Consider the following 144,179-nt stretch of genomic DNA (forward strand, 5'->3'; position numbering starts at 1 on the left):
GTAGTAGCTTATAATACAAATGAGGATATCATAACAATAACAAAAACCTTATTTAAAAATAGCTGAATTCACACATTTTGAATACTTAGTAAAAGCATGTAATTAATATATATCTATAGATATAGATATAGACATAGATATATTTTTTTAGCCCTTCCATGTTTTGTTCTCTTTTTCATTGAGAATTGGGTTTGATATAGAAATCTAGGAAGCAGCTATTTTTTTCGTAAAAATACATTGCTGCAATATATTTTATTATCTAATTTCCAATTTTACTTTTGACACGTTCAATACTTTATGCATTCACATTGTTTTGTACATGACCTGCTAGTCTCTTTAGAAGGTATTAAGAATTATCTTTTTTATCTTTGGTGTGCACACTTGCGTGTGACTATGTGTATGTGTGTGTGCCCAATAGTTTGTTTTTCCTTAGGCGCATGTCGATCCTTTCAAATTTTCTACCCTTTATTTTTATTGTTTTCTCTGTCTAAAACTTGTTGACTTAAATGTTGAGCCTGCTGATAAACTTTTTTATTTGTCTCTACTATTTTTCATATCTCTGTTCTTTTGGCTTGCTCTTTGAAAATTCTTACAATGTTATCTTTTAAACTTTCTAATGATTAAGGACATACAGCTTTTATTTTATTTATGTATAAAATATTTTTCATATTTCAAGGTTTTTTTTCGTTTTTATTTGTTATTTGCATTTTATCAGTTTCTGTTTGCTTATATTGGTATTTTTCATGTTGGGGAATTTCCTCAAATATCTGGTGATTTTTGGCTGCCCATTCAACCAAGTACTAAAACTTGCACATGGGAGAATTATTGGTGGCCAGGGATCACCTGTTTATGATCTATATATAGATTCCTGGCATTATCTTGGGGATATACATGTAGAGGTATTTACTTGGATCATTCAGTTTCTCCACAGAAAAAATTCTATAATTTCACGATTTGGTGTGCATACTGTGCTTCTTAAATTTTGTGATTAGGATGGGTAATGAGGAAAGTGACCCACGGTATAATATTTCCATGTAGCAAGTTTCTTTTCTTTGGTGAGAAGGAAGAGTCAGTGGGAGAGGAAAGAGTAATCTCCCATGAATGTGGCATGAAAAGGAAACCTGAAAGATGTCAACTGCTCTGTAAAAGAAAGAAGTATATACGTAAGGAATCCCCATGTGTTTGCACCTTCCTCACCTCCAAATTCTGTGCACCTCAAGGGACCTGCAGGGCAAATTATCCAACTTCTTAATGGTCTTCCTCCTCAGAATTCATTTTTGTTTTAACTCCTTCCCTTCTATGACAGCTACAAGTCCTTTATCTGGTAAATTTGTTAAAAAAAAAAAATCAGTCTGCTCTTCTTTCTCTACCCATCTCTTTGTCATTTCAGTAAGTAGTGAGTTTACCCAACTTTTAAAAAAAATTATTATTATGATTTTTAATTCTAGTATAGTCAACATACAGCATTATATTAGTTGTAGGTGTACAATATAATGATTCAACAATTCTACATTTCACAACAAGTGTACTCCTAATTCCCTTTACCTATTTCACCCATCTCCCCCCCACTCCAGTAGCAATCTGTTGTTCTCTACAGTTAAGAGTGTTTTTGGTTTGTCTCCTCTATTTTTTTTCCCAATTGTTCATTTTTGTTGTTTGTTAAATTCCACATGAGTAAAGTCATGTAATATTTGTTTTTCTCTGATTGACTCATTTACTTAGAATTATACTTTCTAGATCCATCCATGTTGTTGTAAATGGCAAAATTTCATTAGTTTTTATGGCTGAGTAATATATATATATAATATATATTATATATATTATACATATATAATATATATATGCATATATATACACACACACATAAACATCTTCTCTATCCATTTGTGTATTGATGCTATCTGTGGATACTTGGGTTACTTTCATATTTTGTCTGTTATAAATAATTCTGCAGTAAATATAGGGCATTGTTTTCTCTTTTTTACAGCTTATTTATTTGTGTGAGAAAGAGAATGTAAGTGGGAGAGGGGCAGAGAGAGAGAGAGGGAAAGAAAATCTCAAACAGGCTCCATGTTGTCAGCGCAGAGCCCAATGAAGGGCTCGATCTCACAAACTGTGAGATCATGACCCGAGCCAAAAACAAGAGTTGAACATTAAACTGACTGAGCCCCTCAGGCACCCCTCAGGGATTGTTTTCTTAATTTACCTTTCTTTACTTCATTATTAGTTAATAGAAATGCAACAGATTTCTGTATATTGGTTTTGTATCCTGCAACCTTACAGAATTCATTGATCAGTTCTAGCAATTTTTTGGTGGAGTCTTTAAGGTTTTGTATACGTAGTATCATGTCATCTGCAAATAGTGAAAGTTTTACTTCTTCCTAACCAATATGGATTCCTTTTATTTCTTTTTTTTCTTTTCTTTTCTTTTCTTTTCTACTTTTTGTTTTTGTTTTTGATTGGTGTAGCTAGAACTTCTAGTACTTCCAAAGTGGTGAGAGTGGACATCCTTTTCATATTTCTGATTGTTGGGGAAAATCTCTCAATTTTCACAATTAAGGATGATGTCAGCTGTGGGTTTTTTCATATGTGGCTTTTATTATGTTGAGGTATCTTCCCTCTATACCTACTTTGCTGAGGGTTTTCATCATGAATACATGCTGTGCTTTGTTAAATACTTTTCCTGTATCTACTGAAATGATAAGTTTTTTATCCTTTCTGTTGTTGATGTTATGTATCACATTGATTGTTTTGCAAATACCGAACCATGCTTGAATCCCAGGAATAAATCCCACTTGATTGTGGTGAATGATTTTTTTAACATAATGTTGGATTCGGTTTGCTAATATGTTGTTAAGGATTTTTACATCTATGTTCACCAGAGATATTGGCCTGTAGTTCTCTTTCTTTTTTTTCTTTATCTGGTTTTGATATCAAGGTTTACCTACTCTCTATCATCAATGCAGTGAGGCTTTAGGAGGGAGAAAAAATTAATGTGCATGTGATTACTATCCTGTATTACATTTATAAGAAAAATTACATAAAATGCATAAGTGATGGAAAAACAATACATTGAAATAGTCTCATATGACTAATTCAGACAGGAAAATATTAAAATATAATTAACAAATGGGGTGCACAGAAGCCACACAGATGTTCTCTTACACAGAAAGCATAAAGACACACAAAATATAGATGTGAAAATATAATGATTACCAGACGAAACCTGATTGTCTTCTCTAAGTTAGGAAAATAAAATATGCCTTCCCATTCTTAAATCATCATATTCACTACTGAAAAGGGTAAAGAAGAGACATGCATATGCTGATATGGAGAGATGGATTAAACATTTGGAAAAATAATATGACAAAATGATTCAGGAATAATTTATACTATTTGTTTTATTAATCTTGATTCTGGCAATCTATTTTTTTTCTGGCAATCTATTTTATAGAGTGGTAGGGAGAGACAAATATTTTAATAATAAGTAAATTACATGTAATGAGTGAAGAAAGTAAGATAGAAATACAGAAAAGCAACATGAAAGAAAGAAAGAAAGAAAGAAAGAAAGAAAGAAAGAAAGAAAAACTATTGGAACCCTCAGTTCTCAGTATTTAAGAATCTTTTAAAAAATCTTGGAGTTTCTGGAAGGGTATTGGGTGGGGGCTGGACTAAAAGGGTGATGGACGTTAGAGAAGACCCTTGTTGGGATGAACAATGGGTGTTATATTTAAGTGATGAATCACTAAATTCTACTCCTGAAATAATTATTACACTATATGTTAGCTAACTTGGATTTAAATAAAAAACAAAAATAAAAATTTTAAAAAGAAAAAAAAAAGATTTGATACCACTTAATGACTAAGGCATTTTACTACAAAGAAATAATATGACTTGTATATGGGAAACATAAATTTGTTGAAACTGAAGAAAACACAAAGAAATGGAAAAACATTCTGTGCTCTCGGATTGGAAGAGTACATATTGTTAAAATGTCACTACTACCCAAAGCAATCTACAAATCCAATGCAATCCCAATCAAAATTGCACCAGCATTCTTCTTGAAGCTAGAACAAACAATCCTAAAATTTGTATGGAACCACAGAAGACCCGGAATAGCCAAAGTAATACTGAAGAAGAAAACCAAAGCGGGAGGCATCACAATCCCAGACGTCAGTCTCTATTACAAAGCCGAAGTCAACAAGACAGTGTGGCATTGGCACAAAAACAGACACATATACCAATGGAATAGAATAGATAACACAGAATTGGACCCACAAACGTATCGCCAACTAATCTTTGACAAAGCAAGAAAGAGCATCCAATGGAAAAAAGACAGTCTCCTGAGCAAATGGTGCTGGGAGAAGTGGACAGCAACATGCAGAAGAATGAAACTGGACCACTTTCTTACACCAGTCACAAAAATAAACTCAAAATGGATGAAAGACATACATGTGAGACAGGACACCATCAAAACCCTAAAGGAGAAAGCAGGAAAAAACCTCTCTGACCTCAGCCACAGAAATTTCTTACTTGCCACATCTCCAAAGGCATAGGAATTAAAAGCAAAAATGAACTATTGGGACCTCATCAAAATAAAAAGCATCTGCTCTGCAAAGGAAACAATCAACAGAAGTAAAAGGCAACCGATGGAATGGGAAAAGATATTTGCAAATGACATATCAGATAAAGGGCTAGTATCCCTTTATGGATGAATGGGTAAAGAAGATGTGGTTTATAAACACAATGGAATACTACTTGGCAATGAGAAAGAATGAAATCTGGCCATTTGTAGCAACATAGATGGAACTGGAGGGTATTATGCTAAGTGAAATAAGTCAGGCAGAGAAAGACAGATACCATATGTTTTCACTCATATGTGGATCTAGAGAAACTTACCAGAACACCATGGAGGAGGGGAAGCAGAAGAAATTACAGAGAGGGATGGAGGCAAATTATAAGAGACTCTTAAGGACTGAGAAGAAACTAAGGGTAGAAGGGGGGTGGGTGATGGGCAGGGAGGAGGGCACTTGTTGGGATGAGCACTGGGTGTTGTATGGAAACCAATTTGGTAATAAAGTATATATAAAGAGCTACCCTATGATCCAGCAATAGCACTACTAGGAATTTATCCAAAGGATACGGGAGTGCTGATTTCATAAGAGCACATGTACCCGAATGTTTATAGCAGGACTTTCAACAATAGCCAAATTATGGAAAGAGCCTAAATGTCCATCAATGGATGAATTGATTAAGAATATGTGGTTTATTTATACAATGGAATACTACTTGGCAATAAGAATGAAATAGTGCCATTTGCAGCAACATGGATGGAATTGGAAGGTATTATGTTGAGTGAAATAAGTCAGTCAGAGAAAGACAGCATATGTTTTCACTCATATGTGAATCTCGAGAAAGCTAACAGAAGACCATGGGGGGAAGGGAAGGGGACTAAAGTTACAGAGAGTGTGACAAGCAAATCATAAGAGACTGTTAAATACAGAGAATAATCTGAGGGTTGATGTGGGGGGGGTGAGGGAGGGGAGAGGTGAAAATGGGTGATGGGCAATGAAGAGAGCACTTGTTGGGATGAGCACTGGGTGTTGTATGTAAGCAATGAACCACAGGAATCTACCCCAAAAACCAAGAGCACACTTTATACACTGTATGTTAGCCAATTTTACAATAAATTATATTAAAAAGATAGTGATTTCAAAAACAAACAAAAAACAAAAAATAGTGTTTTCACATATAAGAAAAATACTATGTAGTACTGTCATTTAAAAAAAAATTACTCACTAAATTATGCACACATGTAATATGACCAAAGCCATTAGAATAAGTGCTTAAGAAACAGCCTAGAAAGAAATATATTAAAATATACCCAATGGATGGTTTTGTGTAGTTAAATAAGTGAGTGGTTTTTATTTTTCTGCTTTTCCATATTTTACACTATCATCTGAACATCTAGATTACATCTAACATTGAAGTAGCAAAATGAATTAAAAAAAAAATAGTGTTAGGATGAAAAAAGCCTGTGAGGTTTTTTTAAGGAAAAGTAGGCCTCCACACCCACCATATTGAGCCACTGCTCTCCTGACCACTTACACATAAACTCACAACACTAGTTCCTATTCAGGCAAGAAGCCCTCTCACTACTAATTTCATCCCTTAGTAGTTGAGACACAGGCCTTCAGGTTAGTCTAACTTGTTTTAAGAGTTGGATTGTATTTGGGATGAGCACTGGGTGTTGTATGGAAACCAGTTTGACAATAAATTTCATATTAAAAAAGTTAAAAAAATAAAATAAAGGGGAGGAAAAAAAAGACTTGGATTGTACTCTTATACCAAAATTTCTCAACCTTGGTATTGTTGACCTTTTGGGTTCCATGACTCTTTGCTATTGGGGAAGGGATGCTGTCTGGTGCATTTCAGAAAGTTTAGCAGCAACCCTGGACTCTACCCATTGTTCTATTTCAGTGGAATATCTTTAGTGACGACTAAAATGTTTCCAGTCGTTGCCAAATGTGCCCTAATGTACAAACTCACCATTATTTCCAAATTAATGCCTTGCTAGTTACAGGACTTTAGAGAAGTTATCAACTTTTGATTTCCTTTTACAAATTAGGCTATTAATATATTACTCTCAGAGTTGTAATTGTTAAACATGTTTAACATACCTTGGCATATAATCTGGCCGGTGGAAATTCTAATTACTATTATTGTTCTTTTACAATTATTGTTAGGGCTTGAACTATGTCCCTCAAAAATGTATATGTTGAAGTCATAGCTCTCAGTAATTCACAATGTGGCCTTATTTGGAGATAGGGTCTTTACAGAGGTAATAGAGTAATATGAGATTTTTATGGCAGACCCCTGTTCAATATGATAGATGTCATTATCAAGGAAGGAAGTTTTGAAACATATAAGCACATAGGAAAAACACCTGCAAATGAAGGCAGCTATCAGAGTAATATTTCTAGAAGCTGAAGATTGCCAAAGTTTGCCAGAAAACCATCAGAAGTTAGAGAGAGGCATGGAATAAAATTCACATCCCTCAGAATGAAGAAAACCTGTAGACACCTTGATTTTGGACTTCTAACCTTCATAACTGAGACAATAAATTTCTACTGTGTAAGCCACCCAGTTCTTCGCACTGTTATGGCAGCCTTAGCAAACTAATATAAGTATTATTATTTTATTGTTGTCATTGTTATTATCATTACTATTTCTCCATTAATCCACCTATATTCCATAGCAGCTTACTCCTTTGTAGACATTAAAAGAATGTTAGCGATGCCTCTGCTAGGCAGTAAAAGATAAGAGATAGAAAATAAAACTGCTTGAATTCCATTATGATTCTTTGATATCCAGCAACAGGATTTATTTTAAAAGTATGAACTTTTGCTGGATCCTAATTCAGGTTATAAATGACAAAGTGTTAAAAACTTTTCCTCATTTCCTTAGAGTTACTCAGCTTTATAAAAAGTCAAAGTGACTTGAATAGGTGCTTCAGAAATTTTTTCGATAGAGTATAATTGTAGATCACAGATAAAGTTTATAGGCTTAATAGGGGGGTGATTGGAGTGAAAATTGGGCACAATGCATTCTGGTCCTGCTTTGGACTTTCCACAATCAGTTTACTGATTGGACATTAATTTTCTCAACTATATAATGGCAGATGGTTACACTAGTGATCTATAGGTTTCCTTGAAGCACCGATGCGTTATATTTTCATAGAGAGAAAAGAAACAAGAGCCAATGACATCAATTTTGGTTTTCTCTACAACAGGTAAGTTCATATATAATACTTGTCTCTTTTGATTATGTTTCTTGAAAGATATAAACATGTCACACAGACACACATACACAAGCTCATTAAGGATTGTGCAGCCATCCTTATCTACTTATCATAGAACAGATGAGTAAAGTCCCCTTGGGAGAAAAGCATTGATATTGTTCTTTCACAGAAAATGCATGTAGTCTTTCTAAGAGCTCTGGCACAATTCAAGACTATGTACATAATCTGAGAAGCCTACACAATGAGTACCCTAAGGATTAACTTTACAAATGCCATCATCTTCAGTTCAGGATAATAAAGAATAAATATGAGCTTTCTCGTGTAACATAATTTAATTTCCTTTCCTGTTTTGGGGGGGCTAAAACCATTTAATTGGTTATATGAAGAAAAGTCTGTTGATATGTCCCTAAAGCAGAAACCAACCAAAAATCTCTCACAAAAGACCAATCTACCAAATCTAACATGATAAGTGCTCTCTATACACACATATACCTTCCAAACAACATTGTTTGCATGAAACTAAGGTTCAATCAGTGTAACCTCTCAAATCCTAAAATTATCAAATGTTATATTTTATTTTATTTATTTATTTTTATATGAAATTTACTTCAAATTAGTTTCTATACAACACCCAGTGCTCATCCCAACAGGCACCCTCCTCAATGCCCATCACCCACTTTCCCCTCCCCTCCTGCCCCACATCAACCAACAGTTTATTCTCAGTATTTGAGACTCTTTTATGGTTTGCCTCCTTCCCTCTCTGTAACTTTTTTCCCCCTTTTCCTCCCCCTGGTCTTCTGCTGAATTTCTCAGGATCCACATATAAGTGAAAACATATGGTATCTGTTTTTCTCTGCGTGACTTATTTCACTTAGCATAATACCCTCCAGTTCTATCTATGTTGCTACAAATGGCCAGATTTCATTCTTTCTCATTGCCAAGTAGTATTCCATTGTGTATATAAACCACATCTTCTTTATCCATTCATCAGTCGATGGACATTTAGGCTCTTTCCATAATTTGGCTATTGTTGAAAGTGCTGCTGTAAACATTGGGGTACAAGTGCTCCTATGCATCAGTACTCCCGTATCCCTTGGGTAGATTCCTAGCAGTGCTATTGCTGGGTCATCTATTTTTAATTTTTTGAGGAACCTCCACACTGTTTTCCAGAGCGGCTACACCGGTTTGCATTTCCACCAAGAGTGCAAGAGAGTTCCTGTTTCTCCACATCCTCGCCAGCATCTATAGTCTCCTGATTTGTTCATTTTAGCCACTCTGACTGGTGTGAGGTGGTATCTCATTGTGGTTTTGATTTGCATTTCCCTGATGAGGAGTGACATTGAGCATCTTTTCATGTGTCTGTTGGCTATCTGGATGTCTTCTCTGTAAAAGTTTCTATTCATGTCTTTTGCCCATTTCTTCACTGGATTATTTGTTTTTCACATGTTGAGTTTGGTAATTTCTTTATAGATTTTGGATACTAGCCCTTCATCTGATATGTCATTTGCAAATATCTTCTTCAATTTCCTTCATGAGGTTTCTATAGTTTTCAGCATACAGATCTTTTACATCTTTAGCTAGGATTATTCCTAGGCATTTTATGATTCTTGGTGCAGTTGTGAATGGGATCAGTTTCTTTATTTGTCTGTTGCTTCATTATTAGTGTATGAAAATGCAACTGATTTCTGTACATTAATTTTGTATCCTGCGACTTCGCTGAATTCATGTATCAGTTCTAGCAGACTTTTGGTGGAGTCTATTGGGTTTTCCATGTATAGTATCATGTGCAAAAAGTGAAAGCTTGACTTCATCTTTGCCAATTTTGATGCCTTTGATTTCCTTTTGTTGTCTGATTGCTGATGCTAGAACTTCCAACACTATCCCTGATCTCAGGGGGAAAGCTCTCAGTTTTTCCTCATTGAGGATGATATTAGCTGTGGGCTTTTAAAAAATGACTTTTATGATGTTTAAGTATGATGTTTTAGTATGATAGTTTTTTTTTTCTTCTGTAGGATACTGCATTAAAGGGAAGATAGATTATAATGGTGATGATGGTGATGATGGATGGATGGATGGATGGATGGAGAGACAGACAAACAAAATCACCAAATGCTTTGTTTATATAACCTCGTTTAGAAATATTTGGAAATAATATTTTTTTCTGGTTTAGTTTTTCATTTAGGGTCAAAAAGTATTCAGACAGGGTTGCCTGGGTGGCTCAGTTGGTTAAGCGTCTTATTCTTAATTTGGCTCAGGTCATGATCTCACAGTTCATGGGTTCTAGCCTGAGTAGAGCTCCATGCTGATAGCATGAGCCTGCTTGGGATTCTCTGTTTCCCTCTCTCTGACCCTCCCCCACTAATGCACATTCTCTAGCTTTCTCAAAAATAAATAAATAGGGGCATCTAGATGGCTCAATTAGTTAAGTGTCCAACTCTTGGTGTCAGCTCAGGTTTGTGGGTTTGAGCTCCTTGTCGAGCTCTGCACTGGCGGTGCAGAGCCTGCCTCTGATTCTGTTTCCCTCTCTCTCTGTCCCTCCCCGTCTTACACACACTCACTCTCTCTCTCTCTCTCTCTCTCGAAGAGAATAAACATTAAAATGTTAATAAACACATAAATAAATAAATATTTTTCTAAAAATATTCAGACAAAGCTCACATGTATAAACCCTGAAACTACATATGTTTATGCCCCAACCATAATGTGTTTCTGTTCTGATTGAAATTTAACCTTTTAATCTAACCCTTTAATTATCCAATGTACTTGATCTGGACATATTGCAGTGATCTGTGGCAAAACAAAGAAACAAACAAAAACAAACAAAAAAAGCAACAACAAAAAACTTCTAACAAAGGTAAAACCCAGTTCTGAAATGAGGGATCTGTCTGCATTTCTTGCTACATGTTTCTCCACCCCTAAAATATGCACACATACACAAAGACAGAGACATGAAGAAAAGCAAAGAGGGAAAAACACCCACCAAATACATAGTCTTCAAATAGTCATTTTCTCAATTTGGAGTGCTATCACCTGCCACAGATGTTTACCTCACTTGTCTCCCTGGACTTTCAGATATCCCATCCATTTGAATTTTCTTTTCTTGCAGTGCCCTTCCTTAGATAGGCCTTTCTGGTTCCCCACTGATAACACTCTGGTTCAGTACAAACTTAGAATTGCGCTTGATAACAGATGATCTCTTGAAACTTAGCAACCTGGATTGTTTATCTGTATTAAGTTTATTCTAACAAGTCCTCCTGAAATATTTCCAATACGTGATATTAGGATAAGCTTGGAAAACCACAGGTGTTGAGTGTATCTAGTTGGGCAAAATAATCAACCAGTTGACCAAAATAATCAACCAACAATTTTGTTTGTTTGTTTGTTTTTCTTCTCTTCCACTTTCCATTAAACAAGGTACCATTTTCATTAGTAGAGGTTGAGACAGGATAAAATCTTCACCTGTGTCATAAGAGAGACAACTGGAAGCCATCCATAGAGATTTTTATTTAATGTTAGTAAAGTTGTATCTTGGAGGAGTGTGTTATTTATCTATAGAATACAACAGAGTATTCATGTCAGTGAGGGTGAACATCCAGAATACATTATAATCCCTTATGGAATCAAGTGTTTTCTCTAATAAAGATTAAAGGACAATGCAATTGAAATCTTACTCATTCTGTTCCCAATCGATTAGTTTTCTCTCTGAAGAGGTGAATTATCCCACAAGATAAAATAAATTTGAAAGCATGAATTTGCTCATGTAACCCTAGCACTGAGATATGTAATGCAGATTTTTGTGTATTTTTGTGTCTCTCTCATAATCCTCATTATGTTGTCAGATTTTATTTTTCTAGTTATTATTTATAGCTACCATTAGTCTACAAGTGACATTTTGTGTCAGTAGCATGTGCCAGAGATTGTAATTTGAAGTAATGTAATAGTACAGAGAACAAGGTAAAAAACCAAGAGGCTGAGAGGCAAGTATATGTGATTCTTTAACTGTTGCATCCAAATTACTTGGCATAGTGCCTGACAAAATAAAAGATGATTCCTAAATATTTTTTGTAAAATAATTTGAAAAATGAATAAGTGAATTTAAGTATTGCCATTTTGCATCTTGTTCCTATTTTCAAAATATGTTAAATGTGAAATCTTTCTTTTGCATCTCCCACTCCTCTTTTGTTGGAGGCTTGAGGGTATATCAATCTTAGGCCTAAAAAAGACTCATCAATAATATTGAATGAATGGTGGTTCATTCAATACAGTCCTTAGACTGTATCCCTGATATTCTGTTTTCATCCAGCACATTCCTCTTAGGTAACTGGAATTATGGCAATGGTCTCAAGGTATTATGCCAATGCAGATACATTTCAAATAAAGGTCTTTAATCAGTTTCTGTATGACCTCTGAATCTATATGTAGCTGTGCCAGTTTTCTGTCTACCATTATGACACCAGCTCCACAGACAAGAGTCTCAAAACCCACTTTTTTTCATGCTCTCCATCCCTGATAACTGTGTCATATTTTTGACTGTTGTCATCGTGTGGCCTCTTGACTCTCTTCATTTTTTGTTTCTGCTTTTTGCTCTCCTTAACCCATCTTCTTTGGAATGATGATCCTAACACAGTTGTTAATTCACTGTCCTCCTTTGGTAGTTCATAATGATATATCTTATAATTTGCATGCCTCTTCATAAAATAACCATGCCTCCCTAACCGCTTCATCTTTGACTTGATAATTTTGAAATTCCCAATGACTTTATGGTTATTTGAAGTATAATTTGTATTTTTCTAGACAACTGAATATGCAAATCTCTCCATCTGGAATACTTTTTTAAACTTACCTAAGTTGCAAATGCTTTTGTTTATTACATCCCATCTCAAATATTTCCTCCCCTGGGAAGATTTGACAGACTCTCTAGGGAAGATTGTGAGATTACATTTCCTGCATGTCATGTGTATTTACCGTTATCCTCTAAAATTTCAGCTGGATTGAGTGGAGGTAGATGAATTTAGGGAGTCCTAGAATGAATGCCCTGGGGAGGACGGGAGGGTGTTCTGTGTTCCCCCCCAAAAAATTGTCATATAAAACCACATGTTCATACTTAAAAATTTGCATGAAATTGTGCCAAGAATAAAATCAGAAAAAAAATTAATGGAAGCCCAAATTCTAAATAATAGGGTTGAGAAGATCACAGTTGCTAAGTTATAGAGCCAAAAGAATTAGCTAAGGAGAGAAACCAGGAAAGTGAAGTGAATAGATTAGCAGAAGGAGGCAATCACCAGTTGGTGTAGATAAGTTCTGAACCTAACATTATCTAACTCTGTTGCAAATACTGTCCCCCCTCCTTATCTAAGTCCAGCTGTTGAGAAATGTCCACATTTAGAGTCACATAGACAGTGAGATACATAGCAAAGAAATACCTCCTTGGCATAACCATCTTCATGGTGGATTTTATAATCCCTAATTCACATATTTCTCTCAAATAGAATATAATCTCCTTGCAAATAGAGATGACTTTTTTTTTTTTACTTTTGATAATACTGCTCATTTAATTCAATATGTCTAAATGATCATAACTTCAAGATATGATTTACACAAAAATTATGCATGAGATATTTTACATTTTGCTGTTCTCAATTTCAAATCCCAGTGTGTATTTTATAATTGCAGCACACATCAATTGGGACCAGCCACATTTCAAGTGCTCAGCAGGACACGTGACTGGTGGCTACCATATTGACTAGCCCAGGGATAGAGATGATGTTTTAATTATCATGTTAATTCTGTATTTAGCTGAGATCTGAACCACACTAAGGGGCAGTGAATATTAGTTAAATTAATAAGTGAAAAATCATCAACAGGCAGCAACAAGAAAATCACCTAAATAACTGAATGGTATTATAGTTATAAGAATCCTTCCCAGAAGGTTCTACTGAAACGTTTTACTGACCTAGCTTAATTAGGATGATACCAGCTCTTCCTTCTCTCCTATCTATGTCTCTGCATCTCTTTACTGCTTCTCATGTAAGCAGCATCCTAGGAGGCACTCAGTAAACCTTTAATGAATTTGGAGATGCATTCCCAAAGAAGTGATACTGTGAGAAGAATGATCTCATGCTGAATTGAACTCATTTCTGACAGGGGCTTACACTATCCCTTAAAACAATGGGCACTCCAAAACAGCAGCCAAGAAAGGCAGCAACTGCAGGGAGATTCCTCTCCCTGCTGATGATGGGAGAGTTTTCAGAATGAAACTTATTGATCCTTGATAAGCGAATGTTGCAACTGTGAATTCTCACTCCATGATATTGAAGTTTAAAGCCCATTCTCAAAGACGTTGTGCCTAACCCACTGACTCTATTGAAAAAAATTGATGAGGCTTCCCTGTCCCTTAGTGATGTGTTCCTGGAAAGGCTTTTTTCTGGGATGTCAGCTCATTTTGAGAGAGTCACAGAGTCACCCATCTCTTAGGGAGGCAGATCCATTAGGCAAATAATCTAATAAGGATGGGAGATGGCCATGCTCTCACTTGCCAAAATAAGTTGCTTGCTAACATTTCTGTTTTGAAATCTCTTAAGGTAGTGTCTGCTTTATAACTCAGCCATTATCAAAAGTTAGAAAGTATATTTTTGTTAATTACATTTTCTAACAGCAACAAGAGATGTTATTCAGGATCACAGAATTGTGTGTTTCAAAGAAAACTCAGAAATTACCTAGTGGTAATTGTATCTGAATACAGTGGTCAGTGTATCTGAATTCCTGCCTAGACATTCCTCTGTGAGGCTTCTATTAGGGTGCTACCACTGACATGACGTAGTGCTGCTATCACACAGCTGATATGTGATCTTAGGCAAAATGGCCTTATTGCCGTAGATAACAAAATGTGTGGGGACAGAGGTCAGTTTCAGTGACCAGAATGATCATACCTGCTGTGTAAGCTAGCTGATTGAGATTTATCTAGGGTTCATTGAATGCTTATATGGCAGGTTCAGAGCTGATGCATTTCCACATGGTTACATGTAACTTTCACAGCAATTTTGGAAATTTCTATTATTTTTCCCATTTTAAAGATGATGACATTTAAACACAGATGATCTAGGTATATTTTGCCAAAAATCACAAAGATGAAATAGTAAAGAAAGGATTAGAAACTGGGTTTCCCGATTCTACTCTTAATGTCATTTCCTATGATCTCAGCACGACCTCTTATTCATTCTGCATTTACTTGATAGGATTTAACACATCATGCTTAGCTCGTGCTCAGTAATTTCTGTTCCTTATCTCTATTTTCCAAATGTCTTATTAACTAATTTAATAAATACATCAAATATGTGTTTATATATATATATATATATATATATATATATATATAATGTATAGGTACATATATATAATACTAATATATATATGCACCTATACATAAATATATATAATATGTATATGTATATGTATATGTATATGTATATATATATATATGTAATCTCATACTATGAAAGTTATTTTCCCATTATTAAAACTAGGGGTCAGCAGGTTATCACCTGCTTTTGCAAATAAAGCTTAATGAAACACAGCCACATTCATTCATTCATTCATTCATTTCCTGTGGCTGCTTTTGTCCTCTAATGGCAGAGCTGGAAAGTTGCAGTGGAGACTTGGAGACTTTATGGCCTGCAGCCTAAAATATTTACCATTAGTGCTTTCCAGGGCCTTTCCACAGAGTTGAGAATTCTGACTCTAAACACAGCCCTTGTATGGGTGTACTATACCTGTTTGGCTTCTTCGCTTGATTGTACCAACATGGCCCTGGAAAATCATGATGTGCTTTACAAATTAAAAAAAAAAATTACTATCTGAAACGTTTGCTTATCTCTGGTTTAAACAATGGGAAATCATTTATTTCTCATGGGAAATTATTTTCATTTTTGTATGTACATATAGGGATGCATACATGTGTATTTTAAAATGTTGACAAATCCTTTTGGAAAAAGACTGGATGGCAACAAATTCTCCCATATGAAGGTCTTATCTATATAAGGATATATATATATATATATATATATATATATATATATATATATATCTGTGTATCTATCCATCCATCTATCTTGAAGTATCTTTTTAGCCATCTCTCACACTCCACCTTTCATTCCAGCCAGTGCTGTGATAACAAGCTTTGCAAATTAGAGTTGCTTTGTCTCAGCCAAACTACATTTCTCTCTCTTGCTACCCTAAGGTTTCTCTGATATCACAGGAGGGGATGTCTGCAGGAACTTAATCCCATGAATGCACACATTTGGAGGATCAAAGGCAATAACAACCCATGGTCAATTCTTGACTAATGTGGTAGAAGAACTGAGTACTCCCTTTTTTGTCCCCAGATGCACAACTCTGAGGTGCATTCTACATGAGTCTTTAAATGTTCGAGGAAATACAGGCCCAGGTGCCTATAATGATGACCAGTTTGATAATGTACCCTCAGACTGGATTTTTCTTCTTTCTTATTTTTCCTGTCTAGTTCCTCACTATTAATGTCTAGGATCACTTCCAAAACTAAGCTAACTGTATATACACACCAACTCAAAAACACATGATATAAAACTGTATATGCGTCTATGTTGTATATATTTATTTGAGAAGTGGCAAATGAGAAATACACTTCCAGAAATTTTCCTTTACTGCGACCATATTATCTTTTAATATGCATATCCTTTCCCATGGTAGTTGGATGAGCCATTTGAATCTTTTTCAAAATAGCATTTCAGAAAATAACTATTTAATATTCAGAGTTGACAATGAAAATAAAAACTGTGTTTACCTCCCAGTATACACTGTATGATATAGCTTCAATGCAATCTGTGTGGTGGTAGAAGTGCGTGGAGATATATACTCACAGGCATGCACAATACACGAGAACACCACACAAAATACATTTTCGACAATATGTTTATCTTTATATACATTAAAAATGGTGTAATTTTAATTGTATAATGAGATGTTTTGTTACAATATATGAAATACAATTATTTGAAACCCAGTCATACATATATATATATATATATATATGACATATAATATTGGATAAAACATAAAACAGGGAAATTTAAAATAGAAAATGCTGATAAAAAAAGCAGTGAAATACTTTTGACTAAGCCAATGTGATTAGATTTACTATTAGAGTTTTATTTGAAAAACTTTTGTTGCTAGGTTCTCCTCTTTTAAAAATTGTTATCACTCTTCATTTTTTGGACAGGAAAATAAAACTGATATAAAATACATTGTGTTATAAAGTTGCTATTTTGTGGTAATATTAAAGTCCCTTCTAGTTGCACAATCTCTCTTATTTTAAGTAAGATGGTATTTATCAGCCATATGTGAATATAACTGGCATTGCCAAGCATAATGGACAATAGATTTTACCCTAAGTTTACAGAAGACATAGACACGTTCTTCAAAATGATGTTTCTTACACTCACCTTCCATAAAATCTGGTGTTGTAGTATTATATCTTTACTCTGTGTAAGTATTTCCATGTCAGACCCAGAAATTATGTCTCCTCCTCCTATAAAATCTGTCCTTGATCCACAAAAGAGAGGCATCTGGAGAAAATACAGTTCTCCAACACAGGTTAGTGTGATGGACAGATTACAGAGACTAGAGTCAGATCTCTTATAAGTCTGTGTCTGGAATGAGTGAATGTGTGTGCATCCTTCTCTGACCTTTTGTCTCATTCTCAATGGGTAAGTTTTCTATTGCTGCTATAAGAAATTACCACAAAGTTAGTGGCTTAAAACAACACAAACTTATCTTGCAGTTCTGTAAGTCAGAAGTCAGACAGGGATCTCATTGGACTAAAGTCAAGGTTATCAAGAAGATGACATTCCTTTCTGGAGGCTCTGGCAGAGAGAACTGTTTTCCTAGACTATTCTATTTTCTAGAGTCCACCCACACTCCTTGGTTCCTAGATCCCTTTCCCTATACTAAAGTCATATCATAGCATCTGTCTGACCATTCTTCCACAGTAACATCTCCTTCTGACCACAGCTGGGAAAGGTTCTCCACTTTCAAACACTCATGTAGTTACATTGGGCTCACTGATCCATATAATTAGAGAGCTCACCAGGAGAATTTCCTTATGTCACAGTCCATAATCATAATTCAAATGACACTGAATAAGTATTTTTTTTCTACGTAAGTAACAGTAACATGTTCAGTAGATTATAATCAGAATATCTTTAGGGAGAAGGATTTGATTCTACTTACCATACTCTATGTTGGGATTTAAAATATTTGTTTCCAGTAGTTGGGAAGATGCCAGTGTAGGAGGACCCTTAGCTTGACTTGTCCCACAGATAACACTAGATAACACCCATATCAGTGTAAATAATCCAGAAAATGACCTGAAGCCTGGAAGAACTAACCCCACAACTACAGTCAGGAAAGAAGCCACACTGAAGAAGGTAGGAAGGACAAAGATATGGTCTGGGAGCAAAACAGACCTGGCCTTCTCTAGCGGGGAGGGAGCCAGAGGTGTGGAGAAGGATGGAAAACAGATTTTCACACTGGGGAGTCCACAACTAGGGAGGACTAATCTCCATAATATTTGCCATTGAAGGTGAAGGCGGCCAAATTTCATGAGTTCTTAAAATAATGGGACTTAAAGCCTGAAATTTAAAAATTGGCGGGCTCACTTCTGGGAGAACCTGGACTGTGTTAGGAAGCAGAGCCCACACCCTTAATGAGACAGAATGACAGACAGACTGTGAAGATATGGCATAGAATGAGCAATTTGAAAAATGCTGGGGCAGATGGGAAGGAGAAGGACTTGCTCATCTAAGGATACTGTCCAGAGTAACAAGGATCACCGGGAGAAACCCTCCAGGAAGAAGAAAGCTGACAAGCACTATTTCTCTCCCCTAATACCCCACCCCCAGCATAAAAAATGGCTACCTGCATGAATCAGCACAGCACCAACAGTCCTTACCTAACTTGCTTGCACCAAGTCCCTTCCCCACCCCCCGCCAGTGCTTTGTGAGATCTGGCCTTCCCAGTCAAACTCCCCTCAATCCTGACATTGCACGTCCCTCCCCTAGAAGACCTGTGGAAACCCTGCCAACACTGCATCTCCTGAATTGTGCATTTTGCCAGACCTCAGTTTCAGCAGCTGCAGGGGCATGTCTAAATTTGCAAGCAGACCACTGCATAACTTGCTGCCCACAATAGGCAAAGAGAGCCTCTGTAGACAACTGGGCTAAAGCAAAACAGGACAAAACTCAAAAGCAGAGCTTATGCAACAGACATAGGAGACACTTCCTGAAGCACCAGGCAATGGGGAACAAGGGACACTGCATGGCAGGACACTAAAGAACCTCTTCTTCATAAGACTATTACCATTAAGAGGAAGAAAAGGAGCTAACATTCCTAACACAGAGAAAGAGACAAAAAGCCAGACAAATGAGGAGACAGAGATATATATATGATATATATATATATATATATATATCATATATATATATCTATCTATCTAATGTATATATATATATATAAATATATGAAAGAACGGAACCAAACCACAGGGACAGACCAAAGTGAAACAATTATAAGTAACATGCCTGATAGAGAATTTAACGTAATGTTCATAAAGACACTCACTGGCCTGGAGAAGAGAGTGGAGGACATAAGTGAGACCCTTAACACAAAAATGAAAAGCAAACAAACAATCAGGGGTCAAGAAAACAATAAATGAAATTAAAAATACAGTGGATGTAATAAATAGCAGGCTAGATGAAGCAGAGGAATAGATGAACAGCTTAGAAGACAGAGTAATAGAAAATGACCAAGCTGAGCAAAGGAGCTAAAAGAAAATTATACAAATTGAGACTAGTTTTAGGGAACTCAGTGACTCCATCAAGCATACATAACATCCACATTATAGGAATCTCAGAGGAAGACGAGAGAAATAAGGGGGCAGGAAATTTATTTGAAGAAATAATAGCTGAAAATTTCTTTAATCTGGGGAAGGAAACAGATATCCAGATCCAAGATGCACAAAAATCTCCCCAAAAATTCTACCCAAGGAGGTCCATACCAAAACGCATAGTAATTAAAATGGCAAAAAGTAGCAATTGATTGAATTTAATAAACAAATGCAGCAAGTAAAAAAATTAAAAAAGACAGTTACATAGGAGGGAAAACCCATAAAGCTATCAGTGGATTGTTTAGCAGAAACTTTGCAAGCCAGAAAAGTGGCATGCCACATCCAAAGTGCTAAAATTGAAAAATCTGTAGCCAAACATATTCTATTGAGGAACACTATCATCCAGAATAGAAGGAGAGATAAAAAGTTTCTCAGACAATCTCAATTGTTCTCAATTGTTCTCAATCTAATCCCAAAAATTACACGAGTAAGGGAAATTTCCAAATTCATCCTATGAAGCCAATATCACCCAGATACCAAAACCAGACAAAGATACCACACACAAAAAAAGAGAAGTACAGGACAATACTTCCCATTAATATAGAGCAAAAATCCTCAACAAAATATTAGTAAACCAAATCCAACAATATATTTTAAAAAGTCATACACTACAATCAAGTAAGATTTATTCTTGGACTATGAGAGTGGTTCAATATTCACAAAATAATCACTGTAATACATCACATCAATAAGAGAAAGGATAAAAATGACATTCATTTCAAAAGATCACAGGAAAAGCATTTGACAAAGTACAACATTCATTCATGATAAAAACCATATGCAAAGTAGACCTGGAAGGAACATATCTCAACATAATAAAGGCCTTATATGAAAAACCCAAAGCCAGCACCATACTCAATGGTGAATTCTTGAAAGTTTTCCAGTAAGGTCAGGAAAAAGATGATGACCACCGTTACCACTTTTATTCAACACAGTAGTGGAAGTCCTAGCCACTGCAATTAGAAACCTTGAAGAAATAAAAGACATCCAAATTCATAAGGAAGAAATAAAACTCTCACCATATGCAGATGACATGATACTATATCTAGGAAACCCTAAAGACTCCACCAAAAAAACTACTATAACTGATAAACGAATTTAGTAAAGTTGCAGAATACAAAATCAATGTACAGAAATCTGTTGCATTTCTATACACTAATAATGAAGCAACAGAAAATGAAATTAAGAAAACAATCCCATTTATTATTGCACCAAGAAACAATAAAATATCTAGGAATAAACTTAACCAAAATGTTTGAAACACCTGTACTCTGAAAACTACAAAAAACTGATGAAAAAAAAAATCAATATAACACAAAGAAATGGAAAGACATTGCAGCTTCATGGGTTGGAATGCCAAATATTATTAAAACATCTATACTACCCAAAGCAATCTACACATTTAATACAATCCTTATAAAAATGCCAACAGTAAAAAAAGGGGGAGTGCCTGGCTGGCTCAGTCATTTGAGCATCTGACTCTGGATTTTAGCTCAGGTCATGACTGCAGGGTTTTGGGTCAAGCCCCACATTGGGCTCCATGCTGAGCATGGAACCTGCTTAATATTCATTCTCTCTCTCTCTCTCTCTCTCTCTCTCTCTCTCTCTCTCTCTCTCTTCCCCTGTCCCCTGCTTGTACTCCCTCTATGTTGAGGGAGGAGAAGAGAGGAGAGGAAAGGAGAGCAGAGGAGAAGAAAATACCAAAAGCATTTTGCACAGAACTACCACAAACAATCCCAAAATTTGTATGGAACTGCAAAAGACCTCAAATATCCAAAGCAATCAAAAGAGAAAAACAAAAATGTAGGTATCACAATTCCGGATTTCATGTTATATGATATAGTGCTAGTAATTAAAACAGTATGGTACTGGCACACAAATAGACACATAGATCAATAGAATAGAGCAGAAACCCCAGAAAGAAACTCACCATTATATGGTCAATAAAGTTTCAAAAAAGCAGGAAATAATATACAATGGGAAAAAGACAAGCCTTTCAACAAATACTGTTGAGAAAACTGGACAGCCACATGCAAAATAATGAAACTAGACCATATTCTTACACTATACACAAAAATAAACTCAAAATGGATTACAGACCTAAAACCTAAGACCTGAAACCATAAAAATCTTAGAAGAGAGCACAGGCAGTAATCCTCTGGCATTGGCTATAGCAATATTCTTCTAGATAGGTCTCCTGAGAAACAGAGACAAGAGAATCAGAAGCAAAAATAAATTATTGGGACTCTATCAAAATGAAAAGCTTCTGCACAGTGAAGGAAACGATCAACAAAACACAAAGGCAGCCACTGAATGGGATAAGACATTTGCCAATGATATAACCAATAAAAGATTAATATCCAAACCATATAAAGAACTTATACAAGTCAATACTCCAAAAAGAAATAATGCAATTAAAAATGGGCAAAGACATGATGAACAAACTTTTATCCAAAGAAGACATACATACATACTCATCATCATAGAAACAGAAATCAAAACTACAATGAGACATCACCTCACATTGGTCAAAATGGCTAAAATCAAAAACACAAGAAACAGTAAGTATTGGCAAGGATGTGGAGGAAAAGGAAACGTGTACACTGTCGGTGGGAATGGAAATAGTTGCATCCACTCTGGGAAACAGTGTGGAGATTGCTCAAAAAAATTTAAAATAGAACTACTCTATGATCTAGTAAATGCACTACTGTGTATTTACCCAAAGAATACAAGAACACTAATTCAAAAGAATACATGCACCTCTCTGTTTATAGCAGCAGCATTTACAATAGCCAAATTATGGAAGCAACTCAACTGTCCACTGACTGATGGTGGATGAAGAAGTGGTATGTGATATCACACACACACACACACACACACACACACACACACACTAAATTTATTATTCAGTCATAAAGAAATCTTCCCATTTGCAACAACACGGATGGAGCTTGAGAGTATAATGCTAAGTGAAATATGTCAGAGAAAGAAAAAAATACCATATGCTCTCACTCATAACTGTAATTTAAGAAACAAAACAAAGGATTAAAAAAAAAGAGTGTGTGTGAGAGAGAAAAAGAAACCAAGAAATATACTCTTAATTATAAAGATCAAAATGATGGCTATAAGAGTAGAGTTGGGGTTGGGTGCAGAAATGGGGAATGTGAATTAAAGAGCACACTTGTAATGATGAAAGCATAAACTGAAATAAAAGAAAGGATCTGAGACCTAATGTATGAAAGCTAAAAACCAACTACCTGCTCTATAATAAGTAATGCCTTATTGAAATACAATGCCAGGGGGCGCCTGGGTGGCTCAGTCGGTTAAGCGTCCGACTTCGGCTCAGGTCATGATCTCGCGGTTGGTGAGTTCAAGCCCCGCGTTGGGCCCTGTGCTGACAGCTCAGAGCCTGGAGCCTGCTTCCGATTCTGTGTCTCCCTCTCTCTGCCCCTCCCCCGTTCATGCTCTGTCTCTCTCTGTCTCAAAAATAAACGTTAAAAAAATTAAAAAAAAAAAAAGAAATACAATGCCAGTAATACAGCTGATTTGGTTAGTTCATGAATAGAATAGAATAGAATAGAATAGAATAGTAAAATAAATATTTGTTTCATCGAACTAAAAGATTGATTCAATTAGATGACATGGGTAAAGATGGATGGATGGATGAATGGATGGATAGATGGATGGATGGATAGATAGATTAGACAGATAGATGATAGATAAAAATACTCATTATTTGGATATTATATATGTGGGTTTATACACGTTTGTTTATTTACTTTTGTCACTGAGTATGTGGCATGTCTTTCGTTCTGCCAAACACCAAAATCATAAGATAGGGTAAGATGGTCATGACTTTAAGCTGTTAAGTTTTCAAGTAGTTTATTCCATGCAAGTGATAACTATGTAAGATCTCAGGCAAGGGTGATCTTGGGTTCCTAAGAAATCCATGGAAGATGATGGGGGTGCAAGGCAGTATTTCAGGCTATGATTCAAGTTAGATGGAGATTCAGAATAAAATGATTATACATTCACAAAATGGAAAGACTAAGTTCTACATTTTAAAATTAGTTTTGACGAATGCTGGCGTTTTGAGACTTCAACATAGCAAAGACATATATGTACTACGAGAATTTATTTTATGTATTATCTAGGAGGATAGTAGCCCAGAAGAAAGGAAGCAAGCATACAAGAAAGGAAGTGGAGGGGGCAGGAAAGGAGGAGGGATGGAAAGTCAGATAGATGATTAGATTGAGAGGCAAATAAGTATGTAAGTCAAGTGAACCAGTATCTAAATAATCAGTTTTCTACAGGCTGAAAGAGCTAGTTCTTGCATTTTTGTCTTCTAGCAGACATAACACACATTTTAAACCATCAAGATGCATAGGATGCCTTTCAAACTATATAGAAAGTGTGGTGCCTCTTAAGAACTGCATGGATGCTTTAAGGTAAATGACTTCAGTGTATTTAGGTGTTTTCTGATATTAATGCTAATTTATCTTACAGTACATCACAGAACATGGTTTGGAAACACCACCACTATGTTCAGGACTCTCCCAATTGCAGCACATTCTTGTTCTTTTCATTAGAATCCTACCCTTTCTTCCTCATACACTGTTATTAAGAGTTAGTTTCACCTGGAGTGCTAGCTCATGAGTTTGTTTGCCAGGATCCAAATCCTGCTTCTGCTTCTTAGTGGCAGTGAGACACTGACAAAGTCACTTAAGCTCTCTTGGTATCTATTTTTTTTATCTTAATGCACTAAAAGTTACATTGATCATTAACGACACATGGTTATTATAAGGAATTAAAAGAGTTCATGCACATGAAGCAATTAGAAGAGTACCAGACATGTCGTATGAACTCAAACATATTCAGTATCATCAGACACAACTTCAGTGCTTCTTTGAAGAATTCTTAGAATCCTCAAGTCAGCTTCATTTCCTCCTCATATGTTTTACCAAAGCACATTCTGAAACATCTGTCATGGTGCAATAGCACTGTTTTATAATAGCCTGTCTCCTCAACCAAAGACTAAATCCTTGAAATGAAAACTAACATGGTTACTGTTGTATTCTTGGTGGCTCACAAAATGTAGGACACAGATTCAGTGCTCACAAAACAGAATCCAAATGAACAAATAAATTAATCAGTACATCTGTCGACATCTGTCGACATATGTGAAGCTGATTAAGCAGGGATTTTTTTTCATTTTTTCAACTAAAATTCCTCTCTCTTTCTCATATATATATATATATATATATATATATATGTAATACACACACACACATACATACATACATACACACATAAAGGCAGAAAGTATTCATTGGAAAAATGTAGGAGCTGATATACAGTCATACAGAGTAGCATTAAAACAAACAAACAGTCTTTGGCATCAAGCACTTGTTGTTTGACCTTGAAGAAATAACTTAACAAACTAGAGTCTCTTTTGTCTACCTACATTGCAATGACATGAAAATTCATATAAAATATATAATGGGCCTGGCACCTTGAAAACACCTAATAGCTAATAGCTATTGTGTTGGCATTGACAGAGGTTATAGGCTTGGCTATTCATAGAGCACATTACAGATTCTTAGGAATAAACAATCCTACCTAGACACAGCCACATTATTATTCTGTTTTTTAAACAAAAGTAGTGAAGTAATTTAGTGCCTTCCAGATAAGCTCAACTTTCATATATTGTTACCTGGGGCTAGGGAGAATATCAGTGGGAAAGCAACTGGTAGAAATAGATAGGGTTATTTGCTTTTTAAGTGTCTTTGGGCTTGTGAAATGATAGTTCTACAGGCAGATTTCCCAAAGCCCATGAGAGGATTACTGCTCTGCTGGAGCCTTTTACCTGTACACTAAAATAGTCAGAGTAGCTTCTTTATATAAGAAGTCTTAAGTTTGTCCATTGACTCCAAGAGATCAATAAATCCAAGTTTCTGATTTTATTCTAAGTATTCATTTGCCACTAACATAAGATTAAATGAAAAAGTTTTACTTTCAAAGAACTCATCATCATAACAGAAGGTCCCATGTGAAGTGCCAATAAATCTATGTTAAGTGTTTATGTATATTATTTTATTTAATCCATGGAAAGACCTTATGACTAAGATTCTGTTATTATTAGCATCATTTTATAGAAGATGCCTCTGAACTTGGAATAGCAGATTAATATTTACAGCAAATAAGAGGTGGAAAAGAGATTTAAGCTCAGATCTTTCTCACTCCAAGACCTTGGTCTTTACTTGAATTATACGGTCTTTCCAAAATATTAATTAATTGGCACATGTTACCGGGAAAGAGCTAGTCTATACATTGAGCTATATGAGCCCATGGCCTTACTTTAATTGTAGACTGAATGGTCATGTGATCAGAGGATGGCAGAAACAAAAGTCCACAGGAAGACCTTTATCTCAGTGCAATATTGATGTTCAAAACTACAGTTTTGTGTTTGGGATATAGGTATCCTCTCCTCACCATTATCAATTCTTACCTGTGTAAGTTTAAAGTAGTCACTGATCTTTGCGAACTTTTCTCCCCAGAAGTTGACCTTGTGATGAATGGATAAAGAAATTGTGGTTTATATACACAATGGAATACTACTTGGCAATGAGAAAGAATGAAATATGGCCTTTTGTAGCAACGTGGATGGAACTGGAGAGTGTTATGCTAAGTGAAATAAGCCATACAGAGAAAGACAGATACCATATGTTTTCACTCTTACGTGGATACTGAGAAACTTAACAGAAGACCATGGGGAAGGGGAAGAAAAAAAAAGTTAGAGAGGGAGAGAGCCAAACCAATAAGAGACTCTTAAAAACTGAGAACAAACTGAGGGTTGATGGGTGGTGGGAGGGAGGGAGGGTGGGTGATGGGCATTGAGGAGGGCACCTGTTGGGATGAACACTGGGTGTTGTATGGAAACCAATTTGACAATAAATTTTATATTAAAAAAAAAGAAGTTGACCTTGTAACAGAGATGTGTGTTCAAGTATTCTACTTAAGAAGCAATTCTAGGAGATAGTATGGAAATAGGGAAGATATATGGGAAAAAAAGAAGGAAGTCAATATAGAGTACATTGAAAAAGACCTGATTGTGGGCAAAAACGCTTCAGTCCCACTTGAGCTCTCTAGGAGACTGAAAAGAACACATACCAGAGCTCTGCATCTTGGAAAAAAGTGAAGAAGTTGGAAATTTTATCTACCAACTCCTGTCCCTCTTTGGGGAAGGACTACACTATAGGCATTAACCCCTGCTGTTTCTGGTCTGTGCTGTGGAGGGACACCTGTTCCAATTACCAGAGAAAATAGTTAAAACATCACAGGTTATAGAATAAGAGAAGCATCAATGTGTACAGAAATGATGAGAACTGAAGGCTTGTGGATGGGGCACTGACAACATCTGCTATACTCACAGAGCCTCAAACCTCCTATGAAGAAAATAAGGATAATAACCCTTACTCTGTGCTACTTAGTTGTTACTAAAACATAAGTAAAATTAATATGAAAAAATGATTTGAAGAAAAATCTTACAGCAAATTCCATTTGTTATTCTTTTTGGTAAAATCATTAGTCCTGTTGCAACAAATCTTACCAAACTACCTTAAGTACTTCCCATACATGATGACAAAATCTAGCATATTTCATCCCATCTATCTTTGTTAAGCTAACAAGAGATACGTGACATTTTCCCTTATCATCTTGTCTTTCAAGCCATATACTTTCGGACTTTTCAGTTGAAGAGAAATTTTCTGTGGTTTTTTTTTTTTTTTTTTTTTTTTAATTACCTTTTTCTTTTTCCTTAGGAGGTGGTCAGGAAATAATTTGAAAGGACATTCTCGGGAGAATACCTCATCCGTCTTTGTGCATCTTCAGTATTGACTACATATTGGAGGTGATTCATAAATATTTGACAGATAAATGAATGGAATTTATAAAGCCTTACATGGTAGTCTAAGGACCGTAGAAGGCTACTCCTCTATGGGAACCCTGGGTGGCTCAGTCAGTTAAACATCTAACTCTTGAATTCAGCTCAGGTCATGATGTCAGAGTTCATGAGATCAAGCCACTTCAGGCTCTGCACTGACTGTGTGGAATCTGCTTGGGATTCTCTGTCTCCCTCTCTCTGCCCCTCCCCAGCTTGTGTTCTCTTTATCTCAATCAAGATAATAAACACTGTTTTAAAAGTATATTCTTCTAAACTTACTATTTTTAAAAATTTTTAATTATCCATTTTCATTCCATTCTCTCATTTGGGGATTTTAAAAGAACAGGGGCGCCTGGGTGGCTCAGTCGGTTAAGTGTCCGACTTCAGCTCAGGTCACGATCTCGCGGTCCGCGAGTTCGAGCCCCGTGTCGGGCTCTGGGCTGATGGCTCAGAGCCTGGAGCTTGCTTCCGATTCTGTGTCTCCCTCTCTCTCTGCCCCTCCCCCATTCATGCTGTGTCTCTCTCTGTCTCAAAAATAAATAAACGTTAAAAAAAAAAAAAAGAACATTAAAAAAATGTTTCTTCTCATACCTGGTTTATTTCTTCAAAAGAATAATCATGTTCCTTCCCTGGAACATAGGAAAGCTTGACATCATTTGTTTATCTGATAGATACTATTGATTGACATATGGTCATTTACTACTTAAAGTAGTTAAAAGTGTATTTTCCCCCCTCTGTGGGATTCACAGAACTTTTGTGTACTTAGTGGATGCATATACTTCAGTAAGCCTACCATCGATATATGAGGAAAACATTAAATTTAAATGATATAATAGCATTTGGGGGATGCTATCTCTTTTCAAATGTATAAATTGGGGTATCCAACAACAAAACATTTGTGTTGACATGGGTGGGGGCAACAACAGCATTGCTGTTTTTAGGCAATTTAGAATTTCAGAAATGAGTAATTTAAAAAAAAAATCTACAGAGTAAACTCAAAAAGCCAAGCATAAAGTGCCTTGAAAAATATGCTGACCTGGTTGTTATGCACACAATTATTTTTTTTTTCACATGGGGATGACACAGCTAAAATTATACTACAAATATATGTTCCAGGTAGTACCAGATCCCAGGCTAGCACTTCCACCATGAAACCTATAGACTTGGACAACAACATGGTGTGACATTTCTCAGGCTCAAGCAGGGTGACAATCTCTCTGAGAGAAGGAGAGCTCACAAGGTGAGTCCTGTCGTCCAGATATCTGTTTAGAGAAAACCTCTCATCAGACAAGGACTAAGTCTGAGCAGAGCACAGCTGTCCACAGAACTGAGGAAGTAGACATCTCAGATAAGGGCAGCTGAATCTGAGAGGTGAAGCATCAGAGAAGGGTCTCAGAAGTCCATGTGGGATGTCCTGCATATTTGCGGCTGACAGCTGGGTTGTATGTACATGGGCAGAGTAGAACCACCTGAGGTTGATCAGAAAGTGGCTGCTATGCGGTTGAAAGCAGGAGAAGATAAGAGAGATGGTGCATAGAGAAGGATGGGGTCTAAGGACTTAGGGTTCCAGCCCCTCCAGAGTGGAGAGATTTCCTTATTACCTTATTCTCAACCCTGCACCACTTAGGATACAATAAATGCTGTGCCTTAGGAGCAAAGAAATGTAGTTCACTGAGGAGAGGATGAAAATGAAAGGCAGAATGCCTACTGTCCATACATAAGTTCAATGTGAAGTACCAAATAAAACATTGAAGAAAAAACAAAAAGGCAAAAAAAACCCAAAACACCTAAGCTGAGCTTTTGGCAGAAGGATGGAAATGAGCTCAAAAACGTCCATATTATCCTGAAGTTAAAATGAACACATATATTTAAGTTTGATAGATTGTATTGCGATGATGAAGATTGATGGGTTTTGGGTGATGTCCAAGTTTCTAGATTCAGTTACTAGGTGAATGATGACATTTATTTTAAATCTGGGAACCATGTAACATGCAGGTGGGGAAGAAAGATGCATTTATTTTGGGTATGATAGGTTAAGTTGTCTTGCAGATATCCTAAAGGAGATGCATCTATGGTAGTAGATACAGAGCTCTGCATTTCAGAATGAGTTCATACTTACCTATAAATTAGAGTCATTAGCATAAAAATGAGAATTACAACCATGAGGGTGGATGAGATCACTCAGTTGGAGATGTTAGAGAAAAAAAATATCTGCGAATACATAAAAATATGAATATTTAAGAGACAGGCAGAGGAAGTGAAGTCAATGAAGAAAAAAGAAAGATAAAAGAGTGAATAAAGAAAAATGATGTCACATAAGCCAGAAGAATAGAGAATATCGAGGAGGCCAACATCAATAATGTCAAATGCAGCTGAAAAGCCTACTAAAAGAGTCAATTTAGATCTGAAGCACATTTATTGGATTTGGCACTAAGGACCAGGACTGGCAAGGGACAAGAGAAAGAAATCTTGGCCTAAAAGCTGGAGCATTTATATCCAGATTCCAGGGACACAGAACACATCTCTTTACCCCCACGTACCTGAATACCCTCTACTTACAAAATAGGATGATACAAAATAGGTTGTAGGAAGATAAAATGCAATAATGCGTGTGGAACCAACTTCTTACTTCTGGTATTTCCGCCCCCTCCAAATAAGCTACTTTATGTACTACTCTACTTTGTGAGGAAAGAATAATGTATCAAAAGTATTCTATCATATTTTCATCACCCAAGAGAGATTAAACTATGTCACTATAACACAATATCAAAAATCTTCATAGGTTAACATAACTAAATTGTATTTCTCATATCCGTGCTATAAGACCCACACAAGTTGGTGGTGAGTTTGGGCCCATACATTCTCCCTACGTCGTCTTATGATACACTTTTATACACAAATGCTTTTGGGTTCCTTGTGGTATGGGACAAAAGAGCTGAAAAATCAAATACTGACAATTAAATGTTTTGTCCTGGAAGTGAAGGCCATTTCTTTTCAAATACTCCCTGACATAATTAGATACTTAACAACTCCCAACTTCAAAGGTTTAGAAATTTCCAATTTTCCTGTGTTCTCTCAGAGGAATAAGAATTAGAAATATTAGAATATATACAATTACAATACTCTAAAATTATATTAGGATACAAATTATATAGAATGATACACTTAAAAAGAGACATACATACTCTTGACCTCATTCAATGCACAACTTTCTTTTGTCCCCAATTTTGTCACTTATGACATGTAACCATGTCCATAGACTTTTTAGAAAAGCATAGTCATTCACTTATATTAACCCATTATTTAATTTATTATATAGGAAGACATTATTGTTCTGTGGAAAGAGCAAGTATATTGGGTAAAATACACATGGATTTGAATTCTGGATATGTGTTGTAAATACAAGCAAAATACGCTCCAGTATTTATCATTTTTATTTAGAATATAAAAGCAATATATAACCCGCAGAGTTTTCTTTTTTCTGAAAATGAAATGAGATACATAACATCACTGAGCAAAATACCTTAAACAGAATTAGTAAAGCATTTTATTCATTTTTTTTAATTGGCCAAAATTAATCTAGTCAGATCCATTCAGTTTAGAGATGATTTTGTATCTTTAGTCTCTACTTAGAGAATAGGTTCATTTTAGCTTCCATGAATAATTGATTGAAAATGCCATTAAATGAACATACTTTGTCAGAAGATATAGTTTTACTGTTCATCCATATTCCACCTTCCTCTAGCTCCTATGGATATACTGCCTAGGTAAGAAGGACAACTTGCTATCTCCAGGATATCAAGTTTCTGATTCAGACTTACACATGTTTTTTTCTACGTTAGTTCTCTGTGTCTTCTGACGCAGATTCAGATCTGAAGATTCACACTATGCTGGTCCACAATAGGGCCATCCCCTCCCTAATCTAAATCACTATGCACACCTTACTCATACTCTTCTACATGTAGGAAGGGATACAAAAGAAATATTTTGTCATTACGGCTCATGTGTTGCTTTCATTTAATTGCTCTTTTCCCAGAACCCATAACTCAAAGTCAATACTTTAATCAAAATGTTAGGTCAGGCAACAAAATTGCCAATAATCAGGTTAATACCCAATCACTTATTTTGTACCTTACTTGAATGAAACCATCAGAGACAACATCTATATTTCTGTTGTAAAAGGAAATATACTTTTTTGAGGGAAATTAATTATGTCATTTCTCATAGCTCCTTTCTTATCTAATTTATTCCACTGCAGTAACTCAGGAGTGACTGTTAAGAAGGTGGCAAGCATCTTCTCATGACCAAAGAAGTGTTGTTGGCAAATGATGCTGTTTGTATCATTTACAGATGGTCTTGTTGGCTTTGACCAGTGGGAAGGAAATACGTTTAGACATCTGGTCATGGTTTGATTTATTTAATCCATGAATATATATCTCAACTTATCAGAGATGCTAAAAAAAATAAGTCTTGCTCCCGTTTCCAAAGCACTGAGCTGGAATCAAGAATCAAGGACTAGGCCATTTGCCACTGACTGTCAATGATATACATCAGTAATGATTCATCCTCCCTGAAAGCAAAATCACTTCTTTGCATGTTCTTTGGAAAATGAAGAAATAAACTTATATTTTTACTATAGGAAAATAGGGGAAGTGTAAAAATGGTCTAAGCATCTTTTTAAAAAATAATTTATTGAAGATAAGTCACAAGCTAAGGAAAGCTATACATCATCAAAATATGATTGGCTCTTAAACGTCAGAGCAAATCTATATTAATATTTTGTGCCAAATAGCAATTTCAATTTCAAAAGTGCAATCACAAATAGTAACAATTATGAACACAAATAAAAATAATTTCATTGTTTCCAAATGCCTTTCTTACTTGTTTTTAAAAAGAAATAAAAAATAAACCCCTCTATTCCAGTGAAACTGGTTTTTCAATAAAATTAAAGCTGAAATGTTGATTAATAAGAAGTATTGACTAATCCCTCTAATCCTTAAGCAGATTACTTAAAAATAGATTGATTTCTGACGGCCACAGACAGCGCATGATGAAGATATTGGGGTTTTTATTTTTTTAATTGTTACTGTGCTTTTGAAAATAAACAAAATTCTAAAAACGAAACCAAAACAATTTCCATCAATATTTGCTTGAACTACAATTATTTTATCAAAGTATATATTTTGTCAAAGTATATATTTTATCAAAGTATAAAGTCATATGTTACAATGATAAAAAATTGAATTTGGCTTCTCTAGGATTATTTCTAGTTATGCTAGTTATTATAGAGCTATATTAATCAGGTTTATCTAAGGAGACAAAAAAATAAGGTGGATATATGCACAGAAAGATGGTGACGGGAGAGAGAGAGAGGGAAAGGGAGAGGAAGATGGACACAGGCGAAGGGAGAGAGAAGACATAATTTAAGGAATTGGCTCCCACTTTTAAGGGAGCCTACAAGTCTGAAATTTGCAGAGCAGCTCTGCACGCTAGAGACCTAGAGAAGACTGATGTTGAAATCTCAAGTCCAAAGGCAGTGTGTAGACCGAATGCTTTCTTTCTCTAAGAATCTCAGCATTGGTCTCTGTTCTCAGTATTCCAGCATGCTCGTCATTCAGCAGTATAATGCCTAGATCAATCTCAATGGATGGAAGTCCATGCATTGGCCCATATAGCCTCTATCCCAATACTTTGACTACCAAATTCATGAACTAAGATGCACCTCCTCAAAATGACCAACAATGGAGGCTAACTGAGGTCAGTGGCTTATTCATGCTATCTTCTTAATTTTTAGGGTCCTTCCTCTATTGGATACTCTCTGCTAGGAGTTTACATGCAACATAAAGATCATTCTCTGTTCAATTTTATATGCCCATTGCATACTTGCTCTCTAGATCTCCTTATCCATAATCATCCAATCATTTTATTTCTAGGCCTCTGACCAGTTAGGTTAGCCATTTGCTACTACCTATGAGTCCATGTATATTCTTGTCTCTGACCATTACACTTTTCACACATATTAAATGACCATGTGCAACACCCAGAGATCTTCCCACTATTCTTCTTTTTTTTCCTTTTTTTCCCTCCCTGGTTCATGATCACATACTAGTGGGAATGTACTAAAGCCATTGATATTTATCTCACATGCACATACTCAGTCAACCTTTGTAAGTACTCATATCCTCTTTCATCATCACATTCATATCCTCTTTCATCAGCTGGTGATTAAAGACATTGGCCTTCAAGAGAGGGTCTTTGTGTGCCTACAGAATCCACTACAAAGAACATCTGTCATATTTTTGACCACCAGGTCAAAGAATATGGCATCAATACCAAAGATTACGTAGTTGAAAAAACTCATATAGGAATTTATATTTTCACTTGATCTTGAAAATTAATAGGGGGTAATTGTAGAAGAGATGAAAGGATATAGAGCCAAAGTGATCAGCATTTGAAATGCATGGAGGCATTAAGGGGTGCTGCATATTTCAATAATAGTAAAACTCCCACGCCCTGCCACATGTCTAGACAGTGTTATGTTCCCATACCCTTCCACATGTCTAGATAGTTTTTAACTTATTCATTGAGGGACCTCTCACTTATTTCAAACAGATTAGCTCAAATATCTCTTCATACTTAATTTATTCTCTGAACATGCATTCTAACCTATTTTTACAGCTTTATTTATATATAATAGATCTACAAAACTGCACATATTTAATGTCTACAGTTGGATGAGTTTGGACATATTACATATGTCTAGACAATGTTATGCTCCCATGCCCTTCCACATGTCTAACTTAACATGAGATCTATCCTTCAACAATTTTTTAAGTGCATGATACCATGTTGTTAATTAGAGGCACTATATTTAACAGAAGATCTCTAGCATTTATTCATCTTGTTCTAGTCTAATTTGAATGCACATTTGTTGTTGTTGTTGTTTTTCTAATACTTGCTTCAGCATTCCTCTGCTAAGTCTTAATGCTCAGTTATCTGTCAATTGCTGTAGCAATGCTATAACTCCATTGAGAATGGAGACTTTTCTTATTCATCTGTGTCTTCTCACTATATGGCACAGTAACATCCCTATAGCAGGCATGTCATGACATTTTTGATGATTGAATAAATGCATGTAGTTTGTTTGGCAAGAATATAGACACTAGATGAATGAATTGAAATACAGTAGGATATAAACCTTACCTTCTGTTATCTAGCTTTGGGACTAAACAATGATGACAATGAGAAGTATTTAGAAATTTTAAAGGAGGGAGAATAAATGCTGGATTAGAACAAGAAAGATAATTAAACTGTTTTGAAACTTGTGATAGATACACAATTGATGGCTTTGACCTATATCTAGATATTACTTCCAATTCTCATCAGAAAAAAATGAATTTCAAAACATCACATATTGAAATATTTGTATGCTACAAAACCACAGTACTTTAAATTTTATCAAAAGCAAAATTATATAAAAATGTAAATGGTATATATTGTTTACCCTCTCTTGCATAATTCTCATTTTTAAATATTTTCACATATTTTCATTTATTTCACCTTTATCAACATCATGTGAGATATTCACAGTGACTTGTATTTTATACATGAAATTACTACAGACTTCACTGAAACACAAAACTTTCTGAAGAAAGCACAGCAAACCAATTGTATGTTGTGTTTAGGGTAACATGTGAGACCATAACACTTCCTAAATCAGAGCTTTCTCTATCTTGCAACTAATTGTGACAATGGGATTATTTTCCACAGTACCTGCATCTACGCTAATCATAGCGTAGCGTGTGTACTTGTGATTTAGGGCTGTGCAACTATACAATGCAACATTAGCATAATTTGAGAGCTTGTTAGAATCACGTTATGTAAGTATATCAAATCAATAGGCTATCTACCTTAAACATACACAATGGTATGTGTCAATTATTACCCAATAAAGCTAGAGAAAAAAAAAAAGAAATGTAGAATGTCAGGCTCTACTCCAGAGCTACTGAATCAAAACCTGAACTTTAGAAAGGTGCCCAGGCAATCCGCAGGCACATTAAATTTGAGAAGCACTATTCTTGAATACCTAGGTTTAGGTCTTCTTGGTGCCATCAATTAGCTTTGCAAACTTAGCAAGTTTCTTTCCCATGCAATTTCTCATTTTCCTTATCTCTTAAATAAAATAGTGACCCTATCAAACAAACAAACAAATAAAAAATGATAAACAGATCATTTTAACTCTAGATTGGTTAAATCAGAATAGCTACAGATGGGAATGGGCATTGGTATTTTTTACAAAATTGTACCAGGTAAGATTCAGCCAGGATGAGATCCACTGGCCTATATCATCTCGAAGGCCTTTTCCAAATCTTGTAACTTTTACTGTGAATTGTTAAATTCAGCAGTTGTCTGTCATCCATGAGGACTGGCATACTTCGTGACACGAGGTGTGTTTGTAAAGGCCACATCCTAGAATTTAACAAAGTTGCTGCTGGCACTAATTACTTTTTTTATTATGTGCATTTATTTTTGGGAGAGAGAGAGCGAGCACAAGGTTGGCGGGGGGGGGGGGAGACAGAGGAAAAAGGGAGACACAGAATCAGACGCAGGTTCCAGGCTCTGAGCTGTCAACATGGGGCTTGAACCCACGATGGGAAGACCATGACCTGAGCTGAAGTCAGACGCTTAACTTCCTGAGCCTCCCAGGTGCCCCGTTAATTACTTTCAACAACAACAGCAAAACAATATTTGTAAACTAAAGATAGAATATAAAAAATCATATACAAATATGTAAAAGAGTCTTATTTAATAAGAAAGATTGGAAGATAAAGATGAAAAACAGAAGAGATAAAGAGAAGACAAAAGGTATAATGTAGATTCTCTACACTGTCTGAACCTGGTCTTACTAAGCCATTCTAAAAGCTCTTATTTTCAGCATGAATTGCTTTTGATTATTCATGTATTTCAGGGTTCACATGTGGGAAACTCAGAATATCCATTCCATGTGTTTAACTTTCATCCCTGGTAGCTTTTATGACAATATTCACACTTGGAACATATCTTTCCTTCCTGAGGCTTCTCACATTGACTCTAGCTATTCGCTGTTCACACCTAGACTGCTAGTTGATTAGTGTGATTACATTTTACTCTTCTTATTTCTAACAGTTATTCCTCTTATGTTGTCTATTCATCTTAATTGTTGTAGACTTTTGTTTAAATCTACAGGGTATGTGATTCCTCCTCAAATATATTATAGCATGATGCCAGTTTTTATAGTTTTCAAGTATTTAAATCTCCTAAAAATCAAATTTCTTAAATGATTTAACAATATTTGATTAGATTAAAAAATCAAATGTGCATACAATCCTCATAAACAATTAGGTACTCTGCAATTTTGTAAAATTACATATCATGGGGACTCTTTTTGTTTTAATTAAACAATGTTGCAAAAGTTTCTGATAAGCAGTCATTGTCTATCCATTGCCTCTCATTGTCTAGAAATTGTCATGAATTAATGTGAGATTTTCCATATCATCACTGTGTGTCCATGAATTCTTTAGAGGCATAACCATGTGATAACCATGCCCAGATGAGTTAAACCTTGGGAAAATACATGTAAGCAGGATTTAGACAGAATTAAGGACAAAGGGAGATGAAAACATGAGGATATGAGAGTCTAAGTAGAAGGAGATAGACTGACAATAAAGTGAGAGAAAAGGATGACATTGTCTACAGCGTTATGGTTGATATTAAATCCATGCAACCAAAAATTACTAAACATTCACTATGTTCCAGGCATATACAGCAACAAGAGAGACAGAGAAGATAATATGGACACTGTCCTCAAAATGTTCATGATCCAGTGTGAAACAAAATATTTTTAAACAAATCAGGATGTGCTAGTTTTGTTATAAAATTTGGAAGCAAATAACTGAACACAGAGTGGGGGAGATCGGTTGTGACTGAAGAATCTAATATTTCTCAAACGAGTTGATCATTGCCATGGGTTTTCATGTATGAGTAGGCTTTCCACAGATGTGAAAGTCCAGGGACTCAGTTTCAGGCGAAAGAAATTGTATACCCAGTGGCATAGGGACATAAAACTGCTTAGAATTTAGCAGCCATATTCAGTATTGTTCTCAACATATGTGAAATGGCAAGAAACTAGAGAAAGCAGATTTTTGTCAGAATGCGAAGTATTCTATAATTTATCCTAGAAGCAATTAGAGAGCCATCTGTGGATAAAAGGGAAAAGGCTTTCCTGTAGTCTGTATTTGGGAAGGTGAGTCTGGCCACACTGTGAAGGAGTGAAGGAGACGGTGGTAATAAGTGAAGGTCGGAAAGGGAAGAGATACCTGAGAAATTTATCCCAGGCATAAGCCATAAAGGTGTTTATATAGGTCAGATGACCTCTTGCTTTTACTGTGGAAACAATTCTGGTTTAAGATAGAAGTAGTTGATTAATGACCTGTATTATGTTTTTCAGCCCTAGAATTATAAGAATTGTAAGATTTTATAATCCTCTAAAATGCAGTAGAGTATGCATAGGTTTGAAATCAGAGCTCTGGATTAAAATCCCACCTATGCCAGTGTTTAATATGCAAATTAAGTACATTCTTTAACCACTTGGACCAGAGCCTCATTTAATGCTGTAAAATGAGCATAAGCAGGAATCTTGCTGGAAGGACTAGGCCTTGTCCAGCATCTGGGACATGGAAAATGCTTAATGAAGTGACTCTACAGTACCTTAAAAAGAGAGCTAAACTAGCCTTCTGGCTCTCGTTTTATTGCATTTTGCTTTAAGAAGTCAGCACCTATCTTGGAACTTTATTGCAAAGCCATGTGTCTATCCTCATTTTGAATAAACACCTCTCTTACCCATCACACTCTCATCACCTGTGACCAGGTGCATATTTGGACCCTCTCCATTATTTAGCAGTGAACTCTCAGAAATATTCCCAGGTCCATCTGGCAGTAATCCTAGGAAATGACAGATACTTAGATCAAATTATACAAGATTGAAAATGCCATTTGTTCAGCTATTAAAGCAATGAAAGGACACTTTTGTCAAGAAAAAGCAATATTCAGTATGGCAAAAATCTGTATAAGATAAATATCTTTATTCTTTGTCCTAGGAGCATAAAAATAATAGCTTTATGCCATCAATATTTGAAGACATTTTGAAATGTGTTTAAATCAGAAAAACAAGGAACATCAGAAATAGTACTTTCTTCTCCAATTTATACTTCTAATTCAGCTTATTTAAAATCTTTATTTTCTAACAGCTGCTGAAACAAAAAAACATAGGGCTTGTTGTGACTTAAGAATATTTAAGTGACATATTCCTAATTTCCCTCCAGTCCCAAAATTAACAGAGTGTTCAGTAAGATAATATGCTAAATTTAAGAAGAAATTGTTCTAAATTTTTGTTACAAGCTGAGCCTAAATCTGTTTTAGATAGTCATCTATTATTTAAACCTCCCCATGGCCAAAGAGGGAGGGAAAAAAAAAAACACCAAAAACCAATAACTCTCCATTGTTTCACCTTCTCTACAATTATAGCTCAGAGAGCAAGTACCATTTATTTAAGGCCTGTTTCAGAGAATGATATTAGTGCATATTATTAAAAATAGTGTGTTTTCATGAAAATTCTTGGAGTTTCTTCCTCAGGGAGGACATAGAGTGGATTAGGCTTTGATTTCTGTCTGACTTCTGCTTTTTGATTCTCCCAGTTTTCTTGATATTTAGGTGGCTGGAGATGATTTACAAAAGATGAGAACGAGATTATAATTCTTATTCATTATTCTAGAGCCACTTCTCACATTAGTATTCAGTAAGAACTGGAGAGAGGTAGGCTGGAGGACAATCACAGAGGTAGGATACATGTTTAGAACCCTTCTTTCCTTTGGACCCAGGTCTATTTCCGTGAGTCTTAGCTCTCTCCCCTCCTATGGGAAGGAATGCTCAGAAGAACCAACTGTACAGGAGATTCTAATGTAGCAGACTGAGCTGAGTCTACCCTGGACTCAAGCTGGGGCCTTGCTCACTTCAATTACGCCATCTGTCATTTCCTATTGAAACCATGTCCTTGTGCTCTGTCTCCTTCTATAAAGGTTATGAACTGTGCTTACCAGCTCTGCATCCGCTGGGTATAGGACCAGGTCAGGCATGAGGTGGGTCTTTGGTAAATATTTACCGAGCATCTAAGTAGATGCATGCATCCATCCATGCCTGGATAGGCCATGAATGGTGCCATTGAGAAGATAACAAAGCATATATTACTAAGAATTGGTCATGGTAAAATTATGTTGGTCCTTGAATGCAAATAGGTGTTCCAGGGAAGAAACCACCTTGCAACAATAGCAGTTTTCTATCATTTCCTCTTGCATTTTTATCATTAGTAATAATAATGATGATGATGATGATGATGATGATAATGATAATAAATTATCCCTAGAACCTAAAGATAGCAGATAGCAGAGAGTATATAACGAGGACAGAAAATGCCCTCACAACCCCATCCTATTTGAAATATTTCTACAGAAACAGCACTAAGAATGTAGAAATACACGTGTTTCCTTTTAATGCTGAAATTCCTTCTTTTGCCACAGGTGCTGAGGTTTTGGTCCCTGGGATACCTTTTTGTTAATGGCAACTGTTATCAGCAATCAATAAACGTGAAAGAATACTCAGAAGCATTGGAGGATAAAATTGTAAAGTCAATGTCAAAACACACAACCAGAAAAATTATTATCTCATTACTGGTCCGGTCATTTTTGTAAACATTTAAAATATATATTTTCATTTTTTTCCAGGGGCAGAAAATAAAATTATGCTACAATGGAAATCACTGTAATATGATAGCCCTCTTCTATTTTCCTTGTAGCTTTTCTTAAACTGTTGAAATGCAAGGCTATTGCCATATCTTTAAGGTAGCAGAAGGCTCGTAGGGCTTGTATCCCTAACACCAGACCACCCCAGGGACTGGTGCAGGCTGCTGTATCTGAAGTGGGCCTATTTATCTGGAAGTAGGAGTAGTAGCAATAGTAGGGGAAGGGGTCGACAGCAACAGCAAAGTCCTTGTATCTCAATTAATGAGGACTAGAAGTTTTTAGTTAGTGTTTAAAGTGGTGGTGCTCTCCAAAGACAATTATATGCTAAAGTCAAAGGACTCAGATGTGATTCTTTTCACTACTGTCTCTTGATATCATTATTTCCTTAAACCTTGCTCTATGCCTCTATTGTACTGATTGATAATAAAGTGTTCTATACAATGTGTCTATAAGAAACAGGTGAAAGAATGCATTTCATAGCATCAATGTTTAGTGAGGTGGAAATTTCATTCTACATGTGCCATTCCTTTGTATCTACTATTCTACACTCTTGTTGATGATACTTAAAAAAATTAACACCTATTTGGTTAAAAAGTAGTAATCGGGGTGCCTGAGTGGCTCAGTTGGTTAAGCGTCTAACTTTTTATTTTGGCTCAGGTCATGATCTCACAGTTCATGGGATTGAACCCTGCCTTGGGTTCTGTGCTGACAATGTGCAGCCTGCTTGGGAATCTCTCTCTTCTCACTCTCCACCCCTCTTCTGCTCTCTCCTTCTCTCTCTCTCTCAGAATAAATAAATGAACACTAAAAAATAAAAGTAGGAATAAAATTTTTATAACATAAAACCATAGTCTAATAATTCACTTCTTCCATCCTTATCCTGCTACCAGAAGCAAGCAACTCTCCAACACATATTTTTTTTTTACTTCAGTTAGTTTTTTATATGGAATTTACCTTCATACATTTAACAAATATGCACATCCTGTTACCTTCTGACTAATCACATTTATTTTATTTTGGAAGGAGACTGAGCTGTTTCCAGTCCTGTCCTTTCTACCTCCTACTGAATAAATTATGTCTTGATTTTCAGATAAATATTTTGTTGTTGTTGCTGTAGTTGCTGTACCTATATAAATAGTGTTCTTTATTGAGCCAAGAAATGTACTATGACTTAATTCTCTGTGTATTTTTGTTTTCCTTATATAACAATTGTCTTCTTTTTCTCTTTTCTCAATTTTCTTTGAAAATCTAAGTGTTTCCATACTTTCCATGGCTCTTTAAAAACATCTTTTGATATGACTCATTAGATGGTCAAAAAGTTAGATAATTTATTAGTTTTTTTCTTTTCTTCTTTGGCCTCCAGATATCCATCTACACACACACACACACACACACACACACACACACACACACACACAGAGTCTCCTGCTCCAGGCTACGCTACTTGCTTCCCAGGCCTGGCCATGCATCTTAGAATTCTCACTTCTGTTCAGACAATAGTTTTCTCATCAGACATTCACCCTTTTATTATTTTTTCTCAGAATATTTCTTAATTTTGGAAGATGAGACTCCTCAACAAGTTCTAGAAAATTGTACATGACATGTAAAAGAAATGTGTGGTGAAGAGTTAAAATGAACTCCAGTGAAAAGCCGGACCTCTAAGAGGATGCACACAAAAAAAGCATAAATGATGAGGTTCCACAGCTGAGAGCTTCGTGAACTTGAAGAATGCAAAGGGCCTCTCTGAGTACAAATCTCTCATTAGAAAACAAGGGGAGAATGATCAAAAGGGAGTTAGCAGCAAAACCATAACTAGAGTTCCCATCTCCTGACTAACCATCCAGGTCTTTCCTCCACACTATTCATCTGTCAAGTGTGTGTGTTGGTAACTTCTGTGTGTTTCTTTCAATATTCAATTTTTGAAATAATTCTGTGATGTTTGCCTTACAGTGACTATGACTATTTGCAAGTAAAGAAACAGGGAAAAGAGTTATAGAAATTGATCATACTGTACAGCTAGTAAGTGGCTAATTGAGACTTCCAAACACACACACACACACACACACACACACACACATATACATTTAAATATTCACTGATTTTAAAAGTCTATTTCTATTCATGAGCTTAAAAAATAAAAATTAAGCAACCAAAGCCACCTTTGTTAATGTTTCATGAGCTTTCCTTTGTTCAAAATTGGTAATAGTAGTAGCAACACGCTATGTTATTACTGCTGAGCCCCCAAAAGCTCAGCTTTCTCTAAAGGTCAGCTAGAAATTTTCAAAAGGCCAAATCTGATTCTACACATGCATTGCCTGTGCGGGAGGATGTCAGCGATGGCTTTCTGAATTGCTTCTCTCCTTAAATGAACCAGTGTTCGAGGTACTTCAAATTTCTAATCTGCCTGCCTTTCTCTTTTTTTTTAAACCACATTGAGTTCAATAAAATTTATTTTACAATTTAAGGTGAATAGCATTGTCCCCATAAAGCTGAAACATTAGCATAATAGTTATTAGAATTTCCTGAGCAATGTTGATACAGTATAAACATTACCCATTGAAATAAAACTACATTAATGAGGAGAAACTACGCCCACTTTCATTTGTTTAACAACTATGTACTGAATGTTCCCGTGCCTACTGCCCTGTTCCCCATCCACAGATAAGCAAGCTATCCCCTGTCCTCAAAGGAGGAAATTGCCTAGTTACAAAATGAATGTATAAGCTGATAAATTAAATGCATTGTGAGAATTATGATCCTTGCTTTCTAAAGTACTGTGTGATATGGAACATTCTCCATACGAACAACTAGGAAAAAAAAATAGTAACAAGGAATCTGCAGTTGAGTTTGATTAACAAATTCAAGTATCATGACTTAAATGCATTTGCTTGGAGTATTTCTCTTGGATTTCCAGGAAGCTTTTGAAAGACTGTATCTGGATTAAAAAGTTTGGAATAAGAGATTTACTTTTTACTGTGTATAATTGCATGCTAATCGTTAAAATGCACTACTTGTCCAAGATGAAAGATGGACATTTAGGTTAGTGCTTGGGACCCAAAAAGTCTTTGTAGGATATATGCCAATTTACTTTAGCTATCATATATAAAGAAGAGTGGCAAGATAACAAAATACAAGAAGGGGTTTCAAGATAAAAATAAAGATATGAAATACGTGTCAGAAGTGGGAAATAATATTCTATTAACAGGAATGAGGCAAGTCCTTATTAGAACAAGGCAGGAATGGGAAGCAGAGCAGCACTGGGAAACCTTTCAGTATTCTGTTAAGACCGTGCAATTTGTGAGGAAAATAGGAGGAAAAAAATACATGCTGAGGGATGGGTACTACCCACCAAAAGAGAATTTCTTTGACTAAAAAGACTAATGAGTTTTTCAGGAACTTTACTTTGTAAAAAGTTCTATATGTGGCAATGTCTTTTCAGGATTAAAAGAAAATATTATTGGGTTTGTTAGTAGAAGCAGAATAATTTGACTTCATTCTTAGCAATATGGCAGATGAGATTACTGAAAACTCAGCATTACAGAATCTTTAAAATATTGGATAAACATAGCAAAACTGTACTGTTGAACTTACAAGAAATTAAGAGGAATTCCCAAGGGCCAAACTTTCAGCAGAAGCTGAAAATCAGAGTGGCACACTGGCACTGACACTCTACCCTGGGGTCATTAGTCAATTCTGATCCAATGAGCCTCAAGGGAGAAATGGAAAATACCATGGATCAGACAAGGTCAAGTGTTAACGACGAGACACTTAAAGGAATAAAACTTCAGTGAAAGCTAAACAAAAATATATAAGTGTGTGTGTGTGTGTGTGTGTGTGTGTGCGCGCGCGCGCGCACACGCGCATGTGTGCGTCCGCTTATTTGACTCAGAACTCCCGGAATAAAACACCAGAACTCTTCCCTGGGAATGCTGTAACTCCAGCCTTTCCCTCACCACCTACCTATGGGGAGAGCATTGATACCACATGTCACTGAGTATCTGGGAAATAGTACCAGCTTATCACTGGCCCCCCTGGCATAATCATGAACATCTTAAGTAAACCATATGTTCATGAAAACCACCTTGCCTTATTTCATCAACACATGGAAGAAAAACTCAGAAGGAGGCTAGAAAGAGAATGAACACACACTTGCTGAGTCTATGAGTGGCCACTGAAACCTGGGGATTGAGTGAGTTGCCTCAGCCTTGTCCCTACCAATTGGGTCAATTAGCATAGTGTACATGCCTCTCAAATGCATTTTAAAATACTGCCTATGTGATACTAAGATAAGAATGAGAGCCCCCAGTAAATTTGAAACCAACTGTATTTCTATTGCCCAGTTCCAATAAAATTTCCTTCTTTGAATCTATGTTTTCAAATTTTTGCCACCCTGTTAACCCATGTCTGCAATAAATTCATATTACTGAGACTTTAAGTAGAGGTATAAATGGCCTCAGTGATTTTGGATTTCTCATATCTCTGTATATGGCACACAATGATTATGGGAGGACAAAGAGTGGGCACAGCTGATCTGTATTTGAAATAGGGAAACAGCATACATAACATTTGGGATAGTGAACACAAAGATTTCATTTCCAGATAAAAGATAGGTTATTCCTCTCTCTGCACTCTCCTTTTTGCCTTTATTTATTTATTTATTTATTTATTTATTTATTTAGGACTTGGTGTTTATAAACGCTGAGGCTTATGTGATATGACTTTGTATTCTCCCTCATCATCACCATTGATTTCCCTGCTTTTTCATTAAATGGTTTTGAACTTAGTGTTAAGTCACAACTGCTTCATGCAGACAATCCCCTACCACAATCAGCAATGCACTTTTCTTAAATAACAAAAGTTAAAAGCTCCTAAAGACCTGAGGACACCTTATTTAATCAGAGTGGACAAAATGTAGGGACCAAAAATTTCCTGGTTTACTGCTTTACAAGTTAGCATGTTTTTTACTCCCAATCATATGTGTCTTCTGCAATAAGGGAAACAGGATACAAAATGGTATCTTTTACAAATGTTATGTGCCTGATAGTACATGTAAATTTCACTTACCAAATAATTCAACTATATTCTTTTACACATAATCTAAGCCTCACAAATACACAATATTTTGGTCATGCTCCCATTGAGAAATTTAGATTCGGGGGCACCTGGGTGGCTCTGTAGGTTAAGTGTCCATCTTCAGCTAAGGTGATGATCTCCAGTATGTAATTTCGAGCATGTGTGGCTTTGTGCTGACAGCTCAGAGCCTAGAGCCTGCTTCAGATTACGTCTTCCTCTCTTTCTGTCCCTCCCCCATTTGTGCTCTGTCTCTCTCTCTCAAAAATAAATAAACAAAAATTTTTTTAAAGAAATTCAGATTTCAACCATATATTTTATATTTCCTGATATTTTATTCTGATATATATCCAAGAAATGAAAGCAGGTTGTCCAAAAGATATTTTCATACCCATGTCCATTGCAGTATTTTTCACAAGAGCTAAGAGAAAGAAGGAAGCAACCTAAGTGTCCATAGAAGCATGACTGGATAAATAAAATATGGTATATACATACAATGGAATATTAATCATTCTTTAAAAAGGACATTCTGTGACATGCCAAAACATGGATGATCTTTGAGGGCATTACGTTGAGTACAATAAGCCAGTTCACAAAGCGATGAATACTGTATGATTCCACTTATATGAAGTATCTACAATAGTCAAAGTCATAGAAACTGATATTTTAAGTCAAGAATATCATAACTTCTGAGGAGTTACATGTCAGTTTCCTGGTATCATTTTCCTTATTTGGCATTTTCAGATTAGGAAAAGTAAGAACTAACATTTAATGAACATCTACTAAATGTCACATACTGTAGTGGGCAACGCTCCCCCCCGCCCAATGTTTATTGCTTTTCCCATCCAAGTCATTTCTCACTACTCTTTTTTACAGTTGAAGATATGGAAAATTATCTAAAATTGATATGCTCTAGTATCACATGGCAAGGCAGTGGTTAAATAAATGATGGAATCAATTAGTTACATAATCAAGATCTCAAGTCTAACTCTCCCAAGTAGAAATGTGTTAATGAGAACAATAAGACCAAAATAAGCAGAAATTGGTTCCCAGAAGCCAACCAAACTCCACACTAACTGATCAGAGCTGATCCACATAGAACAGTGTGGAGAACAGAGAGTAGAACTTGAATATATGCAGGATAAATAACTATCCTTCTCCCCACCTCCCCTTGAAAAAAAGAAGATATGCATTTACATGTCAATGTAGTACAACTCAAATCCAATTTTCAGACGAATCAGAGAGGTAGAAGTCAGCACCATGCAAAAAGCTACAAACTAAAGAGAGACAGCCCTACCTATGTACACTCCTGAGTCATGGAACAGATCTGTAAGAAATTTCTGAAATCTGGGTTCTGGATCTAGTCCCATTTAAGTAGGGTAAGTATATAGAGTATCCTTTAAAGTGGGCACTTTTGAGAGTAGGGTAAGTATATAGTGTATCCTTTAAAGTGGGCACTTTTGAGAGTTAAAGACTATTCTATTAATAATTAAACTTGGAGCAGAGGCATAAGCCAGAACTGTTCCAGCAGAGTCCAATGTGTGTTGACCATGCATATATAACACCGGGCCGCTCTTAAGAGGGCTTCAGAATTTGTTCTGAGGTCAGTTAGTACCCATCCTATTTGCCAGTTTCTCAGGGTCATTTTTACTCCTAAAATAGTGCCTTAGACAAATTTACAAAGTTTGTTTATCCAAAGGCCAACATTTCCACATGCTCTAAATTATTTTCTATCAAAAAGAAAATAGGATTTCTTGCAAGATAACTAGGATGAGAAAGCAAGCCCCCTCCACCACTGGGGGAAAATGAGAAGTTTCAGAAATAGAATATTTTATCTCAAGCGTAAAGTCAACAAATTAGTTCTGAAGGCATAAGAAAAATCCACGCAGAGCTTCCAAAATCTCAGACAGATCCTCACAATGCATAGGACACTTCAACAGAAAGGATGAAAACACAGCCTCAAGATTTCCAGTTGTGTTTTTCCCTCTCACAAATTAACGCTTCATAATATTAACTCCTGATGATTCTGCTGAGGAAATCTGGTAAGTGCCTCTTTGAGGCTGTCAAATGAAAATGGTATTGTTTTCCTTCCCTAAAAAGATCAAAGAAGGAATTCAATGGAATGATCTCCGGTCATCATTTAACCCCCAAAATCTGAGCCTATCTCCCAGGCATTTCTTCTGTTATGTGCATTTCCTCTTTGTTAATACTTTTGGTCAACTTCTGTTTAGGAATTTAATAGTTGCAGTGTAGTCATAATGTTTCCATTTCTGTGAACCCAAAACATATGATCACTAATCAGAGTCATTAACAGCACAAAATGACAATGAGTCACATTTTCAGAGACAAAAAAGAATTCTGTTGTTGTGGATAACTGCTGTAGCATTATCATGGGAAAAGATCATTTCTTTTAGAGTTCTAAAATACTGAATTCAGTTTTCATGGCTCTGTCACTACTTTGAAGTATTTTAGGAAGCAGGGGACCCCTGCTTTTAATAACACATTGATACCAATGCCCTCTTTTTACAGATAAGGGAAGTGAATTTCACGGAAGTAAGGAATAGAGTCATTCCATGCCATTTGGCTAGCGAAGATCAGAGTCAGAACAGGAGCCTGGGTGGGACTGAGTCCCTGGTTCACTGCATTTATATCAATGTCTTTGCCCTCATAACCATCTTTGTCACTCTGATACCTGCTCGTACTTCTAATTTTAATATCACTGGTTTTCTTCTATACATGTCATCCTATAATCTCTATTTGAGTCACAAATGGTAATAATGACCTTCTCTCACCCTCCGTAAGCTCCGGCCTTAGCTTTTCTATGTGTATAATCTTGGTCTCTTTTTATCCTCTATTTATAAATGCATTTATATAGTTTAACCTTTGGTAACATGCACATTAAGTAGGACAGGCTTAAGAAAATGTCTCTGATCTTTCTTATTCCTCTGTCTCTTTACATTTCCCTACATTTACAAACTATGAATAAAAAACTATTATGGATACCAAAAATGTTTTTAAAAGAAACAGAATGGTAGGAGAATAGATAGCTTTAAGGCTTACTATAACACTAAGATGCTCAGGTCCACATTTTAAAGAAAATAAAACTGAAAGTCTTATAGGAGATGTTTTAGGAATACTCCTTGGAGTTTGACAAGTCTTCTAGCTGGTCTCTTGGCCAGCTTCCATGTTCTCTTCCATTACATTCCCATCCAACTGCTGAATTGATATTCTTAAAATGCAAAATGCACCATTTCATTAACAGTCTAAATGCCTTCTGTGACTTCTTATTGCTCAGAGAAGAGAAAATGAATTTATTAACTTTGAAGTTCTTCTCTAATCTGCCTTACTCTCTATCACCTTTCTACTTCTGCAACCTATATCTGGACCTCTGACCAACACACATGATGCTTCAGTGGAAAAAAATCTCCCAATCCACCATGATTCCCTTAGTCTCAGTATTTCTGCACACACTTCTTTTTGCCTCAACTGTGTCTCTTCTTCTTTTTTGGCTAGGAAATTCTTTTCAGTCTTTTGAGATTAAATTCAGACCGAGACTTCCTATAATGTCTTCTCCACCTTTGCATTCATCTTTCTCTCTAGGCATCTATTCGCTCAAAATATATTAGTGTATTTTCTAAGTCCCTCTTTGAGATGTCAGAGAGAACGTGTTGAAAATGACACACTTTTCTCCTCTCTTGGCACTTACCTTCTAGAGGAAAAGTAGAAAACTAAAAACAAAAACAAAAACAAAAAACGAGGAGTACATTTTAAAATGGTAACATATGCTATTAAAAAAAAAAAAAGGGACAACAGTTAAAAAGGCCAGGGAAAAATGAGGAATACCATAAACCTGATTGTTAGGAAAATGTCTCTTAGGAAATGATCCGTGAGAGAAAAACTGAATGAGTAGAGAGTAAGAGAGGGGTATATAGTCAGAGGTTCAAATATACAAAATAAAATACAAAGGACCTAAGAGGAACCAAGTCTGTCCTTTTTGAAAGATAGGCAAATAAAACCATAAAGAAAAATATTTTAAATAGAATGGGGTAAGAAAATGGAAACTGGTACCTTGCTCAAGGGGGGGTAAAAAAAATATATATGTATATATACACTCCTCCTTCAGTGTTCTTATAATTATTTTACATAGCATTATTAAACCATTTTTCATATTCATTTGGCTTTGTATGCTCAAATATCAAAGTCCCCTACTAGATTATGAGATACTTCCACGAGAGTACACCTTATACTTTTATCATATTTCTGTGCCTGGAATGGTCTGAGAAAACACATAGGACATTCAGGCCCAATTATTCATTCATTTATGTTTTTCTTTATTCCATAATTGTTTATTAAGAGGCCACAATATAGCAGGTACTATGTAAAGGCACTGGGGATAAATTGGTGTACAAAGATGATCACAGTCCCTGTCTTTACTATAGAATTCACAATCTTGTGGGAGAGTCATCAAATAACTACATCAATTAATATAAGATTGAAACATGGCAAGTAATGTAAAGGAGAGATGTGTGTTGCAGTCCAGGGATCAGGAAAGATGTACTTGGGGAAGTAGACTTGAGGCTACAATCTACAGGAAGAACAGGAGGTGATTACATAAAATCTGAGCTGATGAGGAGCTTGAGTAAAGGCCTGATGTGGAGGACAAGATTTGAGGCACTAACAGCCAGCTTTTCATACCATGCAAAGGGTTTTGGCTTTTATAGTAAGAACAATGGGCTCTTTCCATAATTTGGCTATTGTTGAGAGTGCTGCTGTAAACACTGGGGTACAAGTGCACCTATGCATCAGCACTCCTGTATCCCTTGGGTAAATTCCTAGCAGTGCTATTGCTGGGTCATGGGGGTAAATCTATTTTTCATTTTTTCAGGAACCTCCACACTGTTTTCCAGAGCGGCGGCACTGGTTTGCATTTCCACCAACAGTGCAAGAGAGTTCTTATTTCTCCACATCCTCTCCAGCATCTATAGTCTCCTGAGTTGTTCATTTTAGCCACTCTGACTGGTGTGAGGTGGTATCTCATTGTGGTTTTGATTTGTATTTCCCTGATGAGGAGTGACATTGAGCATCTTTTCATGTGCATCAACTGATGAATGGATAAAGAAATTGTGGCTTATATACACAGTGGAATACTACTTGGCAATGAGAAAGAATGAAATAGGGCCTTTTGTAGCAACGTGGATAGAACTGGAGAGTGTTATGCTAAGTGAAATAAGTCATACAGAGAAAGACAGATACCATATGTTTTCACTCTTATGTGGATCCTGAGAAACTTAACAGAAGACCATGGAGGATGGGAAGGAAAAAAAAGTTAGAGAGGAAGGGAGCCAAACCATAAGAGACTCTTAAAAAGTGAGAACAAACTGAGGATTGATGGGGGGGTTGAAGTTAGGAGAAAGTGGGTGATGAGCATTGAGGAGGGCACTTGTTGGGATGAGCACTGGGTGTTGTATGGAAACCAATTTGACAATAGATTTCATATTTAAAAAAAAGAACAGTGGGAAGTCACTCATTTCATCTCAGCTACCCGAGGTTTAATGCTCAGTGACTATTTTGAAGGTCTACTCTATGGCTGATCAGTCTTAATGTTCTCACCCTCTACTACAACCATGAGATATTTTAAAATAACAAAGCAGAGTGACTTCTCTAGCTAAAACATAACATAAAATGGCTTTCCAGCACCAGATTCCTATTTGCTTTCTCGGGGTGACTCTCCAACTTCTCTCATCTATGGACTTGTGTTAATGTCATTCATGTGGCCATTTATTGCACCCCGAGTGCAATGTTATCACTTGTCTTTGTGCTTTTGAACCTCTGTGCATTAGTGCTGCCACACGTGAATGAGTTCTTGATGGGAAGAACAATTCCCTGGCTTACAACAAGAGATCAAGCATATCTTGAAGGGTCATGTATACAGGATTTATGATGTGGGGTTACCAATGACAATCTGATCTCTCTCTTGCTCAGTGAGAAACTATTACTAGTCTAGATGGGGGATACATTGCTTTGTGGTATATTTTTAAGGTTTTCCTTCAATAAATTACCTTTTTAATTTTGGTAAAATCAGTCTACTCAAGATATGGATGATCCTGCCAATCATAATTGAGAGTTATGATCCTGCTAGTGTCTTTAGGAATAGGACTCAAGATTTGGAAGACTGCTTATCTCTACCCAAACCGGCCCACATCTTGCATATAATTTATACAGGCAGAAATACACAAAGCCTCTTAGAAATAATTTAAGTGTCTTCCAAAGGAAAAAAAAAAGATGGAAATGAATCAGAAATCATGTCACCATACTGGGCACAATGTTCTAGTTTTATTATGACAATAGTCAGAGCTTCTGCACAAGATGTGGTTGTTTTATTGGACCCTGCTGACCACTAACTGACAAAACTAGAGAAATGCTCATGGAAAAAATATGAGCAAAAAAAGAAGAAGCAAAAGAAAGAAAAGTCATAGAATACATCTTTTTACTTTGTTTCTCTCTCTAAACACAGACAAATTTTTCATTTGTCAGAAGCTATACATATATGAAGAATAGAATCCTGCATGGGGTTTGCTTTCTTTATTCATTAAAATGTAGTTTCCCAACCTCGGCATTCCTGACATCTGGGGCCAGCTGATTTGTTGTGAGTGGCTGTCCTGTTCATTGTTGCATGTACAGTAACAACTCTAACCTCTACTTACTAGTTGCCACTAGCTCCCTCTGTCTCCTGGTTGTGGCAATTAAAAAAATGATGCCATACATTGCCAAATGTTCCCTGGGAGTGTCCATAAGAACCACGAAATTACAAAAGGAGTTAAAGATCTAACATGAACAAAGAAATGTATTAAATAATTCACCTTTGCATACTGTCATGAGATTTTGTATTATGTATATCTTGTAGGTGTTATTCTTACATTATCACATTTAATCTTCACAGATATTTTTTTTCTTTCTTTGTTTCTTTTTTCTTTTCTTTTCTTTTCTTTTCTTTTATTTTCTTTTCTTTCTTTTGAGACTGTGTGTGTGTGTGTGTGTGTGTGTGTGTGTGTGTGTATACACAGGTGGGGCAGAGAGAGAGAGGGAGAGAGAAAATCCCAAACAGGCTGTCAGTGCAGAGCCCACTGTGGGGCTTGATCCCACAAGCCATGAAATCATGACCTGAGCCTAAATCAAGACTAAGATGCTCAACAGAGTGAGCCACCCAGGGACCCTATCCTCACAAATATTCTTGAAGCAGATATTATTTCCTACATTCAAATCATGTGAAAACTAAGGTTCAGAAAGATTAAATAACTTGCTTAATATTCATAAACAATTAGAGGTAGGGTCAGAAAAAAAATACTCCCCATGGACCATTGACAAACTGAAAATTTTGATTAAATATAATATACTGTGATTTCTAAGTTTTACAACTAAACCTTTGAAAATCACTAACTTACTACTTTCATTCCATTTCAACCCTGAACACAATAAAAGGCTCTCGTGCACATAGAGTTGAACATATTTTTAAAGCACTTTCACGTCATCGTTCTCTCATACCCCTCATCATAACCCTATGAGCAGTACAGCAGAGGTTAGGATGGTCATTTTATAGCTGTAATAACTGAATCTCAGGAAGGTTGAAAGGCTTATAGAAGGACTTATGGTTTTTATGTGACAGAAACTGTATCCATCTAATATATAATATGCATACACATGCATGTATGGTTGTCTGAGTATCATGACAACCAGATGTGTCTTTATATATTAATTTTGAAGAATTGAGCTGATTTCATAACATTGCAGGATCCCAGGAAAGGATAAATAAAACTTATTTTCTTTTCTTCTTTACTCAGTAAGCATTAAAAGTTACTTCTTACAACTTAGCATGACCTTTTGCCTTAAAACTAGATTTCTTCTTTTTTGACCCCATAGAGAATGGGATATCACATTGGATGACCATAAATATACATAGACCCCAATCCAGAAGTGAAGATTTTAAGGAGGTGCTAGAGTCATGTGGAGAAGAAGTAGGAGAAACTGTGTGGGGGCACAGGATGAAAATAATTTACTAAAAATATGGTAGAATGTGGTAAGATTGGAAGGTTAATGTTAGGAGATACAGTCAGATTCTTGGGTAGGATAGGTGAGAGGGATTTCACTGGTTTGGCTCTAGAACAAATATATTTGACAATATGAGCCAATGGAGGGGGGATTCAGAAACCAAAGAGGCTAAGAGACATTTCTTGGAAACATGAAAAGTCCACGGAGGACAACTAGGAGATTCACTACAGAGGTACAAGCATGTAATCATAATTCAGGGAGGTTTTAAAATAATCCAAAACTTTAACTTTTGTCTGTTTCTCAAACATTATTCAGTATCGTATCCTGGAGTTTAATGAGTATAACTCCTTCACGTTTTAGAAAAGACCAGTCCATAAATGTCAATGAGGTCAAGGTAGTCGATACGGCTGTTGAAATCTTCTATATCCTTTCTGGTTTTCTACTTGTTCTAATCAATTATTGAGATAGTGAGTTTGCTGACTACAATTGTGAATTTGCTTCTTTCTCTGTGCAGTAATATAATTTTTGATTCATGTATTTGGAAGTTCGGTTATTAGGTGCATAAAAGTTCAGTAAAGAATTGGCTCCTTTATAATTATAAAATGACCTCCTTTGGCTATGGTAACATGTTTTCTCTAAAATCTACTGCTTTAATATTATGTAATATTAATTAATATTAATATTCAACTTCTTAAAATTAGTATTCACATGGTATATCCTTTTCAATTATTTTAATTTTAACCTATTTGTGTCTTTATAAAGAGTAGATTCTACTGCCAGCATAGTGCTGAATCTCATGTTTTTAACCTATGGCTATTTAGTGTTTGTATTTAATTTGAACTGTATATAATTAGTTTTACACTTATCAACTTATTACTCACTTTGTAACAGTCCTATCTGCTTATGGTTCCTTTTCTTCTCTTTTTCTGCCATCTTTTGTATTAATTCAATATTTTTTTATGATTCTACTTTATCTCTGTTTTGGGGCTTATTAGCTATAATTATTTTGTTATTTTAGGGGTCTCTGTAGGGTTTACAGTATCCATCATGATCTTTCAAGATTTACCTTCAAATTAAATATTCATTCACATCTAAGAAATGTACAGTAGTATGCTTAATTTCTCTCCTCTCAAAATGTGCGTTCTTATCATATAATTTGCTTTTATGTATGTCAATAAAATTCCTCCTTACTAAATTAATATTTTTTTAAACAGGCAATTTTCTTTAAAGAAATTTAAATGAAAGGAAAAGTATCTTATGCACTTAACCAGGTACTTACCATTTCCAGTGTTCTTTGTTCATTTCTGCAGATGTAGATTTCCAAATGTTACACTTTTCCTTCTGCCTAAAGGACATCTTTATTCTTGTAATGTGAGCTTGTTGGTCATTAATTCTTTCTGTTTTTGCATACTGGAAGAAGTATTTATTTTGTCTCCATTTGATAGATATTTTTGCTGGGTAAAGAATTTGAGGTTGACAGTTTTGGGTTTTTTTTTTAAGCACTTTACGTAGATTATTCTACTATCCTCTCAAGTGCATTATCTCCAGTGAGATTTCTGCTGCCATTTTCTGTGTGTGTGTGTGTGTGTGTGTGTGTGTGTGTGTGTGTGTGTATAACATGTACTTTAAACATTCTCCTTACCACTAGTTTTGAGCAATTTGATTATGACCTGCTTTGGAGTTGTGCTTGAAGTATATTGAGCTTTCTGTATCTGTGAATTTTACATTTAATCAAATTTTGAAATTATTCAGCCATTTTTGTAAAATACATTTTTCTGTATCCTATCCTCCTTTGGAATTATAACTGCATGTATATTACGTCACTTGAGCTTGTCTCACAACTCACTGGCAAAAAGAATTCTGTTTCTCTCTTTTTCTTTTTATTCATAGCTATCACTATGCCTTAAAATTCACTATTCATTTTTTTTCCTGAAATATCTAATCTTCCATAACTTCCATCCACATATATTTCTCCTTAGACACTACAATTTTCATGTCTAGAAATTTGGTTTCTCTTTTTATATCTTTTTTATATCTTCAATGTCTCTACTTATCTTTTGGGCTCATATAAAATACAGTTACAATAACCATTTTAATTTTTTCTGCTAATACCTGTGTTACTTCTGCATTAGTTTCAGTTAATTTATTTATCTTCTCATTACGACCATATTTTCCTGCTTTTTTGCTTGCCTGATAATCTTATTATACACCAAACATTATGAATTTTAGCATGTGGAGTGCTAGTTGTTTCTCTGTTCCCAAAAGATATGTTTAGGCATTATTCTTAGACACAGTTATGAGAACTTGGGGACAAGTTTCAGGGTTTCACTTTTATGATTCCTATGTTCAATGTAGAGCTATTTCCCTGTGTATTTGTACCCAATGCCCCATTAATCATAAGGATCCCCAGTCTGGCTGTTGGGAACAGGCACCACTATGGACCTCTGTTTAAGTGCCAGGAACTGTTAACTTTTATCTTTCTGGGTGGTCATTTTCCCGGCTTCAGGTGTTTGTTTATTTGTTTGTTTGTTTGTTTGTTTTTCATGCATGCACTGACATATACTAAGGACCTTTGGAAGATATGTTTTATTTTTCTCTGTATGTAACTCTCTCCTCAGTTCCTCTGTCCTGTGAACTTTATCCATCAATGTATTCCACATTTTCAATCCTCCTTTAATTCAGGGAGACAGTTGCATGCTTCCTGGGTTTTACTAGCCTGGAAACTTTCTCTAGACAGTCAACTAAGCCAATAGTAGTGTTAAGCCAGTAGCAGAGCTTTCTTTTTTTGTCAACACTCAGACCTAGTGCCTTTGCTGTGTTTTATCCAATGTCTTGAAAAACCTTTATTTCAAATATGTTATTTGTTTTATTATTGTTTCAGGTCAAAGTTAAATCCAGTCCCTATTTCATCTTGGTCAGAAGAAATATTGCCTACCAGTTTCAAGCTCAAATTTTATCACCTCAGATAGGGCTTGCTATGAACTTTCCTCCCCTTCCTTCCCTCATGTCACCAACTATTATATCCCTTCCATATGTTCTTTGTATCCACTATCCCAAGATTTTTGCACATTTCAGTTATTTGCATACTTGCTCTCTTTTTCCTCTTTTGACTATAGACAATTTCATTCATCACATCATGGGCTTCCAGAATCCAATAATTTATGTGCATGACATAATAATTGCTCATTAAATACTGGTTGAAAAAATGAATAAATCTCAGTTGTGTTATTTTCTCTCCTCCTTATATTTTCCTGTCTTATTATTAAAAAATTAATATTCTGTGCAGGCATTGTCTATTGAGGAACTTTGATAAGCAGAATGTTAGGTTAAGCAAGAGGTGAATTGCCTTTTTCAGGGCCTATTTGCAATGAGTCAACCAGCTGGATGATCTGCATTTCGATGTTGGGTACAAAACTGAATATTTGTCCATGGAAAGCTTTCAAACATTATTTGAGCACCAGCCATGCTGCTGTCTTCCTGCCTATGGCACTGCTCCCTGAATTGTACACTTGAAATGAGTTTGCTTTAGCACAAAGTGGAAAAAAAAGCAGGAGATTGCTGAGAGGTGAATATAGCAAGGTAGACTCTCCTAGCAATGACACAGAAGGTGACATATGTCATCTTCTGCTACTGTGACCTTTCTATCTCTCCAGCAACACACATTATTCTGAAAAATGAACGCAGTTAAAAGGAGAAAAATATTGAGCCATCAATTGGGACACTATTTAGTCAGAACCAGCTTGTTTACAGCTCTTTTTCGAACATGAAATGCCGTTGGACTTGTTGAATTATTTCTCTGTCCTTCTTTCAAGCAGAAAACTACAAAGCTCAAGTTAATTTGGAGATAACCCTCCATTCAAACTTTTTTTTTTTTACATTTAGTGACATTTACATTACTTATATTTATACTCGGATAGAGGGAGAAAAAGCAATACTAATTTCTAGGGACTACAATGGATAATTTGATTTAGGGAAATAGAGGCATGTAGGACAGACTTATGAATATAACACTCTAGTGGGATTAAGTAGACTTAGTAGTGCTAAACATATGATGGATATCTGTGTGTGATAAACAGAAAATTATGGGATGAGAATAGATACACCATGGGTTCTAAGGACATAGCACATAATAGTGGGATCTAAAGAAAATACAGTATTGAAATTTTTTAGCAATAATAGTTGTATAGCTACAGATACATTAGGAAAATTCTGATGTAGTAGCAATAGCATGGATTATAGGAGTCATACAAATTTGGACAGATGGGGAAACTACAACTCAGTGAGATGAGGTATTGTAGCTAAGGTCACTCGGCTAGTAAGAATAAGGGTGAAGATCTACATACAGATCTCTGAGATATAATAGGTGAAGCTCTTTGTTCTATCAGATTATTTACAAATAGATAGCAATATTGGTATTTAAAAAAAAATATTTGATCTTGTTGTAACATAGGTTAGGTGATCAAGCTGTGCTAAGTCAATTGCCTGGTGTTTATGTGGTCAGAAGTATGTCCAATTGAGTGACTTAAAAATCAACACCCAGAAGAGAGTGGACCTTTCTACCATGCTTCTTATGCTGAGACTTCCATCAGCGAGTGATTTTCTTGCTTTAAATTTAATGCTGCCTCTGTTCAAGCAGAAAATAGATTTGAAGACAATGAAAAATGCACCACTTTATTTCCCTAAGGGCTTCACTACACAGTAGGCCTTGAACAAACCTAATTTTATAAGGAGAGACAAACAACTAAGTTAATCTTCAAATGCAAAAATTTATTGTTTTTTTTCCTAAATTATTTTACTAAGTATTGATTCCCAGATTCTTATTATCCATCTTCAAATCATAGGGCTCTGTGCAGAATTTGCATACATTCTGGTAACAAAATTCATAATCAAAAGGGAAAAGTGAAATAATCCCACCATGGAGCATGTAATTTTTCTGTTCAACGGAACCTTGTAAATTGCCAATAAAAATAAATTGTACTGAATGAGAAAATCATAAGAAATAAAATATCAAAGAATCCTTAGTGATAACATGGTCCAGTGATTTCTTTTCACTCTTGAGGGGGAAAAATTGATTCCTGAGAAGGAGCATTTTGATTGCAGTTTTTCCACATGGGCACCATGTTTTGGAGGATTTTCTAATACGTAACATTGCATTTATTTAAAAATAATTGTTATACTTATTTGATCAATTTTAAAAATGGGAAAATGTTCAAAGCTTGTGATAATTTGCAACAACAATAGTAACTAAAACAATTCTCTGAGGTCCAAATTATTCCTGACCTTCGAGGAAATCCAGAAAGTCTGAGGGTGTGATTTCCATGGTTGGCTTCACTGGGTTTCATGATAACATACCCTCTCAAAGGAAGGTGAAAGAGGAAAAGATAGTTGTATCCTTTTTGGAGTAAAAAACATAGAATAAGATCAGGCTGAGACCACAATGCACCTTCAAAGTCATAGAAAGAAATCTCAGAAATATATACAAATGGAATTGACAACTAGGAGCATTAGAAGATGTAAGCTTAGAGTGGAAGATCACAGTTTAGCATGATACCTGTGTGAAATCAGTGGATTGTTCATTGCTAGTCTCTTTTCACTCTTTGGTATCTCATAAGTACAATAGATTATAAGTGTTTATAGAGAAGGATGCCAAATAGGAGCCTATGAAACATAATCCCAACCTTTAGATGCCTTAGTTAAGCCCCCAAAGTGTTTTAACAGCCTCCTTTTACTGTAGCTCTAAAAAAATTTACAAGAAGAAGGACCTATGTTACTATATAGCATAAGGTCCTATGGTACTCTACAGTATCAGTTTCCAATACTCATGCCATGTCTTTCCTGCTAGAAACAGCATAGAATGTGTATGCTTTCCAACTCAAAGTTTACAGCATTCCATATTATCTTATAATCGCACCATTTAACTCATTTAACTAATTATATCATTTAATAATTTAGATAATTTGGCCTCTGATGCTTTTGATCAGATTTGATTTATACCCATCTGATATAAATTGTTATGACACTTGAATTTTAAGACCATCTTTCTCAAGCTTTAATGGGTGTCTAGGACCTTGCTGACATACAGATTGAGATTCAGCAGGTTTAGCAATTCTAACACGGTCCCAGGTATGTCAGTGCTAATGGTACACATACCATACCTTAAGGAACAAGAGTTTAGGGGCTCTTGAGCGTCTCAGTCAGTTGGGCGTCCAACTTCAGCTCAGGTCATGATCTCCTGGTTCAGGAGTTCGAGCCCGATGTTGGGCTCTGTGCTGACACAGATTCTGTGCCTCCCTCTTTGGATTCTGTGCCTCCCTCTCTCTGCCCCTCCCCTGCTCATGCTCACTCTCTCTCCCTCTTTCCCTCTCTCTCAAAGAATTAAAAAAAAAAAAACATTAAAAAGTATTAAAAAAAAGAACAAGAGATTAAAGCAAGTGTCTTCCACTGGGGCCCAAGAAAAGAACTTATGTGAAACTATTTATTAATATGATATGAGGAAATGGGAGTATATAGCAGGTAAACGAAACATAGAGCGAAAGCAGATGCAAGTATCAATTATCAAGTTGGTCATTGGGATGGGTAACTAATGATAAATTCCAATGGGAACTTTTAAAGTTTTGTATAACGTTATCAAAATTTACTGCCTAAAGGCTAAGAGAAAGAAATATTTATCCATTCAACTTTACTCCCACCAAAGGTGGCTCCATAGACCTGCCCTTCTAGTTTGCACAGAAATGATTACAGAGCAGTTTTCTCTAGCAGTTTCCCAGAGTCCCATCTGTATGCATCAAAGAAGCCTAGGGCATAAAACAAAAAATATTAACAACACAGACTAAGACAATGTATTGTTCATGTTACTCTGACTTAAAGCTAGTCAAGGCCTACTTGAAACCAGTTATCATGAGTGTGACCAGGTGACCAGGAGGATTTTGAAGTGATACACAAGAATTATAAAATGCAATATGTTTTATTATGACTGTTTGGTGCCTTGAGCCTGAACACATGGCTACAAAACTCATGTCTCTTTGAGACAAAAGCCAGATGGTTCCTTGGCAATATGCCACACTTCTTGCCACAAAGAAAAGTCATGATTTCACTATTCTAATGGTATAAGTATGGTCACACTGTTAGGCAATAAGTGCCAGGGTAATAAGGTAAATATTACCGCATTTTCCCTTTCAGATTAATGGATAACCTTTAAGGGACCAGTAAAAGTCAGTGTGGCCTTTTCTCTTCCCAGAATTTCTGTAGCTCTTCCACTGCCCTCTCATTCATAAAATGGTTGCTAGTTGGTAGAGAATCAGATCCAATTATTCTTCCTACTCTTTGAAAGAAAACCATACCCTATAGTGGAATAACAATATACTATTAACACACAAAACTCGGTCACATACAGCCATAGAAGAGATATCTCTCCTTTGGTGTTTAAGCCCTTTAGCGCTCCTGATAATGCCATTGAGCTAGGCTTTGTTTCTCCCCAGATGAGTCTAAGAGATTATTACCACCGCCATTAACAGGAGCTATAGAAACCAGGCACTTCTGGGTTTTTAGACAGCTAGTCCTTTCACTTTCCTTGCTATGTATCTCAAAACAGATTAAAGCAGGTACATCCCCCAACTAATCAGAATGTTTCCGAACATTTACATTGTGCAATAAACATTCAAAGCAGAACCCACTGTCTTGCTCAGGTAACTGAACAATTGATAAAGTATCTGCTTAACTACAACACATGCATTATTTTCCCTTAGGAAGACAAAAGGTTACCAAAACCTAGGGTATTTTTAATGTGCCAGCAGCACATAGGCTCACACCTGCGTTCTTACCTGTTTTGGAGTATGAGAAACTGACATATTAGGAAAAAAACTCTTTGGGATTCAATGGAGCATCAAATGACTTACATTTGACAAAAGGCCATATTGTGCACAAGGAAGAGTTTTGGCCCCAGTGTTAGAATAAATTCCCTGCATTATTAAGTTGAATTCCAACTCTTTAAAACAAAATATATGACTATAGATTTATTCTTCTGATGCCAAAACTTCAACTTGCCCATACTTAAAATTAGAAAAATACTATTCTTATTCAGATCTCAGGATTATCAAGGAAAACAAACACTTTAGTTTTGTCCTGTATACACCTATATTACCTTGTTCTCTCAACTAAGAGAGCATAGAAGAAATAACACCTAGCACCCTAACCTTGGTTTCAAATACCATTGTCCAATAAAAGGAACAAGCTCTCCTTGGAGAAACTGCTGATGCTAGGCCTAAAGCAGGACATACAAACTGAGCCTATAGCATCTTGAAGTACCAAGAAGTAAAGGCCTACTTAAAAATACAATAAATAAATTAGAATTGTATTAAACCTGAAGTATGAAATAAATATCCATGAGTCAATACTTATATAAATAAGTAATGGAATAGGGGTGCCTGGGTGGCTCAGTCGGTTAAGTGTCTGACTCCTGATGTCAGCTCAGGGATTGAGCCCCACACTGGGCTCTGCACTGAGTGTGGAGCCTGCTTTAGATTCTCTCTTTCTCCCTCTACCCCTCTCCCCTGCTCACACTCTTTCATGCTCTCTTTCTCTCTCTCTCTCTCTCTCTCTCAAATAATAAACACAAAAATAAATAACTGAATGATAATTAATTATAAATAAATTAGACAAAAAAGACATCTTTCCCATGAAGAGGAGATACAATTTATGTAGACACTGTGTTCTGAAGGAGGTGGAAGATAATTCCCCACTCTTCAAATGTGTGCTATACATAGTAACTTCCTTCCCAAAGGCAGATTATGGAAAGGGAGGTGACAGTGTAACTTTTCAGCAAAAAAAAATCTGATAAAAACTACCACAGCCATGTGACCAAGTTGGACATTAATTCTAATAGCCTATGTTGTTAGCATGTACCCTCCTCACAGCGTGATAAAATGATACTTCATCTCTGTTGTCTTTCTCCCAATAATCCATAATGCCTGTCTAATCAAAGAAAAAAGCATCAGACAAATCCTATTTGATGGATAGTCCACAAAATATCTGACTAGAACTACTAGTCTCGTGAATATCAAAAACAAAAGAAGCCTGAAAACTATCAGTGTAGAGAAATCTAGGGAGACTTGATAACTAAATGTAATGTGACATCCTTGATCTGATAGTTGAACAGAGAAAAGACAGTGGGAAAAGCTCAGGAAATTTGAATAAAGTGGGCATCAGTTCATAATAATGTATTATTATTAGTTTATTAATAGTGACAAGTATACCATAATTATCCAACATTTCAATAATAGAATAAACTTGGTATAGGGTCTGGGGAACTCTGTGCTATCTTCACAATTTTTCTGTAAATTCATTCTAAAAAATAAAGCCCATTAGCATTTTTAAAAATGGAGTTACATGGAGGTCAGAGGAACCAAGTATGACTGACTGACTTTCTTTCTTTCTTTCTTTCTTTCTTTCTTTCTTTCTTTTTCTTCCTTCCTTCCTTCCTTCCTTCCTTCCTTCCTTCCTTCCTATCTATCTATCTATCTAATCATTCCTTTAACAAACTGGTAGAATAGTGCTGATCTACAGTTCCTAAACTTTAATGGAATAAAAAAAATAAGGGAAGTAACAATATTGTTAAAGTGCAAACACTATACTTAGCCAAATATATAATCTACATATCTACCCTCCAGACCTACCCCTTTTCAATAATTAATGTAGGTAATAGAAGCTGAGTTACTAGCAGGCACCATCCTGTCTTATCCTAATAGTTAAAAAAAGTGGGAGATTATGTACCATAGTTAATAAAATGGCCTTTTCTTGATAAAAATTATAATGCTGACTATAAAAAACTTTTATTATTCATGAATGGTATGTTGAAAGAGATTTTCAATTTCTTATGTTAATTTTACTACTAAATCTATTTTTAAAATTAAAAAAAAGTAATAGGGCAGTGGCAAGAAAGAAGATAGAAATAGAATCACTAGATAGAAATATGAATTAATTTTTAAAAAGAAAATAAGTGTGAATATGCTTGACTCTTGTTCCAGGGAAATGTGCATGAAATATTGGGTTTAGAATATTGACTCAGGAAGGTGGAATTGATAAAAGAAACCAACATTACTTGATAGCTTATTGTGTTCTTGGCCTTGGCTGGACCTTTTTAGTAGTGGCATATTATTTAATTATCACCTGTCTTACCTCCAGCTACCATAACAAAGTAACACAGACTGAGTAACTTAAATAATAGGCATTTTTACAGTTCTGCAAGCTGGGAAGTCAAAGATCAAAGTGCTGGTTGATTTGATTCCTGGTGAGGATCCTCTTCCTGTCTTGCTGACTGCTTTCTCTCTGTGTCCTCACATGGCAGAGACAGAATGAGCTCTGTTATCTCTTTTTCTTATAAGGTCATTAATCCCATGCAGAGGGCCCATCCTCATGACCTCATTACTAATTTCTTTCCAAAGTCTCCATCTTTAAATTCCATTGTGTTGAGGGTTAAGGCTTAAACATATGAATTTTGAGAGGACACAGATATTCAGTGTACATCATCATTGTAGCTGAAAGATTAAATAAATATTGTTTTTGCTTTATTTCTTCTTATTTTTGCAGATAAGGAAACAAGTTCAGGCAAGTTTAGTTAGTTGTACAAGGCTTACTAGCAACTGGAGGTCTAGCTGGAGGCTACTGCTGGCCAAGTCATGCTTAGATATATTATTCAAAGAGAAATCATTGTTTGAATAACTCTAACATCTTAATGGCTTAATCATGGGGAATTTATTTTTTTCACTTTCTCAATATAATTCAAGTTAACAGGGCCACTGTTTATTCTTTCTTGCAGGGGCCAATGTCCCCAAGAGATTTGGGTTCTTCAAATAGGTCCACCACATCAGGCCAGACAAGCAGGAAAGAGAGAGAACATGAAGGATTAGAAAGTGTGTTATCGTTGCTGCTGCTGCTATTTATTAGCCATTTTTACCTATATTCTCCAAGCCAGAATTTAGTTCCAAGATCAAAGTTCACTGCAAAGAGGGCTTACAGATAGAGTCTTGCTACATGTCCAAGAAGAAAAGAGAATAAAAAGTGGAAGGTATAATAAATAATCAAACATTCTCAGCTCCAACAATCGTGCCCTTTTAGCAGAAAAAAAAATCCATATGAGTGTTAGTTTCTGGAAAGAGAGTGCTCAGTCATGAAATAAGTTTATTCCAACAACTCAAGCACAGTCGGGGGTTCAGAGGCATGATATCATCTACATGTAGATAAAAATGAAACAGAAAGACTTCCTTTAGGAAGACATAACCAATAGACATGGCAAGAGAAGCCAGGCTATATGTGGAGACAGGAACAGAATTGGAAGAGTAGAAAAGTAGAAAATGGACAGTGCATAAGAAGTGATTAGTCAGTGTAAGAAACATTTCCATTGAAACCAAGAGGTAATTAAAACTTAGGGAACAAACCATACTGGCTGCGTTGTGAAGCAGTAGGCTTTGATTTTAGTATGCTTCTTGGAGCATAGTGAAAGAGTGTGATCTTTAAGTCGTATAGCCTGATCATTTCTGACAGTTTGTCATTCCCCTGATTGTGAAAAATAGTGTTAGCTTGAGACAAATCCTATAGAATGTGGACCATTCACTCTGTCTTGGGAGGCACTATGTGTAGATATAAGCATAATCCCATTAAATAGCAATCAGGGATCTGAACTTTCATTAAAGTATAGGGCATGTAGGCTAAACCCCACCTACACCATTATATAGAGAAAGCATTTGTACCTGGTTACTGTAAGTCTAGAGATAGCCCAACAGAGATACTAGACATTGGCAGAAATGGAGACCCTAGTATACTTGCTCATCCTTCTTCCTGTCAAACCCTGACTCCTATATCCTGCAGGCATATATGAGGCCAGTATTCAAACTCCAAGCTTCTCTACTCTGATCAATCTTACACCTGGCTTCCAGAATACTATCATAATGGCATTTCTGTTTTGGTCCTTTTTTTTTTTTCTTTTCATAGTTTATTCATTCATTTTTGAGAGAGAAAGAAAGCATGAGTTGAGGGTGGAGAAAGAGAGGGAAAGAGAATCCCAAGCAAGCTCTGCACCCTCAGCGTGGAGCTCTACACAGGGCTCGAATCCACAAACTGTGAGATCATGACCTGAGCCAAAGTTGGACACTTAACCAGCTAGGCCACACAGGTGCCCCCTGATTTGGTCCTTTTAACTCTTCTATCCTCATTTCTTTTATTCTCTACCTTGTTTTTCTGCAGGTGCACTTAATTCTACCTAAATTGCAGAACTTACTTATTATTTAAACAGAAAAATCTACATTATGGTGTTCACCATCAATTCTTTCCTCCCTGTTTTCTTAACTATATTTACCACACATGCTGATGTAATTAATCCAGTTTAAAAACTTTACCTTTGGGGGCTCCTGGGAGGCTCAGCCAGTTAAGTATCTGACTCTTGATTTCAGCTCAGGTCACGATCTCACAGTTTGAAAGATTGAGCCCCTAGTCAGACTCTGTGCTAACAGTGCAAAGCCTGCTTAGGATTCTCTCTCTCTCTCTTTCTTCCTCGCTCCTGCTCAATCTCTCTCTCAAAATAAATAAATAAACATTTAAAAAAAAACTTTACCTTTGTATTTCTCCCCTACATTTATAGAGCTTAACACTGTCTTTTAGATAGAAGTTGCTCAAAGTTTGTATGAAAAATAAAATACATAGAATTAACTCATTGGCTGTTGATAACCAAGACAGTGGTCATATGGTATTCCCTGAATATGCAATTACCTCTGAAATTCTATGTATAGGTTTACCTGTAGTGTTAATATTTCATCATCAACAAATGTCTCAAGAAATTGAATAACAGTACAAATAAATTAATAGCTCCTTATTTTGCACATTTTGGAATCATAAGATATCTCTTTATATGCAACTAAAAATCTTGCAATAATAGCTAAAAATCAAACAAATGCTTAATTTCAACTTTACTGTTAAATATATCATATAGCCCTGTAGTATCTAATATCATCTAATCATGACAATCGTGTATGGAAATTTTTAAAAACATAGATTTCTCTATAATGAATAACCCAAGAGGTTACAATTCAAAGCTCTTAGGTAATACCTAGGTATTTGTATTAATAAAAGTACTTAATATGTTCCAAGGATATTCTGATGATTAGCCAGATTTTGGAAATAATTTAATACAAAAACATTATTATATAATTTGATATATATATATTTTTTGCCTAAACCACCATTAAGGAGACAGTATTCTCTAATCATTGAGTTGACATTTTATCTTTGATGATTAACTTCTAAATAATTAAAGGTCATGGGATATCTAAATCATGATTTCGAAAATTAAGAGGATTTTTTCCCCCAGAAATATTTTGCTAGATCAGGCTAATTCTATTTTTAAAAACCTGACTAGAAATTTTCAATCAAATATTTTTGTTAATGCTCAAAGTGGCTGATTTCTCAATATTTGGCAAAAATCTTTACTGCCATTTCACTTTTGAAAACATCTAAATTGTCCACTATTTCACCAAGCACTTACCATGTTGCTTGTATGACCATACTTCCCATTCAGAAACAAAGGTGTGAGGCATCATGGTTCATTCGAAAGACAGCCATGTGCACATGAATTTTAATAGCTATTCCAGAAGCTAGTATGTTCATAACTATATAAAGCTTGCCCAATATCAGTTAAATTCAATATTTCCCTCAGTAAAATGTAAATATGGGTAGCTAGAGAAAACTAATATCTTTAGAATAAATAATCCTATGCCCAGTTTAACCATGTTTTAATGAGAGATGTTAAATAGGGACTCTCCTGGCAACAGAGATAGGCATGCAACCCAAATACTGATAATCCAAGGGCTTCTCAGAATTTATAAAGATGCAAAAGGGAAAATTGAATCTTTGCGCTTTGGTGAGGAATGTGTACGTTTGGAATTTGTTGGCAGTCTTCATTTCTGACAAACGAAGAAACTTGCCATATAGAAGATAATATTGCCAATACAGAAAAAAACAAACATACTAGCTGAAGGGAGAAAGCTATAGTGGCTATTTCTTGTTTGGAGGGACTATCTGGCTTCCAACTACATTTGCTCATTTAAGGAATCCCTATTTGTAGGTAGTCTTGCAAAGAGTAAGAATCCTCACATGACAGAAACCTCAAGGAGAAGAGGCTAATTTCTAGGCTAGTCTAATGGGATGTTCCTCCCCCAGTATGAGTACTGGGTATGGAAAACACAGAGCAACTGGAAATGCATTTGAAGATAGTATTACAGGAAGTTAGGAAAATGCATATATATATATGTCTTTTGTTTATTCATTTCCCATTTGAGTTGCAGAGTTTACAAATTACTCATTGAGTATTTGAGTATTTACCTTTATATTATTAATGCTGTGTTTTGATTTACTTAACGATATATATATATATATATATATATATACACACACATATATATATATATATACATATATATATGTATATATGCATGCAGGTATTCGTGATGGGAGGCTAATTCTAAAAGAAAGAAAAGATATAAAGCTTATTCATATTGATAGAAAATTAAAAGGTCTGAAGTGAAATTGACATCTTCACTCATTCTATAAGCATTTTATCAAGTATCTGCCATGACTCCAACACTGTTCTGGGTACTAGAGATATAATAGTACACAAAACAATAACAACAACAAGAAGAATGCTGCATATGGTGTTCATGAAGCTTACATTATAAATGTATGTTAGTGTACATCAGAACAGAAATGAGATGCTGGTGTCTATAAAAAATAAACATGTTATCGACCTAACTGGTTTAGTAGGGCTTACGTAGGAGTAGTAAGTTCTATTAGACATGAATGTGTGGCATGCATTTGTGCACATGTGCATGTGTTAGCATGTTTAACATTTGCATAACGCAATTGTTTCAGTAAAGAGAGGTATAGTCATTAGGGTCGTTCGTTATGATACAAGCTTTGCTTTACTGATTGTTATTTCCTCAGTTTATTTATTAACTTGTTCACATAGTATCAGTCTTTTGTTTATTCATTTCCCATTTGAGTTGCAGAGTTTATAAATTACTCGTTGAGTATTCACCTTTATATTATCAATGCTGTGTTTTGATTTACTTAACTAAATATGGGGCCACTACATTGCTGAAAGAGCCTGGCCAAAGTCCCCTGTCTCTAAAAATCCACTGCTTGCTAACACCTGGTGGGAGAACAGTTTATACATGGATGGGTAAGACCCTAGGAGGCAGAGGTGAGCTTCGGGTCTCTTAAGCTATAGGTCTTCTCACCTTCCTCCTAAGATGATTGGAAAAGTTCTCACCTATGACTCCAATGTGATTAGAAAAATTACCTAATATTGCCAGACTTTACTTCACATATCTGTAAGGAGAAGACACTGACCTCTTACTGTAGTGTCATTAAAGTGAGGGTTAAAAAATACTAAATATAATTTTATAAATACAAAAATTATTGCAAAAGCTATACATTGTTTTTAAAAAGCTGTAAATGAATATTATTCTCTTTCTCATGTCTCTTCCCTGTTCAAAACACATTCTCCAGCTTATTAAGATTTCAGGAATTATTTTTAGTTTGTGCCAAGCAGGGTGATCAATGCTTGGCATACACTGGGATGAGGAGAGCAAGAAAACTAACAAACAATAACACAACACACTTCCAGATTTTGCTTTCATACTGTCAATTTTTTGTTGGGCTGAGAAATTGAGCAACCTGAAACAATCAGAGGCAGTAAAGCAGTTCTTGATCTCCTCTTTGTACTTATCACACTGTATTGGAAATTTTCAAGACGGGTCCCCAGAAAAAGCTACTTCATCAATTATAATATCTATTTTCTATTCTCAGAGAGCAGTTCTGAGGGAGCCTTCAAATGCTCCCTTGATCTAATTCATCTGTGGGTGTGATGCAAATAATTTTAAATTCCATATGTGTTATTACCCACATCTACCCTTTTTCTTAGAAGTCTGTTAAGCCTTATTTATAGGATGAATTAGATCAACATCACAAGATGATGCTATTTAAATTGCAAATGCACGTGGTGCTTTCCTAATACATTCAGCAAGGAGTGACATTACCAAGTGGAGACATAGGTAGTTTGTGATTTCACTACTCCCTCCCTCACTAGAAGAACAGCTAACAACTATTCAAGACCAAGACACTACTGAGAAAATTCTAGAAAGTGGGGGTGAGGCTGCAGCACCCTCTGCACCTCAGAGACCAACACAGTCTGCATAAGAAGGGTGAGACCCTCAGGCCAGCACAAATAGAAAGGTATCCCCTAGCCTCTGATTCCCCCAGTAGAAAAAGACAACACAGCGGGGACAATTACCTGTCACCCAGCTTTGAGACCCAGCATTTGCTGGGTCCCCTACTCTAATCTCACACCACAGGGATTTCAGGGGAATCTGACTGTGACAGACAAGGGATGCTGGTGGGGGGAGGCTTGCAATAACCAGCAGACAGACCTTGGAAGATTGAGTTCTAACCTGCAGCACCCAGGGAGTGATCCTAACCAGCAGTTTTGTTCAGCTACAGCACGAAGTTGAGGGCTGGGGCACTCCAGGGAACTCAGCAAGGTACAGATCTGTCTGATTTAGACTCTCAGATGACGGGTTTTGCTAGTCCTAGTGCCTAGTTTGCCCATGTCCAGGCAAGGAGTTGAGTCGCAGCCCCACTCACTGTGAGGAGCGTCTTCCTGCTCCATCTGACTAGAAGGGCTGGTGACAACTCCTGAGATCTGTGAGCTCCAAATGAGAGGGGGGCAGGCAGAGCTGATCACCCACAAAGCAAAGCTACTACTGCAAGGAGAGTTCCTGACCATCACTCCTGTCCCCTCCCCCTGCTCCTCATGCTACACACACAGGCGGGAGATTGATTCACAGCCAAGGCTGGGGGTAGTTCCTGGCCTCTCCCAAATAGAGAGCCTGATTGGGAAATTCAGGGTAGTCTGAAGGGGCCCCTCTCCATCCCACCCAAGCAAGGGGGCTGAGACATAGCCCTACCCACTGTGGAGTGTCTTCCCACCTCATATGATCAGAAGGGCTGGTGACAATTCCTGGAAGCTGCAAGGCCAGCCCAGCAGCCTCCTAGCCTAGAGAAGGGCAGCGCAGCCAGAGCAGACAGTTTGAAACCAAAGCCAGTGGGCTTGTTTGCGGTGCCGGTTGGCTTAACTTAAGACAACAGTTTTACAGGCTTTAGAGCTGGTGCTTTTGCAGCACCAGAGCAGGGAATCAAACCGAGAGCCCCATTTCTTGCTGAATGTAGCCGCCAGCCTGCCTGAACTAGAGAGTCTAACCAGGGCACACCCAAAGGCCCTGCATACAGTGGCACTTGAACAGAGACCACAGCCCATTGTTCCCTCCATCTGCAGAGCAAAACCAGTGGTCTCACTTGACCAGGAATTTGGTATACACTCTGGCCTAATTCGGGTCCCCAAACAATAAGCTGTGCAGGGAAGCTAATTCATACCCCCAGTTACTACTGAATAGAGTGCTCAGTCCTGACTATCTACTAAGCCTTATCAGGAGAAACCAGGAAACGGCAGAACACACCCCACAGCTTCACTTTTTTACGGAGCCAAAGGATTCAGAAACACTAACACATTCCAAATCCAACTCTTTTGTCGTACACATAAAAAAAAAAAAAGTAACTACACAACAATTTCAATATGTACAGATTACTTCTCCAAGGCTTCTCTATGCCTTGGAAAGGAAAAAGAAAATAAAGCGTCCAAGTTTGCATGATTTTAAATCTAGAAGGAATCTTAGTTGCTAGCTAGGACAATATAATATTTCCCTATAGTTCCTCCATTTATTCTTTTTTAAGTTGATGAAATGGGTGGTTAAATAGATTAATAAACTGTTCCATGAATTTATTACAGGAGACCACGGAAGTCTACCCAAATCTATCAAACCTAAATGGCTTGGAATCATTTATGCGGATAGCAGCTGAACGTGTGGATATTTAAATTTGTACCAAGTCATAGCTGTGTAGGGACAATGACCCAATAGGGACAGAAATAAAACCTCTATAAAAATCCTTTCTTGTCAAATATAACAAATATGACTGATTCTGTGGTTAATCAATTTATGATTAACTGCTAATTATGATTAATTAATGATATGATTATGTATATTTAGTCAAAAAGTGCTGAAAATACCAGAGAAAATCTTCTATTTGACTTGAATATGGGTAAATATTTAATATATATATGTGTATATATATGCATACACATGTATGTATATATATACACACATGTATGTATGTATATATATACACATGTATGTATATATACATATACATATGTGTGTGTGTGTGTGTGTGTGTGTATATATAGTACCACTGAATCCTCCATTAATTAGTGACTTAGCAAATCTATAGATTCCAAAGAGCCCACACCTGAAGATTCCACTATGCTGGAATTGAAATCTTTATTTATTACCTGTGTTTAAGGAACAAAGGAGATAATATCGACACATGTTTTCTGTCTGTGTTCCCTTGCTCCTATGGAATGGATTAGTCCAGAGACAGGGAAACCATTTTGTTCATATGAGCTCATATGTTAACCCAATAAGTATGGCTCAGAAACTGAAAAATAAATCATATTAATTAAGTCAAATAATGTTCTGAGTTTTTCATTAAAGTAACTATCTGTCTATATCTATATCATCCTTGGAGGAAATTCATTTTCTAGGCCCTTCAAGTTGTTTGTTATCCCATCCCCTCTTTAGTTTTAATTGTTTTATTTTTTGTTTGTTTAGTCTGGTCTTCCTCATGAGCCCCTTTTTTATTTCCCATCCCTTAAACTATTGTTACAAATTAAGAGAAGACAATGTGGTGATAGAAATAAAAACCATGTATAGGCCCCCATTTGCCACAGCACACATTATCCACCCAGGAAGATCTTTAGCCAATATAAGAACTAAAGAGGTAAAAACCAGGGGAAGGTCCCAGCATCTAAAGACCTTTTTACATCTGCAATGTTGGCAGAGATAAGTGTCCTCCGTGGCTAGAATGTAAAACACTAGAATGCCAGATAGATTTTACCTCATGTATCAACTTGGGGCAAAACTGTGTGAAGGCTGCCTATTGCACTAGCTTAAGAAGGGCCCTTAGGCTCAAGAGTATTCCAGAGTAGAGTACCATGCATAGTTAATGACGTTTGCCATGTTTGTACCAGATATTTGACAATCCTCAGATCTTCACTGTTAGTTCCTGATCTATACCTTTATGCCCTTGTGTTCTGCTACCGACTTATAATTACTCCAGTATTGTCATGGTAACTTTTCCTTTTAGACACAATTTCTCCATTGTCATACAGAGTTTTGAGTTATATATTGGCTCACATTTCTTGTCATTTCAAGGTATTTATGCCACTGAAGTTACTTGCAATGCCCAGTCCACTGTGTGAGCAATGAATGTTCCCCTGATCCAGGTTGGGACAATCAAGGCTTCCTTTTCAAGATTTACATTTGGATCACAGAGACTCAATTAACCCATGTTTGAAACTAGAGCTATAAGGTGTGTAAAAGACAAAGCTGAAGACCCTGTTGTTTAGGAGAATAATGATTTAACAGTTGTAAGTTAGCTAAACTAAGGAACAAGCTAATAGTAGCCCACGAACTCCAGAAACTTCCCTTTTTAGCAAGCATTTTGTTTTGTCTTGCTTTGTTTTGTTTTGTGACCAATGAGCTTTAAAACATCATAAAGACACATAAATGTTCCTTGCCACTAGTCTTTATTTTATATAAACATCATGGATGCAGGGTGACTCTCCACCAGAATCTTGGCTGTAATGTATGAACATCTATGGCTGAACGAAGCTGTAGGTTAATCAGAGTTTGGGGATTGTGCACACTCTATTACTCCTTTACTTTTATGTGTGTTTCTTTTCCCCTAAACCTTATGGTCTAGTGATGTGTATCAGTGGTCCCTTTAGCCATGGCAGTCTTATGTAAATAAGGCTGTGGCAGGATTTTCTAAAATGCAAAGTGGAGAGGACAGAGAAGTAGAAAAAGGAACAAAGGGAAGATGAAGAGGTAATGTGGTAGTAGTGGACTCTCGATGGAAATAAGGTCTCTCAAAGACTGAAAAATTAATGGTTTTTCCTTCATTCCAAATTCCGTGAGGACTGCTCTTCTTGCCCCTGGGTTCCACCCACTTCTTCATTCACAGCATCTTTACTTTCACTCTCAGATTATTAGAATATTCATCCTTCATGGCTAAGCCCAAATGTCAGTGCTGTTGAGAGGCGTCCCCTAATCTCTCAAGCCCAAATTAATCATTCTTTTATTTGCACTCAGAATTATGCTTATGAGTTGATTAAAGATTAATTTTACCCTACCATAATTTATTACTAATAAATCAGTCCTCACCCTACCATAAAGGTCCATGAAAACAGTGATTAGTTCTGGCATACATTTGTGTATACTAAATATACTTTATATGATAAGATAAAAAAAATTAAAACCATACAGTTTGTTCAGCACAATAGCAGATTTTTTAAATATATCTTAACACTGCTCATACAACTCTTAATGACAAGGTTCTAATTCCCATTTTGTACATAAATAAACAAAACTTGGGAAAAATATATTACTAGTTAATGGTAAAACTAAGATTCAAATCAAGATCTTTCTGATGCCAAAACCCAAGTAACTCAGTAATTCCTGAAATGAATTTGTATTCCTGGTTTGATGGTCTAACCAAGATGAAAGGCTGACCTTGGATCAGACAATTTTGTTTAGATTAACATGAGAGGAACTAAGCCATGGTTTTATTGATGATGTTAACAAGACTTTGATAGTCTCTGTAATCTTTCTTCCTTAGCAGCTTGGGAAATCTTTGCTCTAAACACTTCAAAGAGAGTAAGGTTATCTTATAAACAATTCTCTGCATATCTATCTGAAAGAAAGAAAGGTCAAGTAAAAAAAAAAAAAAAGGAAGCAGTGACATAGACATTATGTTATGTCTCTATGGGATCCTGTGTGTCAAGTACCCATTGAAGAAAGTGAAGGTGATATATTTATTCTCACAGTGGAGTCGGAGTATCAGTGTTCATTGTGTACTCTTTCAGATTCCATTAATTCATTAATTGTGATCATCCAAGTCCTGGCAATTTGAAATACCTTGTTCTAATGATATCAGGGAAAAAAAAAGGAGACTTAATAATCCAACAAGGATTTCAGAAGAAAATTATTTTATAGGTTAAATTATGCTTCAACCACATTTAGTAACCCATGCATTCTGTACAAGTGTTATGCACTCCTATTTTTTAATGTTTATTTATTTATGAGAGAGAGAGAGAGAGAGAGAGAGAGAGAGACAGAGAGAGAGAGAGAGAGAGAGAGAGTGTGTGTGTGTGTGTGTGTGTGTGTGTGTGTGTGAGTGGGGCAGGGGCAGACAGAGAGGGAGACACAGAATCCGAAGCAGGCTCCAGGCTCTGAGCTGTCAGCACAGAGCCTGATGCGGGGCTTGAATTCACGAACCGTGATATAATGACCTGAGCTGAAGTTGGAGGCTTAACCAACCAAGCCACCCAGGTTCCCCACATTGCTATTTTTAATACTTTGCTCAAATGGTTCCCCACTGCTAAACAAAATTTCTCATTTCAATTACGATTTATACCTCACTACTCTGAGCACTGTTTCTACTGCAAGATCCAGCCAAAACACTGTATCCTCCCATAGCCTTGCCTCCTTTATGCAGCCAAAAGGAATCATATTTTCAAATTTCTAAATCAGTATATTCCCCTCTATGAACTGGAAGGGAATGAAAACAGTTTAAACGAATACCCTGGGCCTGGAACTGACTTTAATGTTACTTTTGACCATCACATTATCTGATGCTCAAATAAGGCTGAGATAACACATTCGTCTAAAACACACTTTTTTTTTTAATGCATGGATTGAGATTTGACTTCAAATGTTATTCATTTTAATTCTGCCATCATGTTGCCTATGGGCTGGTACTATGAGCAATTGATTTCTGTATCTAACCAAAGCACTTATCACAAGGCCCGCTGCATGGGAGATCCTAGATAAAAGCAAACTAAATGTTGAAACACATTATTGCTACACATAAATATACATGGTTGGTCTTATCTATTCAGGAAGGCAGCCTCACAGTTCTCATCTAAAAATTAAAGTTGATTCTCACCACACCATTCTAGCAATTCACTAGAGTTACTGAGTTGTTGAGGGGAATAAAGCAGAATATATTTCCAAGACAAAATCCATATTTAAATGTTTTAAGATATTTAATAATTGAGGTATTTTATTACTTCAAATGGCCAGGTCTTAAGACACAATTATTCCAAATTAGTGAGGTTGGTTTGACAAGTACCCATGATCAGTTAGCAGGAATCATTCATGACCATGCTGAGAGTGGACCAAATCCCACCAATGATAACATGTGTGAGAGAAACACCAGGCTACCCAGTCCTCCTTATACCCTTTAAATCATATGCTTATTGGTGGAAGATGCAAAGACTATAACAAGAATTTATATCTAGCATGGAGATAGCATAGAAGTCTTAAAATGCCAATTACCCCTTGAGAAACTAAAATTCACAAATGCTTTGGGGCTTTGATGAAGTTACTGACGGTGTTAAGCTAAGCTGGGAGGTGGAGTCACAGTGCCAGGCAATTAAGAAAACCACTCCTAGGGTCAAAGCAAGCCTGTAATTGGTGTGACAAATCTAAGGTAGTGGATGACTGCACCCACAGCACCTTCAGGATTTCTGTAAATGTTGTCTTCCATGATCCAAAAGTGTGCTGCATAAGGTTTACCATAAACAAGAACACATGCCCCCATACCACCATATACAAACACCTGCCAGTGCTCACTCTTTCTCTCTCTATTTTCCTCTCTTCATCTTCCCCTCTCCTTTTTAGCATCTCTTAAGGGCCAGAGTTAGATAGAAAAGCACACAGCATGAAGCCCACAATATTTCTACAAACAAATGAGGATAATATTTTCAAGAGAAATCTTAATTAGGATTCATTGAAAAGTAGACTAAATCAAAGCTAGCAAAGATGTTTATCTACTAGATTTTCAGGGGCATTGAAGAAGGAAAATACGTGAAGACAGAGTACAGTGCCTGGCACGGCATACTACAACATTCAATAATTGTTCAATAAAGAAACAAATGGAAGATGATATAGTATTGAGGGGGTTTACTGTAAAGTCCTGTGGTTGACTGTTTGTTGTATGTACTATGAGTGATCATCTATCATTTGAATTTAAATGATAAAGGCAGAGAATAATTTAAATAGTCATATTTGTTTGCTAATAGCTCTCCACTTGAGAACTCAGTGTGTTATTCAGGTACTGCATTATAAAATGTTTCATGAACAAAAAATAACTTATTTGCTTTAAACACATTAACAAGCAGAAAAACCTGAATTCTTTAAACAAAGTTGCTGGTTCAACAATAACCAGATCTTCTATCTTCCTTAATCAGGGTAGATATGTTTGAAGTTTCAACTTCATGTGATATATAACCTGTAAAAATGTGTTAAATAGACGTGTTATTCTATTTTTCCACCCAGCCAGCTACAAGAAGCTTAAGTCCGATGTGGTGGTTCCAAGAAGTCTTTAAGACCCTGACTATGGAACTTAAACTCACCATCCAAAATGATTGTTAGAGTTCCAACTATCATGTCTGTGTTTCCAGGAGCATAATGGAAGAAGGAAAACAAACAAACAAACAAACAGGACAAATAGAGGTCAAGTACTTTTCGAGATAAGAAAAGGAAATGCATGGAACTTCCATTTTCATTCTCATTAGGGAAAACTCAATCACTGAGACCAAACTAGATGAGAGATGTAGTCTTTGCTCATTATTAGCCTGTGGCCAAACACAAATTTGCGTGTTTCTAAAAATCTAATTATTATCAAAGAAGAAGAGTAAAACAAATCCTGAGTCACATAAAAACGTCTTGGCATTTCTGGAAGTTCTGCACCTCAGGTATTCCATTCTACCAGGATAATACCTTCAGATGTGAACCCATAACTCTCGCTTTCCCTTGAATGAGAAAGATAAAGATCTACACAGCGAATCCGTGGTTGATGTGTAGCTTTACATAACATGCCTTCTTTAAGGCATGTTTATGCCACAGGAAAGCATCCTAAGGCAAAGCAGTGTTCTTCCCTTGGGCCAAGAATGGAATAGTCGGCTGGTAAATCAGTGTAATTTGTGTCTTTTCTTCTTTGGCCATAAATTAGGTATTTGTTTTCCTGTTTTTATGCCTAGAGATAGAGTATGCTTAAATACCTTAAAATGTATGGCTTGGCTAACAAGACTTACAATTGAATATTAATTGGTAATTTACTTACATAATCATTCCACAGCCATAGGGGCACACAACACAGTTCCCAGAAACCCTCCAACCCCCAACAGACACATACACTTAATTCTTTGAATGTCAAAATTCCTTATTTACCAAGGATAGAACTGAATGTTTTACAAGGTGAATAAAATTCCCAGGCATTTGAAATACTATCATTTAAAATCTTTTATATAAACTTTATTATATCTTGGAAAACAACTACAGGCTTATAGTTTCTACACAGGAGGTAATTTTAGATAGTGGAATACAACTATAAAACAGTACTCCAAATTGCAGGCTTCTAGACTTGCCTCTGCCTCTAACTTATTCTGTCCCTCAGGCAAATTAGATAAATTCTCTGGTGCCTGTTTCCTCATCTATAAAATCAAGGGGTGAGTTAGTTTCCTTTGTGGCCTCTCAGCTATGACACTACATGGATGCATGGATATTTGTTGTCACTTTCAATCAACCACAATTTTCTTCAAGAATCCATCTCTTCATTTTTGGAAGTTGGTTTCACTTTGTAGGTCTTAAATTTATGTCTATACCTCATGGTCTCAGTATTCCCCAGTCCTTATTCTAGTTTGATAGTGTCAGCAAAGGGTCTATTTTTAGCAATTTCCCAAAAGAATTGAAAGAGAGTCTCATCTTTGCCTCATTACCTCTGAGAGCCTGTTCACTGAAGCCTGCTGTTTTTACACTGTGAGCCCAACTCCTGCCTGTAATTGTCACCAAGGTCAACACAGGTTCATCACCTCTGTCAAATGGGGGAATCAAAATGAGTTTTCTCATGTTGAAAACTGACTTGGATTTGAGTCCCTAGGGCTTGAGGTTATTCAACACTCACTAAATAAGGAAATGCTACACTAAACAGCTTACAAAACACACACACACACCCACCCACACACACACACACACACAAGGACTTAGTAGTTACACTTGCATTTCTACCTCTTTCAAATTAAATTTCTTAGTAAAAGGAAATCACTGCTGCCTCCAGATAAATAAAGGGTTTGATAGTACTTGTGCTTATATCAGAAGAGGCCAAGGAGGCGCTAATGTTCCTAAATACAGGCAGTCTTCTATGTTTATGATGTTGCAGGATTACTATCCCAATTGGAAGCTCAAACAGACAGCAAAGGTGGAAATAAGAATGAATTAAAAGCAGAGGACTCCTCTAATGGCTGTAGTGTTCATTTGTTCAGTAGTCAAGATAAAGTACACCATACTTCCTTATGTACAGATTCTGTTAGACTACTGATCCATAAAAAAGCATGATACACTTTCAGAGCATGCACACATACTGACCCTGGGCACTTACCTAAGATCTTGGCAACCATGGGAGGACCCACCCTCCCTCTTGTCCCATCTTTTATGTTCTATCTCCATGAGCCTCAAATTATTTCTGCTTTGGGCTTCTAGATTTGAACTGAAGATTATTCTTTAGCATATCTAACCTTGATTTTATCTTTTCTCAAAAGATGTTGCTTTTTGCTTGTGGGTAAAATCAGGACAAAGCTTTGAGTATTCCCAGCTGTCTCAGTAATGAACAGGCATTGCACTTCGTAATTTGAAGTTTTCAAATTGATGTTCTAGGTCAAAATGCAAATCCATGAGATTCTCTTTTACACAAAACTTCTGTTGCCTCTTATGGTAAAAATATTTATTTAAGATATCCTGTGTGATAAGGATCAGCCAGATACATGATATTCTTTCTTTAATCTTCACATAAAGTAAATTATGAACCTGCTTTAAAGGTGATGCTTGGAAGATTATAAAGTGTAGGTTACTCAATCCATAAAGGAATATAACTATATTTCAAATTCATGTGTGCTTTAAACCTGGGCTCTTGCCATCAGCCTGGCTATGGCAATTCTAACTTGCTCATCTAACACCAATTAGCGAGTTAGGCCTTCCTTCCATGATATCACTAGTCACCTGCTCCACTGCTTGTTCAATATGCCAGTCAGCTATTACTGACTAGTTTCTGGACTCTTTTCACTAATGTCAGCACACTGTGGTTCCTGCATTTGACCCTGCCTGTGTCTTTTGGGCCAGTGTAATTGGCTGTTCCTAAAGACTGGGAATCACTTCACATTACTGGCATTTTGTGTTATCTCAGATAAGAACTCCTGCTAAGTCAGGACTTGTCCCCAAGCCCTGACGATGACCTAGCCTTCACTGGCTAGGTCATTGCTGAATCAAGGACTGCATAACTAAAAAGTGGGACAATTTATGCACTTGCCATACACCTTATCTCTTTATTTATTTTTATTTTTTAAATCTTTTGAAAAAAAATTATCTCTATTTAAGAATGTCAACTTACCAACTTCCACTTTTTTTTTTTTTTTTTGGTCATTGCCTTTGGGAAGCCAAGAAATTTTGCAGATTCAAATACAGCTGAATAACATCAACTAGAAATATCATTTTGTGGAAGAGAATTTATACATTTCACTCCTTTTTTTATCTGTGTTGAACTGCAAAAAGTGGAAAATTGAATCATACGCTACTACCCGGTCAACAAATGTGCCCATGCTAGCAATGCTTTATGATGGCTTTTCAGAGCTGTAGCAAGTCCAATCCATGATTAAATACAAATTTTAACCTTCTTGCTTCACAAGAAAATGAGATTTGTGCTGTGGACTTTTTTCTAAAATGTTGAACCCAGCAGAAAGTCTCATCTTGCCATCCAGTTTTCCTTTCTACTATTTCTATTTGCATTCCATTAACATAATGTTGAAAAATGGAAACGACCTTTTTTTTTTCATAACTGAGCACTGAGAGAAATGGAATATTCTGCGCACTTTTTAACTGCCTATTACTTTAGGATAGGGGCGGTGTGGCGTATTAAATGATTACAAAGTGATTTTTTCCTTGAGCTTACAGTCTTTCTGTATTCCCTATTTTTAACCATACATATTATATGAGGATCAAAGCATTCTGAAATGTATATTATCATTATGTGTAAACTCATATATCACTGAAAGTGTGCACATGACATCTAATAAGTATCTCACCTCTTTTGAAAGTCTGCTGCTTAATAGGTCTTATCTAACATTCCATGTAGACCTATTTCCTTGACATACTTCACACTACATAGAGATTAATGCCCTAATCCAGGCCCAAAAAAAATTCATTGATAGTATTAAGACATCCTGATATGAGAACAGACATTTTAGAAAAGTCATGTTTAAATAGTTAATGTAACCTATAACATATCCAGCCTCTGAGGCTAAATAGTGGCTCTTTGAACATAAAAGCCCTTTACAAAATGGCATACTTGCATTGACTCAAAAGCTCCAGATATTCCAAATGGATATGTTCAGGATTTATAAGGAATTTTTTTCAGGATTACAATACTACTCAATGTGTTCCTATGGATTTTGATAGTGTGGTAAAGTGTAAATTGTGTTGTGTCAATGTATACACTTGCCCCCAAATATATATTCAAATTGAATGTGTAAAAGAGTGCGTGTACAATGGGGTGCCTGGGTGGCTCAGGGGGGTTAAGTGTCTGACTTTGGCTCAGGTCATGATCTTGTGGTTGGTGACTGTGAGTCCCACATCAGGTTCTCGGCTGTCAGCATGGAACCTGCTTCAGATCCTCTGCCCCCTGTCCCTCTCTCTGCCCCTCCCCTGCTCACGATCTTGCTCTTTCTCTCTCAAGAATAAATAAAAACATTTTTAAAAAATGAGTGTGTGTACACGGATTAGAATGCTGGTAGATATATGAATTAATTTATGTAAAGTGACCCAATGAATGTTCTCAATCTTCTTAAAAAGAAGGAAAAAAAAAAACCTGACAATGAATTTACCATGAACTCAGCTGCCAACCTTTGATCAGTGCATTGTTACTTACTTGATTCAATCATGAATACATTTACTTGCTAAAATAGCCCTGCAGGGCTCTAGGTCTTTAACTTACAGTGGAGTAGTCTTGCCTGAGTGTGAAAAGAAAGTCAGCCACAGCTTTAGCAGCATGGTTGCATTTATATATATATTATATATATAATTTATATATATATATAATATATATAAAGTACATATATATAAAGTGTATATATAAAGTATATATCATATAATATATATATATATATTATTTATATATTATATAAAGTATATATTATATATTATATAATATATATATTATTTATATATTATATAAAGTATATATATGTGTATATATATATGTGTGTATATATATGTGTGTATATATATGTGTGTATATATATGTGTGTGTGTGTACATACTGTTGGTTTGCTTTCATTTTTGTTTCTTTCCTTTTAACAATATGGTGTATTATGGTGTATTAGGACAGACAGATACGCTCAGAAGCCCTTTTCCCCAGAAAACATGTAAGCGAAGCCCTATGAAATAGTTTGGGTAATACATCTGGTAATGACTGACAGCATCTTCCTAGAATGGACCTCTGCAGACACAGATGGATGGAATGGTGTGGTGCTAAAGCCTGGGTCCCAGGAACAAGAGCTGGACAAAACACCCTAGTATTCACTTAAACCAGTCTGGAATGCAAAGATTTGGAGGGAAGAGTGTAATAAAAAGGCCTCTGACCAGAATATGAAACAAAATAATTGCAATAAAAAAGTAAAGGGTTTTCCAAAGACAGTGTCAAAGCTGGAAACATGAAACAAGACAATGTCTTAGAACTAGGTAGAATCAGTCTCTCATCTTTTTTTTTCCTAGACTATCATCCCTTTTTGCTATATTACTCAGTCTTCTGTGTGAGAATCACAGAATGTAAACAAAAGCAACTGGTTTTGAGTGATATCCCATTCAGAAAAGGATAAGCCCTATTTACATAAAAGCCTTTGGAGCATTATTTTTCAGCAAGGCCTGTATGTTCTGTACTGTCCTGGGTAAACACCGACAAGGTCTAATTCTCCAACTTCCACTTGGTTAGCTTCCTATGGTTAATGAAATCTTTCTAAACAGAATGACCGTTTTTCTGCTTTCCTACTCCCAGTCTCTTTCCGGTCTGGTATCGTCTTCTAAGACGCTTCCCTCATGCCCTCAAATACTGTAGTCTTAACAAAAGCCATTTATGAAACTAACATAGACCATTTCTTTGCATCATAGGCTGGGCTTTATCAGAAGCAGATCCTGGCTGAAAGATTCAGGTGCTACTGACATGTATTAAGGAAGTGTTCCCAAGTGGAACTAGAAAGGGGGAATAGAGGACCAGAATAGGAAGGAGAGAAGCCAAAGTTAAGATTTTAGGGAGGATGCAATGTGATCCCCAGTAGTGTTATGAAGAAGACATTACACCTGAATTCGCCCCACTTTAAGGTAAAGGAGATGGGCTTCTGCACTCCCCTGCAGTCTTTGGTTATGGGATATCCTGAATTGAGGTGAGGGTAGTAAAACTCGCAGATACTTCTGGATCTTTTCTTGATTAGGTAGGTTTGTGTGCCTAAGAGCCAGCCTCAGAGGTTCCAAGTGTAAACTGTTAACAACAAAGCACACAGAAGCTGAATGATGGATTCAGAGGTGAGAAAATGGATTTCATGGATCTTATTGTGGTACCAACCAAGATCCAGTATCAGGTATATTGAATTTTCAGAAAATAAAATTATTTCTAGGTGACTGAGTGGTGGTAGTGGGGTATACCTTACCATAATCTTTTATGCAGTTATTATATTATAACCCATATTTTCCAGAGGGGGACCTGAGTTTTAGAGTGGGTAGCCAGTTTCTGTAAGTCACTCAGCTTAGGTCAAGACCAACATGCTGGACTGAATTAAGAACCTGAAACCTTTCCTCCAGGTCCCTGTGCTACTCTCCATATATGATGCTTGACATCTACCGGACAGCTATGTAGTTGCCATAGATATCGTTTAGAATCCTGAATGGCAGTGATGTCCATACAGTATTAGCAAGATTAATCATGTCCCAGTCTTCTGATCATTTCCCACTGTCTTCAGTGGGAAATGACAGACTGAAATGAAAGTGAGTGTCAAAGAGGGCAGTTGATTCTAAGAAAGCAGTTGTTTCTGAGAGTAGTGGATTCTGAATGCATATTGACCTTTTTCCCCCCTTTTTTTTACGTAGTTTTAACATTTGGATCAGATTATACAATATTACACACCGTCTTTTTGATCTCAGAATATCCATTAATTGTACCTTGAAAGCTATTTTTACCAGTAAAAATAAGCACTTTAATTATATTAAACATTGATAGAGATGGACATTTGTGCAGAGAAGGTAGCTTTCGAGTGACACAAGATCAGAACACATCAATGTGGATAGTCAAAACTGTCTCTTGCATTATTGGAACCAGAGTGATTACTTCAATTAGGTTTTTAGCCTCATATCTGTCTGTGAGATACTTAGGATTCCTCTCATTCCAGATGCATGGATTCAGTCATTACAGTTAAGAGAAGGAAGGAGGTTTGGGGCCTATTTGGTCCAGCTGATCCCACAGTCCATGTAGGCAAACTGAGATTCAGAAAAGGGAACTAACTTTCCCACAGGCACAAAACAAGTGTGATGACATCAGAGGTTCTTGCAAAGAGTGACCTTTCCAACACTTACTCCTACTATGTAATGACAGGCTTTAAATATTCCATTAGGACTCCTAAAACATCAAACCAATTTCAGGTTCATTATCCTCCAATCCATTCTCCATATTATACTAAGTACTTATGTTGGTCCTTTGGTTTAAATACTTCAAAGGCTTTATTTGGATTTACTGTGGCTCTTCCATATAATGTGTCTATCTACCTCTCTTATCTCCCCTCCTAACATTACTTCCCTATTTCTCCACTCCAAATATATATCAAAATTTTAATGTTCTTCTTACTTCCAATCACAAACACTTTCTACTCCCTTTCTGGTTTTATCTAGCTAAGATAAATCTACTAGGCATAGAAATGCTTCTGTCCTTTGTTTTCACAACTCCTGTGTATATTTCTAACAGAGTGCCTATCACTGACTATTGTGATATTCTGTTGACATTGCTTTCTCTCTCAGTAGGCTATATTTACTTCTGGAGCAGAACTGTTGTCTAATTCATCACTAGACCACAGTACCTGGTGTATATGAAGCATTTAGTAAATGTGCTAATTGTTGAAAATATGAAAATGATACTACACATACTGCTGACATACCATTGTTCTCTGGAGGGCCCAAAAGACCATGTGAAAGTAACTATGAAATATAGAGGTTGTGAATAATAAGTTTGATTAATAATCCTCTGCCTCCTCTAATTCACTCTGTTTAATAGTTCCTCATCTTTTGGAGTCCAGTAATAGAAAATTCAGATTCAGAATCTCATTGTGATGCAGATAACACACACAAATATTCTCCCCAGTAGGCTGAAGGGTGATAAAGGCAGCAAAGTAACGTTAAATATCTTTGTATCCTGCTTTTTTCAGGATATTTGGTTATAAGCAGAAGACGGTTATTTATAAAAGCAAAGTTATTGGCTCATCTGATTAGGAAATCTAGAGTTGTTCAAAGAAAGTCATTGCCATATGGAGAACCTTGAGTGGTATCTCTGATGCTTGTTCTCCCCTCTCAACTCCAATGTTCTTGGTTCATTTCATTGCTTAGATGGGATGTTTCCACATAGAGGAGAAGATCACTCTCAAGAAACCTACAGTCACCTACTCACTGTTTACGAGCTCCAGTAAAAAGATTCAATTTCCTTGTTATCTGTGGTGCAGTCTTCCCAGGGAAAATCCAGCTGGCATGGCTTGGGATATACTAACTTGAGAGATTCTAAGATTATGTACCTATCACTTGTTGTTTAAGAGGTAGAGAAAAGGCAGTTGCTTTAAGATCATAATGGTTGAGATGAAGAGAGTGTCATCTTTGAAAGGGATGAATGGTGGAGTTTCACCAGGCATCTCTGGTGACTGATAAACAAATGACATGCATGTTTACAATAAGGCCAAAGGGAAGGAGAGAAAATGAGGCCAAGACTACTATTCTCTTATTGTTCAACTATTTAGGACCTTGTCTTCAATTCATTCACGCCCTGTGCTGGACATTGGGATTAGAATGGTCCTAATTTCAGACGGAGTATCATGGAAGATAAGGAATATAAAATCAAAAGATGTTTGTATTCCAATGAAAAGTCCTCCATGTCCACAAATTCTTATATGAGTGTATTCCCCCCACATATACACATGTGAACTAAAAAAACACAGAGTATATTTCTGTATACAATTATAGTTTTACATAATGTCAAAGAGATTGTTTAGTTAAACACATACCACCTTGGTTAATATTCAAGATGCCTACTTGAGCCTATTATCATCCTTTTATTTAGCACATATGGGTATGTCATTTTATTTTTTTTTAACACTATGATGATGCCAATGAAGCTACCCACATAAATATATTCAATGATTTCACACTAAAATATAATCAATGTGTCAGATGATGAAATCTTGGTTTGAAAGCAGGTGAATCAGAGGATGTAAAATCCAGGGCCGGTTATTAAAATGAAACTTAGTCTCAATTCCACCTCTTACCAGTTATGTTACCATGGGAAGTCATTTTAACACTTATTGATATAATTCTCCGTCAGTAAGACTGCCTAATGGAGTTGCTATCAGAAAAGAACTGTACTGGTAAAAAGTAAAGAAAATTATAACATTGTATGTATAGATTAGAATTTTTTTAAAATTAATCTCAAGATTCTGAGTAAAGTTTTTAATTCATATTTTCTCCCACCTCTTATTTATGTCTTCCATGATTTGATGTTCCTAGTGTAGATTTAAAAATATCCTTTATCATGTTTGCCTTTGTGGAAATAAGTAAAATGTATTTAGAAAGAGAAATAAAGAGATGAGGAAAAAATACATAAAGGGGGTAACTCTTATGCATCGGGATACACAAAATTGCAAATACTCAACACCATTAGTATGATTTCCACTGAAAGCGGCTAGAGATATGACAAAGTCCTAATCATACTCACAGATCAATCTAATCACAAAATGCCTGTGCTAGAAGGTCCATTAGAAGCCTCTAACACAAGACTGGAGAAATGCACAATACATCTCTTATTGTTGTTCTCATGGCAGACATAGCTCATCTTTATATGCTCTATTTACATATTCTCTTTCATAGTTAGTTTCTACTTCTCCATCCAGTACTTCAGGCACTATGACTCCTCCTTTAGAAAGCCAAACAAATAATACCAATCTGCTATGCCACACTGATCCACCCTGCCTATGGTATAGTTGAAAATTCCAATACATGGAGAATCAATTCGCTAGGGGCAAAGAACAAACTACCACAAAACAAAAGCAGAGTCAGAGTTAGAATATAGGTTTCCTGATTCCCAGTTATGAGTGAAAGGATTTAAAACAACGTCACAAACCCAAAACAAATGTTAGGAACAAAAAGTGCATGTGGTGACCTTCAGACATTGGTTCCTTTGGGCATCAGAAAAAAATCCTAGCCAGCTGCTATATTAGCGTATTATAGATAGCAATGTCTGTGCTAGTTATGGAATGAAGAACTGACAAAAGACAATGTATATACTGTAAACAAACCATGTAGGAAAGAAAAAATGTGAAGCTACAATATGGCTTGGAGGAAAGCCATTTCTTTATTTAATATAAGAGTTATATTTTTATTTAATATAAGAGTTAACAAGGGAGTTTCTCTAAGCTGAGGAATTTTCTGATAAATTGAAGATAGGATTTAATTACAACATAGACTTTCTGAGAAGAAAAAAAATGACCTTGATAATAGGTCCAACTCAATTTGGTACAGTAATAATGTTTTCTAACTTCTTTTTTGGAGCCTGTGTTATAGGAAGACACTAGGTAACATCCACATATCATGTATCAGCCTAACAATCATCCTAATTTAAAAATTTTATAAATTTTACAAATTACTAATTCTCAAGTTGGGCAATTATATTTTTCACGTTCCCTTTCTTTTCCTTCCTTCCTTCCTTCCTTCCTTCCTTCCTTTTCTTTCTTTTGTCTTTCTTTCTTTCTTTCTTTTTCTTTCTTTTGGATGCATATTACACTAGATTAGTTTATAATGTTTTCAGTTATAGTGCATTTTATATACCTATCTATAAATTATTTAGCACTTATTTAGCACTTATTTAGATTCAAAACCCACCGAAATGAAAGAATACATACAAGTGCATACCTCTTAGTTGTTTAAGACCAAATAAGAGATTAATGGTTGAAATTCTTATTTATTTATTTATTTATTTGTTTATTTATTTATTTATTTACATTTATTTATTTTTGAGAGACAGAAAGAGACAGAGCACAAGTTGGGGGAGGGCCAGAGAGAGAAGGAGACACAGAATCCGAAGCAGGCTCTAGGCTCTGAGCCATCAGCACAGAGCCTGATGCGGGGCTTGAACTCACAAACCGTGAGATCAGGACCTGAGCTGAAGTCGGACACTTAACTGATTGAGCCACCCAGGTGCCCCTGAAATTCTTTTTTAAAATTATGAAAATTTTGCTGTGTGAAATATAAGTATCTACATAAATGTAATACTGTAAAATCCTCATTTATACTAAATATATATCATACAAGGTATCTATTTTCTACATTATATGTAGTAATTACTGTATACACATTATTAGATGGTTAGCAACTTATAGAGTGCCTCCTCACAAAAATACACTCCTATAACTATTTAGAGTGTGCAGAAGAGGGGATGCATAGTTCAGAAGCATGGATGTCGCACAGCTCTACCCATTGTACTACATGTGAGAAACTCTCTTCTGTAAATTGGACCAATGATACCTGCACTGGGGAAGAGGGATGTATAGATGAAATGTGATAAAGTATATAAAACTGTCTGATTCATAATGTGCAGTAGCTCTGTATGACCAGGGATTCTGAACATAGATGAGAGAACTGAAACCCACAGAAACTGAGAGAGGCTGCAGCAAAGGAGAAAGGGTATGGCTTTGCAGTGAGATAAAATGTACGGTAAATACACAGAACTGGCACTATGTTTCCAGTTACTCCAGAATAAGGACTCAACAAAAATGGCAAGGCACCTGTGTGGCTCCATCACTTAAGCAGGGGTAAGCATCCCACTCTTGATTTTGACTCAGATCATGATCTCACAGTTCGTGAGATAAAGCCCTGCATGGAGCTCTTTATTGACAACGCAGAGCCTGCCAGGGACTCTCTCTCTCTCTCTCTCTTGCTCTCCCTCTGCTCCTTCCATGCTTGTTCTCTCTCTCTCAAAATAAATAAATAAATATTTTTTAAAAAAGGCAGCCACTATTATAACAAACGTCTCCCATGTCCACAAATAGGAAGCAACAAATGCTCACCATTAGAACCTATGTTTTCCTGCCACCAAACAGCCTCCTGTCCAATGAGAGCTCCCACTATGCTGACCTAAACTATTAAATTTCCCTGCAACTCAAATGTATTCAAATTCCTTGAACAGATCTGTTTGTTTTGTCACAGGGCCTTTGCATATGTTGCATCCTTCATTTAACATGCATTCCTTGGCTCTACTCAACCATCACTAAATCAATTTTTACTCTATTTGTGGATCTAATCAGAAAAAATCACTTCCTCCAAGAAGTTTCATGGACTCTTCCTATGAGGCCAAATGATCCATTGCATACTTTTATAACTTCACATGTTTCCTTCAAGCACGTATCAACATTATAAATCTTATTTATTAAGGTTAACATATATTAAAGTAAGTCTTCCCACTAGTCTGTAAGCTCCATGAGGACCAGGTCCCCAAACAGATGTGCTCATTTTTGTATCTCTAAGCATGCGTCATAATGTCTAGCACAAATACACACTCAATAAACTGTTACTGAAAAAAAGAAAGGAAATATTCAGATTTGCACCTAGTATTCCCAACAAGGTAGGTGTTTCAGCAGTTCATGAGAATGAATTTATTATTAATATATGCTCTTCTACAGCTTTGGAAGAGGAGAAGCCTTCTTTATCTTTTTTTTCCCCTCATAATACAAACAAAGGTCTTCCTGGACAATCAGAGAAAGTCAGGCATAAATACTACCTACATGAGAAACTAAGGTTTTGCTAAATTAGCTGGCTGACTAAAGGAATTTGTGAATGTATGTGTGGTTCTGAGGTCTGACTTGCAATGTTTGTGGAAAGTTCATGCTCATTTACTTGGAAAACCTCTTAAGTCAATCTCATTAGTACAGAGATAGATGTGGAGTACGAATAGCAACAGAAATGAGACAGCCTCCACCTAATGTTCTGGGCAACTAAATAGATACAGATCTAGGATCTGAATACTAGAGTGTCAAAAAATTATACACACACAGACACAGTCTGAAAAAAGATCTTAATATTAAAATCTCTCTTTATGGGGCGGGGGGAGAAGAGGAGAAAAGATGCCAAATCAAAGACGGCAGAGAGAATTCTAGAGTTCAGATAATTACTCCAACTCTCCTTCAGCTTGTTGACATATCTACTTAAATCCATCTTAGAATTGAAATTGACAAGGCGTAGTGCTCTTTGAAAATAAAATGCTTCTAGATAGTTATATAACTGCTCAGTCCACAATTTTATCTGCACCATGCACTAATAGCTCTCTATAAATATTGCTAAATTATTTGCTAAATTGGAAGACACAGTTATGTTTTATCATCACTCCCTAAACTACTGGCAAAATAGTGGTGCTTTGAAAATATTTAACTGTCAGTTTTTATCAATTGATCAGCGGTAAGCAGTTTCTTAGATTAAATAAGATCAAATGGGATTTGTGGCTGTCAGATTTTCATTTGGCTTGTTCAATCATTATTTAAATTGCATTTCTGTATATATAGCAATATGTTAATTTGTTAGACAATGCATGCAGAAGTGATGTATGTTGCATTTTAAAAATTAGTTGAGTGAGGTGGTTCAATGTTGTACTGTCTAAAGTTAAGTATAAACTTTATAGTAAAATCTCCAAATGTTGTTAATGACAAATGGAATTCAACCTGATGGACCTGTGCTTCTATAAACATTTTGTACTTGCCTGTGCCTCCATAATAATAGATTTTCTTAGTTCAATAAGCACATTCATTTGTAATAATGGAAATGATTTTATGTTACCTGTATCACCCAGTACTGCCCTACTAAAAAGAAGCATCTTCCCATTCTTTTTCTTTTAGTGTTTACTTACTTATTTTGAGAGAGAGAGAGAGAGAGAGAGAGAGAGAGAGAGAGAGAGAGAGAATCCCACACAGGCTCCAGGCTTGGTGCTGCATCCAACACAGGGCTGGAGCATCCTTCCATCCTTAGAGCCAAGTTTAAATGCCTCGGCCTCTTGTCCCTGCTAGTCAGCTCACTGGAAGGCCATGTGGCCCGCCTCTGAACTCTCACCGTGTGTTTCTCCCTCTCTTTTACATAGGGCAGTTTTTACCTTTGGAGACAGTTATTTGGTTGGCAAACTTCTCCTTCTTACCAAAGCATATAGGAGTTGAGGACTGCATAGGTCTAGAATCCCAAGCTGTGGTTAAACAGCATGCATATACAGAGAGGTAATCTGAGGCTCTCTTCAGCTCTCTCCCAGTGTCATGTGGACAAAGATAATTTACACAATTACCCTTTAGATGCGCCAGGGCTCAGAAACAAGACCGATGCAACTGGTATTTAGACCACACTAATGTTGAAAAGTTATCCTCAATTCGGGATAGCATGGATTCTTTTCCCGAAAAGGTATTTTGGGGGCACCTGGGTAGCTCAGTAGTTTAAACCTCTGACTCTTGATTTCAGCTCAGGTCATGATCTCACAGTTTGTGAGTTCAAGTCCCGCATGAGGCTCTGAGCTGATGGTGCAGAGCCCGCTTGGGATTCTTTCTCCCTCCTCTCTCTGCCCATGTACTCTCTCTCCCTCTCTCATTCTCACTCTCTCTCATCCTCTCTCAAAATAAATAAACAAAAAAAAAGGTATTTGGGGAGAGCTTGGTTGGCTCAGTCAGTTAAGCGGCTGACTCTGGCTCCAGTCATGGTCTCACGGTTAGTGGGTTGGAGCCGCGTGCCAGGCCCTGTGCTGACAGCTCAGAGCCCAGAGCCTGCTTCAGATTCTGTGTCTCCCTCTCTCTCTGCCCCTCCCCCACTCATACTCTATAATGAATAAATGCTAAAAATGTTTTTAAAAATGGTATGTAGCATTTATCATGGTTTTAGCAGACATTCTTCAGGATTTTCCACTTCCTAAAAGAGTGACGATAGAATATTCTTCAAGATAAAATATATCTTTAAAACCACAATAGAAAAATTAAAAAAAAAAATTTAAAAAGCAGCAAAAACAGAGGTAATATATGCTACATAAAAGCTCTAGCTCATCGTTTAAAACAATGCAACACCAAGTAAACTTCAAATATGAGAATACAGGAGCATATTAACAAAATAATGTTTGTTAATAATATGTTGTGAAGTTAAAAAGCATATTAATGTACACAGTGGTTAAAAAAAAAGACCACCACAATTCTGAGTATGTGTGAGTATGAATACTTACTAGTATAGAATACTTAAGGGCTCACATCGGCATGCTTAGGTTGGGTATTTACTAACCAGAGAAAGTTACAGATCTTCCCTGACTTATGACGAGTCTATGTCTGGATAAACCCATCATAACATGAAAATGTCATAACCCAAAAATGCATTTAATACAGGTTATCCACCAAACATTATTTAGCTTAGCCTGCCTGAATTCAACATTTTCAGAACACTTATATGATTATCCTACAGTTGAGCAAAATCATATAACACAAAGGCTATTTTATAATAAAAGGTTGAATATCTCAGGATTTAATTGAATACTGTACTGAAAGTGAAAAACAGAATGGTTGTAGGGGTACAGAATGGTTAGAAATACACCAGTTGTTGACCCTCATGATCACGTGGCTGCCAGGAAGCTGCAGGCAGCTGCTGGGCTCAGCATCATAAGACAGTATGAGGTGGCATACTGCTATATCAGGAAAAGATCAACATTCAAATTTGAAGGACAGTTTCTACTTAACATGTATCACTTTCAAACCATGATAAAGTAAAAAAAAAATCATTAAGTTGGGAGGTACCTGGGTGGCTCAGTCGGTTGAGCATCTGACTCCTGATCTAAGGTCTTGATCTTAGGGTTGGGAGTTCAAGTACCATGTTGGGCTCCATGCTGGGTGTGTGAAGCTACCTAAAAAGAGCTGGAAGTTGAACCTTCATAAGTCAGGGGCCATATATATCTACTAATTAGATATTGCTAACAAGGAAAAGTTATTTCATTTACCTTTGTTTCATTTTTATTATTTTTAAAGTGGAAATACTAAAAACAGCTAGGTCTACAGATGGAATGAAATAATGCATAAAAGGTATTATGAACAAAAATTTAGCCAGAAGAGTAAAAATTAGGTATTTTATTTCTCATATATAAAGACTAAAATATTATTTTATTAACTATGGCTGTCAATGGTTGTATTTCGGTGGCCAGTTTTAGCATTTCTCTTTACTTATTATTTTTCTTTCTGGCCTTTCTAACACTAATGAATAGGCATTATTTTTTTAACCACAAAAAATGCCTACAAAATATATCCCTTTCAAACTTCTCTGATTCCACCTCCACTTAAGATTTCCATTGATTTCTACCAGGGATATGTGTGTACATGGAAACTAGACGTTACTCACAATAATATAACACAAGGCTCTCTAATATACAACTCAAGCTCATGCGATAGTAGAGTGACCTGCCAGCAAGTGACAGTTTAAATTTGAAAAGATCAAATATATTCAATCTGTGGGTATTATCTAATGGGCGCCAGATGCCACACTAAAGTGTGCAAACTGAATGTTTCTTAGGGAATCTACCAGGTAGCAGGCAGACAATATCTGTCTTCAGAGCAATCCTAGCTTCCTAAAGGGAAATATCTCAACACATCTGACTTTCCCAGGGGTAGTGGATCATATTTTGTACCGCAACATCAACATTGTGTACTATAAATTTACTAAGCATATATTCAAGAAATATTTGTTGAATGCTTGGGGAACAAATGTTGGGAGAAAATTATACAAATGTGCATTACTTCAAAGATTTAAAGGAGCATCATATCTGTAATGTTGACAGCGTTAGACTATTTTTAAAACATATCTTCCAAGATTTTTGGATGATCTAGTAAGCTATTTCCCTTATGGTCAAGTGCATGTACTAGAAGAAATATGGCCAAGGTTAAATAAGAAGTCTTCAGCTCTACAGTCCAGTGAGTATGATGCATCAGGCAAAGGCTGGTGCTGGGATTTCAGTGACCTTGGCCTTCTGATAACTAAGGCAAGCTAACATGAAACTTTCCCTGCAGGAATTAATGTGTAAAAATGAAATTGTCACAAAGTGCTTATTTGTACCTGGGTCTTCAAAATTCATACATATTAATCTGAAAGTATTAATTAATTGCTTTAAAATTTCTATTGAGTACTTACAGCTCTACGTTCTATGAATGGTTAATTTCATGTGTCAACTTAGCAGAGCCATGAGGTGCACAAATATTTGGTTAAAAATTATTTCTAGATATGTCTGTGATGGTGTTTCTTGATGATATTAATCTTTTAAAATTTCTCTGGTTATTTTATGATGAGATTAGCATTTGAATGGATAGACTATGCCAAGCAAATTGTTCTCCTTCATATAGATGGATTGCATCCAATCCATTGAAGGCCTGAAAGGAGTCAAAGGAGTAACAAAAAATGCTTTCTTTTGGCCTGTCTTGAATTGGGACATCAGTCTTCTCCCACCTTTGGACTCAAGCTCACACTGGAGTTTACACCATTGACTCTGTTGGTTTTTAGGCCTTTGGACTAGAATGATACCATTGGCTCTCCTGGGTCTCCAATTTGCCAGCTACAGATCTTAAATATCTCAGACTCTATAATTATGTCAGCCAATTCCTTATACTATATGTCTTGGTATTTGCAAGATGCTTTTCAAAACAGATCATATACTACTAACTATTATGGAGTAATCCTGAACTCTTTTCATATGTATTTATGGACTACAATTGTTTAACAATGGTCAACACTGCAAATAACACATGAGTAATGAGATACATTAAAATTGTTATTTTAACTGAATGAATAATCAAGAAAGTCCAAAGTCCTAAAGTTCATTTCAAGGTATATATAACAATTTTAGTTATCTTTGTTCAGAAGAACAGCATATCTGGATTTGAAGTTTTCTGTTGTTTATAGATTATCTCCTCTATGGAATGCCAAGATATACATTCTGAATCCAGCCGCTCAAAAACTGGTGTCCCGGAGATGCCTGGGTGGCTCAGTCAGTTAAGCATCCAACTCTTAATTTCAAGCTGAGGTCATGATCTCAGGATGGTGAGACTGAGCCTGTGTCAGGCCCCATGGTGGGCATGGAGCCTGCTTGAGGTTCTCTCTCTCCCTCTGCCCTTTCCCTGCTCATGTGTGTGCACACACATGCTCGCTCTCTTTAAAATAAAAAATAAAAGTTTTATCCTGGTATCCTGGACTGCTTTTGAGCCCGAGGTATCTCTCATTTGTATAGTTATCTCTGGCACTTCCAAAAATATTGGACACCATGCATGCACTCAGGAAATATTTCTTGAAGAAACAGACAAAGTCACTCTGTTATTAGACAAACATTGTTGAGACTGTGTGCTTGGAAACTTGTATAAGGTAACTCCACTTTCAATGGAATTTAAATAATATCCTGCATTATGTTTCATTTCTGGTTAAACCAATAGCCCTACTAGGCTATTTTGTGTGCATGCCTATTGTAGTTCAATCACTTTATTCTTGATATAGAATCATATTTTTTTCTGGATTAAATTTTTTGCTACCAAAATGTTTTTTTTTAAATAACAACAACAACAACAAGTGAATTGCCTTCAGTGACTTAACTAGTAATTATGTTATTAGGCATAATTACTAGGCACCTTTATTTTAGATGCCTTGGTCCATTTTAGGGGCTTAGAGGCAGGTAGTAATTGATAAAAGAAAAATCAGCTCTCATTTCTGTCACTTATAAAGATAATTATCATTGTGAGCATTCACAATATGCCAGACAATGTCTTAGAAATATTTAATATGAAACATCATAGCTTTACTGTTGAGCACTGAGACCATACAAGACAACTTGTGCTTATGTACAATATCTGAAATTCTCACCCCAAATCATTTTAATTCTTATTCTTTTGATGATTAAATAGAAAAAAATCATAGGGGTTACTATAATGCTAAGATCATTATAAGGGCCAGAAGTTGTTAAAAATAAGCTTGGAATATACATCCTTTTGTTGTTAAAACCCAATTTCATTGCATCATATGCAATGAAACTTCTTGTTTTGGCATTTGCTCCACTTGGATACTTTCATGCCTTCAACAGGATAGTCTGTGCTTGAATTACTGGCAGTTTTCTCATTGGAAAGCTCACCAAGATGCCGCCTTACTTGCATGGCTTTGATGTTAAATCTTTCTTTCATACCCTCTTATTTTGTTTGCTAAGCAATTAACAGATTGATCTTCTAGAAAAATATCAAAACACAAGAATATTTTTTTTAACTGCTGTGTGTTCCTCTTCCAAAGTTTTAAAGTAATTTCATCTCCATAGGCTGTTCAGGTCCATCTACTTAAATCTTTGTGTCAAAAGATTTAGAATATGCCTCAGAGGTTATACCCTTATAGCTTTCTTCTGAAAAGAAAGACTGTGGCTTTGTTATTTCAAAGCAATATGCTTAATTACCTTGACCTCAGTTTCCTTTCTTGCATCAACCTCTCAGGCTATTTGAAAGGATATTAGGTAATTTACATGAATGCATTTTGCATATGACAGTCACTTAAGAAATATCACTTTGCCCTTTTTCCTTCTTTGTAGGACAGTTAGTTAACTGTCTTTGGTAGGCCTTCCTTTGTGTGAATATTTGGTTTAAAGGTGCAAGAGTATCAATATTTGTATTACTATATGGCACAGAATATTTGCTAAAAAATATTCATTTAATTTTGGAGGTAATCCTTGATGACAAGTGTCACAGCCTTCATTTTAAGGAGAAGGAGACTGTCACACAGTTCAGAAGTAACAAAGCTCAGGTTCAAAAGCACATCTGTCTGGCTCCAAAGGATTTATTTAACACACAATATCACTCTATATGGAAAGGAGCCACAGTTTTTTAAGTGCCATACCATAATTAGCAAGTTTTTTATTTAATAAATCTTCTAGAACTATTTAAACTGAAAAGTTAGATTTTTTTCAACAAATTCTATTCAGAAAGTCACATACATTGCCAGTGAAGTAGCCAGTATCTAAGGGCTGAATAGACTTCCTTCTTATCCATTAAGAACCAATAGTTTCTCTCATTAATATCAGCTCTTTGTTTAAAAAGATACATAAAAGATACATGACCTTAACTACTTATATTAATTAATTTCAGTGAGAAATATTTGTTACTTTGCAAATTCCAGATCCACTCACAAAGGAGAACTACTCTAATTAAAAAAGACCACTTAGTGGAGTACTATGTGGAGAAAAAGAAAGAATGAATGAGAAAGAATGAAATGAGAAAGACTGAGATGAGAAAGAATGAAATATGGCCCTTTTTAGCAACGTGGATGGAACTGGAAAGTGTGATGCTAAGTGAAATAAGCCATACAGAGAAAGACAGATACCATATGTTTTCACTCTTATGTGGATCCTGAGAAACTTAACAGAAACCCATGGGGAAGGGGAAGGAAAAAAAAAAGAGGTTAGAGTGGAAGAGAGCCAAAGCATAAGAGACTCTTAAAAACTGAGAACAAACTGAGGGTTGATGGGGGGTGGGAGGGAGGGGAGGGTGGGTGATGGGTATTGAGGAGGGCACCTTTTGGGATGAGGACTGGGTGTTGTATGGAAATCAATTTGACAATAAATTTCATATATTGAAAAAAAAGACCACTTAGGGGGTGCCTGGGTTGCTCAGTAAGTTAAGTGTCTGACTCTCAATTTTAGCTCAGGTCATGATCTCACAGTTTGTGGGTTCAAGGCCCATGCTGGGTCCGTGCTGGTGGTGCGGGTACTGCCTGATGCCCTAAGCATGAAGCCTGCTTGGGATTCTCTCTCTTTCCCTCTCTCTTTCATTTCTCTCTCCCATTCATATTATCCCTCCCTCTCAAAATAAATTTTAAAAATCTTAAAAAAACCAGTATATACCAGACGCTCTACATATATTGTTTTACTTAATGCTGAAATATTCATTTCCTCATTCAATAAATATTCAAGTACCTTCCTCATTTCCAGTCACTGTTCTAGATCATAGGGATGCAATTATTAGCAAAAACAGACCTGGATTTGCCTTCATGTCACTAAAAATATAATAATAATAAAGACACTAATCAGATCTTTAGGCTGAAAAGTATAGAAAGCTTAGGAAAGAAATTGAAGACGACACAAAGAAATGGAAAAACAGTCCATGCTCATGGATTGGAAGAACAAATATTGTTAAATGTCTATATGACCCGAAGCAATCTACACATTCATTCCAATCCCTACTAAAATAACACCAACATTCTTCACAGAGCTAGAACAAACAATTTGAAAAGCGGCAGGGAACCAAAAAAGACCCAGAAAACCCCAAAACCCCTGAATAATGTTGAAGAAGAAAACCAAAGCTGGAGAATCATAATTCCAGACTTCACGCTGTATTACAAAGCTGTAATTATCAAGACAGTATGGTACTGGCACAGACACAGACACATTGATCACTGGAACAGAATAGAGAACCAATGGAAAAAAGACAGTCTGGTTAGCAAATAGTGTTGAGAAAAATGGACAGTAACATTCAAAAGAACGAACCTGGACCACTTTCTTATACCATACACAAAAATAAACTCAAACTAGATGAAAAACCTAAATATAAAACAGGAAAACATCAAAATCCTATAGGATAAAACAGGCAAATACCTCTCTGATCTCAGCCACCGCAAATTCTTATTAGGCATGCCTCTCAAGGCAAGGGGAACAAAAGAAAAAATGAACTATTGGGACCTCATCAAGATAAAAACTGTATAGTGAAAGAAACAATCAACAAAAAAGGTGACTAATGGAATAGGAGAAGATATTTGTAAATGACATAATAGGTAAAGGGTTAGTATCCAAAATCCTATAAAGAATTTATCAAACTCAACACCCAAAAAACAAATAATCCAGAGAAGAAATAGGCAGAAGACACAGACACTTTTCTGAAGAAGACATCCAGATAGCAAAGAGACACATGAAAAGATGCTCAACATCACTCATCATCAGAGATATATAAATCAAAACCACAATGGGATACCACCTGACACCTGTCCGAATGGCTAAAGGCATTAACAACTCAAGGCAACAACAGATGTTGCTGAGGTTGTGGAGAAAGGGGATCACTTTTGCACTGCTGGTGGGAATGCAAACTGGTGCAGCCACTATGGGGAACAGTATGGAGGTTCTTCAGAAAATAAAAGTAGAACCACCCTATGACCCAGTAATTGCACTACTAGGTATTTATCCAAAGGACACAAAAATGCTTATTTGAAGGGGTGTGTGCGCGCGCGCGCACACACACACACACACATATATATATATATGTATATATATGTCATATATATATTTCATATATATATGACATATATAATATTTATGCATTTTACTGTGATATATATGTACATATAATGTAATATGTATTTTAATATGTATTATATATGTATTAATATGTATATATGTATATATAATGTAATGTACTTTTACTGTGATATATATAAGTATATATATATATAATGTAATATTACTTGGCAAACAAAAAGAATGAAATCTTGCCATTTTCAACAATATGAATAGAACTAGATGGTATTGAGCTAAGTGCAATAAGTCAGGGAAAGACAAATGTCATATAACTTCACTCAGATGTGGAATTTAGGAACACAACATATGAACATAGGGGAAGTGAAAGAAAAATAAGATAAAAACAAAGAGGAAAATAAACCATAAAAGACTTTTTTAAATTAAAAAAAAATAAAAAAAATAATGTAGAGAGAAAGGGAGAGAGAGAATCCCAAGTAGGCTCCACACTTAACATGGAGACCAATGTAGGGCTTGACCTCACAGCTTTGAGATCATGACCCAAGCTGAACTCAAGAGTCAGATAACCAGCTGAGCCACCAGGCACCCTGATCAGAGACACTTAAACTATAGAAAACAAACTGAGGGTTGTTGGAGGGGTGCTGGGTGGGGGGATGGGCTAAATGGGCAATGCACATTAAGGAGGGCACTTGTTAGGATGAGCACTGGCTGTTATATGTCAGTGATGAATCACTAAGTCCTACTATTGAAACTGTTATTACACTATGTTAACTTGGATTTACATTAAAAAATAATAAAATAAAATATTTTTCTTTTAAAAACAAAAGATACTCCCCAATGTTTATAGCAGCACTATCAACAATAGCCAAAGTATGGAAAGAGTATAAATGTCTATCGATGGATCAAAGGATAAAGAAAATGTGGTGTGCATATAAAATGGATTATTACCCAGCAATCAAAAAGAATGAAATCTTGCCATTTGCAACCACGTGGATGGAACTGGAGGGTATTAGGCTAAGTGAAATTAGTAAGAGAAAGACAAAAATCATATGACTTCACTCATATGAGGACTTTAAGAGACGAAACAGATGAACGTAAGGGAAGGGAAACAAAAAAATAACATAAAAATGGGGGGGGGTACAAAACATAAGAGACTTTTACATACAGAGAATGAACAGAGGGTTACTGGAGGGGGTGTGGGAGGGGGGATGGGCTAAATGGGGGAGGGGCATTAAGGAATCTACTCCTGAAATCATTGCTGCACTATATGCTAACTAATTTGGATGTAAGTTACTAAAAAATAAAAATAAAAAATAAAACAAGTTAAAAAAATTAGCAAATTTAATTAACTGAAGAACAGAGGGAGAAAAAGGAAAAAAGAAAACTTTCAGAGAGTGGGACAAGAATGGGAAAAGTCTGTGGTAAGAGGAAACAAGTTGAGCTAAACAGCAGGGAGAGGGTGGAGGGAACATTGAGGGTTGGTATGATGCAGGGAGAAAAAATCTGTTCTCTTGGATCAGAAAGGGCTTCTTTGTGGAAATGCCATTTAAATTGAGAAGTGGCATTTAATGACACCTTTTTCCTATTTTCCTTTTTTAAAAAATATATCTGTCGGAACACCACTGAAATCTTATTTCAACACACTGTGTAAGCAAACTGTGCAGTGAAAAAACCATAGGACTAATGTAATAAAAATGTGGATGTTCATAAACTCCTTAATAATACAGTGTTCCAAGTAAAATCCATGGGATTTATGTGACATTAGGTATTTTTAGAAAGCTCAGACCAACAAATGGCAAGACTTAGAAAAAGAAAGAAAGAAAAAAAAAGCCTTAAAAATAAATTCCATAGGCTACCAAGGCTGTCTGCTGGATTTTTCACTGGTCAGGAATACATATATTCTAACGGCAAATGATGGGAAAGAAAATTTCCCATTCACCTAATGCATGTCCAATACGAACTTAATTACTTTCATCAGTACAGTAGAGGAAAAAATTGAGCAGGAAGGGAAAACACCAATGTGCTTCAACCTGATAAATCTATCCCCAAGCCTCTTTCTCTCTGGTGGAGTATTGTTTAAGTGGCTAGTTTTAGTATATCATGTTGCGATATTTATATTGATATAGGTGAATCCAAAATATGAAGTGATACAAGTGGCATTTAACTTACAAATTTTCATTTTGTTGGGACTGAGGATGTTTACAGGCTTTCTCCTCAAGTACTCTCTGTAGTTCAGGTTTGGCTCCTGGACAGGAAGTTGTTCTGTACTGATATGACAGAAAAAAGTATATGTGTGTAGTTGGGGAGTTAAATGGTCATCTGGTATATGAAGAATGGCATCCACAGTCTCTGGAACATGTCTTGGAATTGAAAAAAGATGACTATCAAATCCTGAGTTCTAGCTTCTTTCTTTATAAATAAATGCTTTACACTATAAAGATAATAACCATAGAACTGCTGAGAAAGAGAGAAAACAAGTCACCCACACCTAATTAGTCATACCATCTAGTCAAAACCAAAAGAAATAATAACAACAGCAGCAACAGCAGCAATAATAATAACTGAAATTCATTGGGTACTACCATGGGCCTACTGTTTCAAGTAAATTATTTCTAATCATTATACTAACCTCCCATACTATAACCAATATCCTCCTTTTACACTTGAGGAAAACTGCTCAGAGGGATTAAATTACTTTTCAGATATATCACAGAGCCACTGAGGGCAGAAAACCAAGATTTAAAATAAGAAATACTTTATTTAGGCTTTTACTGTGGCATGTGGCTTTTCAGTCATTTTTCCCAAATATGTACTTTTTATTTGCATGTTTGTTCTATTCAGTTTTATTTCAAGCTTGTCATTACATGACACATTCATTTTCACTCCTAATTTCTTAAATCATCTATTTTATTACCTATGTTATTACAAGATTGCTATCATTATCAATATACATTAAAAAACCCAAGTATATGTACTTTATTATGTCTAACCAATAATTTATATCTTGACCATTTTGCTTGTTTTCCTTTTGTTTCTATATCATAAAAAATGATACAATATTTTTATATAAAGCTTTTTCTGCATTTTGGATTATTTATTTCAGACGGCTTTCTAGACCAAAAAAAAATGACTAACTCAAAGGTATTAGACTTGTTTTTTAAATATTTAAAATCTAAGGCCTAAATCATAAGAAATATGCATATGACAAAATTAATACTCATATTGATTAAACTCTATAGTTCCAGGTTTTCCCAATTCATCTACCAATTAGGCTATAGAAATTTACTTGACCAAAATAGATATGCATTTTAAAAAATCAATAGTATTAATCTGTGCTGGGCCTATAAGGGTTATCCTGTTGAAGTCTTTAAAGTCAAAGGTACTCATCATTCATGAATCTAAAGAAATGACCTATGTATTAAGTAGTCTGTAAGAAAAGATATTCTATGTTCATTTGCATTTCCACTGACCCATTTCTTTCTGCTTAATAACATTTTAAATTACTCGAATTAATACGGGAGAAAAAAATGAACTACTTAGCTGAAGTCAGTAAAATGATCAGATCTATTGCTATTACATAGTGTAAATAAATGCTTTGTCCTTAAGTATGTTTATCTTAAATAATAACTAATTTTAATACCTATTTAAAGTAGACAAATATAAAGCATATCAAACTACAAGCATTGTTTAATTTTAAATGTTTTTTCAAGAACAATAGACTGTATATGCAGAGGTATATGTACCTGTGTATGAATTCTCCCTTAAAATTTTTTTAATGTTTATTTATTTTTGAGAGAGAAGCAGAGCATGAGTGGGGGGAGAGGCTGAGAGAGAGAGGGAGACACAGAATCTGAAGCAGGCTCCAGGCTCTGAGTTGTAGGCACAGAGCCTGACACAGGGCTCGAACTCACGGACCCTGAGACCATGACCTGAGCCAAAGTTGGAGGCTTAACAGACTGAGCCACCCAGGCATCCCTAAATTTTCCCTTTAGATCAGATTCTTGTCTTCTAAAGACAAATATGACTGTAATAATCTTCCAACTAACACCTATTTATTCATTCAGAGCAGCATCTATTCTGTCCTAGCTACTGTGTCATTTTCTGGGAACTACTAAGATAAAAAATGAACTTACAATAACAACGATTATTTTTTTGTCAAATTTGTTATTTGTAGGAGGCATTCAACTGCGTTATTCCAACCTTCATATCATCAGCACGGTGCAATAATATGGCTACTCTTCTTCCAGGTGAAAAGAAATCAAATGGTCACCTGCCCGAGATAACATAGTAAGTGGGTAAATAAAGATATTCAAGCTACAACTACATGGTTGCAAGTGACAGAAGTGTAAACTTAACCATGGGAGAAGTTCATAAACATATGTATGGGTGGGAGTATCTATAACAAGCCATCCCAAAACGTAGTGGCTTAAAACTGCAAACATTTATTATTGCTCAAAAGACTGGTGGCAGTGGTCAGAAAGGCCCTGAGGCCAAAAGACACTATTGCTGGTAGACACAAGTCAGAAAGGCATGTGCCAGATCAGTAAATGCAGAATGGTTAGGGGAAAGTACAAGAAGCACATGTAATTCATAGGACTGATTACTCTTTCAATTGACTCATCCATTCAATACAGCGGATGGAGTGTCTTTTAGATGACTAGTAAAGGTTAAAAATAAAAACAAATGATCAAAAGAAAAACAAATTAGTGGTAGTATAAGATGAAAATTTGCTGTTAGGGATTCAAGAGAACAGCTGCATATGGCTTTGTAATTGAACACTGGATGTTTCTGAGGGCACAGAAGTCTTGGGTTCTCTAGCTCATTGTTAACACAGAGAGGAAATGGGCACCCTCATTCTTTGCCACTCCAGTAGAAAGTTTACCGTGAAGAGGATGCTTCTTAGGAAGCTCACAGATAACCAATGAAGAATGCTGGCTGCCTATCCACTTTAGAAACAATAACTGTGTATTTTCACTAGGTTACTTTGTCACTTCAAATGTTAATTTCCCCTGAGTTAATACTTCAGTGTATCTCTCATCAATATTACTTTCTATCTCTTTAAAAGTAATCATATTGTAAAGCTACTCAAAAGCTGTTAAAACAACTAGTAAAACATGTCAAAATAAATGCACGAGACCATTTTATTTTCTTGACATTGTGTAACCAATTAAGTAGTATATTAAGTAGTTCTGAAATAGTTATCACAGAAAAAATATAGAGGAGATATCTTCTGAAGGGTATTAGGCCTGGAGTCCAATTTGTTAAATCTTCCTTTCAGAGGGAAAAGTGGAAGCAATTGCAATGGACGCAGCAGGGGGCAAAGTTTTGCAGAATTGTTCTTACTATTAAAGAAACAAGCCAACTAAATTGTTCTATTAAAACAAGAGGCCAGAAAGGTTGCATTCAATTTAGGACCTGGATTCTTAGGCATTTGGACCCATGGAAAAGGGAGTTTAAATTGCTTTTACTTGCCTTGTTTTATAGGTATGAGAAATTTTTCAAGGTTGCAATTGAAGTCAGAGGTAAAACCGCAGAATTGCACTTTGCTTCACCAGGGATTCCCTTTTGGGTGATTTTAGGGTCTCAAATTTTGTTAAGAAATGAAGACAGTGATATTAGCTACTTGGTGCTTAATATGTAGTTGACAAATAACATATTCACTCTTCTGGGAAGAAGTGATGTGTTCAAAAGTCAAGAAAAGTATAGGTACTACGTTGTGTAGCAGACTTCTAGAATTTATTCATCCAGCTTAACAGAAACTATATCCATCGAACAACTCTTCATCTCCACCACAAAAACAAAGGGACACAAAGGAAACTTGGAAGGTGCTGGGTATGTCTATCCCCTTGATTGTGGCGATCCTATCACAAGTGACTGCATATACCCAAACACATGAAATTTGTACCTATTAAATATATGCAGTTCTTTGTACATCAATTATGCTTGAATAGAGCTGTTTAAAAAGTCAAAAGATGGTACATATAGTATTGCAGGAAGAAAAAGTCACTCTTTATTGAGTATATCTACACATTCAAACAATGCCAAACAACCAAAAATACCAAGAGCCTACTAAGTGTCTCTCATTGTGACTGATTATATAAATGAAGTAAAAACAGGTATTGTTCCTGCCTTTATCATTCAAAACATTTTCTCTAGAGTTAGAAAACTAAAAGTAAGCAAATTTGATCTGTTAGCATCATTCTGTTCTGATATTTTGTTAATCTTTTCTAAGAAACTGGCATGAAAACTACCGCTCTTTCAATTTCCAAGTTAGACTCTGCCTCCTTCTTCTTCACTACACCATTAGAAGCAATCTCTGACTCATTTGAACTTGACATCTCCTTCATATTATTGGTATTTTACCAGTCTGTGTTGCTTTTCCAGATATATAATCTCCTAAGTGGCAGATAGCCATGCTTGATTTATGGATGGGATCCTTGCATGGGAGATAGCTTTATTTTGCTTTTGTTTTTTGTTTACACTCACAGTATCTTCCGCTTGAATTTAGGCTCCAAGACTTACCAATTGTATAAATCTCATGCAATTACTTTTTTATAAGCCTCAGTTTTTCAATTCGTAAAATGGAGATTATAATTTTGTATGATCCATTTTTTTAAGTATAAAAGGAGATTATACCAAGAGTTATTTAAAAAGTATCTGGTAGGGGCGCCTGGGTGGCTCAGTCGGTTAAGTGGCTGACTTCGGCTCAGGTCATGATCTCGCGGTCCGTGAGTTCGAGCCCTGCATCGGGCTCTGTGCTGACAGCTCAGAGCCTGGAGCCTGTTTCAGATTCTGTGTCTCCCTCTCTCTGACCCTCCCCTGTTCATGCTCTGTCTCTCCCTGTCTCAAAAAGAAATAAAACATTAAAAAATTTAAAAAAAAATAAAAAAAAAAATTAAAAGTATCTGGTACAGGCTATTCATTCAAAGAAAATTAGACTTTTATATTAACTTGAGAACAGTAATTATCAAGCAGCACTGTATTATATATGGAATGATAATATTAATCATCATGAAGTATGTGGACCATATCTTAGAGTATATTTTGGAATGATCATATGCTATTTATGGTATTTTTGATGCTGAGACTTAGAACTGACACTAATGAATCAATGTTCCATGATTAATGACTAAAGTAACATTTCTTTCTAGGCCCACAATCCTTATTTCCTCTTTCCATTGCATTGGAACTCCAAACATACCATAATGTGTCAGTCCTGGAGCAAACACTATATCCTGATGCCTCCAAAATTTTCACTTAATGCTTTTCTCCTAGTCTCCTCTGCCCTTCTTTCCCTCTCCCTTATTGAAGTTCATTTAAATCTCACCCTCCCTCTGTTCTCGCTCACTCTGAAGAAGGAAATGCTTCCAGTGAGCATTCGTAAATTCTTGCTTATTAATAGAGGGTGCTTTCACACTTACCCTACATTAGGGTATTATTTACATAACAGTATTCTCCTATTAATCTTGAACTCACAGAGAAGAAAGAATGGCGTCTTACTGGCCCTGTTTCCCATATTGAGCCACACGGTGTATATATAAGGTGATCTACACTGCTCAATAAATTGAATGGATACCCAGTTCATAAAGGTGTCAGAACGTGTCTGAAAATGCAGCCACTGTGACATTTACCAGCTGGCATCTATTAGCATTTAAGCAATGGATGAAAAGGAACTACCTCTGCTAGTATCACTGTTGGGTGGAATCTCTCAAGGATTGTGTACTTGCTTAGTGGTGGTACTGTTCTGCCTTCCTTGCACACATTGCTGTACTACACGAACAGATGAATACCTGTCTGGTGCTTTCGAGCTCCAGTAGATTGTTTTTGATGACTAAACTAACATAGCTTGGAAGACCTTTTTATTGAATTTCTCAGACAGTTAGAAGACTTGCCAAGGGGATTTTTGTATGAGATCCAAGGCTTTTTATTATAGTGGTGATTTCTCACATGGTCCGGCGAGAGAAGACCTTTTTAATTTTTGCTCTGTAGAAGCCACTACACAAGAAATTAGGGGATGGGAGGTTGAATAATTTCTGCTGACTTTTTTTTTTTTTTTTTTTGCAGGATATGTTGGGACATTCCATGGTGTTTATTAAATGTCTATATGAGCTACATACCGTGCCATCCATTTGTAATTTAATTTTATCCTCATACCAACCAAAAAATAAATAATGTTATTACAGTTTTATAGAAGAACGAAGTGAACCAAGTAAGTTATTTGGGTAACATTTGTCAGATCCCAAAATGATGCTTTTGAGTTATCTGTGAGATTTTCTAAAAAGATTTAGTGAAGGTTACTGGGAAAAAAATAAATACCATGGATGAGTCATCTCTTTAATGATTTTGTACGCTAATGTACTTGTTTTCTTCTTAAGTGCATAGTCAATGCCCAATTTTAAGAATATATAAAATGCATTAATATGTAAAGATGAAAATGATAGCGTAAACCTACCATGTAAAACTAACTAAAGATGGCCCTTATTTTGTATGGTTTCAAAAGGAATAAATTTCAGATACAATAGCTTATTAAATAACACATTGGTTTCCCAAAACACAGTTCAAATGTCAGTTACCATGGTATATTTCCTAAAAGCAATTGCAAAAAGTACAAACTTCCCTCTTAGTTCTTCTTTTCTTTTTGTAATGTTTTTATTACATTTTATTACATTTTATTTTTGAGAGAGAGTGCATGCACAAGTGGGGAGGAGCAGAGGATCTGAAGCAGACTCCTCACTGACAGCAGAGAGTACTACATGGGGCTCAAACTCACAAACCTTGAGTGGGAGTCAGGCGCTTAACCGACTGAGCCACCCAGGTGCGCCCCCTCTCAGTTCTTGAGCCCACAAATCACTATATAAATAAATGTGCATCATGATCAATGATCAATCACATTACTTCTTTCAAAGTCTGTCCATGATTGGACCCTACACATCCATTTTCATTTCATGCATAGAAAGCAAAGCATGAACTTGTGTTGCCTCCCTGTCTCCCAGTGATGAACTCATGCAACATTTCACAAAACTGGATAATTGAAACAGAGCTAGCCAACAAAGATGGATGTGCAGAAAACAAGCAGAAAATGAAAACAGCAGAAAGGAAACTAGATATGATTAGAACATGCCAGAGAGTATCGTGTAAGGAAGTATGTAGTATATATATATAATAGGACAGAAAGGGGCATCTGGGGTGCTCAGTCATTTAAGCATCTGACTTTTGCTTAGGTCATGATCTCGCGGTCCATGAGTTCGAGCCCTGAGATGGGCTCTGTGCTGACAGCTTGGAGTCTGGAGCCTGCTTTGATTCCGTGTCTCTTTCTCTCTCTGCCCCTCCCCTGCTTGCGCTCTCTCTCTCAAAAATACACAAACATTAAATAAATAAAAAAATAGGACAGAAACACTTAATATACTGTACAAAATAACTTGCAGGGTTTGAATTGAATGTAAATGGAGTTAGAGAATAAATAGCTGACCTTGGAAACACTGGCAATGCCACCATTCAAGAGACTCTGGATGTGCAGCCTGAGAATGTAGTGAAGGTGAGGTTATTGACATAAATGAAGAAAGCGGTTGTAAAGGAAAAGATGAAGATGACCCAGAGGAAAGACACGGGCAAAAGCTTCACATTAAAGGAAACTTAAAGATATTTCATGACATTGAAAATACAAAAGACAAAGTGTTGGAATAAGATCCAAACTAAGGTTTAGGGTACACTCTGTACAGCATGTTATACAACGAGAAGACATTTTGCACCTTGAAACACTACTGACAAGTTATTTTTACCAAGAAATCAAATATTTAAGTGAATATATTTGTAATGCTTTAAGTATATTAAATAAATCTCATTTCTTATTATTTTATTTTTATTTCCCCATACCTCTGTAACAGACCAGAAGAGTTTTTTTTTTAAGTTCTGACAAAAATTTTTTAAAGATTACAGAACGATCATAATTTTTCCAGTTGGTTTTTAAGATCATGTTGCAGTTTCTACTTACATGGACAGGGTTATGGTTATGTGCTACTGTGCAAATTGAGGTGAGGGCTGCCTTACTAGTCTTTTAATATGTTTCTGTGTATGTACTTTTTTCTGCCCATGTAATATTTGTGAATCATTGCTGCTTAGGAAATCTAACCAAAGTCAAAAGTTGCAAGGAAGCTATACAATTTGAAGAATCTACTCTTATCAAAATACTTTGTCTCGAAGTTGTAAAGCATCTACTCAGTTTAAGAAACTGAATGTAGCAACTCCTTATAACATGGCAAGTAACTTACTCACTAAGAATAACTAAGCCTACCCTTTGTGAATCCACTAATAAATTCGTACTACATTTAGCAGTCATTTCACTTTGTTTTCTACCTTATATTGCAATAATCATATTAAATATATTTACATCCTATGTTAAATGTAATTAAGAGATGAGTTTCAGTGGATCGATAGCTATAAAGTTATGTATTTTAGATACTTCATCACACATTTTAAAATTAATACATTGCCATATTTCCAAATTTGGTGCCCATTGAACAGCTTGCAAGTCTTTGGTTTTCAACATATCTAATGGATAAAAACGACACAGGGCTAATTTAAAATAATGTGGTCCACGTGACTATTGAGCTCTTAATTTTATCCAAGAAGATTTAATTAGTGATGGCACAGTGTTTTAAGTTATGGCTATAGAATGCTAGCTTTGGTTTAAATGATCCAGATACAGGTCTCTCTGATGCTTAGGCTCTGCATCTAACCCAAAACTAAGCTGATTATAATATCATACAGCTATAATAGCTACATTTTTCCACCGTGAAAGTGTGGACCGTTTTAAATCTCCCTTGTTTTCTCTTGGTTCCAAACTAGAAGTAGATCTCTCTCTTTTCTCAGTGCTATGTGACGTTTTCTGTACAAAGCCACCAAGCAATGATTGGCATAGTTCCTAAATAATTAACAACTCCATGAAAATTTCATGTAAAATATATGTGATTACATAAACAAGTTATTCTGCTTGGCCCGGTAAATACTATTCCATGAGCATTTATTTTCAAAACAATCATTCTTTAATGTAGATATAGTATTGGCTGTATGATATATTACATGGATAAAGCTCTTTTTTGTTAGAGCTTTAGGTGGCTCAGATTTTAGCAACTTTAAAGATGGCAGCAGGCAACATTTATCTTTAAATATGCGTTCATATTTTGGATTATTTTCTAAAAGTGACATTACTAAGTATAAAATGAAGAGCATTTTTAAAGATTTTTATGTATATTATTAAATATTCCCTGGCAGGACAGTCCTCATTTACTTAGATTTTGAAAAGTTTCTGAATGAATTTATACACATAGGATCTGAATCCTTCAGGTCATAACAGCATAAGAGTTACAAAAATGATGTAGCACAATGTTGTTTATTCTTTCACCCTGCACATGGAATACAAACATGGGTAGTGAAAGACATTCAATAAAGGGTTATTTAAAAAGTATAATGTTATTTTACTTATATTTTTGTACCAAAGGCAGAAATAAGATTTCCATGTGATATGATTAGTTACATGTTATCTCATTTTTAGTGTCAGATTCAAGAGAAAAAATATAGTGTTTTGTCTTTGTTTGTATTAATAAAGGCAATAAACCAAGGACTATTGGTAGATTAACTCTCTCTCATAGATTCCTCCATCTATCAATTGAACTGGCTTATCTGCTGTTCATTAATATATAATCTTTATAGTTGCTAGGTTCAAAGAAATACCTATATATTAATACTTACTAATACCTATATATTACGTCATTAATCCCTGATTTGAGGCTCAGGATCAATACAAAAAAGACACTGAAAACAAAATAATCTTATAATAGCAATTGGAATTTAAAATACCTTGTATGAACACTTTGAAAACATGTTGTCTTGAAGCAAAGGTATTTTTTTCCTAAGGTTTAATATATATTTGCTGACTATTTACTATGTATATCAAGCACAATTCTTTAAAATATTTTTTTCTTTTCAAAATTTTATGTACAAAATCTAACCAAAGATGTAAAAGATCTGTATGCTGAAAACTATAGAAAGCTTATGCAGGTAATTGAAGAAGATATAAAGAAATGGAAAGACATTCCCTGCTCATGGATTGGAAGAATAAATATTGTCAAAATGTCAATACTACCCAAAGCTATCTACACATTCAATGCAATCCCAATCAAAATTGCACCAGCATTCTTCTCGAAACTAGAACAAGCGATCCTAAAATTCATATGGAACCACAAAAGGCCCCGAATAGCCAAAGTAATTTTGAAGAAGAAGACCAAAGCAGGAGGCATCACAATCCCAGACTTTAGCCTCTACTACAAAGCTGTCATCATCAAGACAGCATGGTATTGGCATAAAAACAGACACATAGACCAATGGAATAGAATAGAAACCCCAGAACTAGACCCACAAACGTATGGCCAACTCATCTTTGACAAAGCAGGAAAGAACATCCAATGGAAAAAAGACAGTCTCTTTAACAAATGGTGCTGGGAGAACTGGACAGCAACATGCAGAAGGTTAAAACTAGACCACTTTCTCACACCATTCACAAAAATAATCTCAAAATGGATAAAGGACCTGAATGTGAGACAGGAAACCATCAAAACCTTAGAGGAGAAAGCAGGAAAAGACCTCTCTGACCTCAGCCGTAGCAATCTCTTACTCGGCACATCCCCAAAGGCAAGGGAATTAAAAGCAAAAATGAATTACTCGGACCTTATGAAGATAAAAAGCTTCTGCACAGCAAAGGAAACAATCAACAAAACTAAAAGGAAACCAACAGAATGGGAAAAGATATTTGCAAATGACATATCGGACAAAGGGCTGGTATCCAAAATCTATAAAGAGCTCATCAAACTCCACACCCGAAAAACAAATAACCCAGTGAAGAAATGGGCAGAAAACATGAATAGACACTTCTCTAAAGAAGACATCCGGATGGCCAACAGGCACATGAAAAGATGTTCAACGTCGCTCCTTATCAGGGAAATACAAATCAAAACCACACTCAGATATCACCTCACGCCAGTCAGAGTGGCCAAAATGAACAAATCAGGAGACTATAGATGCTGGAGAGGATGTGGAGAAACGGGAACCCTCTTGCACTGTTGGTGGGAATGCAAATTGGTGCAGCCACTCTGGAAAGCAGTGTGGAGGTTCCTCAGAAAATTAAAAGTAGACCTACCCTATGACCCAGCAATAGCACTGCTAGGAATTTATCCAAGGGATACAGGAGTACTGATGCATAGGGGCACTTGTACCCCAATGTTTATAGCAGCACTCTCAACAATAGCCAAATTATGAAAGAGCCTAAATGTCCATCAACTGATGAATGGATAAAGAAATTGTGGTTTATATACACAATGGAATACTATGTGGCAATGAGAAAAAATGAAATATGGCCTTTTGTAGCAATGTGGATGGAACTGGAGAGTGTGATGCTAAGTGAAATAAGCCATACAGAGAAAGACAGATACCATATGGTTTCACTCTTATGTGGATCCTGAGAAACGTAACAGAAACCCATGGGGGAGGGGAAGGAAAAAAAAAAAAAGAGGTTAGAGTGGGAGAGAGCCAAAGCATAAGAGACTGTTAAAAACTGAGAACAAACTGAGGGTTGATGGGGGGTTGGAAGGGAGGGAGGGCAGGGTGGGTGATGGGTATTGAGGAGGACACCTTTTGGGATGAGCACTGGGTGTTGTATGGAAACCAATTTGACAGTAAATTTCATATATTAAAAAAATAAATAAAATTAAAAAAAAAACAAAATTTTATGTACATTATAGTTAATTAACATACAGTATAACATTAGTTTTAGGAGTAGAATTCAGTGATTGATCACTTATATACAACACTTAGTGCTCAACATAACTAGTACCCTCCTCAATACTCATCACACATCTAGCTCATTCCTCTACCCAGCTCCCTCCATGAATCCTCAGTTTGTTCTTTAAGAGTCTCTTATGGCTTGTTTCCCTCTCTCTCTTTTCTACCCCCTCCCACAAGTTCATCTGTTTTGTTTCTTAAATTCCGTATATGAATGAAATCATGTGGGATTTGTCTTTCTCTGACTGACTTATTCTGCATAGCATCATACACTCTAGCTCCATCCATGTCACTTAAAGGGGCAAGATTTCATTCTTTTGATGACTGAGTAAAATTTCATTGTGTGTGTGTGTGTGTGTGTGTGTGTGCACCACATCTTAAAAAACGGGAATCTTGCACAGATTTCAACAAACATGATCTGAGACCTTCACTCACAAGGACATCCTGACTCAATATTATTATTAAAGCCCCTGAATTATCTGCAGATCTGTTTTTCCCCCTCTTTTAGTCCTTTTCTCAATGTTAAATAATTGCTAAGTATTGTGTGTGAAAACCGGAATGGCTCTATAACAAGCCTCTTATTGGATAGAAGAAGATAAATTTAAATACCTATTAGAGTTGAGTATCTAGCTCAATCAAAGTTGGGTGCAGAACTATAAAGTCTAGTTTAGTTCATACCTACCCTTACTTGCCCTTAAATAGTTCAGTGTCACACCTGAGTATTGAGGGTATTTATTAGGACTCACCACCCTTAGTAGGCTCTGAGGTCCATTTATACCTCTCTCCAACACTAGGTCATTGCTGAAACCACTGCTTAGTTTTCAACCTCGACGTGATTACTTCCTTTCCATCTCCTAAGTTTCTTGATTTGTGTGGAATAAATATGAATTAGCAAAGACTTCAGGGAAAAAGGCAAGAAGTGGGTTTATATGCCCTTAATAATCAGACTTTTTTGGGGGCACCTGGGTGGCTCAGTCGGTTAAGCATCCAACTTCAGCTCAGGTCATGATTTCACCGGTTGTGATTTCGAGCCCCGCATCGACTCTGTGCTGACAGCTCAGAGCCTGGAGCCTGCTTCGGATTCGGATTCTGTGTCTCTCTCTCTCTTCCCCTCCCCTGCTCATGCTCTCTCTCTCTCTGTGTCTCTCAATAATAAATAAATGCTAAAAAATTTTTTAAAAAAATAATCAGACTTTTTTTAATATTAAAGTCATAAAAAATAAAATGGAAAATTTAACCAGAAAATTGTAATCCATTTTAAAATGGGAATCATAAAACTGAAAAAGTGTAACAGTTGAAAATAAGATTCAAATTGATAGATTTCCCAAAATAGAGGACACAACAGGTTTTATAAAATAGTTAACTTAAAGTTCTGGCAAAAGAATACATTCAGGTTAAATCACAAAGAGTAAAAGTGACAGAAAACATGGAAAACAGTATAAGAGATGAAAACGTGATGGTTCAGGTACTAATACATGTAAATTGAATGAAAAAAGGCAGAAGGAGAAAGATTTGTGAAAAAGCAGTATTTGAAAAAATAATACATTACACTTTTTCAAAACCATTTGTAGATAAATGCAAACAATCCGTTTTAATAAATTTTCAGAAATCCAAGCATAGAGAAAAAAGTATAGGGACATAACTCTACTGAATATCAGCGACAAAAACACAAAGAACAAATACAACAAAAAGAAAACAGTAACAAATATGGTAGATATTAATCCAATTATATCAATTATCAATTTGATGTCAATAAAATGAATGTGCCCATTGAAGACAAAAGATTGTCAGAGCAGATGAAAAAATAAGATCAAACCATATTTTGTCTATAAGAAAAATATGCCATGCTAACCCTAATTAAAACAATTTAGGAATAGTTATATTAATCTCAGATGGAGCAGACTTCAAAGTAAGGAAATTTATTAGGGAAAAAAGAATGGCATTACATAATGATAAAGGGATCACTTCTCCAACACAACATAACAGTGAGTAATAAGGATGTGCCTAACAATAAAATGTCAGCCTACATTAGGCAAACAAAGGTACTACTGCAAGGAGAAATAGATGAATTCACGAATATCATTTTCGACTTCATCACAGATGGCAGGATGGTCTATGTAGAAAATCTCAAAGAATAAAACAATAATAACATCTTCTGGAACTAAGAAGTAATTAAAGCAAAGTTGCAGGATGTAAAATTAGTAAACAAGTGCGAGAAATTTCCCTATATACTAGCAATGAATAAGTGGAATTTAAATTTGAAAACATTTGAATTTGAAAACATATTTTTATTAACACCCTCCAAAATGAAATATTTCAGCATAAATAAAAAATGTATAATATCTACAGGAAGAAAACTTATAAAACTCTAATGAATGAAATTAAAAACCTAAAAAGATATTCTGTGTTCACAGATAGCAAGACCCAACATTGTGAAGATGTCAGTTCTTTCCAACTTGATCTATAGATTCAATGCATCCTAAACAAAATCCCAGTGAGTTATTTTGTAGATATTGATAAACTGATTCTAAAGTTTATATTCTGGGGCAAAAAACCCAGAATAGTCAATACAATATTGAAAGAGAAGAACAAAGTTGGAAGATTGACACTAACCTAACTTCAAGGCTTACTATTAAGCTAGAGGAATCAAGACAATGTGATATTGGTGAAAGACTAGACAACTAGATCAATGGAACAGAACAGAGAGCCCAGAAATAGACCCCCGTAAATACAATTTATTGATCAATGACAAAGGAGCAAAAATAATACCATGGAGCAAAGACAGACTTTTCAACAAGGTGTGTTGGAACAACAGGATATATACATGCAACAAAACTAATCTAAGCAGAGACCTTAAACCCTTTATAAAAATTAATTCAAAACATGATACATGTGAATTTAAAATGAAAAAAATATACATAAGATCCTTAGATCATAGCAGAAGAGAAAATTTTCAATGACTTTCTGTATGGTAATGCCTTTTCAAATATAATATCAAGGACATGAACTGTGAAAGAAATAATAAACAAGACTTCAATAAATTACAAACTCTATTCTACAAAAGATGATGTCAAGAGAATGAGAATAGAAGCTATGGACTTGGATAAAACAGTTGAAAAAGATACTTTTGGTAAGGGATGTTACTCAAAATATACGAAGAACTCTTCCAAAATTCAACAATAAAAAAATATGTAACCAATTGAAAAGTGGGTCAAAGACCTTATCAGACAGACACCTTACCAAAGAAGATATGCATATGACAAATAGATAAAAAATGTTCTACATCATATGTTATAAGGAAAATGCAAATTAAAATAATGAAATACCCATACATTTCTATTGCAATAGCCAAAATCTGAAACACTGACAACATCAAATGCTAGTGAGGATGTGGAGTAACAGGAACTCTCATACATTTGCTGGTGGAAATGCAAAATGGTGCAGACCCTTTGGAAGACAGTTTGCCCAGTACTTATAAAACTAAACATATTCTCATGATATGATCCATTAATAACACCCCTTAATATGTACTCGAAGGAATTGAAAGCTTATGCCCACGTGAAAACCAGCATATGTATGTTTATAGCAGCTTTATTCATAATTGCCAAAACTTGGAAACAAGCAACATGTCCTTCAGTAAATGAAGGGATGAATAAACTGTACAATGAAAGAGTATTCAGTACTAAAATGAAATGAGCTATCAAGCCAAGAAAAGACATGGAGGAATCATAAATGTGTATTAGTAAGTGAAAGAAGCCAATCTGAAAAAGCTACATTCTACAGGATTCCAACTACATGACACTCTGGAAAAGGCAAAATTTTGGAGACAGTGAAAGGATAAGAGGATATAAGGAGTTGGAGGATAGAAAGAGAAGGTGAATAATTAGAACACAGATGATTTAAGGGCCGTAAAAATATTCTGTATGTTATTAAATGATGGATATCATTTACATATTACATACATTAGGGTAAACCAACAGAATGTCAATACCAAGACTGAATCCTAATTTTGGATGATAAGGATGTGTCTCTGGAGGTTCAACCCTGGTAACAAATGCACCATTTATTGTTGATAAAGGGAGTGAAGGGCTATGATGTACAGGGGAGTTTATGGAAGATCTCTGTACCTTTCTTTCACTTTAAGAAGATCATCACCAGGACCTATAAGGTTAAAAATTGGTAGAAATAAAGGACAAAAATTAATTCAAAAGAAAGGTTTCAATGAGGCTTAAATGTTCAAAATACTTACATTTCCTGGTGAATGGTAAAAATACAAATTTATATTAGACCCTAGAGAGCCAACAATTCATAGTGTAATTTCCAGAAAATATAACATAAACTAGAGCAAAAGAATGTAAATTTAAGAAGCTAATAAGAATACTGAATAGTGCAATATAGATTTAGTTAATCAAAAAGAATGGAACAAAAAATAGTTAAGGTGGGACTGAAAAAAAAGTATTAGAAAGATTTAAATCAAAACCTATCAGGGATGCCTGAGTGGCTCAGTCAGTTGAGTATCCAACTCTTGATTTCGGCTCAGGTCATGAACTTAGGGTTGTGGGATTAGAGTTCCGCATCAGGCTCCATGCCTTTCTCTTCCCCTCTGGTCCTCTCCCCTCCTTGCTCTCTCTCTCTCTCTCTCTCTCTCTCTAAAATAATAATTTTTAAAAGTTACTTAAAAAGCCAATAGGATAAATGTAAATTAATAAATGCTCCAATCAAAAAAAAAATAAAGGTTGTCAGGGAAATTTACTTCAAAAAAAATGACTACATGTTCCTCCCCAAAGTCATAATCTAAGTACAAAGATGAAGAAAGATTAACAGTAAAACGGTTGACCTCTGGTTTCTGGTTCAAGGTGTCCTGAGCTCAGAGGCCATCACTCCTATTGTCACAGCAAGGAAAAACTTGAACAAAATGAAAATCAACAATTCTTCTTAGACTCATAAGAATACTGAGGTCACATTATTACAGACAAATTTAACATAGACCTGTTAGTTTATTTTATTTTCTAAAATGAGAATGTAGGACTTAATAATTTCTAATGACTCAGCTGAGCACTAAATACTGTATGTGTGTGTGTGTGTGTGTGTGTGTGTGTTTGTGTGCATGTATACACACACAGATATACATACACAGGTGCACATATATATGTATATGTCAACACACACATTTGTGACATATTGTAGCTTCTAGAAGACAATCTTAAAATTTAAGTCATAAAAATAGAAAGAATAGTTTCCTAAAGTTCTATAAACATGAAGAAAACAAGAGCAATTTTAAAGAGCATCTGCCTTAAAGCTTCAGTTCCCCTCACCAGCATAAAATTTTTAAAAAAGGAAAATATACATACATTGACATAAGTTACCCCAAAAAAAAGGATCTCTGTGGGAAAGACTATTTACAGTGGCTGCTTTTGAATGCAGGGAGTCATGAAGCTATTTATTTTTCCTTTTTCTTTTGTTCTTTTTAAAAGAGTTTTTAAGAAGCAATGATATTACTATATACACTTAACACCCATATGCACCCACAGTACTCAAAGTGGAGGAAAAACAATCTTTTCAGAATACCACAAAGCAGTTGAATATTAAAAGTAATTCATTTTTTTTTCAAATATGCTTGCTTTTAACTAATGATTTCCTTTATTTTTAAAAAGCTTTCTTTGGTGCAATGAATTTCAATTGTAGGTTGATGATCATTTCACTGAGTCAATTTTACTCTTCAGTAAGAAGCTACCCCTGTGACTCAATGAGTAGCCACATCTTTTGAGAATGATTTTGTTCTGAATCCTTTTTGGTAAATAGAATGTATATTCTGACTTTTTTTTTTTTCCTGTTATCATCTGGCCTTGGTGTAAGAAATCAATTCCACAGCAGCCACTGAACTTGGGTGCACTGAAAGGCATGTCCAAACTGTGCTTCTCTAAATATCTTTAGCACAACTGACCTTTTGTTCTTGCAGAAACAGGCTCAATTGGAACAAGAAGGAACCTGTCATGCCATTTTCCTGCTACAATATTCATTAGTTGGGGGCCATGATCTTGTGTGTCTCTACAGAAGATTCTTGTTAACAAGCCTCAAGTCAGCAATCTGCTCTTTCCCTGTGCCTCAGTAACATTTTTTTCAGGATAACTAATTCTTAAATGAGCCTTTTCTCATGGCACAATCTCCTAACACTTTTGGACACTGTTCCCTTCAACAGTTACACTTTGATGACAGAAAAGACTATACTCTTGTCGCATAACATTTAAACACTCACAGGCCCACCTTCACTGCTGACTCTGCCTTCTGGGTGCAGCAATTAGCACAAAGTAGAAGCTTAGTCACTAGAAACTTCTGCAGCTCTGGCTTTGATGTGTTTGTACAGGAAAATTAGGTCAAGGTCTCTTGGATCCACATCTTCTTGGATAAAGATTGTTTTTCTTTTTTTTTTACACTCACCAAATATTTGAAAAGTGGATTTAGGCTCTTCACAAATATGTAAAAGAGAATATCAAAGAATGAATTTCAGGTCTATACATACTTCAGTGAAAATAATATTTGCATTTGAGAATCATTATATATTTATATAATGGATTATATAATGCATATATATTTTACATCTATATATTTCTCTATATTACGTTTAAATAGGCTACATTGAAGGAAGGATGTAGGAACACATATGGTTTGAAGGAAGATGACTGATTAAGAATACATTTTAAGTTGTGAGGTTTTACAAGAGATTCAGCCCACTAAAGAAATAGTGACCAAAAGATCAAGATGTTGAATATATAAGCATGATACTATATTTCTGGAATACATTTGATGAAAAAAATTATAAAGTGATATACTTTCTCAAATTTGTGCCACTGGAACTTGGGGTGTCTTAATGTATCCTTTTGGGAAGTAGAGTTTATGTCATATAAGGTTACATTAGTTGAAGAAGCATAATGGGACTAGATTTTCTCTATTTCTGATATCCTTCCTTTTCCCCATGTCCACATGTTGTCTAGCTCTTAATTTAGAAAGCTGACTGAGTGACAACAGAGAGGATAATGCCTCTGAAAGAAGATTTTTATTATTTGTAATTCCCAAGAGATATGGGCATGCCATCCATTGCAGGACCATAGAACGAGCACCATGATCTAGTCAGGAGGCAGAAGCAGGAACAAGAGGAAAGCCAAGGCCACACCCTATATTGATGTTCCTGCAGGAAAAGCAAGGCAGAACAGGGAAAATAGCTTAGCATTAGACAGTCTTAATAATTTATGTGGGATCTGGGCTACATGGGTGGTCCCTAATTGTCTGGTACCTCATCCTGGGTTGATTTAGAGGAGAGGAAATATTGATTTGGTGTGTGACAGTTAGATAGAAGGGTCTTACAGTGTATATACTTTGGGTTGGTTCATTTATATACAAAAGGCATACTCCCCTCAGCCCTTTTCTTTCCCTAAGAATTGGCTAGTCCTGGAGGTCTCTGGTGGCTCATTCAGTTAAGCATATAACTTTGGCTCAGGTCATGATCTGTGGCTCATGGGTTAAGCCCTGCATCAGGCTCTGTATTGAAAGCTCAGAGCCTGGAGCCTGCTTCAGATTCTGTGTCTCTCTCTCTGCCTCTCTCCTTCTTGCACTCTCTCTCTCTCTCTCTCTCTCTCTCAAAAATAAACATTAAAAATTTAAAAAAAATAAATGCTGCTAACATAATTGATTTTTATTATAATCTAGAGTTTTCTGGTATCAGAAAGAGACACATTTGTTGTTGATGGAGAACCAATTATAGTTAATATGGAATAATTGACCATTTTGGTTTATCTTCCATGACAGAGCCACAAACCTTGAGAAATTTCTCAAGAAAGGGATACCCTAGTTGTTGAGGAAATGGCAGAAAAAAAGGAGGGGAGCAGGGGAAAGGACAAGAAAAAGGGTCATCAGAAAGAAATGAGACTCGTAGACATCCATTATGAGTAGAGCTAATGCTCTTAAAAGTTATTCATGCTCTGTATCATCTCAAACCTTGAGTGCTCATAATTAGCTGTAAGCAAAAGTTTTCAACCTGAAGATGTACCACCCATTGGTACCTTTCTTTTTCTTTTTTTTTTTAATTTTTAAAAAAAAAAATTCATTTTATTTTCCATTTTATTTTTTTAATTTACATCCAAATTAGTTAGCATATAGTGCAATTAATGATTTCAGAAGTAGATTCCTTAGTGCCCCTTACCCATTTAGCCCATCCCCTCTCCCACACCCCCTCCAGTAATCCTTTGTTTGTTCTCTGTATTTATGAGTCTCTTATGTTTTGTCCCCCTCCCTGTTTTTATATTATTTTTGTTTCCCTTCCTTTATGTTCATCTGTTTTGTCTCTTAAAGTCTTCATATGAATGAAGTCATATGGTACCTTTCTATGTGTTTGGTGTTCCTGTAGAATTAAGGAAACAGTCACATCTTAAAAAAACAAAACAAAACAAAACAAACAAAAAAACCCGATTAGATTGTCACATATAGCCATATACAATAGTAATAAGTCCTCACGGAAAAGTCATAAGAGGTATTCACTTTGTTGGCTGAGTACTTTTAAAAAGAAGCAGTATTACTTTGGGAGAAGGAAAAGCTCTAATACCAACATCTTTAGATGTTCTGGAATTACTCAAGCTTGAACTGAGACAGTCGATAGAGCAACCTCTAAATTTCTACTTCTTTATCAGAGTTTTGACATTACTTCAGTACTTTTTATTTAATTTTTTTGTTTTTATTTTATTTTTGAGAGAGACAGAGTGCAAGCAGGGGAGGGACAGAGAGAGAGGGAGACACAGAATCTTAAGCAGGCTCTGAGCTGTCAGGAGCCATGAGATCATGACCTGAGCTGAAGTCGGATGCTTAACCAACTGAGCCACCCTGGAACCTCAGTAGCTTTTATGTATATGTATATATATGTGTGTGTATATACGTGCAAATATGTGTATATATATATATATATATATATGTATATGCATGTACATATACACGTATATATGTATATGTATGTGTATATATACATATACACGTATATATGTATATGTATGTATATATGTACATATACACGTATATATGTATGTGTATATATACATATACACGTATATGTACGTATATATGTACATATACATGTATATATGTATATGTATGTATATATGTACATATACACGTATATATGTATATGTATGTATAAACATACATACACACACACACATACACACACACACACACACAGTATGAGAATTTTTTTTACCTCTTGGGGACAAAAGAAGGCATAGCTAAAAACCTGTGGGCTTTTGTGTCAAGAAAGAATAATTACTGCTTAAAAGTGTCCTACGCTAAAGGAAAAACTGTGAAAATGTCATTGTTGAGAACTAAAAAAAAAAAAAAAAAAAAAAAAATGCAAGATCTCTTTCTCTTAAGAAAATGTCTTTAGGGAGAAAGGAAGATGGCGGAGTAGGAGGACGCGGGGCTCACAGCGTGTCCGGCCGATCACTTAGATTCCACCTACACCTGCCTAAAGAACCCAGAAAACCGCCAGAGGATTAGCAGAAGGGAGTCTCAGGAGTCAAGCGCAGACTAGAGGCCCACGGAAGAGGGTAGGAAGGGCGGCGAGGCGGTGCACGCTCCACGGACTGGCGGGAGGGAGCCGGGGCGGAGGGGCGGCTCGCCGGCCAAGCAGAGCCCCCGAGTCTGGCTGGCAAAAGCGGAGGGGCCGGACAGACTGTGTTCCGACAGCAAGCGCAAGCGCGACTTAGCGTCTGGGAGGTCATAAGTTAACAGCTCTGCTCGGAAAGCGGGAAGGCTGGAGGACAGAGGGAGGGAGAGCTGCTGAGCCCCCGGACGGCAGAGCTCAGCTTGGCGGGGAACAAAGGCGCCAGCGCCATCTCCCCCGCCCATCCCCCAGCCAAAATCCCAAAGGGAACCAGTTCCTGCCAGGGAACTTGCTCGCTCCGTGCAAACACCCAACTCTGTGCTTCTGCGGAGCCAAACCTCCGGCAGCGGATCTGACTCCCTCCCGCTGCCACAGGGCTCCTCCTGAAGTGGATCACCTAAGGAGAAGCGAGCTAAGCCTGCCCCTCCAGCCCCCATGCACCTTGCCTACCCACCCCAGCTAATACGCCAGATCCCCAGCAACACAAGCCTGGCAGTGTGCAAGTAGCCCAGACGGGACACGCCACCCCAGAGTGAATCCCGCCCCTAGGAGAGGGGAAGAGAAGGCACACACCAGTCTGACTGTGGCCCCAGCAGTGGGCTGGGGGCAGACATCGGGTCGGACTGCGGCCCCGCCCACTAACTCCAGTTATACACCACAGCACAGGGGAAGTGCACTGCAGGTCCTCACCACGCCAGGGACTCTCCAAAATGACCAAACGGAAGAATTCCCCTCAGAAGAATCTCCAGGAAATAACAACAGCTAATGAACTGATCAAAAAGGATTTAAATAATATAACAGAAAGTGAATTTAGAATAATAGTCATAAAATTAATCGCTGGGCTTGAAAACAGTATACAGGACAGCAGAGAATCTCTTGCCATAAAGATCGAGGGACTAAGGAACAGTCACGAGGAGTTGAAAAACGCTTTAAACGAAATGCAAAACAAAATGGAAACCACAATGGCTCGGCTTGAAGAGGCAGAGGAGAGAATAGGTGAACTAGAAGATAAAGTTATGGAGAAAGAGGAAGCTGAAAGAAAGAGAGATAAAAAAATCCAGGAGTATGAGGGGAAAATTAGAGAACTAAGTGATACACTAAAAAAAAAATAATATACGCATAATTGGTATCCCAGAGGAGGAAGAGAGAGGGAAAGGTGCTGAAGGGGTACTTGAACAAATTATAGCTGAGAACTTCCCTGAACTGGGGAAGGAAAAAGGCATTGAAATCCAAGAGGCACAGAGAACTCCCTTCAGACGTAACTTGAATCGATCTTCTGCACTACATATCATAGTGAAACTGGCAAAATACAAGGATAAAGAGAAAATTCTGAAAGCAGCAAGGGATAAACGTGCCCTCACATATAAAGGGAGACCTATAAGACTCGTGACTGATCTCTCCTTTGAAACTTGGCAGGCCAGAAAGGCTTGGCACGATATCTACAGTGTGCTAAACAGAAACAATATGCAGCCGAGAATCCTTTATCCAGCAAGTCTGTCATTTAGAATAGAAGGAGAGATAAAGGTCTTCCCAAACAAACAAAAACTGAAGGAATTTGTCACCACGAAACCAGCCCTACAAGAGATCCTAAGGGGGATCCTGTGAGACAAAGTACCAGAGACATCACTACAAGCATAAAACATACAGACATCACAATGACTCTAAACCCATATCTTTCTATAATAACACTGAATGTAAATGGATTAAATGCGCCAACTAAAAGACATAGGGTATCAGAATGGATAAAAAAACAAGACCCATCTATTTGCTGTCTACAAGAGACTCATTTTAGATCTGAGGACACCTTTAGATTGAGAGTGAGGGGATGGAGAACTATTTATCATGCTCCTGGAAGCCAAAAGAAAGCTGGAGTAGCCATACTTATATCAGACAAACTAGACTTTAAATTAAAGGCTGTAACAAGAGATGAAGAAGGGCATTATATAATAATCACAGGGTCTATCCACCAGGAAGAGCTAACTATTATAAATGTCTATGCACCAAATACCCGAGCCCCCAGATATATAAAACAATTACTCATAAACATAAGCAACCTTATTGATAAGAATGTGGTCATTGCAGGGGACTTTAACACCCCACTTACAGAAATGGATAGATATCTAGACACACAGTCAATAAAGAAACAAGGGCCCTGAATGATACATTGGATCAGATGGACTTGACAGATATATTTAGAACTCTGCATCCCAAAGCAACAGAATATACTTTCTTCTCGAGTGCACATGGAACATTCTCCAAGATAGATCATATACTGGGTCACAAAACAGCCCTTCATAAGTTTACAAGAATTGAAATTATACCATGCATACTTTCAGACCACAATGCTATGAAGCTTGAAATCAACCACAGGGAAAAGTCTGGAAAACCTCCAAAAGCATGGAGGTTAAAGAACACCCTACTAACGAATGAGTGGGTCAACCAGGCAATTAGAGAAGAAATTAAAATATATATGGAAACAAACGAAAATGAAAATACAACAATCCAAACGCTTTGGGATGCAGCGAAGGCAGTCCTGAGAGGAAAATACATTGCAATCCAGGCCTATCTCAAGAAACAAGAAAAATCCCAAATACAAAACCTAACAGCACACCTAAAGGAAATAGAAGCAGAACAGCAAAGGCAGCCTAAACCCAGCAGAAGAAGAGAAATAATAAAGATCAGAGCAGAAATAAACAATATAGAATCTAAAAAAACTGTAGAGCAGATCAACGAAACCAAGAGTTGGTTTTTTGAAAAAATAAACAAAATTGACAAACCTCTAGCCAGGCTTCTCAAAAAGAAAAGGGAGATGACCCAAATAGATAAAATCATGAATGAAAATGGAATGATTACAACCAATCCCTCAGAGATACAAACAATTATCAGGGAATACTATGAAAAATTATATGCCAGCAAATTGGACAACCTGGAAGAAATGGACAAATTTCTAAACACCCACACTCTTCCAAAACTCAATCAGGAGGAAATAGAAAGCTTGAACAGACCCATAACCAGTGAAGAAATTGAATCGGTTATCAAAAATCTCCCAACAAATAAGAGTCCAGGACCAGATGGCTTCCCAGGGGAGTTCTACCAGACATTTAAAGCAGAGATAATACCTATCCTTCTCAAGCTATTCCAAGAAATAGAAAGGGAAGGAAAACTTCCAGACTCATTCTATGAAGCCAGTATTACTTTGATTCCTAAACCAGACAGAGACCCAGTAAAAAAAGAGAACTACAGGCCAATATCCCTGATGAATATGGATGCAAAAATTCTTAATAAGATACTAGCAAATCGAATTCAACAGCATATAAAAAGAATTATTCACCATGATCAAGTGGGATTCATTCCTGGGATGCAGGGCTGGTTCAACATTCGCAAATCGATCAACGTGATACATCACATTAACAAAAAAAAAAGAGAAGAACCATATGATCCTGTCAATCGATGCAGAAAAGGCCTTTGACAAAATCCAGCACCCTTTCTTAATAAAAACCCTTGAGAAAGTCGGGATAGAAGGAACATACTTAAAGATCATAAAGGCCATTTATGAAAAGCCCACAGCTAACATCATCCTCAACGGGGAAAAACTGAGAGCTTTTTCCCTGAGATCAGGAACACGACAGGGATGCCCACTGTCACCGCTGTTGTTTAATATAGTGCTGGAAGTTCTAGCATCAGCAATCAGACAACAAAAGGAAATCAAAGGCATCAAAATTGGCAAAGATGAAGTCAAGCTTTTGCTTTTTGCAGATGACATGATATTATACATGGAAAATCCGATAGACTCCACCAAAAGTCTGCTAGAACTGATACATGAATTCAGCAAAGTTGCAGGATACAAAATCAATGTGCAGAAATCAGTTGCATTCTTATACACTAACAATGAAGCAACAGAAAGACAAATGAAGAAACTGATCCCATTCACAATTGCACCAAGAAGCATAAAATACCTAGGAATAAATCTAACCAAAGATGTAAAAGATCTGTATGCTGAAAACTATAGAAAGCTTATGCAGGTAATTGAAGAAGATATAAAGAAATGGAAAGACATTCCCTGCTCATGGATTGGAAGAATAAATATTGTCAAAATGTCAATACTACCCAAAGCTATCTACACATTCAATGCAATCCCAATCAAAATTGCACCAGCATTCTTCTCGAAACTAGAACAAGCAATCCTAAAATTCATATGGAACCACAAAAGGCCCCGAATAGCCAAAGTAATTTTGAAGAAGAAGACCAAAGCAGGAGGCATCACAATCCCAGACTTTAGCCTCTACTACAAAGCTGTCATCATCAAGACAGCATGGTATTGGCATAAAAACAGACACACAGACCAATGGAATAGAATAGAAACCCCAGAACTAGACCCACAAACGTATGGCCAACTCATCTTTGACAAAGCAGGAAAGAACATCCAATGGAAAAAAAGACAGTCTCTTTAACAAATGGTGCTGGGAGAACTGGACAGCAACATGCAGAAGGTTGAAACTAGAACACTTTCTCACACCATTCACAAAAATAAACTCAAAATGGATAAAGGACCTGAATGTGAGACAGGAAACCATCAAAACCTTAGAGGAGAAAGCAGGAAAAGACCTCTCTGACCTCAGCCGTAGCAATCTCTTACTCGGCACATCCCCAAAGGCAAGGGAATTAAAAGCAAAAATGAATTACTCGGACCTTATGAAGATAAAAAGCTTCTGCACAGCAAAGGAAACAATCAACAAAACTAAAAGGAAACCAACAGAATGGGAAAAGATATTTGCAAATGACATATCGGACAAAGGGCTGGTATCCAAAATCTATAAAGAGCTCATCAAACTCCACACCCGAAAAACAAATAACCCAGTGAAGAAATGGGCAGAAAACATGAATAGACACTTCTCTAAAGAAGACATCCGGATGGCCAACAGGCACATGAAAAGATGTTCAACGTCGCTCCTTATCAGGGAAATACAAATCAAAACCACACTCAGATACCACCTCACGCCAGTCAGAGTGGCCAAAATGAAGAAATCAGGAGACTATAGATGCTGGAGAGGATGTGGAGAAACGGGAACCCTCTTGCACTGTTGGTGGGAATGCAAATTGGTGCAGCCGCTCTGGAAAGCAGTGTGGAGGTTCCTCAGAAAATTAAAAGTAGACCTACCCTATGACCCAGCAATAGCACTGCTAGGAATTTATCCAAGGGATACAGGAGTACTGATGCATAGGGGCACCTGTACCCCAATGTTTATAGCGGCACTCTCAACAATAGCCAAATTATGGAAAGAGCCTAAATGTCCATCAACTGATGAATGGATAAAGAAATTGTGGTTTATATACACAATGGAATACTACGTGGCAATGAGAAAGAATGAAATATGGCCTTTTGTAGCAACATGGATGGAACTGGAGAGTGTGATGCTAAGTGAAATAAGCCATACAGAGAAAGACAGATACCATATGGTTTCACTCTTATGTGGATCCTGAGAAACATAACAGAAACCCATGGGGGAGGGGAAGGAAAAAAAAAAAAAAAAGAGGTTAGAGTGGGAGAGAGCCAAAGCATAAGAGACTGTTAAAAACTGAGAACAAACTGAGGGTTGATGGGGGGTGGGAGGGAGGGCAGGGTGGGTGATGGGTATTGAGGAGGGCACCTTTTGGGATGAGCACTGGGTGTTGTATGGAAACCAATTTGACAGTAAATTTCATATATTAAAAAAAAAAAAAAAAAAAAATGTCTTTAATTCAGCCAGTCCTGTTAATTTCCAAAGACAGTTAAATTCCATCAGAATCAGTAGTGCCGAGCAGCTGGTTAAGGGCAAAGTTAAGTGACTTACTACCTATAAAGGTCTACTTTTATTATGTCTCAAGAAAGCAATATAATATTTCTAATTTAATCAAAACAAATCAGAATGTGTTCTTCTTCATTAATATAAGCCAGGTCCTTCTGGGGTTACAGCTCTTTAAATGAATCTGGTACTTGGGTTTATGTATTAGAAATAAAAATCCTAAAATGGAAGGTGTTGTGTGTGTGTGTGTGTGTGTGTGTGTGTGTGTGTGTGTGTATAAGAGATATATATATAGGATATCTTACAGATATAAGGATATATAGGATAGCTCTTAAGGATATAAGAGCTATTAGCAATTGATGTAAATTTTTAGCTGAAAATACTTGGATTTTTTTCTAATGCCACATAATAACTATAATTTTACCTGATGGAAGGTAGTTTTGTGCTCACAAAATTTCAGCATAAAAGTAGAAACTAGACATGGGACAGAATCCAAAAACCAGCTACCTGCTGTTAAGGAAAAATTATACCTAGGAAGACATTTTATTCAACCTACCAATTACATGCAAAAGATTTGGGTCAGATACTTCCCATCTGAATTAAGTACCTGAATGTGACAGGCTGCATTCAGGCATAATATTATTCTTTAAAAAACAATAATAATAAAAATATCTTAAAGTGTCATAGCTTAAAACTTAAGATAGCAATGTCCAGGAAAATGAAGCAAAAGGATGGCTTTTCCAAGTGTTATTTCTATTTTTCTATCCTTCGTCCTTCCACAAAATTATGTCCCAACCTTCACCTGTAAAGCATATAGAATTGAAGTGAAAGGGAAACAACATGGGATCATTTAGTCATTCATGTATCACGGAGCACTCATCGTGTTCTAGATATATAATAATGCATTATCTCACTTCCACAAATTTTTCAAGGTAGTCTTTTTTTTTTTTTTTAAATCAACCCCTCTTTTGAAGATGGGAGGAATTAAGTGTTTGAAGCACTAGTTCAAGGTCACAGTATTGTGTGGAATAGCAAGGATTTAACAAAATTTTGTTAGGCTCTAGATTTCCACTAGTGCTGCTAATGAGTTTCCATAAGTTCTTCTTTTGAAAAGAAAAAGGTGAAAACAAAAAAGAAGTCAGAGAAAGAATATGAGAGTAGAATATAACCTTGTGACTTTGTCATCTAATTTTCAGCCCGCACAGAATCCCTCAGTAATTCTAAAACAATTATTCTGTACTTAACTATAGTTAATGCCTAACCTGAAACCATCCTACTTGTAATTATTTTTACTTTAGTCTCTTTATTTCCTTAAAATAGCTGGGGGACTTTAAGCTACTGTTGATAGAATATTACATCTCAGTTTTCCTTCAAGCCCTAGACTTTATCATGGTCATTTTAAAAGAGATGTCACTGAGAAACGAAGTGGATACTTTTAATCTTTGTTTCTTATTCTCATCTGATGGCTGGCTTTATCAGCTGGCCTATATCCTGAGGGAATGGCCTGGTTAAGTACATCCCTGAGATATTTTATAACTTTGTCTACTCTTTGACTTCTCCATGCATTTGATGAAACATGGGCTTATAATCATGCCATCAACTCTATATGTTTTCCAGTAGAAGATAAAAATACTACACTTTAAAGGTGAGAGTCAGGAAGGGCGGTATACTGTGGATTTCCACTGCAGACAATGGAAGTTTTGAAGGGTGGGAGTCATCTTCCAATTCGGGATGTGCGGATGGATGTACACATTAATATCCTTAGTTTGTCATATGTAAAATGAGAATAATATAACCTACCTCATGGGATGGTTGGAGGATTGAATTAGTTAGTGAAGTAAAGGACTAAGAATAGTGCCTTTTACATGAGTGCTATGGAATTATTGAACATAATTGTAATTCAGGGTAAACAAAGGTCTGTGAATTCAGAGGTGTGTAGAGTATTAAAAAGGGGACAGGTAAGATTGGTTTCACCTTGTCATTTACAGAATGGTTGTTGAGAGGATAGGAGAGCCTGGTTTTAATGATTCAAACTGAAAATGAATTAAGGAAAGCAAAATTTCAAGGATGGTGAACATTGGGAACAGGGAGTCAGTCTATGCTATTTTATGCATACGTGGTTTTAAAACAAAAAGCGCTGTGCCATTTCTGCTCTAATCCAATGTATCTGCATCAATTCCATGTTTCACAAACTCCACAACTCCACTGTGTAAAATTGTTCAATAATTTCCTATTTCTCTTAGAATAAAGATCAACATATTTAGTGTGGCCTACAAGTCGCTATGCAACTGACTTAACTCCCCAGCCTCATGTCTTAACATTCTCTGGGTTTCTGTGCTTTATCCATTGCTCTCTGTTTTTGACAAACACCATGTGACCTTCCTCCATAGAGCCTTTGTGTCTGCTATTCACACTTTGAGGAAATCTTTTCTCCTTTTTGTCTAGTTACTTATTTTCATTATTCATATTTAAGATCTAATATCATCTCAAGAGGCAAGACTTCTCAGACACCTGAAATAAAGCTAAGGTCCTATGTGTTCTTATTAAACACTGACACTTTGTAGCAGTTACCATAATTAGAAATCATTGTTTGGGGTGATAATTTGAATAATAAGTTTCCCGTTTAGTCTCTACGGTCCCTGAAGGCAAAAGACCCATAACTGTGTATCTGTGTTTGCTGAACATTATAATCTCATTATAGTGTTTTCCCATCATAGATGCCCCCAAAATAAATAACTATATATATGTAATATATAATATATATCATAGATATATAAAATATATATTTACTATTAAAATTTTATTTATTATTAAAAGTATATAATTAATTTCAATTCATTGACTGATGAATGTATAAAGAAGATGCGGTATGCAAATACAATGGAATACCAATCAGCGATAAAAAGAATGAAATTTTGCCATTAGCAACAACGTGGATGGAACTAGAGTGTATTATACTAAGCAAAATAAGTCAGAGAAAGACAAAATCATATGATTTCACTCATACGTGGAATTTAAGAAACACAACAGATAAAGGGAGGGAAAAAACGAAAAAAAACGAGAGGGAGGCAAACAATAAGGAACTCTTAAATACAGAGAACTGAGGGTTGCAGGAGGGAAGATGGGTGGGTGGATGGGCTAAATGGGTGATGAGCATTAAGGAGGGCATTTGTTGGGATGAGCACTGATTGTTATATGTAAGTGATGAATCACTGGATTCTACACCTGAAACCAATACTACACTGTATGTTAACTAATTTGAATACAAATATTAAAAAAAATTTTTATGACTAAAATTACATAATTATTAATTTTAAATTATTTAAAAAATCAAATTAATATCTATTCATATGTTGTTAAAATTATGTATTATTAAAATTAAAAACATTATATATAAGGTATATTATATATAATATATGTACATATATGAATTTATACAAATATATACCCATATATATATATATATATATATGAGTTTATACAAATATATACCCATATACCTATATATATATATATATATATATATATATATATATATATATATATGTTGTATGTATATACACATCAACCTTGAAACATGCAGGATTTATTATTTTTAAAATATTAACTCATGGGGCACCTGGGTGGCTCAGTCAGTTGAGCATCTGACTTTGGCTCAGGTCATGATCTCACGGTCCATGAGTTTGAGCCTTGCATTGGGCTCTGTGCTGACAGCTCAGAGCCTGGAGCCTGCTTCAGATTCTGTGTCTTTCCCTCTCTCTGTTCCTCTCTCGCTTGCTCTCTGTCTGTCTGTCTGTCTGTCTCTCTCTCTCTCAAAAATAAACAATAAAACAACAACAAAAAGTGGAGATTCCACTCATGGCTGCCTCTGCAGTTTTGGATGCTGTACTTTCTCACCTTCAATTCTAGGTGCTCTAATTGGCACTGCAGCCCTGAAAGCACTCAACCAGGGAAATTCATCTAAAGGTGGTCATGACTTTGTTGTTGGCTTTTTCAAAATAACTAAATCCTGCCTCTTCATGGTATCTACTTTTGTCCAAAGATAAGCTTTAATATACAAATGAAATTACCAAGAGTGGAATAAATTAAATAAGGGGTTGAAATAATTTGTATGGTATAAGACTTTCCACTAAAAAAAAAAAAAACAAATAAGTTATTAGAATAACTCTGTGTCATATCTCTAAGAGCTCTGGTTACTTAAATTTAGTACTGAAAAGTTGATTACACTTTATTCATGAAAGTTCAGTGAGGCTGTTTTGGGTGCTTAATACATATTCAAATACCTATTTCAAAATGGATTAACATTTTTAAAATAATAAATCCTACATGCTGAAAGGTTGATATGTATACACCCAAAGTTTGATATATGTTTGTGTGTGTGTATATGCATATATATTACCTGTATATTATATATAACACATATGTAATTAATATATAAATATATATGTAATATATAAATATATTTAATATAAATATATGTGTAATATATATGCATATATATGTAAAATCCAGTGGATAAAACATCTTTTATAACAAAAAATGAATATCCAACAATAGATTGGATAAACTCCTTCAATAGAAATTGTTACAATCACTCTCCCCAGAGCAAAGCATACTTAAGGCAAAATACTTTACAACTGCAAACATTTAAAAAGTTTGTACTTGGGACTAATCACCTATGATCATTCTATTAAGTCCTCTTAATTTGACTATGACAAAGTCTTAAACTGCAATGTCCAACAAGGTAGCCACTACTCACATGTGACTATAAAGTGCTTGAATTGTGAATAGTGTGCCTGAAAAGTTGCATTTCTCATTTTATTTTTATTTTAATTATTTTAAATTTGCATTTAAAGGTGAAGCAGGGTGACTTCTGGTTCCACTGAAACATTCATTGGAATACTGACATAACTTTATCGCTCTATCACAACTGCATTTCACTTTATACAAAGCAACACATAAGATACTCCTCCATTTGGGTGTGCATGTTAAATGGTTATGTGATTTCAAGTATTACCCCAAACATATTACTGATCTGGTTGGTGTCAACAGAATGATTCAGTTCAAACGCCTTTTTCTATGTATTAATCTACTATGCTGTAATGTGTTTACTAGAATGCTTTATGCAGACAATATGAGCTACGAACAAGCTAATGCAATTGTTGCTGGTAATTAAATTGAAATACTTATAATAAATAAAATATCTCTGGTACAAAATAAGTAAGTATGAACAAATTTCTGCACTAAACACAAAAGCAAACAAATGATGCAGAGTTGAATGTAGATGCAGCAGAGTGGCTTCCATACATCAAGGAGAGTGAAAGGGAAAAAGGAAACTGCAAGTAGGTATGTTCAAAAATTTCATATTGGATGATGAATGTGATTATCTGTGGCAGAGAAAAAGGGAGGTTCCATTTGTTTATTGTATAAAAATATATTTTTAAAGAATAAGTATTACAAGATGTTTCTTTTTAATTAAGAAAAAAAAGAGGGGCATCTGGGTGGCTTAGCTGGTTGAGCGTCTGACTTCAGCTCAGGTCATGATCTCACAGCTCATGAGTTCAAGCCCCACAGTGGGCTCTGTGCTGACAGCTTGGAGCCTGGAGCCTGCTTCAGATTCTGTGTCTCTGTCTCTGTCCCTAACTCACTCACATTCTGTCTCTGTCTCTCTCAAAAATAAATAAACATTAAAAAAAATAAACAAAAATAAATTAAAAAAAAAAGAATTGACATTTTCTTCCAGTTTGGTATACTTCATCTTAAGGAGATTGGAAATTGCCACTATCTCCTGACAACAAGTAAATAGATGAACAGGCTAAAAAGTCAAGAACTCTTCTCAGATCCATGAGAAAAATAAGGACACAGGCAAATCATTGCTCCCAAAATTGGAGAGATGGACAGGTGAACGCAGGGAGTCATGGCTTACCCGAGCAGAGACAAAAGAGCAGAAACCTCCATAGGAATCAGTGCAGAGGTAGAAAAACTTGAACTGTAATTGATGAATTGCTGGAGGCTCAATACAGACTGTCTGAGAGTTAAATATTCCAGGAGAACTTGGTCATAGTGGAACTCTCATATTTTTGTGAGTTTTATATGGTTTTATCAATCTGGTTCTCACAGTAAGTATAAGAGAGAGAGAGAAAAAAAAAAAAAAAACAGGCTTCCAGAAAGGTAAAAGGAAAAGAAATTTTTAAATATGCCAGAACAACCTGTTTTTCTTAACAAGGGCTGCCCTCAAGAGAAAGCAGTTAACCTGAGCCTAAGATGCTTGGGGAAATGGGAAATACCCAACTCCATTCGCCACTAGCGTTCCAAATGGAAGGGAATAACGCAACTCCAGCCCACTCCAGCCCACTTTATGCATCCTGACCCATCTCTGGAAGAAAAACTCCACCAAGAAACATTTGCAAAGTTTGCAGTCTAGAGGCATAGGCTCACAAAAAGACTGAGACCTAATCATAAGATGACATAATGCTTATTTTTCCCCCATATCTGACCACTACACTATTACAGGCATATTGATGTCAGTTCCTTTTACCTATTATGTCATCTTCAGCTATGAAGAAAAAGTCACAAGGCATACCAAAAGGAAAAAGGTACAATTTCAAAGACAGGGCAAACATGAGAGAGATGTGGAATTATCAGACCAAGAATTTAAAACAACTAAGATTAATATGCTAAGGGCTCTAGTGGATAAAGTAGAAAGAAAGCAAAAGCAGATGAACAATGTAAGCAGAGCTGGTAATCCTAAGAAAGAAACAAAAAGAAATACTGGGAACAGGGGGAAGTGCAATAAAAATGAATAAGACTTTTGATGGGCCCATCAGTAGACTGGAACTGGCAGAGGAATGAATCTCTGAGCTTGAGAAAGACCACAACAGAAACCCCCAAAATTGGAAAGCAAAAAGAACAAAGGTTGAAAAAAAAAAAAAAAAAAACAACAGAAGATCCAAAGCCTGTGGAATAATTACAAAAGGTGTAGCATACACACAATGGTAATACAAGAAAGAGAAGAAAAAGAGAAAAGGACGCTAAAAATATTTGAAACAAAATGACTGAGAATTTCCTCCAAATTAATGTCAGATACTAAACCACAGATCCAGAAATTTCAGAGAATACCAAGCATGATAAATGCCAAAAAATACTACACCTAGGCATATCATTTTCAAAATCCAGAAAATCGAAGGTAAAGAAAAAATGTTTTTTTTTTAATTTTTAACTTTATTTATGAGAGAGAGAGATACAGAGAGAGAAAGAGAGAGAGAGAGAGACAGCATGAGAGGGGGAGGGGCAAAGTGAGAGGGAGACACAGAACCTGAAGGAGGCTCCAGGCTCTGAGCTGTCAGCACAGAGCCTGACGTGGGGCTTGAACTCACAAACCGGGAGATCATGACCTGAGCCAAAGTCAGATGCTTAACTGACTGACCCAACCAGGCACCCCAAGAAAAAATATTTTTAAAAAAGCCAGGGAGAAAAAAATGAAATGAAACAAAACACCTTATCTATAGAGGAACGAAGAATTGTATGCAACTTCTCACAAACCATGCAAGTAAAAAGAATGTAGAATAAAATATTCAAAGTGTTGGCAGAAACTGAATCATGAGCCTCGAATTCTGTACTCTATACAATTATCCTTCCAAAGTGTAGGAGAAATACTCTCTCAGACGAATACCAAAGAAAGAAATTTGTTGCCAGTATATCTGCCTTACAAGAGACATTAAAGAATTTCTTTAAATTTTTTTTTTTAATTTTTACTTATTTTTGAGAGAGAGAGACAGAGTGAGAGCAGGGAAGGGGCAGAGAGAGAGGGAGACTCAGAATCTGAAGCAGGCTCCAAGATCCTAGGTGTCAGCACACAGCCCAACATGTGGCTCAAACCAACGAACCACGATCATGACCTGAGCTGAAGGTGGACATTGAACCCACTGAGCCACCCAGTTTCCCCTAAAGAATTTCTTAAGGGAGAACGAAACCAATAGATGTCAGAAGCTTCTTTCTACATAAAGAAAGAAAGAACAAAAGAAGAAATAAGTGAAAGTAATAAAATAAAAACTTCTATTTTTATCTTCAGAAATTGTTCTTATCCATAAAAGTTTGTTCAAAATACTAGAAGAAACAATGTTTGATTATATATTTTTTGCATGTATCCTGTGTGTGTGTGTGTGTGTGTGTGTGTGTGTGTGTGTGTGTTAGTCATACTACCCACAGAAGAGTATAGAGTTATTTTAGAGAGAACTTAAGTTAGTAATAAATGTATAATGCCAATTCTACAGCAACCATGTAAAAAGAAAAATATAAGTGTAACTGATATGCTAAAGCAAGATTTAAAAATGAAATATAAAATGCTCATTTAAAACCACAAAATTCAGGGGTGCCTGGGTGGCTCAGTTGGGTAAGCATCGGACTTCAGCTCAGGTCATGATTAGCAGTTTGTGGGTTCAGCCCCATGTTGGGCTCTATGCTGACAGCTCAGAGCCTGGAGCCTGCTTCAGATTTTGTTTCCCTCTCTCTCTCTGCCTCATCCCCACTTGTGTTCTGTCTCTTTCTCTCTCTCTCTCAAAAATAAATAAACATTAAAAAATTTAAAAAACCCACAAAATGCATAAAAAGAGTAGAAGATACAGATAGTAATAAAGAAAGAGGGCAACAAAAAGACAGAAACAAATATAGTGATTATCAACCCAACTATATTGATCATTTTGAATGTCAATAAAATAAAACACCAATTAACAGATGGAGATTGTCAGATTGGGTCAGAAAATAAGACCCAACTATGCTGCCTATAAGAAACATGCTTTAAACAAAGACATATAAATTGAAAGTAAATGGATGGGCTTAGAATATACTATGCTAACCAAAATCAAAAGAAAGCAAGAATAGTTATATTAAAATAGTCTGAGCAGACCTCAAAGCAAGGAAAATTAATAGGGATATAAAAGGGTATTACATCATGACAAAGGGACCAATTTTCAAAAAAAAAAAGAAGAAGAAGAAGAATCCTTAATATTTAAACAGCTAACAAGAGAATGTCACTCTACATGAAGGAAAAACTGACCAAATGGTAAAGAGAAATAGATTACCCCATCACTACAGCTGGAGTCTTCAACATCACTCTGTCAGAAATGGACAGATGCACCAAGCAAAAACACGGTAAGGAGAGAGTTGATCTCAAAAACACCATTAATCAGATATATAATGGATACCTACGCTACTTTATCCAACAGCAGAATACACATTTTTGTAAAACTATATACAATTTTCACCAAGATAGAACATATTCTGGGCTATAAAACACATCTTAACAAATGTTTAAAAATACAAGTGATACTGGGGCGCCTGGGTGGCTCAGTCGGTTGAGCAGCCAACTTCGTCTCAGGTCATGATCTCACAGTTTGTGAGTTCGAGCCCCACATCAGGCTCTGTGCTCACAGCACGGAGCCTGGAGCCTGCTTAAGATTCTGTCTCCTTCTCTCTCTACCCCTCCCGTGCTCATGCTTTCTCTCTCTCTCTCAAAAGTAAATAAACATTAAAAAAATATTAAAAAAATAAAAAATAAAAAATAAATAAAAATACAAGTGATACCACATCTGCTTTCAGACCACAATGGAAATAAACTAGAAATCAATAACCAATAAATAACCAATAATCAATAAACCAATAATCAATAGTAAAAAAGTTGTAAAATACCTGGAGATTAAGCAATCCACTTCTAAATAACACATGTCTCAAAGAATAAATCTCATAAATTTAAAAAAAATATTTGAACTAAATAAAAATGAAAACACATCAAAATTTGTGGGAAGCAGTAAAAGCATTGGTTATAGGAAATTTTTAGCACTGAATACATTTAGTAGAAAATAAGCAAGATCTAAAGTCAATCATCTAAGTTTACACTTTAGGAAACTAGAAAAATAAGAAGAAAAGAAATAATAAAAATTAGAGTAAAAATTAATAATATGGAAAACAGGAAATCAATAATCAACAAAAGCAAATGCTGTTGCTGAAAAGATCAATAAAATTGATTAGCTTTTAGCTAGGCTAACTATGAAAATAGAGAAAAGACACAAATTACTAGTATCGGAAATGAAAAGGCAGCACTACAAGATACCATGGAAATTAAGGATGACAAAGGAATATTGTGAATGACTCTGTGCCCACGTATTTCATAACCTAGGTGATGAAATTTGTGAAAAGACACACTATGCCAAAACTAACACAAGAAGAAATATGTGATATGAATAGACCTATAACTATTAAATAAAATGAATCAGTTATGAATAATCTTCCAAAACAGAAACATTAGGCTAAGATGCATTCACTGCTGAATTCCAACAAACTTTTAAGGAAGAAATTATAACAGTTCACCACAATATCTTTGAGGGAACAGAAGCATAGAATCATAACATATTTTATGAGGCCAAGATTACCGATATCAAAACCATAAAAATATTACAAGACAATTAGAGATAAATATTACTCATTGAACATAAATGCAAAAGGTTCAAAAATATTAGCAAAATTAGTCTAATAATGTATAAAATAATTATATGCCATGACTAAGTGGAATTTATTTCAGGTATGTAAGACTGGCTCAACAAGAAAACAATGCAATCATTACATCAAAGGGCTAAAGAAGAAAACTCACACAATCATATCAATAGAAGAAAGAAATAAATTGAAAAAATCCAACATCTATTCACAATAAAAACTCTCCATATAATAGAAACAAGGAGAAATTTCTCCATTTGATAAATAATAACTATAAAAAGTGCTAAAGCTAACATCACACTTAATGGTGATAAACTAGAACCTTTTCCATGAGGATCAGAAACAAGGCAAGAATGTCCTCTCTCACCACTCCTTTTCAACTTGTACTTGAAATCCCAGCCAATGTAATAAGAAAAGGAAATATATTGTATACAGACTGGACAGGAGAAAAAATTTAAAATAATGTCTTTGTTCACAAAAAAACAGTTTATATAGAGAATAAGAAAGAATTGACAAAAATACTCCTAGAACTAACAAATAATTATAGCAAGGTTTCAGGATACAAAGTTAGTAGACAAATGCCAATAATTTTCCTCTATACAAGCCATGAACAAGTAAATTTGAAATTAAAAAGAAAACACTATTAATTAAGCACTCAAAATATGACATACTTAGGTACAAATCTATTACATACTTAGGTATAATAATAATAAAATAAAAATCTCAGCTTTTTAAAAAAAGTTTCTGTGAAAATGAATGTTGTTCCAACTATATCAAGAAAAAAAAAACAAGCAGAATAATTCTAATTTAAATTAGAAAACTGAAGTTTCCTTTATTAAAGTTTCATTCCACTGTATGGTACTTATTGATAATACATGTGCTCAGTTTTCTAAAAGAGACTTTATGAAAAGCTTCACAGATACAATTGTTCATGTGTTTCAGCATATATATTCAATGAAAACAAATAATTTAATGGTCTCATGTTCTTTACTGATCCTTATTGGTTTAAATGTTAAAGATACTCACAAAGATTTACCACACTGTTAATTCAAATTCAATACTTTTTTTTAAATTATATTTATTTTTATTTTTATGTTTTTACTTTTTTAAATATGAAATTTATTGTCAAATTGGTTTCCATACAACACCCAGTGCTCCCCCCAACAGGTGCCCTCCTCAATACCCATCACCCACCCTCTCCTCCCCACCCCCCCCACCATCAACCCTGTTTGTTTTCAGTATTTAAGAGTATCTTATGGTTTGGCTCCCTCCCTCTCTAACCTTTTTTTTTTTTTTTTCCCTTCCCCTCCCCCATGGTCTTCTGTTAAGTTTCTCAGGATCCACATAAGAGTGAAAACATATGGTACCTGTCTTTCTCTGTATGACTTATTTCACTTAGCATCACACTCTCCAGTTCCATCCATGTTGCTACAAAAGGCCATATTTCATTCTTTCTCATTGCCACATAGTATTCCATTGTGTATATAAACCACAATTTATATCCATTCATCAGTTGATGGACATTTAGGCTCTTTCCATAATTTGGCTCTTGTTGAAAGTATTGCTATAAACATTGGGGTACAAGTGTCCCTATGCATCAGCACTCCTGTATCCCTTGGGTAAATTCCTAGCAGTGTTATTGCTAGGTCATAGGGTAGATCTATTTTTAATTTTTTGAGGAACCTCCACACTGTGTTCCAGAGCAGCTGCACTGGTTTGCATTCCCACCAATAGTGCAAGAGGGTTCCCTTTTCTCCACATCCTCGCCAGCATCTATAGTCTCCTGATTTGTTCATTTTAGCCACTCTGACTGGCGTGAGGTGGTATCTCAGTGTAGTTTTGATTTGTATTTCCCTGATGAGGAGTGACGTTGAGCATCTTTTCATGTTCCTGTTGGCCATCCGAATGTCTTCTTTAGAGAAGTGTCTATTCATGTTTTCTGCCCATTTCGTCACTGGATTATTTGTTTTTCCGGTGTGGAGTTTGGTGAGCTCTTTATAGAGCCCTTAGATACTGGGAGTTTGTCCGATATGTCATTTGCAAATATCTTTTCCCATTCTGTTGGTTGCCTTTTAGTTTTGTTGATTGTTTCCTTTGCTGTGCAGAAGCTTTTTATCTTCATGAGGTCCCAATAGTTCATTTTTGCTTTTAATTCCCTTGCCTTTGGGGATGTTTCAAGTAAGAAATTGCTGCGGCTGAGGTCAGAGAGGTTTTGTCCTGCTTTTTCCTCTAGGGTTTTGATGGTTTCCTGTCTCACATTCAGGTCCTTTATCCATTTTGAGTTTATTTTTGTGAATGGCATAAGAAAGTGGTCTAGTTTCATCCTTCTGCATGTTGCTGTCCAGTTCTCCCAGTACCATTTGTTAAAGAGATTGTCTTTTTCCATTAGATATTCTTTCCTTCTTTGTCAAAGATTAGTTGGCCATACTTTTGTGGGTCTAGTTCTGGGGTTTCTATTCTATTCCATTGATCTATGTGTCTGTTTTTGTGACAATACCATGCTGTCATGATGATTACACCTTTGTAGTAGAGACTGAAGTCTGGGATTGGGATGCCTCCCACTTTGGTCTTCTTCTATAAATGTCTATGTGCCGAATACAGGAGCCCCCAAATATATAAAACAATTACTCACAAACATAAGCAACCTTATTGATAAGAATGTGGTAACTGCAGGGGACTTTAATACTCTACTTACAACAATGGATACATCATCTAGATACAGGATCAATAAAGAAACAAGGGCCCTGAAGGATACATTGTATAAGATGGACTTGACAGATATATTTAGAACTCTGCATCCCAAAGCAACAGAATATACTTTCTTCTTGAGTGCACACGGAATATTCTCCAATATAGATCACACACTGGGTCACAAAACAGCCCTTCATAAATATAAAAGAATTGAGATCATACCATTCACACTTTCAGACCACAAGGCTATGAAGCTTGAAATCACCCACAGGAAAAAGTCTGGAAAACCTCCAAAAGCATGGAGGTTAAAGAACACCCTACTAAAGAATGAATGGGTCAACCAGGCAATTAGAGAAGAAATTTAAAAATATATGGAAACATACAAAAATGAAAATACAACAATCCAAATGCTTTGGGATGCAGTGAAGGGAGTCCTGAGAGGAAAATACATTGCAATACAGGCCTATCTCAAGAAACAAGAAAAATCCCAAATACAAAATCTAACAGCACACAAAAAGGAAATAGAAGCAGAACAGCAAAGACACCCCAAACCCAGCAGAAGAAGAGTAACAATAAAGATCAGAGCGGAAATAAACAATATAGAGTCTAAAAAAACTGTAGAGCACATCAATGAAACCAAGAGTTAGTTTTTTGAAAAAATAAACAAAATTGATATACCTCTAGCCAGGCTTCTCAAAAAGAAAAGGGAGATGACCCAATTAGATAAAATCACAAATTAAAATGGAATTATTACAACCAATACCTCAGAGATACAAGCAATTATCAGGGAATACTATGAAAAATTATATGCCAACAAACTGGACAACCTGGAAGAAATGGACAAATTCCTAAGTACCCACACACTTCCAAAACTCAAACAGGAAGAAATAGAAAACTTGAACAGACCCATAACCAGCGAAGAAATTGAACAAGTTATCAAAAATCTCCCAACAAATAAGAGTCCAGAACCAGATGGCTTCCCTGGGGAATTCTACTAGACATTTAAAGCACAGATAATACCTATCCTTGTCAAGCTGTTCCAAAAAATAGAAAGGGAAGGAAAACTTCCAGAGTCATTCTATGAAGCCAGCATTCCTTTGATTCCTAAACCAGACAAAGACTCAGCAAAAAAAGAGAACTACAGGACAATATCCCTGATGAATATCGATGTAAAAGTTATCAACAAGATACTAGCAAATCTAATTCAACAGCATATAAAAAGAATTACACACCATGATCAAGTGGGATTCATTCCTGGGCTGCAGAGCTGGTTCAACTTTCGCAAGTCAATCGGTGTGATACACCACATTAGTAAAAGAAAAGATAAGAACCATATGATCCTGTCAATTGATGCAGAAAAAGCATTTGACAAAATTCAGCATCCTTTCTTAATAAAAACCCTCGAGAAAGTCAGGATAGAAGGAACATACTTAAACATCATAAAACCCATTTATGAAAAGCCCACAGCTAATATCATCCTCAATGGGGAAAAACTGAGAGCTTTTTCCCTGAGATCAGGAACACGACAGGGATGTCCACTCAAACCTCTGTTGTTTAACATAGTGTTGGAAGTGCTAGCATCAGCAATCAGACAACAAAAGGAAATCAAAGGCATCAAAATTGGCATTGATGAAGTCAAGCTTTCACTTTTTGCAGATGACATGATATCATACATGGAAAACTAGACAGACTCCACCAAAAGTCTGCTAGAACTGATACATGAATTCAGCAAAGTTGCAGGACACGAAAGCAATGTACAGAAATCAGTTGCATTATTATACACTAATAATGAAGCAACAGAAAGACAAATAAAGAAACTGATCCCATTCACAATTGCACCAAGAAGCATAAAATACCTAGGAATGAACCTAATCAAAAAGGTAAAAGATCTGTATGCTGAAAACTATAGAAAGCTTATGAAAGAAATTGAAGAAGATATAAAGAAATGGGAAAACATTCCATGCTCTTGTATTGGAAGAATGAACATTGTTAAAATGTCAATACTACCCAAAGCTATGTACACATTCAATGCAATCCCAATCAAAATTGCACCAGCATTCTTCTCAAAGCTAGAACAAGCAAACCTAAAATTTGTATGGAACCACAAAAGACCCCAAATAGCCAATACTTTCTTTAAATAAAGGAATGTTTGCTAAATATCCAATAATCAAATATAAAAGTTGCAGAATGAATTATGAATTATGT

The sequence above is a fragment of the Panthera uncia genome, assembly GCF_023721935.1.
Source record: "Panthera uncia isolate 11264 chromosome E2 unlocalized genomic scaffold, Puncia_PCG_1.0 HiC_scaffold_20, whole genome shotgun sequence".
NCBI lineage: Eukaryota > Metazoa > Chordata > Mammalia > Carnivora > Felidae > Panthera > Panthera uncia.